We start from the raw sequence: 144,179 nt of genomic DNA, 5'->3' as shown, positions 1-144,179 counted from the left end.
AGTCTCGAGACTGACCAAACAAGTCTCGTAACAATGTTTTAACACCTCTCACCCGGTCTTGTCATCGGACCTGAGCTACGAGATGCTACGAATAATTCTGGAACAATTACATGCAACCTAAAACATTGGATGATCATATTAATACACGCATTAATTATTACAAATGAAAATGGAACTAAATCGAGCTTTAAAATACAACATATTAGATCCGGGCATGAAAAATGACCAAACTGTAAATTTTTTAAAACCTTGAAAATTTGGTATCTATACTTAATGAATGGTATCGATATTGTTTTGGTATTCTGCCAAAACCTAAAAATCATGGTTTAAAACATTTTATCGATACCTTGAGAATAAAGTATTTATGTTAACAATTAGGTATCGATACTTATAAATATCGATACCAAATTGACATTCTGTCCATTTAGAAAACTGTTCACTTGGTCAATTATCGATACCTTGGTCCCTGGCATTAATACTTTTATCCAGATGGTCAAAAATCACAAGTTCAAAAATTCATTTCATGCCCAAACCTATTTCTTAATTCATAGATACATATTGGTACAGTTATAACCTGTATAAAACTCATTCAATCCATTACAAATGTCATGATTCAACCATGATCCATTAACCATCTTACCTATTACAATTAGTAACTAAGTAGGCACTTGGGCACTTTATTAGCCAAGTTACAAAAACCATATTTTTCATCTATGCCTTAAGTATTCACTTAACCGTTCTTTCAATCATATATAAAATAAAAAGAAACATTTCAATTCATCTAAACATTATATATATATATCATAACATTCATTCTATTAATCATCAAACACATATACTTATCAAAACTTATGGGCATATCATATAAACTTCAAAACACATATTATATGCATACTCAAAACGTCATTTCAATTACTAATGCATGATTCAATCCATCTACTAAATGCATATGTTTTCAACTAAGCATATTCTTTGCTATAATCATACCAACAAGAATTTTAAACCATATCACTATACAAGTGAACCAAAACAAATCCTAAGTACATGTCACATATAACCATGCCTTAATACGGTCAAAAGACTATCAAACAAATACTGGGATAGTGTGAGCTTCTCGACAATCCATCAAACACGCTCTGCAAGTTAACAGTCTACAGGAAAAAGGAAAAACAAACGAGGTTAGCATATACAATACTTAGTAAGTTTACAGGAATTAAAACAATGACTTACATCAATTTACAAATTTATATAATATGTTATTCAACTTGGTGGTTTACCTAAACATGGCAACCCTAAATCAACAAGGTGAGTTCATCCCATAACCAATTCATATAGTAATTCGAACATTTAACAGTTCAATTCAATTTTAGCACCAATTTCATGAAATAAGCAATAAATAACATTGACAAAATTCAATCAACATTTCAAATTACAAACACAACTAAAACCTCAATGATATCACATGAATCAACAAATACATGCTCCAATTAATCAATCCAAAAAAAATATCGTATTAGCATATTGGTATCATTGATATTATATTTCTATTCATTTTATATTATGCAGTCATATCAGCATATAATTTTTCGAATCACATCATTCAATTCATCATGAATTCAAAATGGCCCTTCGGCTCATAAATCTGGTTTGCATGGTGTTTCACATGCTATCGATATATATATCGTAAACCATCTTTATATTACCGAATCACATTACCAATCCAATTTATATATCATTTATCAAATTTCACATTTTCTTCCATTTCTTATCCATTTTACCATCTTAGTATCATATACCCCATCTCCCATTCAATTCTCCAATTTCATGAATTTTAATGCTTATTCATTATCATCATTTTAATTGTGAACATTTTGTTTTCTTTTATCTCCCTATTAGCACGACTCGAACTCGGATGGATATACAGATCCAACCAACACAACAGTTTGGCACCTAGTGCCTCATCGGATAAATCAGAAGCAAATAGTTGCGCCCAACGCTATCAATAAGTTTGACACCCAGTGTCTCATCAGTATAACTGAAGCAAATTGGAACCCATGCCTCATCAACTCCTAGTCGAAGTAACCCTAAACTTTTCCTATATATCCAACTCTGCCCGAATAGTTAATAGGGTATTCCTTACTCAATTTATTCTCAATCAACATCTCAATTCATATATATTTTAATCATTAAATCATTCATTCATACTCATGGCAATGTCAATCATCTCTATATGCATTCAATTACACATTAATACATATACACACATTTTTCACATATATTCAATTCAATCCTTATCACTATCAATCTGTCTAAATTGAATCAATTCAGCTCATTATATTAAATCATCACTCTATCATATAAAAAATCCTATTTCAGTCCAATTTAGGGTTGATTATTTAATTATTTCAATTTGTAATTCATCATATTAAATTCAATCATCTATCTCACCTTTTTTATATTGAATTGTAGACAATTAAAATTTCAATTAAACATAATTACAATTATAATTCTAAGTGCATAAAAATTTACCTCAAACATATCGTATGAACTTACCTAGTCAAGACAGCAAACAATCGACTCTCTAATGACTAATCCATAATTTTTGTTATTTCCCCGATTATCTTCAATTTGGTCCAATTTCTGATCCATTCAATAATTCAATTCAATTTAAAAATTCCAACCCTCTTATTTCATCCAATTATAAACATGTATCAACTTAATTTAATTATTTGGTTGCCCCTGAAGTTTTGTATTTTATTCAATTCCTAAAACCAAACTTACTATATCTTCCAAATTTGAACTCCAAATTTTTAACCCACTTTAATTATGTCCATATACAACCTCCTATTATCACAATTTACAAAAATTGCTACTAATTTTAATATATTTACAATTTAGTCCCTAACTCAAAACTATCAAAATTTACTTAACAAATTAATCTTATTTCATCTCTATACTTCAAAATCTACCATAAACATTCAAAAATTTCAAATAACATCAATGGAAACTTTTTAAATCTTTGACAGTTTTGAAAAATGATGTATGGGTTAGCTGGAACTTGTTGCAACAATATCAAAAACATAAAAATTTTAAGAAATGGAATTAATTTGCTTACCATGCAAGATGAGAAATTTGGTCGAAATTCTTCAAGTTAACAATGGTGTTTTCGATTTTGGGAGAAGAAAAGGCATGAAGGTAATTTTCACATCCCAAAAAATGGGTTAGAAGAAATTGGGTTAACAAAACCAAGAGTGGTTATCTCTTGATTTTGAGTTAGGATTTTGAGAATTTTGCAAAGTAAATTAATTTGGTTCAATGGTTAAGTGCTCTAGATGTGTGCCTGAGGTCTTGTGCTCAAATATCTTGGTTGGAAATTTTATTAATTTTGTTTTAACCTCTATCCCTGATCATCTGGCATAAATAATATTTTCGACCAATTGAATTCAATAATGAACCTACTGGTTCAATAGTTAAGTTTCTGTGTACTCTCTTCTCTCATGTTTGAATTCTTGTGAAAGTAATAAGAAAAATGTTTTTTTTATGTTTCCTTGTGCAATTGTTCTATTTTATTTAGTTATTTTATTTTAAAATTAACTAAACTCCTTTTCGAAAACTTCCTCTTTTTTAAAAAACGTATGTTATTTTTCTTCCTTTGGTTCTTTTTCTTTTTCTTTCTAATAACTCCACAACTGGCTTTGTTGAAGAGATTGCATATTTCGTTGTTCAACAGAAAGGTTAATGGCGTAAGTATGTTGTCGAATCTTTGCTAATGTCGCTCTCGTTTGTTATTTGTTAAAATTGAAATTGTTCTGCTCATTTTGCTCAATTTCATTTTTGAGGGTTCAATTGATTCTCTTTCTTAGGTGAACGGATTGCATATCAAGATTCTCTATCGATTTAAGTAATTGTATTGTTGGATACGAGCGAGGGTAAGCGTTTAAGTTTGATTTGGGCTTTGCGTCGACAGTTTTTCGATGAAACTTTTGCAACACTCTAAACCTGGCCTAAACGTTATCGTCAAATCAGGAAGTGTTACATAAATTGATTGAAAATTGAATTTTTAAAAATCATCATAAACTCATAAAATCCCAGATTATTCGAGGAAAAATCTTATCTAACTATTTTATTGAAAATGTCGTTTGTTTATATTTTTGAAAAACTTATCATTTTGCAGCAGAAACTTTTAAAACATTGTTTTTTTAAAATACTGTTTATTCTTTGTAATCCGTTACTTTTGTAGAAAACCAAATTTTGTCGATAAAATGTTTAAGTAGTATTTTATGAAAAATGAAACTAAAGTTCAAAACCCAACCAACCAAAATATCTAGACATTCTAAAAATTACATAACACTTTAACCCAAATTAAAATAATAAAAAAATTAAATGAAAAACATAAATAACCGAGATGTCGTCGCACTGATCAATCAAACAGAATATGAGTTTTCGAAACTCAGTGTGCAATAGATAATGTAACAATTAAATTATATAAGACAGATTTATTAGAAACAAATTCATATCAGAGCAGTACAAATCCGAACATATAATCCTATCCCCATCCGCTACACACCAACTCTGACCCTCCCAACACACCATTGAGAGTATAAAACACTCACCCAACCCTACACACCACTTAGCATTGGTTTGACACTATACATAATTCTTGCAGCTGAGCTGCCAGATAAATAGGCTATTTTTCTTTTACCCTATTACGCAGTTTACTCATCATATGACGTTTCAGTTATATAAGCAGATATCAGAATTCATTCAAACAGATGACCAAATTTCATATTTTATAGTCTATTTGAGCACCTACCAACCCCACGAAGGCCCATGATCAACCAGAACAACGTGTACGACACTAGGGAAACTTTCATAATTTTGGGCCCACACGCCCGTGTAGTCCACAGAGCCCAAATAGTCCAGACCGTGTGTCACAGACAATCAAGAATACGACCTGTCACACGGCCATGTGGCGTTGACAATACCCAATTTCTGCTTTCGTCGTTCGCTATTTTTTGGGTTTCTCGTTACACACCTTGACTGTTTTTTATGCGAAATTACTCATAAGAATTCTAGAGCCTAAACACATCAAATAAACATACATTAAAATGATTTACCAAACCCGATTCGTAAAAATTCAACAATGTTTTCGCTCAAAGTTTAACAAAATTATGGCCTCGTGTTCTCAATTGACGACTTTCCTTCAAGGAAACAGCAACCTAACAAAATCTAATTAGTCAAGGGTACGAATAGTTAGAATCTCCACCTACGAAACGCACACCAATGCCTCAATATTCATGAAAACCCCAAAATCACCAATACACATATAAATACAATTTAATAACCTCAACCTAATGAAACAGACAATGAAATAATACCATACTTATCACAGTCTCTTGAACCTGGCACTACGAACAACAATCCTAAAATGCTTCAATGGCCCAAAAAAAGATTTAATTTGAAAGAACAAGAAAATATCAAAGCAAAGTAAAGAGATGGAAAAGAAGACAGAATCATATGGCAAAGAAAACAAGGCAATAGGTAGGAAAAGGAAAATGGCATGAAGTGGGAAGAGAGGAAAAAGAAACAAACATGAGAGAGAGGTAGCAGATTTTTAGAGTTAAAAGATAAACTAAAAATAAAATTAAATAACAATTTCCTAACTAACTAACTCCTCCAGACACTTATCCACTTACAAGAACTAAATTTCAGTTCAAACATTACTACCTATACACATACAAAAACCAACAAAAATAATTTCCCTTTTGTCACGTAGGGGATTCAAACTCTAGACCCCCCACCATAATACCAAGACTCTTAACCACTGAAGTAGGCATTCAACTATTGACTGGATTTAGCAAATCAGCAACTTATATTTTTGGGGAGTTACAACTCCACCCCTTAAACGAAATTTCGACCTCGAAATTTACCTGATTCAAACAGATACAAATATTGTTCTCAAATAATGTATTTAGATTCTCATGTAGTTTTATCAGTGCCATGATTCCACCATAAAACTTTTACCAAAGGGATGAACTTCTTTCTCAAGACCTTAACATCTCGATGCAGCTCCTCATCAAATGTCAAATCTGGTCTTACATCAATCTCCTAAACATGGAGACGTGAAACACATCATGGATACAGTCCAACTCTGGAGGTAGCTTTAACTAATAAGCAACTGGTCCTACGCGTTTCAAAATCTGATACAGCCCAATAAACCTAAGGCTCAACTTTCCCTTACGTCCAAACCGTAGAACCTTCTCCATAAAGATACCTTAAGAAACTTATAATCATCCACAGTATACTCCGTATCTCACCTCTTCAGATTTGAATATGACTTCTGCCTATCAAAAGCCGCCTTAACACAATCCTAAATCAGTCTAACTTTATCATCGATTTTCGTAACCAATTCAGGACCCAAAACCCGTCTTTCACCAACCTCAGTCCAACTCAACGAAGCACAACACTTACGACCATACAAAGCCTTTGAAGGTGTTATCTGAATGTTGGACTGAAAATTGTTATTATATGCGAACTCGGCTAATGGTAGAAAATCCTCTCAACTACCGTAAAAATAAAACACACATTTCGAAGCATATCCTCCAGTATTTAAATCACCTTCTCAGATTGACTATTAGTCTAACGATGGAACGTAGTACTAAAGTCTAATCTTGAACCTAGAGTCTCATGAAGCTTTCTCCAAAATCGAGAAGTGAAATGAGGATCTCTATAAAAAATAACTAATGTCGAAACCCCAAGAAGTCTCATAACCTCAGAAACATACAATTTGGCCAATTTCTGAATGAAGTAGTTTGTCCTAACAGGAATAAAATGGTCAAACCTAGTCAACCCATCCATGATGACCCACACAGAATCCCTCTTCGTGGATGCTATAGGCAACCCCCTAATGAAGTTCATAGTCACCCATTCACATTTCTATAAGGGAATCTTAACGGGTTAAAGTAAACCCGAAGGTAATTAGTGTTTAGCCTTAACTTGTTGGCACGTCAGACACCGAGAAACAAAATCCTTTCCACCCATTTTAAACTTGGCCACTAATACGACTCATGCAGGTCACTATACATCTTATTTTCGCCGAGATGCATAACATAAGGGCAACTGTGCTCTTCCCATAGAACGGACTGCATCAAATTAGATTCATTAGGCTCACAAACCTGTCCTCGAAAACATAAAACCCCTCACTGTTCAACCCAAAATCAGAAGTACTGTCATCCTCAACCTAGTGAAATCGCAGAACCAAAAAGTCATCCCCCAACTGTTTAACCCAAATCTAATCAATCCAAGTCGGCTTAACTTGCAACTCGACTAACAGAATCCCATCATCAAACAGACTTAGGCGAGTAAACAACACCTTCAAATCAGACATCGCTCTACGACTAAGAGCATTGGCTACCACATTGGCCACCACATTGGCCTTACCAAGATGGTACTCAATTGAGCAGTCATAGTCTCTAAGTAACTCAATCTATCTACGTTGCCTAAGGTTCAATTATTTCTGAGCAAGGACATACTTGAGGCTCTGGTGATAGGTGTAAATGATGCACTTCTCACCATACAGATAGTGCCTCTAGATTTTCAAAGCAAAGACAACCGCAGCCAACTCAAGATCATACGTAGGATAGTTACCTTCATGTGACTTAAGCTGTCCGGACGTACAAGCCATTACATTACCGTCTTGCATCAGAATATAACCCAAACCAACATGTGACGCATCACTGTAAACCACGAATTCCTTACCAGATTCAGGCTGTGCCAGAACAGAAGCCAGAGTAAAAATAAATTTAAACTTCTCAAAACTCGATCGTTGCACATTAATTGTAACACCCCGAACCCGAGACCGACACCGGAGTCGGACACGGGATGTTAACAAACTTTGAAAAAAATTTTCCAGACACTGCCCAGTCTGAGTACTAGTCGCTTCAAAAATCATATCTTGAGTTTCACAACTCGAAAATCAGTTTTGTGATTTTTCCCTGAAACTAGACTCATGTCCCCACCTATGTATTTTTTTCTAGAATTTTTGGTCGGGCAAATTAGTACAGTTTATTAGTCAAAGTCTCCCATGTTACAGGGGTCGACTACACTGACCTTTTCCCATTACGACTTGGATATCTCTCTGCACAGAGCTTCAATACTGATGCCGTTTGTTTCTATGGAAACTAGACTCAGAGAGGAATCCATACATATATGGTATGACCCCTAATTATCTCTGGTCAATTTATAGTGAATTTCCAAAGTCGGAACAGGGAATCCAGAAACTGTTCTGGCCCTGTTCCACAAGAACCCGAATATCTCTTACTGTACTGTTCCTATGATTGTTTCGTTACTTCCATATGAAAGTAGATTCATCAAGCTTCGATTACATAATTTATTCACTATTTAATTCCACTCCTACGAATTCTTGTGATTTTTCCAATCCACACCACTGCTGCTATCAGCTTCTGTTTTCAAAGTAAACCTTACCTAATTTGGGGTTTCATGGACCAACTAGGGCCTTGTCATACATAAGCCCACATATGATCATACTTAGCCATTCCAGTGGCTGATCATTTGCTCAACACTTCCATTCCAACTATAGTTACATCATGAAACCATCTATACATTCATAAACACGAATGGTCTAATGCCATACTCCACTTCTACAAGCCATTTTCGCATGGCTGTACACTTATACATTTCATAAAGTACTCGAAAACAACAATGGGTAGTCCTATACATGCCATATCAAGATTCAACCAAAATAGTACCCAAAAGAGCCTTTGATAGTGTGGGCGACTTCGACTTCAAGATCCCGAGTCCGATAGCTGGAGAACCAAAAATCTATAAAACAGAGGAGCAGTGTAACGAGTAAGCAATTTATGCTTAGTAAGTTTTGAGCAAGGAATTCCAGCATAAACAAAGAATAACACACATTTAGCTAAATGGAATATTTCATAATACGCAATTTACCGATATCAAACTTGCTTCACAACATTAACAACCCTTATGTACATACACAATAGACTAACTTAGCCGAAGGCCGGTAGCTCGTTTATCAACTGAGCGAACATTTATTTGTAAGGGCTCGATTAAATTCAACACATACGTAACATATCCCCATATTGGGATGTTTTTCGAGTATTCGCTGGAATTTTACAGCAAGCTCATTCATTACCAAATCACGTACCTTCGGGATTTAACCGGATATAGCTCCTCGTTCAAATGCCTTCGGGACATAGCCCGGTTTTAGTAACTCACACAATGCCTTCGGGACATAACCCGGATTTAACAACTCGCACGAATGCCTTCGGGACTTAACCCGGATTTAACAACTAGCACGAATGCCTTCGGGACTTAACCCGGATTTAATATCTCGCACAAAGGCCTTCGGATCTTAGTCCGGATATATTCACTTAGCACAAAGACTTCGGGACTTAGCCCGGACAGCATTCAATTAATCATGCACATCTAACAATAATTCATGGCACATTCATATTTCATTTTCATTTGCGAAACTCAAACACAAGGCACATATCATCCTTGCACATTCGGCTCAATAGCCTCACATAGAGCATGATTTAATCACATCGTAATTTAAGCTCTCTTACTCAAGAACTTACCTCGGGTGTTGTCGAACGATTCCGCTAGCTATTCAACCACTTTTTCCTTCCCTTTATCGGATTTATTTCCCCTTTGCTCTTGAGCTTAATCAAACAAATAAATTGATTTCATCATTTAGGCATCAAAAAGATGAGCACAAGGCACTTAGCCCATATTTATACATTAGACATTAAAGTCTCATACATGCAAAAATCATGCATCAACACAACATATTAGCTAATTTCTTTCCCCTTGGCCGAATATGCATGTCTATTTTTGGGGTCGATCTCAACACTTAATACACACATATACACACACTAGTAAAGCATCCTCCCCTTTTCATCGATTTAACACATGCATTGCTCATCAACATGCAAAGTTACATTCGGCCTTAGCACACATCTTGCTAGCCGATTCTTCTCCATTTAGCAACCAATGCACATATGTGCTCACACAAAAATGCTAAAAAGGAGGTTCAAGAATCATCAAGCCATCATCACATGCATCATTAACAAGCTTCATATTTTGCATGCAATGGCATTAACACAACCTCCACCTAGGCCGAATCTTAACTCATCCTCATGCCTCATCACCACAACATCAAACATCAACCAAGAATGATGCATCCATGGTCAAGTGCCATTTCCATCACATAGCAAGATTTAGACCATGGCTAGGTAGAACTCAAGCTAACAACTAAAACATGCATGCATCTCATGGAACATCATCAAACATACCTTAGCCTAGCTACATGCATGGCCGAATCTCTTCACCTTTCTTCTTCTTTCCTCCTTAAAATTTTTGGCCAAGGATGAACCAAAGGATGAGAAATTTTTTTCTTTGTTTTTCTTTCTAATTTAGGCTAAATGAAGGTGAGAAAGGATGAACACAAATTTTTCTCCTTTCTTCTCTTTAGCTCACGGCAATGGGGGGGCAACCACACATTTTTTTTTCTTTTGTTTCCATTTCTTTATTACCCATACTCCTTATTTTATTCTTCCATTAACAAAACATGTTTCATGACATGTTTTGCCCATCATTCCTTGTCATGGCCGGCCACTACTCATTAGGGGGGGAATTTGACATGCAAGTCCCCCTTTGTCCACATGCACTAATAGGTCCTCACACATTGACCTATCACATTTTAGAATTTTCTCACATAAGTCCTATTGACTAAATTCACATGAAATCAACCAAATTGAAGCTTGAAATTTTCACACATTCTTAATTACATATTCTAGACAATAAGTATCACATTCAAACATTTCGGTGACTCGGTTTAGCGGTCCCGAAACCACTTCCCGACTAGGGTCAACTTTGGGCTGTCACATTAATCTAGACAAATGATGTGTTCTTACACAATAGCTTAGTCAAATGAGCTACAATAAGTGAGAACCCCTCAACAAACCTTCGATAGTAACCCGCTAGCCCAAGGAAGCTACGGATCTCAGAAATATTCCTAAGTTGATTCCACTCAAGCACAACCTCGATTTTCTTAGGATCAACTTGGATCCCTTCAACAAAAACCACATAGCCCAAAAAAGTGACTTCCCTGAGCAAAAACTCACACTTACTTAAATTTGCATAGAGCCATTTCTCACGGAGTATCTAAAGAACTACTGTAAGATAACCATCATGATCACCCTCAGTCTTAGAGTATACTAGAATGTAGTCTATGAAAACCACGATGAACTGATCTAGATATAGCTAAAAAACCCGGTTCATAAGGTTCATAAATGCAGTTGGAGCATTCCTCAAATCAAAGGGTATGACTAGGAATATGTAATGCCCATCACAAGTCCTAAAAGCGGTTTTATGAACATCGACCTCCTTAACCTTAAGTTGATGGTACCCGGAACAGAGATCTATCTTGGAGAATACAAAAGCTCCATAAAACTAATTAAAAAATCATTAATCCTCGGAAGTGGGTATTTGTTCATTACCGTCAATTTATTCAGTTAACGATAATCTATACACGTTCTTATAAAAACATTTTTCTTTTTTACGAACAGAACTAGTGCCCCCATGGAGACACACTACGACGGATGACCCCTCGATCAAGGAGTTCCTGAAGCTGAGCGTTTAGTTCTATAAGCTACTACGATGACATGCGATAGGGAACAATGGAAACTGGAGCTATACCGGTAGAATCTCGATACTAAACTCGACCTCCCTATCTGGAGACAAACCCGACAACTCGAGAAATAAATCTGAAAACTTCTTAACTGTAAATCCTAACAAATGAACCCATAAAAGTCGATTCACAAACATAGGCCAAAAATATCTCACATCTTTTATGAATCAACTTTTCAGCCATAAGAGCAAAGATCACATTGCATAAGTAATCCCGGCGCTCACCGATCATAATTACTTCCACATCATTCTCATATCCTAGAACCACTCTCTTAGTAGCACAATCCAAACTGACTCGATGCTCCACGAGCCAATCCATTCTAAGAATCAAATCAAATTCCCCAAATGGCAATTCCATCATATTAGCCGGAAACACAACCCCTTACATCTCCAGCATTACATTTTTGTAAAGCCTATTAACCCGAATTGGCTGATTTACTAGACTAATTACAGTAATCTCTCAAAACGTGCTCTCAACAGACATCCTCAAGTTTATAGAGACAAAACTTTCTATATAAGAGTAGGTTGAGCCTATGGCTATCAAAGCCATAGAAGGAGCAATATGAATAGAGAACGTTCTGGTGATAACATCTGCAGCGTCTCTATCCTCACAACGTCTAGTCGCATATAGCAGCGTAGACTGCCTAGCTTCATTCTAATTAGCACCTCTACCCAATGCTCTCTGACCTCTCCCCAAAGCGTTAGAACCCCTAGCCGGACCATGACCCATAGGCAGCTGCTGAACTACCCGCTAAGGCTGAACTAAACCCGAAGCTAGAGCTTACATATTATCAAAGTGCTATGGACAATCTTTGATGTGGTGCTCCATTGACCCACATCGCAGACAAGCCCCTACCCTCCTCTAACATTCACTCGAATGGTGCCTACCACAATCTCTACACGGTTGAACCACAGTAGAAGCAACTAGAACCTCAACCCTTAAAGGCCCATCAAATCCGGCTCGTCTCTTAGGCCATTGAACAGAACTAGAAGGCTCTGAATTCCTCTTATTCTTACCCCTCACGTTTCCTATTTTCGCGTTCAACACGCTTAACCTCCTCAGCAATTCTCGTCTTGTCCACCAAGATGAAAAAAATTCACTCCCTCTACGGAGCTATTAGAACCCTGAGATTATCCCTCAACCCTTCCTCGAAGCAGACACACTTATCATAGTCGTTTGATATCAACCCACGAGCACATCTGCTCAACCTCAAAAATTCAGCCTCATACTCGACCACAATCATGTCTCCCTATGCAAGGCTCATAAACTCGTGTCTACGAGCATCCACATAACTCACCTCCACATATTTTATTTGAAAAGCACTCTTACAAGTATCTCAAGATATCTGATTTGGCTGAATACCCTCCTCAACCATCAACCACCACTGATACGCCTTATCACGAAGCAAGGATACTGCACCCTTTAATTTCTGCTCAGGAGTGTTGCCGCTATTGTTCATAATCCTCTCTATGGCCTTCAACCAATATTCAGACGCAGTCAGGGCGACTCTAATGACACCCCTAAATAATTCAGCATCGTTGGACCGGAGTTGTTCAGTTACCAACCCACGGCTCTCAGAACCAGAATGGGGTCTAACGACCCTCTCCAAAACCCTTAGCATGGCTTGGGACAATGCGTCGTCCCTGGCCGAGTGACTTTGAGACCCAGTCTCAGTAGTAAGTGTACCTGGTGTCTCACTTGTATCCAAATTGGGCATACTGCCCATCGAGGACGACTTAGCTGGAGCCCTTCGTCAGCGCCTGCCACATCCACGGGTACCACACCCACGTGATCCACTAGTACTCATCGTATATATATTATCTACATTACAAATTTTATGTATCAGTTACAGTATTTATTAACAGATATTTTATACATAAAAAGTTATCAGAATAATTTACAAAGATGTTTCAGTCTCTAACTATCTCAGTACAGTTCTAATCATTTCAGAGTTTTTCTAAACTAAAGTTTACCTAAGTCAAAAGTACTTACAAGATCAGTGCCGAAGACTCGGTATTTCACAGAATTATTTTCAAATTAATTCAAAAATAAACTTTACTCGAAAAAAAACTTTTACAAAATTTTGGTCAAAATTTTATTGCCCGAGTTTTGCAATCTGACTCTGATATCACTAAATGTAACACCCCAAACTTAGCCTAAACATTATGGCCAGATCATGAAATATTACATAAATTGATTGAAAATTCAATTTTTGAAAATCGTGATAAACTCTTAAAATCTAACTATTTTATTGAAAACATTGTATGTTAATATTTTTTAAAAATTTATAAATTTGTAGCAAAAACTTTTGAAACATTGATTTTTGAAAACACTATTTATTGTTTGTAATCTATCACTTTTGCAGAAAAACGAATTTTGTCGATAAAATGTTTAAGCAATATTTTATTAAAAAAGAAAATAAAGTTCAAAATCCAACCAACCAAAATGTACAGATGGTCCAAAATTTACAATACACTTTAACCCAAATTAAAATAATAAACAATTTGAATGAAAAACTTTAATAATCGAGCTCCCGTCGCACTGATCTGCCTAAATTTGAGGATTATCTGAAAATAATAGTCAAACAAACTATGGGGTTTTGAAACTCAATGTGTAACAAATAACATAATAGTTAAATTATATCAAACAGATTTAGCCAAAATAGATTCATATTTGAGCAGCACAGATACAAACATATAATCCTACGCCTATTCGCTACACACCAACTCCGACCGTCCCAACACACTATTTGGGGTATGAAACACTCACCCAACCCTACACACCGCTTAGTATGAGTTTCACACTTTATAGAATTTTTGCAGTTGAGCTATGTAACGCTTAGGTTTGTGCAAGTGTACACAGTAGTTATCAAGTAATAAGTATCGAGTTATCGTCTCCACAGGGATTGTATTTGTGCTAAGTCACTTAATTTGAAAAATTATATTAACAATTCGGTAAATAAAAACACAATATAGTTGAAAAGTGGTGATTAAAATATATTAAACTAAATGCAATGATCCCTAATGCAAATTATCCTAAGTATGCAAACTATATGATTGAAATAGATTTTAGTAAAATCAAACACAATTTGCAACAATTATAACATAAACAAACTAGGACAATTACTTTAATAAAACTCAATTTATTATCAACATGCTTAATAACATTCAGAAAAATATTCCATGGCAACTCGATCTTTCATGAGTTTGGAAACCACATTAAGTCCTTTCGGAATCCTTTACTTAGTAAATACGCATTTTACTGATCCTTATTTACTAAGGGTTTCTTAGCAGTCGTGTGAGGTAATAGGGACGTGTTAGGTTTGCAACAATTTAATCACACAAATCTAAAAACTATGTAGATAACAGAGCTTGGTTAGAGTTGTTATGCAGCCTACAATTTAATCATGTTAGGATCTAAATTGAGCATGCACATTTCAATTATATGTCCATTAGCCGGCGTCTGGTTAGGATCGCTCAGCTAATTCATGTGCATTTCAATCACGTATGAACGAAATATAGACTTGATTTTAATTGAAAACATGATCGATTGAGGCACAAACATTATAAGCATGAATCAAATAAATATTATTTAATCAAAGCAATCATCCTAGCTTAAATAAAATTAATCTAACATTGTTGTAAACAAGAACAAAGAACACATAGCAAACATCTTTATATTAAGTTAAGAAAAGAAAGATTAAACCCAATTCAGAGTGGCTGTCACCCAAGACTCTAACTGACGAGACTCCTTCGTTCCTTTACTTTGCTCCTTTGCTGGTGGTTCTCCAAGGTGACTGACCAAGGGTTCTTTAAGAGGCTTAACTGCTAAAATCTCTATGAAGAGGTGATGCTAGGCATGGGAATGGAAAAGGCTAAGAGAAAAAAAGAGAGAATGATACTTGATGGATGTTTGAGGGATGATGAATGAAGGAATGAAAGGGTCTTATTTATCGGTGAGGAGAGAGATAGTTTGCTAAAAATAGGAGTTTCCATCTTTTGAAGCATATTCCATGGGTGGTCAGCCATAAATTGAGCAAGTTGAGCTGATTTTTCCTTGATTTTTGGTCAATTTGAGTGCCACAACAACTCAGGACTGAAACTCGGTCAAGTGCAAATCTTCAGGTAAATCTCTGATTTCTTCAACTCTTGAAGGACTTTGTGCAATTAAACCAAAAAAGTGGTTAATGGACAGAAATGTGCAGCCAAAATTTGGGTTGACTTGGTCTCCAATTTGGACGATTTTGTAATCCAGCAAAGTTATCAAACCTGTCCAAAATAAATCAACAAGTTAAAGGACCAAAGAATTAAATTTATTCAATTTAATTAATTAATTAAAACCTAAATTATTAATGAAATATTTTAAAATTAATTATTAAAAATAATTTTATATTTTATTATTTAATTTAATCATGCATGACCCACTTTATGTCTTAAAAATTATAATATATTCAAATTAATATAAAATAAGTCATTTATTGTATGAAAACTATATAATAAAGCATAAAATTACATTTTAATAATTTCTATGTCCTAATTTCATATTTTCACATATTTCATTAATTTATTAAACAATTATTTAGTTTTAACAACGGATTTAAGTAAAAATGTGATAAATTACATAGGAAAAATCCTATATATTTTTCCGTTTACAAGCTACCAGATAAATAGGCGAATCATCGCCTTTTACAGAAACACTTCCTCCACATAGCTAAACCCACCCCAGATGCAAATACAAAACGTCACAAAAATCAGACATATTTACAGTATATACGCATAACATAACAGATACAGAACATACATAGCTTTTTTTATTTTCTTATTAGCTATTATGCAGTTTACTCATCATACGACGTTTCAGTTATACGAGTAGGTATCAAACTTCATGCAAACAGATGACCGGATCTCATATTTTACAATCTATTTGAGCTCCTATCGACCCCACGGAAAGCCCATGGTCGATCAAAATGACATGTACGAACTAGGGAAGATTCAAGAATTTTGGGCTCACAGCCTAACATACGGCCTCACACATGTTCGTGCAGCCCACACACCCGTGTAGTACACACAACCCAAATAGCCTAGACAATCTGTCACACACGACCTACCAAACGACCATGTGATGTCGACAATACCCAATTCCGTCTTTCACCATTTGTTATTTTTCAAGTTTTTCATTCCACACCTTGACTGTTTCTGATGCGAAATCACTCACAAGAATTCCAAAACCTAGACACGTCAAATAAACATACATTAAAATGATTTATCAAACCCGATTCGTAAAAATTCAACAACGTTTTCGATCAAAGTTTAACAAAATTACGGCCTCGACTTCTCGATTGATGAGTTACCTTCAAATAAATAGTAACCCAACAGAAATCTAATTAGTCGAGGGTACGAACAGTTCAGAATCTCCACCTATGAAACGCACACCAATGCCTCAATATTCATGAAAACCCTAAAATCACCAATACAAACATAAACACCAAATTTTAATAACCTCAACCTAACGAAATAGACAATGAAATAATATCATACTTACCACAGTCTCTTGAACACAAAACTACGAACAACAATCCCAAAACGCTTCGATGGCCCAAACAAAAAGATTTAATTTGAAACAACAAGAAAATATCAAAGTAAAGCAAAGAGATGGTAAAGAAGACGAAATCAAATGGCAAAGAAAACAATGCAATAAGCAAGAAAAAAAACGGCGTGAAGTAGAAAGAGAGGCAAAAGAAAGAAACGTGAAGGAAAGGTAATAGATTTTAGGGTCAAAAGGATAAACTAAAAAATAAAATTAAATAACAAATTCCTAACTAACTCCCTCTGACACTTATCCACTTACAATAACTAAATTTCAATTCAAAGACTACTACCTGTGCACATACAATAACCAGCAAAAATAATTTCCCTTTTGTCACGCAAAGGATTCAAACTCTAAACCCCCACCATAATACCAAGACCCTCAACCACTGAAGCAGGCATTCAACTATTGACTGGATTTAGCAAATCAACAACTCATATTTTTTGGGCATTACAAATTTAGTAGTAGAGATGTTAGTTACTAAAATGGTTACGAAAATCATTTGATTGAGGTTTGATTATCATTTTAAGGCTAGGAATTCATCCTTGTTGCTTCTGCATCGAATCCGTATCAGGTGTGTAACAAAAACCTAAATTTCTGTGAACATCAAAAGTCAGAGTCCATGGTTTTCAACACTATATAGCCGTGCATCAGGCCATCTGGTAGGTCGTGTAACTCCTTGTTTTGGAATTAGAGTCACACGGGTCAAAGACATGGGTATGTATCCAGGCCGTGTAACTTACTATTTTAGAATTAGAGTCACACAAATCAGAGACACGGGCGTGAGCTAGGTCGTGTGTACCACACGGGCCAGCCACCCAGGTCATGTGAATTCGCGCAGGCGTTTAGACCAAAAATCAAGATTTGTTCCCAAAGGCTGTACTCTTTGTTCGAATAAAATGTAGGCCTACCATAAGGCTGATATGATTTTAAAAAAGTTATAAAACCTGATATTTAATGATCAATTGATGTATAATTCGTTATCCGTACATTTGTTTGACATGATATAAGCTAAGTAAGTATGAACTATTAGCATATAATGTGCTTTTGTTTGGTACGTGTTTAAGATATGTGATTTATTCAGGTATGATTCGTGCTTTGTTAATTTTGATAATTTGTTTCTGTGTTACTGAGTTGGATGATAACATGTTATATTCGAATATGTTGTGTCTGATACTAATTTTGATATGTAAGCATGCATGTGACTTCATGACAAATCTGATATGATTCATTTCATTAAGATTTGATCAATCTATCCTACAAAGTGTGAAATCTTATGCCTTCTGTTTTTATTATTGTACGACCGAATGTCCTACATGCTTATCATTCTAATTCTAAATATGCATGACATGACACATTACATGGAGTTCGAGATGATGTGAACGGAAGAAGTTTCTGGTAGTTTAATGATCTGCATTATCTAATGATTTATCTACAATTTTATCTGACAGCTTGTCTGCAATTCTGGTGGCACTATCCACAATTATCTATTGGTGTGATTTGGTTGGATGAGTTCTGAGGAACTCTATTTTGGTGTATAGCGAAGTTGGGTAGAATGTTTTCTGATAATCTGCATTCTAATTTCCTGAAAAATACCGCATTGGCATAATCATACATCTTCTATTCTGTTATACAATTGCTATGAAAATCTATGTAAGACTGATGTGTTCCGCTCTGGTTATATGATTGATTCGAAATTCTTTATGTTCTCTAATCTGTATATTGTATTTTCTTTATCTCTGTTTGAGTTTAGTTATACACTAAGCTTCATAGTTCACTCCTTTGTTTTATTTGTCTGTTCAAGTAGACCTCTAACTTAGAATCGGATGGTGTGTGGGAGCTCAGATTGTTTTTGCACTTAGTGTAAATATGATGAATTTTATAATTATTTCTTTTGATCTATTGGGTTTAGAATCTGTTTCTAAATTCATTCTGGGTTCTTGCTTAATTCGTCAGTAATTGATATTTTCCAACGCAATACTGTAAAATCACGTAAGTCAACAAAACAAACTTCAATTTTCAAAACTAAAACTCCGGAAAAGGTTTTCTGCTGCAAATTAAGTAAATTCTTAGGTGTTTTCTGGAAGCGAACAAATAGCTTTCTAATGACTATTTGCGGAAGTCGTATTTGCTAAATAGTTATAGAAATCAGTTTTCCAAATGAGTTGATGTAATTTTTTAAGATCCGGTCATAACTTCTAGGTCGAGTTTAGGGTGTTAAATTGATGATCATTTTCTACTTATTTTATGTTTTAACCATTTTCTATTTAAATTAATTTAATTAAAAATAACTTATTTAATGTTAGAAAACCACACCAACCGTCCACCATCATGTAATTTGGCCTATTCTCCCCATAAAACCTTTAACATTTATTAATCATGCATTTTAGCTAAAAATAATCAATACCGATTAACTTTCACAATTTTTATGATTTAGTCATTTTTCTTTAATTAACTATTCAAACATCAAAATCAATGGACCAAACTTCAATCCACTTATACTAAAACTCCGTAAATATTTTGTAAAAATATTTACAAGCTCAATCTATGAATACGAGATCTCGATACCTCATTTCTAAAAACCACTGACTTTCGGTACGTACCACTTGTACATTGACTAATTGACTAATTTAATAAAATCAATTAAATTACATTTTAATATAACACAATTTTTAAATCATAAATATTAGATAGATAATATTTACTGACTTACTCATCAAAATTATGGTCCCCAAAATCACTGTTTTCGACACCATAGAAAAATGGGTTGTTACAAAAGTGGCATGTGTCTCGAGATAAGGGCACATCGAAGCTAAATTAAGAAAATAAGGGAGGCTGGTCTCGATACTTAAAAGGGCCTTGTCTCGAGACATGTACTCTAAGGTCTCAAGACATGTCATCATTGAAACAAAAATACCAAAAACAAAAAAGAGGCTTGTCTCAAGACATAGAGATCTCTGCCTCAAAACATAATGTTAAAGTTTGCCAATAAAAGTTATGATTCGAATCCCAACTACGTAATAAACTTTGTACAAACCCTAAATTCATAACATGTAATTAATGGGCATTAGTTGAATTGATTATGTATGTATATGTAGTGAATGTAAGAAATTTATTTACTTGAATGTCACATTACTTATCGATTGTGATTGAGTCAGTTTGAGTTGCTCCAACAACGTATTATGATGTCACAGTCAGGTCCGAATGTGAGACGTCACATTATATTACTAGAGCAACTCAAGACTATTCATTAACAAATAACGAGTAAATACCACATAATTTATTCATATATGATTTATACATTTTCAATTAATGTAATAGATGCATTTTGTTCTTACTTGAACATTTACAAGATTATATGGGGTTGAATTTAAAGTTGGGACTCGAATCCAAACTCAATTAACAAAATTTTACTAGAAGTCTTGAGACATAAGATAAAAATGACTCTAACATAATGAATCCTATGACATGCCAACTATACCCGTAACTCTATCCGATATCGTTTAATAGGGTATTCATAGTACTCAATATACATACATTCACATGACATTCATTTTATTTGTTATGCTTTCATAATTTTTCATCATGTTACAAACATAATTATATATATAAACAATAGTTCAACAAATCATAAACATATTCACTTACATATATATATTATCACCACTATATCATTACAACCAATAAAACTTAACCTACCTTTCATGAGATTAATCATTAATATCCTTTCATTTTATTTAGTTCAATGGGTTTCTTTTTAGGATTTCATATATAACTCAATTCATAATGTTCTATCATAGCTCATACATGCATAATTAACAACTTATCGTCTATGTTCTCCTATCAACAAGGATTACTTATTTATTTGTCATTTTTCACTAAACATCATGTAACGCCCCAAAATTTTAATTTTGGGTATTGTGAATGTATGACACAAAAATCTGTCAACTTTAGTGGTTATGTGTTCTGGGAGTGTTCGGGAGGTCCCAAGTTCAAGCTAGGACTTGGGAAAATTTTGGTATTTTTATGAATAAGCCCTATCTTTGGTCAGTATGCTTTTAAGTAAAAGTTGGCAAATAATTAATAGAATGGGTTTGTTAGTCTGGTGGATAAGTGGAATGTTGGTGTGTGAGAAGTCATGGGTTCGAATCTTTGGGACGGTAAAGGTTGTATTTTTGCTTCTAATTTTGGCAAGAGTTGTGCTGAACTGGGTTTCTGAGTGGTGGATGTGTAGTGGGAAGTGAATGAGCAATTTTAGGAGTGAATTAGGGGAGAATATCCAAAATCTGATCATTTTTTCCTTTTTCAAAAAAAAAGTCATTTTTCTCTTCATCTTTCCATCTCTACCGAATTTTTATTTTCTTTTCTTCTTTGCTTCTTACTCGATTATCTTTTCTTTTCTTTCCTCTACTGCTGAAATTCCCTTGTTCCCCATAAACCATTCTTTCCTCTTGATTTCATAGCGTTAAGCAGCACTTGTACAAATTCAGTAAGTTGTTGGGTATCATTTTAAGAGATTATTTTGTGTTCAATAGTATAATTTCAGGGTGTTGGCAGCAGCATTTCAGGAGGATTAAGGCTCTCCTCGTGATTTTCGTAAACGTACGGATTTAAAGTTTTTGTGGTAAGTGTTCATCGTTTTATGAGTAAGTATTTTGGTTTTGGGATTTTGATTAATTGCAAGGTAAGACTGATTATGGTGTTATTTGTTCAATTATAGGTTTTGAAGTACTCGGGGACTGTTTTAGCATCAAACAAAACCAGGTGTGTACCTAAAACACAAAAATAAGGGATTCAGCAAAAAGCCAAAATTACTTGTTGTTTGGCCAGCAGCAGTAAACTAAATTTGAAAATTCACCATAAATTGTGGAAATCGAATTAGAGGATGAAAAAGATATGGGATTAAAGATATTTGAGCCTAGTTTTTCATAGAAGAAACAAAGTAAGCAAAAGAATTTCATATTATGAGATCTTTGAATTTTAGTGAGATTGGGTCAGAATGATTTCGGAATCCCCTGTCCTGAATTTGAAAAATTATTAAAAATTGTATAAAAATAATTATGGGTTAGAATTTATATTTTAAAAATCTTGAATAAGCCTACTTTCAAGAGAAATAAACGAGAACATCATCTGAATTCTGTACGAGAAGATAATTAATTTTTAGTGCAGAAAGGTCAAAACTGTAAGATAGCAGAATAGGTAAAAATTTAAAGAATAAAATGTACTTATTGGCTAAACCAATAATTCTGAAATTTTTATGGTAAGAAGATATTTGAGTCTGGTTTCAGGAAAAATTTGTAGATCTTAATTCGAAATTCTATAGCTTAAGATACAAATAATTTAGTAATAGTGACTCAAGTAGACAGCTTTGAAGGATCATATGAGTAAATAGTGGAAACACATATGAATAATTAACGAGCACGGGTTACATTAAAATGGATCACGAGGCCAATGCCAATTTGGGTCATGTGGGCCACACGGGATTGTGGGCCCACACGGACGAACATCATGGGCTTGTAGGCCCATTTTCACTGTTTGACTGATAATGTTGCACGAGTCGCCCAAGTCGATTGTGAATCTACTGTAGGGTCGGTAAGCTTACCTAGACCCCTAATTGACTGAAATGACTGTATTACTGATATGATTAAGCCTGATGATGTCCCACTGATTTGCTACTGTATACCCTGTTTAGATGCATGATGTTATGTTATAGCATGCCATATTTGTATATTGCATTGCATTAGGTTGGGGGATTATAATATTCGGAGGAAGTGTACTGAAAGGCCTCGAGCCTAATTTACTGGTAGCTCAGCTGAAAACTATTGTCTAGTGCCGCATTTTGTACTACTTGGAGTGTAGGGATGGGTGGGTTGATTATATCCCCACATGGAGTGTAGGGTTGGACGGAGATGGTGTGTAGAGGCTAGATGGGTAGGATTTTTGTAACTGCATATCTGTTACTGCTACTGATACTGTGATGGGCTAAAGCTCTACTGCATGACTGTTTTTGTACTCAGATAGACTAAGGCCCAAACTGGATTGATACTGATACTGAAAAGGGCTTAAGCCCAAACTTTGATTATTTGTTTACTGTCTGTTCATTTGTATAGGGATTACACACTGAGTTTACGTAAACTCACCCCTTCTGTTTAATCTGTACAAGTAATCCCCAGATTTAGGCGGATCGGTGCGATGGAGGACTCAGTGGTGGCCACACGACTTCTTTTACACTGTTTATTACCTATTTATGATTTTACTTTTATTTTGGAATATTTTGCTGTAATTATGGCCCTTACGGATTTTGGTTTAAATTTGGTTTTTATACGGTTTTATGATTTAAATCTGCTAGTGTTAGGTAAAACTCGGGTTTTTAAATGAAATTAATGTATTATCAAAAATACCACGAATACGCAAACTATTTAAAATCTTCTGCAATAAGAAAACGTTTTGAAATTGAATAACGATTTGTAAATGAATAATGTTTTGGAAACGAACGACACGATTTGAAATTAACATAAGATAATGAAAAAAATAATTAAATAAAAAAGAGGATTTAGCAGCGACATATTTTTCGAAAAGCACTATCTTGTGACATCGTCAGATTCTGCCATAACGTCTAGGCTGGATCTGGGGTGTTACACATCACCAATTCAATTCAACATGGCATAACACATTTATTTACCAACTCTTCCATATTCAATTTCAACAAAGCATAAATCCAACTCATCACTATTCACTAGGTGCAATCACATAAGCATGGTATACATGGCATTTGTTACTCTATCATCATTTAATCCAACACTTACCATTTAAATGCTTATTCAACAAGTACATAACATGATCAAAGCAACAATTAACACCAATCTTTTCACAAGCCAAAATATTTAATTATTTTATGCAATGAAGTCAAATTACGTTAGCACAAACCGTATTCGTTGTCCGTCGCCCATTTTTGTCTTTATCCCCCGACGTTCTGCCAGTGTTAGTTTCTCAAATCTAGCATATAAACTTATACTTAAACATGTTATACATACTTTTCACTTTATTCCCTTAAAACTCTAATATCTGAAATTCTCGTATTTTACAATCTACCAATTAAATTTAAATTTAACTTCGTAACTATACACTAGGGACCTCAAACTATCAATAAACATCATTTTAATCCAAGTTGTCATCTCTATCATTTTAATCCTCAAGTACTCATCAAGGGTTTCTTTAATAATCACTTAATCAAACTTCGTCTCAACAATACCCATTAGCTACTCGACTCATTTTCACCATGATCACAACTTAAATATACTAATTACCCATGAAACCAAACTTTCTCATCTAGGATTTTCAAAGTTTCCATCCATGTTAACTAATTAAAACTTTATTAATTAGAAATTCCAATGCTTGGGCCCTAATTATCTAACATCATTAACTAATAATCTAACAAAATTCAAGACAAAAAGCTTCCTAACCTTGAAAATTGATGGACGGCAATGGAGAAACCTTTGGAGAAAAATTTTCGTCTTTTTCCTCGTATGCCGTTAAGAAAGAATGAAAATGAGCATCATTCATTCTTTTTATTATACTAACATGCATATATAATAAAAATAAGAATTATCTCATCTTATGGTCATCAATCAATGCATGAAAATGTTGGTGTATTTTAATGGCATGGATTAATCCACTCCACTAACCCATTTTATTTATGGTTTATTTGCTCTCAAGTCCTTGGTGTAATTATACTATGGGAACTTACTTAATTCCTCAAATCAGTTCTTCTTAATTATGTTGACTTGGAACTTAGTCTTGTACTAAATTAAGTAGTAATTCTAATTCCTAATTTTGTAATCATCACATAAATTCCTCGATTAAAAATTTCAAGATTAGCTCAACTCAAGGAGTTTAATCTTGAAACCACATTTTTCTGATAATTATGAATATTGAGTTGTTACACATTGAATATGTTTAAATATAAAATTGACCGTCAAACTATCACTTTTCCCACTTAAGTTTTTTTTTTTAAATGTGGTCATAGGTGATGCCTAAACTATTAATTTTGTGTCATTTTACCCCAAATTACAAAACCAACCAATAAAAACATGACACGTGTTATATTTTTATTAGATGTTGTACACTTTCGTGGGTAAAATGAAATGAAATTGATAGTTTAAGTATTCCTTTTGATAAAAACCACCAACTAAATAATGTATTAATTTTTTAAAAGTGATTTACACAACAGAAAGAAGAACAAATACACTCACTAAAGCCAACAAACTGGATTAAAACTCACACATGACAACTGTACAAGGTAAGACTCAGATACCTACACATATTTAGCAATAATATATTAATTTTTGTTACACAATATTTATGGATAGTGTAATAAGAAAATCTTTTCCATAATGATAGACTACGTGCTAAGCAGGATAAACCTTGTTTGAAGCTTATTGTATTAATAGAAAATTTAAAAGAATGCCTTAAAAGGTTGAAATTTGGTTCATTGGAATAACGTAATGATACATCCAAACCGTAAAACATGAAGATTTTCATGTATGAGGATCAGATTCTTTTGTCCAAAAGAAAATCTGACTTAACATCAAATCTATGAATTTGGACTCAATCAGCCGGTTTAAAGAAATACATATTTAAGCAGCAATACAGAATCAATAAGTTAAAACTACAGATCTTATGAATTACAAGCAAAATTTTTCAAGAGAAGAAACAAATAAATACGTATACCCAACCGAACAGAATCCTATTCTTTTAATTACTAGCAACCCTATCCATGCTTCTACTTCTTAGTAGCAGTCCATAATTCCCACTAGAGTACTTTAACCAAAAGATTTGATGAGGAAATGATAATAACTTCCCCTGGACCTGCTAAAAGAGGTGAACCTCAATCTCCTTTATGCACTTCCACACTTCACAGTTATGTTCCTGTCAGTGGTCTGGCCTGATTGTTTTCAATAAGATGATATCTCCAGCCAATTTCCCTAGACTGGCGAAACTCTCTCACTTCCATTCTTTCACGATACACAACGAATCTGAATATTTTCTTCTCTTTGCTTCGGGCTCACCTAACTGAAGTGAAACATAAATATCCTTATCTGACCCGTTTCTTAATGCTGAAAGACTTTTAGAGTCTGGGTTCTCCCCTTGGTAATGATCATGAACTGAAGACTTCCCATTGAAACTTGGAATAAATTGGTGTTCCACATTAACTGCTGCTTCATCCCTATACTTGGTACCCATGATTGGTAGTATGAGACCTTGCTGAGGCTCACCTTCAACTTGCTGGATATTTAAATTAATCGGCTCAAAGTTCTCATCAAGTTTATCTCTGGATGGAACTCGGACCAGGGGAGAAGACTCCCCAACTGTAGAATCAATCCCTGCTGCAGAAGCACTTCTTTGATCTTGTACAGCAGCTATGTCAATAAGGAAATAATAGAGAAAGTCAAAGCCAATGTAAAGAGACCTGATGCAAAAAAAAATTAACCATAAAGGTAACATTGGCCTTTATTCACTTTCTTCCTTTCTCTACCAGAACTTTGTTTAGCTATGATACTTTGCCTAAAATACTGCATTTTGTGTGACTTTCAAGTCTAAATAAATAATCAATGATTGAAAAATTAGAAGAACTAAGCCACATCAATACTAAAAACTGGAATCTAACCTTTTGCAATAAATTACCACTTGACCAGTGTGATCTATTAATGCATCATGATTCAGTCTATTTATAATTTCATCTTTTTTGGTCCAAATTATAGTTTGCATATCTAATGCCATTTAGCGAAATAAATCCTTCATAAGCACCAAGAAGAAAGAATCAACCTAAGCTAAAAATTGGATAAAGAATGACTGGTAGTCTTGGGAATACATACCTTGAAGCCCTTCATTGTTTGTGATGAGATCAAGTTCGAGGAGGTCTAGAAGACGCCCAAGATCAACCCCACTAGTCCAATTTTCAGGGGGTCGACCAACTTTGAGTTTCAACCGACCCCTATTAGCAGTCCCACCCCAAATAATCCCAACAGGCAGTGGCTTTTCCTCATTCTGCCCCATTAGAAGTATGAGGCTTCCACTGTCACCTTCAAGGTCAAAAGTCTGCTCATTCTCACCAACAACAAGAAAATCAGTAAAGAAACAGATCCCTTTCTCATCATTGTACTCTAAAGCATATGCCATTATTGTCCCATTGGTCAAGCCAGAGCTTCTTCCCACTTTGACAACTTGCCTTCCAATGAGACTGCTAACTGGAGACTGCAAGTCTATGATGTGAACATTACCAATCTGACCTATTCCTTTTACAGTTGTAGTTACATTGTTCATATTGAGATCATCAGCAAAAGGAATAAAAGCCCCATCTGCTCGAACAAACGTTTCTGCAAGAGGACCAAACCGTCATAGACATGCAAGGAAGTCAAGAAGCAACAAGAATTACATTAGCACATATGTAAAGTTAAACATTGTATGTATCAGGACTTTGAAGCCTTCTAAATCTTCATTCAAATTCAAATAGTAGACCATAGCATTTGTTAAGAGGACCAAACCGTCATAGACATGCAAGGAAGTCAAGAAGCAACAAGAATTACATTAGCACATATGTAAAGTTAAACATTGTATGTATCAGGACTTTGAAGCCTTCTAAATCTTCATTCAAATTCAAACAGTAGACCATAGCATTTGTTAGGTTTTGATTCAGATTCTGATTTGATTCTGATTGTTGGGATTTGATTCTGATTTTTATTTCTTAGAATTTCCTTATTAGTTTAAATAAAACTTTGCTAACAAATTAAGATATTTTGCAGATTTTTGACAGCATAAAGTATTTGGATGAAAGCATAATTACCAAGGTAGTAATTACACTTGTTTGTAATTACAAATAATTGTAATTTCTCGACGTTTTTATTGATAGAAGGTAAATATATCGTAATCCCCTAAGTCATGTTTGGTAGTACAAATTGTAATTACACAGATACATAATTTATATATTTTTTAAAATGACTAGTTATCATAAAAAATTATCAGCACGTTAAAAAAAGTCTAAATGAATAATAAAAATTAAAATCAAATCATCATAGGTAATATATTAGTTTAAGAAAGTAGTTGATAATATGATTACTAATAAAAATAACAAGAAAAATAAACCTCATATGCAACTTTATCTAATTGCTCTAGCATTTCATATTTGTTGGGTTATTCCCTCTTAACATTTAACATATACTCTTTGTCATCATCTATTGGTCCTTAACCAAGTTTTTCAACATCTAAATTTGAATCTATATCATTAAGATTACCAAGTTCTATTTCCTCCATGTACCCTTCAAAGTATAGATAAGTTCAATTCCACTTAGGAATGAATTTATGAAGTATGCAACATGCTAGTACAATTTAACATTGTTTTTTATGCTAAATTGAGGTGATGATGTTAATATGAGAAATCATTGTTTTTTAAACAATAGATGTCCTCTCTCAACCACATTTTGAAATTTTGAATGACTCAAATTAAAAAGTTCATGAGTCATCGCCGGTGCTTGTGTTTGGTTCCATTCTCTCAAATGGTATTGTACCCCACAATATTGTGCAAAAAAACTTTTTATATTTGCATAACTAGCAGTTACCACATAATATTTGAGTTTACAGTGCAAGCTATTTGTTGGTTTTATTATAAGAACTTATATAAACTTAATTTGAAAAAAGATTTATGCTAGTTATAACCCTTTTTATAGTACGTAAATTAAATTAAAATTAATATAAAATTTAGAATAATAATCTTTATAAAAAAAATTTATAAAAAGTCCTATAACTTTTCATAGCACTACCTGTAAATAATATAAGGCAAAATTTATAACATTTTTTAAAATAAGTATATTATTTTTTATAATATATAATATGGACACGTAAATAAATTATATTCATACTTTTTTGCCATAACTTTTTTTAAATAAATATATCATAAAACTTTTCATAACACGCATATTATATTTTATAATATACTTTTTTTCCATAACTTTAGAAATTTTTAAAATTTAAATATTATATTTTTTTGTTACAATTTTATAATATATATAAATTATTTTTTATAATATAATTTTTTAGGATTTATAATATAACTTTAGAAATTTTTACCACAATCATCCCCAACACTCATACATATTTATGTTTATAATATAATTTTTAAAACTTGTATAAAAAATATTTTTTAAAGTTAAATCACGTATAAGTGTTTGTAAAGCCATAGGGCAAATTGATTTGAGTGTAATTACCTGTATAATTAATCCAATTCTCACTCTCCCCCTAAAAACGGAAAGTTTGATTGGGGTGCTCCAATTACACCCAATTCAATAAGACCCACCAATTACAATAGTTATCCAAACATGTCACATCTGTGTAAATACAGTTAATTACACCCAAATCCAATTAATAGGTGGCTTTCCAAACACTAACTAGAATAAGAAATTAGGGTTTTGCATCTTATTCCTAAATTGTAAACATCTATATAAGAGGTAAATTATTTTGGAATAAAATAAGTTGAAAGTTTCATTAAATTAAGAGGGAACTCCATTAGAGTTCCATAATCGTAGGCAAAAATAGGAATCGAAATGAGGGCAAAGACCCTTTATTCGAATCCAATTCTTGTGCTTCTTGTTTGATGACTCGATCTCGGACTCAAGACCATAGCAATTTGGCATCAAAGCTACACACCATAAAAGAGATTGATGAGAAAATTTGAAGCCAACTACACAAGGCTCTTAGTATAAAGCGTGATTGATTGCAATAGAGGCACGGGTTGAAGCAAAAATAGAACAAATTGAGACTCTACTCCGCGAGTTTTCACATGGGAAAGAAACAAAAACTTCTGACAAAGGCATTCCAAACCGCATACTTTAGTGTTCGCTTAAGCAGTAGAAGCAACAGTAGATAGACAACAATCCACAATGGCAGTGTAGGTGGGGGAATAGTGCTCAAATACACCAAACTGGATTTTCCCACATACAATGAATCAGATGACCCCCTTGTTTAGCTCCATGGATGTGAGAAATTCTTTGCCAACCAAAATACTACCCCTCATGATAAGGTTGGGTTGGCTGCCTTCCACATGTTAGGGGAGGCACAATTGTGGTTTTATCTGCTAGAAGATGAAGAACTGAATATGACATAGGAGATCTTCAAGGAATATTGTTCGCTTCACTTTGAGTCACTCATGAAAGTCAACCTGTTAGGAAAACCTATAATTTTGAAGCAAATAGATTTGGTTGAGGAATACCAAGAGCGATTTTAGCAGCTTTTGAGGCACGCATCATCTGTGCAAACCAATCAACGAGTGGACTTGTTCATTACAGACCTAATTGAACCCATCAGACTTGATGTGGAATTACATCACCCACCCAATTTGGTTCAAGCGAAAATATAGCAAAACTATTTGAAAAAAAAAATTGCTAATAGGATTGAACCCACATGAGAATCCTAGTTTAGTCTAGAGTCCCAAATTTACAAAAGGAGCAACTAAGATGATTCCAGACAAAAAAAACTCAGGTTACACCCGCATCTAGCAGAGCCTCATCTACCTTCGATAAAATGCTGACAAACAGAGAGATGGTTGAACGATGCGCAAAGGGCCTTTGTTACAATTGCGATGAAATGTATGTGCCAGGCCATCAATGCAAAAAGCTTTTCTAGTTTGAAATAAAGGACGGTGAACCAACAGACACAGAAAGAGATACAAGGGAACCGTGACTTCAAGCTTAAGGACAAGTTTTTTCTCCAAGGGAGAAATGTTATGAATTAGATTCAGATTGTGATTTGATTATGACTTTGTTGGGATTTGATTCTGATCTTTATTTCCTAGAATTTCCTTACTAATTTAAATAAAACTTTACTAATAAATTAGGATATTTTGCTATTATATTTTCTTTCTTGTTAGAATAAGAAATGTTATGAATTAGGGTTTTGCATCTTATTCCTAAATTGTAAACCTCTATATAAGAGGTAAATTATTTATGAACAAAATAAGTTGAAAGTTTCAGTAAAGTGAAGGTAGACAACTCCCTTAGAGTTCCACAACAATAGGTAAAATAGGAACCAAAATAAGGGAAAAGACCCCTTATTCGAATCTGATTATTGTGCTACTCATCCGGTAACTCGATCCCAAACTCAGGACCATAATAGCATCCTGGTCTGAATTTTAATCAATTTCTCTCTTTTCTGCTTAAATTTCTAATGCAATGATCAATGAACTTCCTAGCAGAAGATCTGAAGGCAGACAATTAAATTGGAAGTTAGTTACCTGGATTTATACCAGCAAAGATTCCATACCAAAGGTCATCTGTGATAAATGAGGTTGCCCTCTCTACAGCACCAAGGTACACTCCAGGCCCAAGGCTGGGCGGTAAAGGATGAAACATCTTCTGACTTGGATAGTCCAAGTCAACTGCGACATGCCGATTTGTGAGGAAACCTACCTGCCGATTTCCAGTTCGGCTCTTCACTATAGCACCTAGTGTTCCATATGTCTCTTGGCTGGCAACCTACATGTACAAAGAGTAACTGAATGGTTTAAATGGTAAAAACCGGAACAAGTAAAGAGTTATATCCATTTCTTGGAAAGTTCAGAGCTACAAGTTACTCAAAGAGGAAGTCTTTTTACCATCACTTTTACAAGAAATGTCTCAAGTCTTAACAGCCACCTAGAAGGATTAGGAAGGGAGTTTGAAATTAAGCTATACACATGATTTTAGAGGAAAAGACACCAAACAATTCTAGAATGAAGAACTCAAGCCTGATATTACCAAAGCTGAAATGCCTGCACATCTATGATTGATTATAAAAGCATAAAAGCTTCCATACTTCAGTAATACTTGCAATATCAAGCTGCTCATTGTATAATCAAATTTCTAGCAAAACGTTGTAAAAGATAACTGACAGTTAATCTTTCACATGTGTCATGTTTATTATCCTTCAAATTAATTATCAAAAACAGGAATCTCTATCACTGTATAATTAATACCCAAATGATGGTGCAGGTGAAATGATGGCACAATTATCACTAAATGGTGCTCGGAGAAAGATACATGGATTTCTTTTTCAGCCCAGGGAGGAATAATGCAGGACAGAAGGTAAGTGAAGAAAAGAGGAAACCAATTCTACCATGCTCTTTTTCATAGTACAGATTGTTCACACTGTTGTAAAAAAAGGACTTCTATCTCTTTTTCGTTATTATTTATTATGAAAAGTTGACAAGGATTTCATTTTCGAAAAGCTAGCCAGCCTACTTCAATGAAATTAGATTAGGATAATATTTTTGCAGAATGCCATCTTCTAATTAATAATTGGAACTTAGCGTGCAGAATCCAAAGTCCCATAGATATCTCAGGAGTTACATGATTTACACCAGAAAGATGTTTTTCCTTTCTTTCCCTGAAAATTAAAAGTTGAAGTGTTTGATAGAATCAAAGAATGCTTACCATTTTATTGTGCAACCAACTGCTTGAGTAGACAATCCAATAACGGTAAAAGAGGATACTAAAAGGTAAGTGTTCAACATTTATGGCAAAACAGATGCAGGATTAATATATAAACATGAGAAGAAAACATGTTATGCAACATCAGCAGGACATTCTAAGATTTTGTCCCAGAAAGGGGGAAAGGGCAGTAGAAAACCAAATTCCCCCTCTGCAATAAGATATAATTAATACCAAACAATGCCTGCAAGCAGAATGTCAACAGATCATTCAAACCATAACTAAACATTGTAAACCACATAATCATAATATCAAGAGATGAAGATTTTAAGATACAACAAATTTTACATATTTCATGTCCGTGCATGCCCATCAAACACCACTTTTATACACTAAATAAGTACAATTACCTGTGAACCAGAACCAATGATTGGATCACTCCCCCTCATCCCATCCGCAAGCTCAGTATATAATTGTTCTTTAGGAGTTGCTGCAGGTGCACCAAAATACGAGAATTCCACAACATCCACATCACACCACACGCCTCCAGGCCCCTGACCAATATTTAAATAAACATTGTAACTTTCCAAACAAGATACGTCAATTCATGAAAGGTTAGTCATACATTCGAAAATTCCTTGCTTAGAGCCAATATACTTGTTTAGAAACTTCCAAAACTATGAACAACTCGTAACATTTTTTAGCCAAATCTGAAATGAATTTGAAGACCTCTCAAGGACAATCTAGCATCAGATTAGCAGCTATAGATGATACAAAAACCATAAAAATTTTGATGTAGCTTTAGAACAAGAACAGCCCTTCCCTGAACCTACCTCCCATTAAAACTATATTAAAGAAACATAGCAGTTCAGTAAATGCAATTAAGCTAGAAGCATTGAACTTACCTCAAGAGCAGTAGGTAAACATTGAAACTGGCTAAGCCATTGCCTATGAACTTTCCGAGCAACAAAGACAAGAATAGCTGGTATATCCGTCAAAACACCCCGCCGAATACGGAACCCAATTGCTGTGCCAAGACTAAACCTACGCAGTTTTTTACTATGAAATGCTCTAATGGTCATCAACTCAAGTAAAGTGGTTGCTTGCTGTCCTGATGGCAACCGTCCAAGAGTTTCTGGCAACACTCCTTTCTGTAGGTTTCCGAAGTAGTTTGCTCTATCTTCTGCCGCATCAATTAATCGACTTGAAGTAGGCCATGAGAAGTAAGCGGCATTGCTCTCAGAATGCTGAGCACCAGAAGCAAAGGGCTGAAGAGGTGAAGGACTTGATGAAGGCAGACTATGATGATTGCAGAAATTCCTTTCCAAATCTAAGGCAGATTCCTCTGATTCTGTTGATCCAGAGTGATGAAACCTTAAATCCAATCTGGTCCTCTCCATCTTTCAGCTCTCCTAAATAATAATAATTCAATTCAACTCAAAACTCGGTGAATATTTTAGCACATAAAGCAAACCAGAGTACAGACATGATCATGAACATATACAATACTTATTCTTGATTACATTCAATACTAATTTAGAATACCAAAAGAAAGTGATGCTGATATCATTAAAATAGATAAACAAGTATAAGTGAATCATACTAACTCTGTTAAGTCCATAAAGGCCGATTAAGTACGGGTGTAGATAAATGGGCAAACCACACTAACTGCAATAGAAAAAGATCAAATCAAAAGAAGAAAGAAACGAGCAGTGAATTCTAACCTCTGACATGGTGACAACACTAATAAAAACAAATTTATAAAATGTCAATCCTAGGCAACAAATTATTAAATATTGACAGAACAGGTAGCTATCCTCAAATACACCAATAACGCAATAAAAAGAAACAAAAACAGGACAAGGTTAAATTTAATGTCCAATGGCCATAAAGGAAAGAAAAATTCTTCCAAGGGTATTTTAAAAAGTGAAAGCCAATCAGATAGAACAATGGTATATCATCCTCTCCAAGCTGGAAGAGGAAAGTAAGAGTGAAAGAAAATTAGACTAATAGGGTGATAGCTTAAATAGCTGTAGAGAGAGAACATAACAGCCAATTTAAATACCCTTTTTATTGGAGGATGTCGAAAATTTTAACCTTTGGAATATGGGTATTTTAATGGACTAATCCAAATCCAGAAAGCTAAAAAGCACCAATTCAATATATTAAACCCCAGAAATAAATAAATAAAGAGCTCAAAAGAATAGAAAAAAATATGTGGACTAAACTTTAGAAGCAAACCCAAATAAAAATATGACCTTTTATGAGAATCCTGAGCATGTATTAAGCTAAAACTCACCAGTAAACAATGGGGGAGCTGGCTTGGAGGACTCAAAGTCAAGCCCTTCTGAGATTTTCATGCCCTAGTGATTCTTGCGCATAACCGGTGTTAAACACAAAAAGGAAAGAACATCAAAACGCTCACTCGGTGGTATTCTATTTGTATCTCTTTTATGAGAAAAAGGCTCTGAATTAGAGCCTGAATTTAGGAAGACTGGAGCTTTTCTAAGCAAAAAAACAACAGGCTCTACATGAGAGAGAGTGAGCGAAAGAGAAAACAAAAGCCATAGTATAAAATCTGATGGCCTGATACTGCTATATTTTATTACAAAATAACTTTACTAGATTTAAGAAATATGTTCATAATATAAAATTATTATAAATATTAAATGGGATTTTAGTTAAAATGTTAAAGTTTAAATATTTAAAATTATATTTTTTAAAAATATTTTAAATTATAGAATTGCATATTTAAATCTAGTAGTTTTTCTGTTTTATGGGTTATGTTCTTAGATCGAAGTACGGAATGAAAGAGAGGGTGTCGGATAGTATCACGCGAGGGAGGTGCTCTTTTTTTGGAGGGCTCTTGCTAAGGTGTGGCCTTTACTTCGTGAGAACTTAGTGTGGTATGTGGTGGATGGCAACTCTATTTGTCTTGGAAAGATTACTGGATTCTGCACTTAAGGCCATTGATTAAACAAATACCTTCTCATAGATGTTTTGTGTCTAATTGTCAGCTTAATGAAATGGTAGCATAAGAAGGTACGTGGAAGCTTGATATATTTCGTGTTTGACTGTCAGAAGATTGTGTTAGAAGAATTGTGAGCATTCCCCCTCCACATTCAGTAGTCGAGTCTGATCGGATCACTTGGCTACACACTCCAACAAGGTCTTTCTCTATTAAAAGTGTATATTGATCTCTTTAGGAGAGTTCGTGGCATTCTAAAGAGAGGCAATGGAAAGCCCCTTGGAGGAAAGAGTCGGATCAGATCACTTGGCTACACACTCCAACGAGTTCGGCTATTCATTTGGCTTATCTTTAAACAATGGTTCCTTCTTAATGAAGAAAGAATAAGGAAAGACGTCAGTCACAATCGCTCTTGTTTGTTTTGTCAACATGAGACAGAGGATATTTTACACGTGCTTAAAGATTGTAAAGCTACAAAAGAGGTTTTGTTTTAGGTTGTACCTATCAGTTAGCATTGCAAGTTTTTCTCTACAAATTTAGTCGAATGATTGGAGTACAACTTAAGCGATCATTTATGGATGTCTAGTGTGGGGATTAGTTGGCTTTTTCTTTTTGGGATGCTTGCTTGGAGTATCTTGAAAAATATAAATTTATTCATCTTTCAAAGAATAATTTGGAATACCATTGAAACAGGAAACAATATGTTTTGACGCACATGAAGACCACATCTGGACAGTAACAAATTGATTCAAACCTTCCCTTGATAGGTAATTGGTGCCTCTTGAATATTAATGGGGCGGTTAAACCGGATATTGGCCTTACTTCTGTCAAGGGGGTGTTGCAAGATCATAATGGAGAGTGGATCATGGATTCAATCATTATTTGGGGATGTGTTCAGTGTTAGAGGCTGAGCTATTAGGGATTTTGGATGGTCTGATTCTCTTTCAAAGGCGGGGTCTCGATAGAGTGATTATCCAGACTGATAATTGAGAGGTGCTTAAAGTCATCCAAGACAGGCAACCTATAAGTTTGAATTTAGCCTTAGTGAGGAGAATTCTTTAAGTATTATAGCTTGCTGGTCATTGGAGATTATGACATGTCCCTAAGGAGGCAAATAAAGTTGTGGATTCTCTAGCCAAAATGCCTTCTGATAAGAAGGGCAGTGTTCAGGTACTTGAGGAGGTCCTTGAGGAACTCATAGCTCTCTTTGAGTCTGATATAGCAAGTGATGTTCTTTTTTCCATATTAGTTTGATGTAATGGTTTTTTTTTATCTTGTCACCAAAAAAAAAATCAATAATAAACCTAAAGAAATAGGTATTTTAGTTTATATATAAAAGGTGAAATGTTAGAGTTGTGTGACCCAAATTCTAAGAGATTACTTGCAAGTCAAGTTAAACAAAAATATATTTTCTTTCTAAAAGATTTAGTATTTATTAGTATAATATATTTAGCATTTATTAGCATAGTTTATTTGACTTACTAATTTAGCCTAGAAATAGGCTCTTTTACAATATTAGAAAAACACACCCATTAGATTAGAACTCGTAACATATTTAGAGAATTTTGTGTTTACGTTTTGAGAGTTCTTTATTTTCGGGTTTTTGGGGTTTAGTTTTTTATCTCCATCTTTTGTACTCTTAGTTCTTTTGCCATTATAGTAAAATTATCTTTTCTCGTGGTTTTTTTATCTTCTTTGGAGGGGTTTTTCCACGTTAAATTTGTGTATTCAACTTCTCAATTTCTTTTACTATTTTTACTTGTTCGTTGCTTAATCGGGACGATCTTAACAAGTGGTATCAGAGCTAGTTCAATTTTCATAGATCGGCCCGTTCAGATATGACAACAACAATGTTTAAAATTGAGAAGTTCGATGGTGAGATAAATTTCAATCTGTGGCAAGTTCGGATGATGACAATTCTAGTTCAAAACGGCTTGAAAAAGGCTGTTACAAGGAAAAAACTTGAGAATCTAAATCAAACGAATGGGAAGAGCTTGATGAAAAGGACTTGTCTGCAATCCAGTTGTGCCTCGCGATTACAGTATTGCAGGAGGTATTGATGGAGAAGACCTCATCCGCCTTGTGGAAAAGGTTAGAAATTCTTTATGCGACTAAGTCTCTGGCTAACCGTTTAGTGTTGAAACAACATCTATTTACGTTTTGCATGAACGAAGGTGAGCTTCTTAGAGATTACATCAGTCAATTCATTACTCTTGTAAATGATTTAAAGAACGTTGGGGTTCATATTGACGATGAAGATCAAACTATGCTATTATTGTGCTATTTACCCTCTTCATACAAGTCTTTCAAGGAGACCCTGATTTATGGCAAAGACAAACTCTTGTTCAAAGATGTGAAGGGTCATTTGTTGAGTAGAGACAAATTGGACAATGAGTTTGGTTTGAATAGCAAAGCAGATAGGCAAGCTTTCGTTTTGGTAACATCAAAGAAATGAGACAAAAGGTGTTGCTATTGTAAAAAGTTAGGTCACGTCAAAGCAGATTGTTATAAACTGCGAAATAAAAGAACTGCTAAGAGTAACGAGGAAGATGTAGCTAGTGCTAATTTGGTTAATGAATGCGGTGATGATTTCTTGTTAGTGTCAACGAGCGATAACTCTAAGCTTACGTTTGAGTGGATCCTAGATTCAGGATGTTCTTTCCACATGTGTCCCAATAGAGAATGGTTCTCCACATACAGTTCAGTTGAATGTGGAGTTGTGCACATGAGAAATGATTCATCTTGTAAGATAATTGGTATTGGTACTGTTAAATTTAGGATACACGATGGGACGATTAGGACATTCTTAGACGTCAGGTATGTACCTGATTTACGAAAGAATCTTATCTCATTGAGTATTTTAGACTTGAAAGGATGCAGAATCAACATCGAGTCGAGCGACATTAAAGTATCTCGTGAAGCTCTCGTTTTGTTAAAAGGTAAAAGAACTGGCAGTCTTTATATTCTGGAAGGTTTTACAGTGACCGGTGAAATCAAACGTCTCTCGTCCGTTAGGGGTGTGCATTATTCGGTTAAAACCAAATTTTTTTGATTAACTGATCGAGTTCGGTTAATCGGTCGGTTAACCGAAAAAATTCGGTCGGGGGTCGGTTAAATTTTTTTGGTTTATTCGGTTAACGGTTAAATCGGTTCGACACGGGTCGGTTAATCGAAAAAATTCGGGTAAACCGAATTTACACCCTAGGCCTATTCCCTCCCAATTTAAACCCAGCCCAATTTAATCCAGCCCAATTTTCACAACACCCCTGGCCCTAGAACAGTAGAACCTGGCCTGCTGTCCATTAGGACCATTAGTTTCCCATTCCATTTGGTCCACTTCTATTTTCTCAGCAGATTTCATTTCACAACAGTGTTAACACCCAACACCCCTCCAGCCCTCCTCCCTAATTTCACAATTTCACTTTCACTTTCACTCTCACTCTCACTCTGTCACTCACAACTCACGACTCACACACACAGTCCCAACTCCCAACACCCGTAGCTAGCCGATAGCCCTAAATCTCAGTCTCAGTCTTAACACCCAACACCCGATATCTACATTCTCAATCTTAGTCGACACTCGACACTCGACAGAAGAATCGGGAGTCGCCGGAGTACCAGGTTTTTTTTTTATCTTCTTACCTCTTCACTTCATGTTAACTAATGCTATCCATGATTGATGTCATCTTTTGTACATATGAACACTTAGGATATATATTATGTAATTAATCATTTACAAGCAGCTATGTAAAAAAAACCCTAAACAGTAAAATACTAAAAATGGTAAACTTAAATGAAATCATTTACATATCCAGTGCAAAATGATTTTGTTGTGTAAAAATTGAAGTGAAATTTGACCCTTTCTTGCAAATAACCAAATGTTGCTTTCCATTAAACCTCCAGGAACCTCATACCTTGTATATCTTTTTTATTCAAACTACGTGTAACACCAAAAATAATGATCAAATTGTATAGAAGATCCCTGTACAATGTGTTTTCTTTGGATTTAGTTTCTCTATTACAATTTAATCATTTTTAATACTCTATTTTCTGAAATATGTTTTCAGTTTTAGATTTTTTTACCCCGTTAATTTCATCAAAACTTTGATGCGTTCGTTTTAAAGATGTAATTTATCATATTCATTAGAGAAAAGATTGTATAAACTATGATTCCACGTGTATTTTTTTTTACAAATTGATAAATATTACTATACATTTTTTTCCTTTTTTAAATATGCAAAAGAATTTGTCTAATTGTAAAAAACAAACAAACAAACTGTACATGTTTAAAGAAAATAAGACACTTCAAATTATTTGATTGGAATTAATAGAGAAAAGATAGATTCAAGATTGAAAATATAATTTTCAAAAATAGAAAGATTAAAAAAATCAAATTATAATAAAGGAGAAAATCTGCAAAACAATGTATAATAAAGGACCTTTTATAGAATTTGACCAAAAAAATTACTGCACTTATTCTTGTTTTTTCGAAAGGTTTAAATCTACAACTGGTAGGTACAGTTAACCAATTGTTGAATATATTGTAATTATTAATTAATGTATATATAAACTGCTCTGTTTGTAATTAATGTACATATTGAATATATTGACAACAGCATATGAGATATATCTGTTTGTAATTAATGTATATATCTTTTGAAAATATTTTAAATTTGTGTCTCGTCATTCATAAGTTTAATTCAAATTTATTTTATTTTAAGTTCACATATAATCCAATGATATTATTTTTACTTAAAAAAAACTCATATATGAAAAGTTATCTTTATACATATTCTTCGAATAATACTATTCTTACTAATTAATGTTTTACATCAAATGTATTGTCATATATGAGTAAGTCAACACAAGCAGACCCATATTTTAGACACTGCTGCATTTTCGGTTTAAGAATTAAATGGAATCAGAGAAAAGAAAGAATGAAGTAAAACAACATATTTATCAAACATCGTTATTTATACTAACGGTGTAATGATAATATTGTATATTGTAATGGGTTAAACTAAACTTGTATATGCTGCTCTTGATCTTGCAGAATGTCAACCGAACCAACATCTATTGAGGGTAGTGTTACACCTCCTACTTCGATAGATTCTGAAAATTCGGGAGTTGGAGCTTCAATCCAAACAAAGGGGACTACCGGGAAAAGAAAAGCCCCTCCTCAAAGGTCAGAAGTTTGGTCTCACTTCACTAAGTTTATTAATAGTGAGGGTGCAAGTAAGGCTAAATGTAATTATTGTGAAAAAGAATTTTGTTGTGATATGAAAAAAAATGGTACGGGGTCATTGAAATATCATACTGGTTCATGTAAGAAAAATCCTAGTAATGTTGTTGACACTAGTCAAGGACAACTAGTTTTACCTAGAAAGGGAGTTGAAGGGGGGGAAGGGAATCTTTCAACTTGGAGATTTGATCAAGAAGCATGTAGGAAAGGATTAGCACAAATGATTCTGATTGATGAATTACCTTTCAAGTTTGTTGAAAGTGAAGGTTTTAAGAAATTTATGTTTGTGGCATGTCCTAGGTTTCATATTCCTTCACGAACTACTATGACTAGGGATGTTTATCAATTGTATCTAGATGAAAGGGTCAAGATAAAACAACTTTTGAGAAGTTCTTGTTCTAGAGTTTGCTTAACTACTGACACATGGACATCTTTGCAAAGAGTTAATTATTTGTGTATCACTGCTCACTTTATTGATAACGATTAGAAATTGAATAAAAAGATTTTAAACTTTTGTCCAATTTCTAGTCATAAGGGTGAGTCCATTGGGATGGTGATTGAGAAATGCTTGTTGAATTGGGGGATTGATAAGTTGTTTACTGTTACTGTTGATAATGCAAGTTCAAATGATGTTGCTATTGGTTATTTGAGAAAGAAATTTAACCCTCGAGGGAGTTTAGTTCAAAATGGTAAATATCTTCATATGAGATGCATGGCACACATTGTGAATTTGATTGTTGTTGAAGGCTTAAAGGAAATGAATAAATCTGTTGAACGTGTTAGGGGGGCTGTTAGATATGTGAGACAATCTCCAGCTAGATTACAAAAGTTTAAGGAGTGTGTTCTGGTGGAAAAGATAGAGTGCAAGAAGATGTTGTGTCTTGATGTTTGTACTAGGTGGAACTCGACCTACTTAATGTTAGACACTGCTCAAAACTTTGAGAGAGCTTTTGAGAGATTTGAGGAGCAAGATACAAACTTTAGGGCTGAACTAGAAAGGGGAGAGGGTTGGCCTAGTGTGGATGATTGGGATAATGTTAGAAAATTGAGGGATTTCTTGGAACACTTTTATGAAGTCACTTTGCGTATATCTGGCACTTCATATGTCACGTCCAATAATTTTTTTGATGAGCTTTCTGAAATTGATATTCTTTTACGAGATGCTCAGTTAAATAGTAATATTGATTTCAATGTTATGGCCATCAAGATGAAAGAGAAGTATGATAAGTATTGGGGTGATATTGATAAGATGAATTTGCTTATGTTTGTTGCTTGTGTTTTAGATCCTAGACAGAAACTAAAGTATCTTGAATTTGCACTTAGTGAAATGTCTAGTTCTGAAAAAGCTTGTGAGATGATGCAAAAGTTGAAGGAATCTTTGTATGAATTGTTTGATGAGTATAAGCCTCCACTTCATAGTACTTGTAGCCAATCGAGTTTGAGTGTGTCAACACATGTTTCTATTGGTGAGCCACAACAAAAAATGAAAAGGCGAATGCAAGCTTTGTATAAAAAGCGTGAGTTGGAAATTTGTGGTGAGGATAAAACATCTGAGTTGGATAAATATCTAGCTGAGGCTAATGAAGAATTTGTTGAAGATTTTGATATTTTATTGTGGTGGAAAGTGAACAGCCCTAGATTTCCCACTCTTTCAAAAATTGCCAGAGATGTGCTAGCTATACCGGTTTCTACGGTTGCTTCAGAGTCTGCATTTAGCACCGGGGGACGTGTGCTTGATCAATATAGGAGTTCTTTAACTCCTAAAATTGTACAAGCTCTTGTGTGTACTCAAGATTGGATTCGAAGATCATCATCACAAGAAGATATAAAAAAGATTGAAGAACAAATCCAAGAGCTTGACAAGATTGAAAATGGTATGTTTATTGTTTTATTTTAATAGTTTCAATTTTTTTACCATATCACTCTTACTTATTTAATTGATTCAATGTTTAGACATTTCTTGGAATGCATTAGAGCCTACCCTAGATTCATGAGCTTTCGCGAGTTGAAGGGTATGCTTACTACTATCTTATTCTTGTTAATTTATAATTTATTCGTTTGTTTATATTATTTGATTTTTTTAAACGAGTATATTTCTATTATATGCTAAATTTTTGCTCATGTTTTTTTTTTAGGTTTAATGAAAATGGAGATATTTTGGAGAGATGACATGGATATAAATGGAGAATGTTAGAAACTTACATGTCAATTATGTGTTAATTCAAGACTTATGTAATATTTTTAATTATGTAGCAATTTAAAGATTTATGTAATGCTTTTAATTATGTAGTGATTTAATTCGGGTAATTCGGGTAATTTGGGTAATTTTCGGGTGATTCGGGTAATTCGGGTAATTTTTAACCAAAAATGAACAAAACATATTTTTCGGTTAATTCGGTTAACCGACCTTATTAACCGAAAAAAATTTCGGTTCGGTTAATTATTTTAAAAAAAATTCGGTTCGGTTAACGGTTAAAAAATTTGGGAGGTCGGTTAATTCGATTTTACAAATTTCTGGTCGGTTAACCGACTGAACACCCCTATCGTCCGTTACGTAGTCAAAGTCAACTCGTTTGGAGTGGAGGCAACTTGGTCGTATGAGGGAAAAAGGTATGACCGTTTCGTTGAAGAGAGGTTCTCTTTTGGACGCAGGTTTTGAAAAGTTAGGGCACTGTGTTCGTGAAATCAGACCCGAGTTAGTTTTGGTTTGGCAATGCACAAGTCAAAGGCTAGAAGTCTTCTAGCTTCTAAGCATAGATTCGACCCAGTTAATTCCTTGCATAGTTCAAGATAGGCCCGTGGCGGGTTTTGGCAAAGATGGTGTTGAAAGAATTCGTGTCAATATGGAGATTGTTAGAGTTGTGTGACCCAAATTCTAAGAGATTGCTTGCAAGTCAAGTTAAATAAAAATATATTTTCTTTCTAGAAGATTTAGTATTTATTAGTATAATATATTTAGCATTTATTAGCATAGTTTATTTGACTTACTAATTTAGCCTATAAATAGGCTCTTTTACAATGTTAGAAAAACACACCCATTAGATTAGAACTCATAACACATTTAGAGAATTTTGTGTTTACTTTTTGAGAGTTCTTTATTTTCGGGTTTTCGGGGTTTAGTTTTTTATCTCCATCTTTTGTACTCTTCGTTTTTTTGCCATTATAGTAAAATTATCTTTGCCCGTGATTTTTTATCCTCTTTGGAGGGGTTTTTCCACGTTAAATTTGTGTATTCAACTTCTCAATTTCTTCTACTATTTTTACTTGTTCGTTACTTAATCGGGACGATCCTAACATAGAAATTTGTTTATTAAATTAGATGGTATATAAAATTATTTAATAAATTAATATATATATTGTATTGAGTTAAGTTAGAAATGAGAGGGTAGAGAATACATCAACAAGATTTAAATCATGATTATTTGGGCTTATTTAGTAAATTAAGCTACTTTGAGGACTTAATTTTATAGATGGACTTGTATGAAGATAAAGTCTTATTGATATGTTAATATGAAAAATATGATTTATGCTATGAAGAAGGTAGGTTGGTCATGTAATCTTTCACTTCAATGGATAAATGTAACCCTGCCAAATATCTCTGTGGAAAGAATATGTGTAACACATGTGAAAATATTTTAAAATTTATATGCTAGGAATACCACCTGCATTTTTTTATATTCATTGATTAATTTACAATTTATTATTTCAATCAAAAACTAATTCCATAGCATTATTACAAAGTAATTTAATATTATATAAATACTTAGGTAAACATGTAATTCCACATTAATAAATTTACTTGTAATTAAAAACCACCAAACCCAAATTTTTTTAAAAATAAAATAGTACAATGAATATATTAGAATATGTATGGGTGCGTTTAGATATCAAAATAAGACTATCCACATATTCTAAAATATTATATTTTTTGGGGGGGGCTAAAGCTCTATTTATTCTAAGAAAATATTGATATAAAAATAATATTTAAATTGATTCAATTGCATTCATGTAATGGAGAGTTATTGAGGCATTAATGATATTAAGTAAAAATATTGCATTTTATTTGGTGATTTAATATTATTTTAAAATATAATTAAAAGTAAAAGGTCAATCTTGATCCTATTTATTCCATATTTCTTTTTTAAGAGTTGGAAATATATTTTATAAATATAGATATAAATAATTCTAAATTTTTAAGTTTAAAATTTAAAAATAATAATAAATTGAATGTTAATTCGATATAATAGATAATAAAAACATAATTTTGACTTAAAATAAATTTATTAATTATTATTATTGTTCTAATACAATAATGTTAAATTTGTCCATTAAAACCTAAGATAAAATTAATATTGTAGATACTTAGGAATATTTAATTGGATATATTGAATAAAAAAGACTTGATGATAAATTTAGTCACTAACGCTTACATATTTTGTCAAATTAGTCTTAATTATATTTTTGAGCTTTTTTTGCCGTCAACCTTTTTTTTTTTCAAATTGCTTCTTTTAACAGATTTAATGAAAATGCCATTAAAAAATTTAACGGGAAGATGTGGAATATTTTTAATGAGATGTAATCTATTACTTAGGTAACCCAATAAAATAATAAAATAAATAAATTATACACGAAATTAAAAAAATAACTCTTAATTTGAAGAAAATAAACGTAATTATCTAGAACAATGTTTCAAAATGAATGCATACATTTGTTTACTGAGAGGTTTCAAAAAAATAATGAATAAATCAAACCGAAAATATTGAATGTGTGCATTCATTTTATTTTTCACATGTATTTATTTTATTGAGTTATTTTCTTTAATTTAAGAGTTATATTTTTAATTTCATGTAAGATTTTATTTATTTCATTATTTTTCACATGCAATTATCTTATTGGGTTACCTAAGTAATAGATTACATCTCATTAAACATATTCCACATCATCTTGTTAACATTTTTAACGATATTTTCATCAAATCTGTTAAAAAAACAATTTGAAAAAAATGAAGAATAAAGGTTGATAGCCATAAAAGGCTAAAAAATACAACTACGGTAACAAAACATGTAAACGTTAAGCCAATAAAAAAATAAAAAGATAACTTTGGCCCTATTTATTTCTTTTATAGTCAATATTTTACTTCTAAATAGTTCCTTAGGGATTAATTTTATATAAAATATAGATAGATACGGTAAACTTGAATCCTCTATTGTTCAAAGTAATCTAATTGTTAAATAATTTTCTATCTCGTCTACTTTACTAATTAATTATTCTCTTTCATATATACAAGAAAATAAATCTAGGAATTTCTTTTTTAAATATTTCTATTTTCTATGTGTTGTTTTTTTTAGTACTCTAATGGCACTTCATGATTTATTTATTTTTTGGTTTTTATATAAAAATATTCTTTATTAATTATTAATTATTTTTATTATTTTTTATTCAATAATTTTACATTAAAAATAATAAAATCTAATTAGTTTTAAATTATTTTAATTATTATTAAGTCAAATTATAAATTATAATATAACCATATATTAATTTTCAAATAAATTATTTAAGTTTATTTTTAAAAACTATCATAAATATAATAAATTTATATTTTTCCTCTCATTTAATTTTTTTAATATTTTTTATGCAAATACATATTAAATATTTTAAACTTAATTTTAATTCATTTATATATATTAACTTTGAGATAAACTCATTTTTTTCTTTAGTTTTATATTTTAATCAATTTCATTTCCATTAAACCTTCTGTAATTAAGTAATTTTGAATAAAAATAATATCATAAATTCATTTAAAGAATGATATATAGTTGAATTAAATATAAGTTTAAAATACTTAATTTTACTTGAAGTCAAATATAATTTAATTTTATAATACTTTAATATAAATCTTAATTAATTAAAATTTCATTTTCAATTAAAATAGAGGAAAATAAATCAAATAAATAAAACTACATGTATAACACCCTACACCAAACACGAAAGTTGATTGGATGTAAGATGACATATTCGCTGCCAAATCAACTCAAAACAAACATTACAACTATCATCGAAGCCAAAATCATCAAGTGTGAAAAATACAATTGAAAGATGTTACAAGTGATAAATGAATCCAAATGAACTTAAAAGGGCCCACATACAATAAATTGGGGTCAAAGATGGACAAACATGAAGCCAAATTACGAATCATGGGTCAAAATAACAAAATGCAAGGCTACGTCTCAAGATAGTGAAGCAATGTCTAGAGACATGCCTCCCCTATTTGTTGAGATTTAGTGTACTTAGTGTAGTATTTTCATCTACGTATACTTGTATTTTTTAAACAAATTGGTTTAATAATAATATCAATTAATTACATTAATACCCTTTGTATATTATTCTTGATTTTTTTGCACACAAAGTAAAATTAAAGTAAATATTGGCTCACTAGTTATATAACGTTTAACTAATACTAAGGGGTATTACGTGGTCGGATCGTAATATAGAAAGACAACTTGTATTAGTAGATAAACCTAAACATGTCCTTAATCTAATTGAAAATGAGCAAACCGATTGAAAAATTAATATGTCGTCTATCAAGTCTAACTGAAGAGATATTTTGTCTTGAGCATTAGAACGGGTGATTCGTAGAAGACAAAGACAAAGATGAGACTAATTGGACTCACATTAGATCAAATAGGACCCAACTAGAATAGATTCTAGATTTGTTTATGGATTTATTCACTTGTAACATTTATAATGTGACATATCTTAATTCTGAGTGGATGATGGACTATGTATGCGTGACTCGTATACTTTGATGTAAGTAAAAGTCTGAGTTAAAATAAATAAGGAACCGAAAGCTAGTGTGTTAGGTATATGACTTCTACCATCACATCCTAAAAATGGGGTTAGAAGAAATTGGGTTAGTGGACCAAGAGTTGTCATGCTGTGACTCTTAGTTAAAAGTTTGTAAAAATTATTTCAAGAATAAGTTACGGGTTAAATGGTTAAAAGAAAGTAAGGAGAGAGTGTAGCTAGCTTAAAAACCTGAGTTTGATTCCTTTCCTTGCAAAATATTAAATTTTAGTATTTTTGCTCCATTTGTGCCGTCTATAACTGTCCTCTAGTCAACTGTCAGATTTTAGTCTGACTCAAAGAAAAAAATGATTAATTTGAATAATTAAAAGATTTATCTGAATTATCTAGAAGATATTATTATTTTTTTCAAAGGACTAAACTGATATTGTTGTTTTCTTTCTTTTCATTTTTTTTCTTTTTCTCTCCTTTCTTTTTTTCTCCTTTGTCGTCTCTCTCCTCCTTTTCTCCTCCACTAGTGGACGTCGCATCACCTTTTCTCCTCCACCGGTGGAGGAGAAAAAATAGGATAAGAGTAAAAGAATTTTTCTTGGATAGTAATAGTTAGTGAAAATTAGGAGGCGAGCCATGTTTGCTCCCCAAAAGTAGCACACTTCTCTCTCAAATAAATGAAATCATCAATTCTCTGAGTTTTTTTTATTTATTATTTGTTTTGATAATAGCAAAATTTTTTCTTAGTTAATTGTTTAACTCCTTAGTACAAATTGTTTTATTATCTTCATTCTATTTCTTTTGTTGATATAGATACTTTAAAAGATTTGAGTCTTGTTGATACATAGTGTCAACAGAAGTAGAGAAAGAGATGATTGGTGTTCTGGTGAAGAAGTAGAGAGGAAAAATATAATCCAGTCGTGTTTAGAATGGTCCTTTTTATAGAAAATTTTTGAAATTTTATTATATAGGAAGATTAATCGGGTTAAATTCGGATTACATTACTTTTATTATAAATATATATATAAGTCTATGAATTCATATTATCATAAGATAATATAAATTAGAAATAGATGGGCTAATTTAGGGTAGGAATATACCTCTCAAATATTATCATTACCACTTTTACTTTTTCTCTTTTTAATGGGATTTATCTACACAGTGAAATTTTGCCTTTTTTTTTTTTGCTTCTCATACTATGATGCGTCATTTTCCATTATATTTGCCTATCTAAATAGTAATAGTAGCCCTTTTTGCTTTGGAAATTGCCCCTATAGAAGTTAACCAAATCTTCTCTCCCTCTCCACTTGCCACATCTTATCTTCTCTTTCACATACTAATCACCAATTATGATCAGCAAACCCTACTCTACAATAGCCAAGACAATTATTGAATCCATTGTAGGGGGATTCAACAATGCAATTATTGGATCAGTGTAAACAAAAAATATGGTCCCACTATAGTCAAGCCCTTTAAAATGGAAGAATGGGTTATTTGGTGAGAGCACTCACTCATTGTTCCATTTACTAAATTTTAATAAATTACAATTTATGCACACTTTTTTTAATTATCTTTTCACATTCTGAAACAGCTCTAATGGCTAAAAAAACTGCAATCTAAGTGGTTGAACCCCCAAAGCTATAGAAAATCAAATTAGAGATTCCATCTTAGTGTATATCGGTAATTATATGTATTTAAAAAATAATAATTCAAAGCTTCGATGATTGTTGAATTTTTTTTTATTAAATTAGGGTAATTATTTGAGATATCGTTAATAAAAGATTTTAAACTTTACAAGTGGATTAAAAGTGTGATAAGTGTCATATTTATTTATATAATTAATTAATTATTTTTTTTACTATACCATATTAATTATCGCAAGGGCTTTGCTATTGAAAGGAATAGTTAAGATTTAAACTACTTTATTATTTTTTACTTAATCGTTAGATCCGTAAAGCTTCTAATTTTTTAAATATATAAACTCGAGATGTTTTTTAAGCATGTTAATTTTATATATAAAAATACATATAAATAAAAAAAAGGAGTTAAATGCATATAAAAATTGAAATCCAAATTTATTTATTGATAAATCAAAATTTAAATTTGGGATAACACTTTCAAATGTATCTATTTGATATTTTATTTATCTCATGATATAAAGTAAGTGTTTAATTAGTAGTAATAATTGGTTCGGATTTCATAAAGAAAATTTGATGTATAACCAACAATATAATTAATTAAAACGAAAATTTTCATACAAACAATGATAAAGTAAAATATTCTTTAAGAAAATTATGTTTAAACCACTACAATTTTATGAGCTCTAAATATCCAACTGTATTTTCTTCTCCATTTGGTCAAATCATAAATATTTTGGTAGGCAAATGGCGATGTTGAAAAATCAAAGACTCTTCACATGAGTAGCTCATTAATAAAAATAATCTTCAACTTGTCCTATAAGACAGCCTATCACATAATACAGACACTGTGTACTTCCCTTGCGAGCGAGCTTGTATTCCTTGCTCCATTCAATGAGCCAGGTTCAGCACCTGACAATTGGAAAAACCCATCCTTAAGTGTTCTCATATGGGCTTGATTGCATAATCAACAATTGAACAAAAGAGATTATTACCTTATACATTAATATTTAATCCAACTTACTAACCTTAAAAGACAAGACATGAGATGAGACACACATGGCTTTGTAAAGTCTTTTGATCTTCAAATACACCTACATGCAACTCAGGTGGAAACGGACCATTTGGTCTCCAGATATGAAGTTACCAAACGATGGTTGAAGCACTGGCAAATTTATCCAATGCACAATAATGGAATCACTTGAGAAATTACTACAACGTCTCAAAGTCCTAACACACTGATAAGGACTAACCAGAAACCCCAAAAATTTAGACGAGAAGAAGAAAAATCAAAGAAAAGAAAAATCTTGTGTATTGTATTGATTCCCCTCTCCCACTTATAGCCAAAACAATAAAAGGAAACAAAACAAACTGCAGCAAAAACTCGATAACAGAAAGGCAGTTACAGGACTATGCTAAATGCATCACTTTATTTTAACTGAAACTCCTTGTTTTGATTGAAACTGAAACTCCCCATTTAGCTTATCCAAAATGTGTCGTTTTGATACTTCTATTTTTCATTCCATAACAACTACTCTTCCCTCGAAAAGAATCTTTGTCCTTAAGGATCAAATTGAGGAAACTGGCTCTTGATCTATTACAAAGACTCCCATGTGGCATCTTTAGGGAATGAATTAGCCCATTCCACTAAAATTTAAGTAAATAGACTATTCCCTTTCTTAACTATCCTTCGATCTAACACAGGAACTGGCTCTTTGGTTGGGACTGACCCTACATGTTTCTTAAGATGAGAAACATGAAATATAGAGTGTACTCGGGATCCAAGAGGCAACTGTAATCTATAAGCAACTTTCCCTACTCTAACTGCTATCGAAAACGGTCCAAAGTATCTAGGAGACAACTTCTGGTTCAACAAACTTTTGACAGAATGTTTCTTATAAGGTTGCAACCTCAAGTAGACTAGATCCTCTTCTTTAAACTCTTTCTCGCTCTTATGTTTATCTGCCTGTTGTTTCATATGTTGGAATTTAGGACTCCACACACTATGAATTCGTTCTAGTCAGTAGACGTTGTTGATGTAAGGTGTGTACTCAATTCGTATGTTCCCACATGTGACAATCATATTTATGCATGTAAACCAAAATGCTTGGAATATCCCATAATCGCAAGTCCTTGCTGTTAGGTTCACATGATAGGATGTCGCCAACATGTCTTGGTTGGGCCTAACGTGCTCCATGAAAATCGAGGTTTCGATGGGAGTGGCACACTACATACATAGTTTTTGCCCTTATTGTGTTCTGTCAGATCTCTTTGATTATATCATCGCACCATGTACCATTGCTCGCTATCTGTCCATCATACATTGTTGCCCTCTTCGAAAATAGTGGGGCCAAGCAGAAGTATGTTTCCTTGACAACTGAGGTCATTGGAAAATGACGTGTCCCCTTCAGTATAGAATTGATGCACTCAGCTAAGTTTGACGTCATCTTCTCGTATCATAGGCTCCTATTGTACGACGTCCACTGTTAGAATGGTATATTTGCTAAGTACGCCGCACCATAGGCGTTGATGGTGCTCAGGTTGTTCAGCATTTCATGGAATTGACGTTGGACGAGCTCGTAACTTGTCGAGAAATGTCTATCCGTTAATGCAAGGAATAAACACTTGAATTGTGGAAGCATTGTAATGTATATATTAAATAGTTGGAACTACAAACCCATGTTAATGACTAGGTCTCACTTAGTTTCCAAAGGATATTTTTTGTGGTAGTTCGATCACATATGTCGTGAGCAGTACCAATGATGGGTGCGATCCCAAAGGCTGCCATGACACTCAGTCCCGGACAATATTCTTAGTCTACTATCTGATATGACACATATGTCGGGCTACGGGCAAACATGGCGGCACAATCGGCTTAGGAAGAAATCTCAGTCATTTGCCATTTCTCTAAAAGTTATCACAAATGCTATCGGTAGAATCCTCTGATTATTATCCTGAGCAACATCAAACAACAAACGATGTTGATACCTTCCGTACTTCCAGGTGCTGTCAATTTGGACCAATGGCTTGCAGTGCCGGAAAGCCTCTCTACATTACTCAAAGGTCCAAAAGATTTGATGGAACACTCTTTTCCCAGAGACCAATCGATTGCCAAAGTACGATGGGTGTGTTTCCAGATCAGTTGTGGAACTTGGTATGTACCTATTCAATACCTGACACTATCGCAAAAGATAGTTGTACGAACCTTAATCAAATAAGCCCTAATCACATATGTCCAATCGGTCATTGCGCTAGCTTATTGAAACTAGAAATGAATTGCATGTTGAATCAAATGAACAAAAAAGGATAAAAATGATAAAGTTAGAGAAATATGTTACATTCAAAAATGATTGTGGTTTCTCGCTAAGTGTGGAAATGACCTGAGAATTAATTTATGTTTTTTGAATTATTAATTAATTAATTAAAATTCGAAAATGGATTTTAATTAACTAGTTATTGTGAAAATGTTGAATAAAGAAAAATTAAATATATTTTCTCACAGATTCTTTTATGGTAAATTTGTCATGATTTTAACAGAATTAGAATTGGGTTAAGAAATTTATTTAATTGGGAAATTGTAATAGCCCGTCTTTCAGTGGTGCCAGAAACAGTAGTTTCGGGACCACCAAATCCGACGAGTAAGTTCGTAAATATTATTATTTAATATTTACGAGTCAAATAAGATTTTAAAAATGTTTTTGATTTGGTAATTTATGTTTTATAATGATTTATTAAGTTCAAGTGGTAAGACCTTGAGGTCAAGTGGTTTTAGAAAATGAGGTATCGAGGCCTCGTTTCTATAAACCAATCCATAAATATTTTTATAAATACTTATAAAGTGTCATTAAAGTGTTTTCAAAGTTTCGTTGAAAAATTTTAACGTTTCGATAGTTAATTAATTAAAAAGGACTAAATCGTAAAAGATGTAAAATTTAGTCACTATTTGATTTGAGTGATTAAATGGTTTATTGAATAAAGGAAAAGGAACTTAAATAGTAATTAGACCACTTAATAATTTAGTGGACAATTTTGGGCAATTAAAAGCTTGAAAATTGGTTGAATTTTAAACGGAAAAAATTGTAATTTTATAATTTAAGCTTTAATTAAATAAAAGAAAAACTATTATAATCATTTTAGTGTCTTCTTCACTGAAATTTGAAGAAGAAAACTTCATGGAAATGAAGCTAGGTTCAGCCATGGTTAAAATTATGCATGTAAGTCCCTAAGTTATCCGTTTTTAATAATTTTTATGTTTTTGAGATCATTGCAATTAGGTCCAGCTAGCCCATATCTTCGATTTTGAAACTATTAAAGATTTTGAATGTTGCTATTGATGAACTGATTTTAGATGTTAAATGATGAATTTGAGATATTAGTTGTTATTTAAAAGTATTTTATTAAGTGATTTTTGATGAATTTTTTGATTAGGGGCTAAATTGTTGAAATAGTAAAAATACGAGGGTTTGTTGTGAAATTATTGCAAAAAATGGATTTTTTGAATGCATGAATATAGGTACATTTGGGTTGTGTAAGTGGCTAGATTTTGGGTGAAAGAAATGACTTGAAAATGACCTATTTTGAATGTCTATACGGCCTGATCACATGGCCGTGTGACCCTTGCAGTGTGAATTTTTTCATCTTTTTCCATGAAGTTTTAAATGTTTCCGATTTAGTCTTGAATTATTTCCAAAGTGTTTCTAAGGCCTCGAGGGATTGAAAAAGAGACGTTATGCATGTGTTTGAATGGAATATGATGTGTTTTATAATTTATTTTAATTGAATGTTTTAAGTTAAAAGTTTTTGGTAATACTCTGTAACCCTATTTCGGCAATGGGCACAGGTTAGGGGTGTTACGTTTAGTGGTATCAGAGCTACGGTTTAGTCGATTCTTGGACTAAACGTAGCATGTGTGAAGTCTAGAAATACATGTCATTATATAACTTTTGATAGTGTGATATCTCCCGTCTCTAATGAGATTTGTTTCATTTTTAGACAGATATGCTTTCCAATTGATCTAATTCTGATTATACTGAAAGCGATACTCAAGTATCTGATTAAAAAGTTGCTTATGATGAGTTGAGACTCATAAAGGTATGAATAAATTTTTTTATAATGTATGCTAATGATGAATATTATGTTATGTGTATTTATGTCAAAGTTAAATTTAGAGGCTTTACGGCCTTCACCCTCTCACCTGTACAGTCTTATACAACGGAATTCATAAGATTTATATTGATTAATCCCACAACTATGAAATCGAAAAGTTCAGTGGATAAATGAATAATAATGCGGTTAGAGCTAAGAATGGGATAGTAAGTAAAGAGAGTTCTAGAAGAGATATTAGATTTTTTAAAGATCATTCGGGATACGCAACCTCGTCGTTAAAGAAGAAGTTATTCACGAATAATCGACTTATTCAGGTATGGTATCTAAAGAACGAATTAACCAGAATTTCTTCTGAATTGATTTCTTTAGCGGAACAGGATAATGTGGGATTATTGATGATTGTAGTAGTCAGTGAAATAATGTTTGAATTGCAAAGATATTTGAATACAACAGTTATAGTCGAATATCTTATGACGGTCTCTTCGGGGTATTCTATTTGTTCTTTTATCTTCAGAAATATATGCAATTGTTCATCTTCAGATGTGATTCTTATCATATGAGAACGCTAGCTAACCATAATGTTAGACAGAAGTACTGTGAGGCTGGTTGATTTATGATCGACATTACTCGATCTTTCTTTGGCATTCTATTCCATTATGTTTGGTAGAAAATTCGACGATAAAACTCATATGATGCTATTATTCTGTTTCTACTGGTTGTTTCTCTGCTTTATATATATACAAATTATGTTGTCTCTGTCACAACTGATTCCAGTGCCTATGAGCGGTATTCTTCTTCTAGATTTTCTTTGAGGAATCATCGATCTCTTTATCATTCAATATAGGTTGTATTCTCGAAAATTTAATAGACCTTCAAATCTTGAATTTTATTATCTTGGTTTTCTTATCATTCTTATGGTCTAATTTTATCTATCAAACATGGTTCATCTGTAAAGGATATTCATTGGCCAGAGGTAACTATATTTATTACGGTTATAAAACTTGGTTCGATCATGGGAGCTCGGTGATATAGATCTCAGGTCATAGAGGTTGTGTTACTACATTGGTTGTTATTGAGACTATCTTCGGTTTTCCTCTTCTATTTGTAAGTATACTATTGATGTTGAGGTATTTTTCTATCTATGCAGTTGAAACGTCAGTCTTATTATAGCACTATGGTTTTAATCTATCTGATGGTTGTGGCTCAGGTATGGTTCAAAGCTTCGCTGTTAATAATTGAAATAGCTTTATTATATTCCCTTTCAAGCTTTCGTGAAGGGGTAGGCATCGAAAAAAGTGTAGACAGTGGGAGATCGAGTTTAAACTTGTATATTGGTTTTCATTCCTCAGGTAATCTTGATATATGTCAATGAGTTAAAATGGGATGTTATGTTTCATTTGAGTTAATGCAGTTTGTAAAAATCTTTGATTGGTATTCTGAGTGAATTATGATAAATTGTATGTTTGGGTTGTCTTGACAACAAGAAGAAAAGATTATTCTGAAATGTTATTATTTGATAGATAAAATCAACTCGGTTGTTTTAATCAGAGCGGGTTATTCATTTGAAAAGTTAATTGAGTTATATGTATTTGAGTTTATCCTCAGGTCCGGAAATAAAGTTTGTGGATTCAGGCGTAAATAGACAGACAGTCTGAATGAAGAATTCATATTTTAAAAGACATGATACAGAAATATATCTATTGGATCAATTCTAATCAGGAAATTTTATTATAGGTTAAAGTTGTCCCGATTGTTGAAGCTATCGCACTTGTGTAAAATGATATTGCTTGACGTTTTCTATGTAAGGGGAATAAATATCAGTTGAAACTTACAGATGCAAACATGTCAAAAGCAGCAGTCAGAGTTTGATAATTCAGGTTTTGACAGACGGTCACTAAGGAATTTCTCGATAGTTATACTTTTAATGATAAAGTTATGACAGGAGAACACCATAGTTACTTAGTTAAGTTCAGACATAATATCAAGTTCTGATACGAGTTCTGAATCGAAATGAATTATGATTGACTTATCTATGAATTACCATTAAAAATATGATAGAAAGACTCGACTTGATGACTTGTATCAGATGAGAAATTTCGAGGACGAAATTTTCGTAAGGGAGAGAGTCGTAACAACCCGTCTTTCACTGGTGTCGAAAATAGTGGTTTCGAGACCACCAAATCTGACGAGTAAGTTTGTAAATATTATTATTTAATATTTACGAGTCAAATATGGTTTTAAAAAGGATTTTGATTTGGTAATTTATGTTTTATAACGATTTATTAAGTTCAAGTGGTGAGTCCCTAAGGTTAAGTGGTTTTAAAAAATGAGGTATCGGAACCTCATTTCTATAAACCAAGCCATAAATATTTTTTTAAATACTTACAGAGTGTCATTAAGGTGGTTTCAAATTTTCGTTGAAAAATTTTAACGTTTTGATAATTAATTAATTAAAAAGGAGTAAATCGTAAAAGTTGTAAAATTTAGTCACTATTTGATTTGAGTGATTAAATGGTTTATTGAATAAATGAAAAGGGACTTAAATGGTATAATTACCATTTAAGAATTTAGTGGACAGTTTTGGGCAATTAAAAGCTTGAAAATTGGTTGAATTTTAAACGGACAAAATTGTAATTTTATAATTAAACTTTAATTAAATAAAAGAAAAACTATTATCATTATTTTAGTGTCTTCTTCACTGAAGTTGGAAGAAGAAAACTCCATGAAAATGAAGCTAGGTTCGGCCATGGTTAAAATTATGCATGTAAGTCCCTAATAGACCTATCCATGGGTCGGGCCCGAAAAAAATTTTCGGCCTGACTCTTAGGCCCGGACTCGGCCCGGCCCGAAATATGGGTCTAAAATTTTACCCAGGCCCGACCCGAGAAAAAAAGAGTAAGCCCGAGCCCGGCCTGGCCCGGCCCGATTTTTAATAAACACAAAAAAAAATATTTTAAAAATAAAAAAATAAAAAAAATTTTAAAGTATTTTAAAATTAAAAATTAAAAATTAAAAATTAAAAATTAAAAAATAAAAAATAAAAAAAAATATATATTTATTATATTCGGGCCTGGGTCGGGCCGGGCCCGGGTCAAAAAAGTTGAGCCCGAGCCCGGCCCATTTTTTAAATAGGCCTCTTTTTTTGCCCAAGCCCATATTTCGGGCCTATATTTTTACCCGAACCCTTCCATATTTCGGGCGGGCCGTCGGGCCGGGCCGGGCCGCTCGGCCCATGGACAGGTCTAGTCCTAAGTTATCCATTTTTAGTAATTTTTATATTTTTGATATCGTTGCAATTAGGCCCAGCTAGCCCATATCTTTGATTTTGAGACTGTTAAGGATTTTGAATATTGCCATTGATGAACCTTGAGATTTTAGATATTAAATGATGAATTTGAGATATTAGTTGTTATTTAAAAGTATTTTATTAATTGATTTTTGATGAATTTTTTGATTAGGGACTAAATTGTTGAAATAGTAAAAATACAAGGGCTTGTTGTGAAATTATTGCAAAAATGAGCTTTTCTGAAAGCATGAATATAGGTACATTTGGGTTGTGTAAGTGGCTGGATATTGGGTGAAAGAAATGACTTGAAAATGGCCTATTTCGAATGTCTACACGGCTTGAGACACAAGCGCATGTCTCAGCTGTGTGAGTCACACGGCCGTGTTACCCCTGCAGCGTGAAGTTTTTCATCTTCTTTCATGAAGTTTTAAATGTTTTCGATTTAGTCTCAAATCATTTATAAAGTGTTTCTAAGGCCTCGGGGGCTTGAAAAATGGACGTTATGCATGTGTTTGAATGGAATATGATGTGTTTTATAATTGATTTTAATCGAATGTTTTAAGTTAAAAGTTTTTGGTAATGCTCCGTAACCCTATTCTGGCAATGGACACGAGTTAGGGGTGTTACAGAAATTAATTAATTTAAATTAATTTAGTAAAATAATATTTATTTAACGAAATAGAAAAAACATGTACTAGGTTGGATTAAATTATAAAGTTTTGGGTTAAAAGTCTAAGAAGCACATATAATTGGACCTAGTACAGGAGAGACCCAATTCCCTCTTGATGAAACAAATGGACAAGAAACCCTAGGATTTTTACTTAGGGCTGTTGCCCTTCTCTACTAAATATTAGGTAGCTAGGGTTTTTCTATTAAATTAATTTTATTTTGGTTCTACTAGTTCAACCAAGATTCTTCCCGCTCTCATTATAAATAGATGTCACTGGTAGGCTTCAAAACACGCATCAGAAAAGAGAGAAGCACAAGCCTCTTATAAGTTTTTAATATTTTTATTTTTCCAGAAAGTAGTAGAAATTTAACTATAATAAATTCTATTTTCTGAGGATAATAATTCTACCTGTTTCTATTTAAGAGAAAATTTTACTTTCCCACTGAAAGCAAATAAAATATTTTCTAGTTCAGTGTTTGATTTTAAAGTGTTCGGGCCCACACTCGAAGTAGTTCGTGGTATGAGAATAGCAGAAAAGACCACTTGGTCAAAAGCTGAGAACATCTAGGATTTGTCTAGCCCAAAACACATGTGCGATTTCGGAAAAAAAAGTTTATTATTGTAAATATCCTAAACTGGCTTAGTTTTCAAAATTTTATTTTTTTGCTGTGAAAGAAAATCGTTTTCAAACTGGATTTTTTCCAACATTTAGACCATCCACTGTCAAAGTACCACACATCATCTAAGGAAGCCTTCAAAGAGTGATGGGCTACAAGCATACACTTTGGCTTTTTTCTTCTTTCAAACAAGCTTCTACTTCTTAACAAGCAATGTATCATGTGAAATAGGCACTTTTATTGGCACCGTGCATTTCCGTCTTAGATCATGCAACATTTTGAAACACCATGGTCTAATATGTCCCAGAGTACCATGGTAATGGAAAATAACTTTGTGACATGTTGTTACCTTCTTGTCAGTCTTGATTAACAAAGGTTTGGTGGAACACTCTCCATATTCTCCATGACTTGATGCTTTTACAAATATTGTTGGGCTCTTCATGACTATCTTACCTTTTTTCACAAAGCAATGCCTTATTCGCATAGACCTCTCCTTCCAGCTGCAGGTCTTTCATCTGGCTTGTCACTACTTGTATTAAACTTTTCTAGCATCAACTTGTTTACACCCAATCTCTTTTAGGGTATTCACCAAGTTCTTCAATTTTTTTAGCAAGCATGGGTTCTTTGTCTTCTATCTATTTGTCCACCTTCGAGTTTTCCTTTTTTATTTACTTATTTTCTTACATTATTTTAGAATTAACATCACAAACCTATTCCTATTTCCCTGACATGGTCTTGTATGTCTTCAAGAATTCCTCCTTAGATCCTCAATCTAATTCTTCATATGTATCCACTTCTAATGTAGTAACCACACTAGTTGCAAATTCCACATAATTGTTCACCTGGTCTTATTAGATTATAAGTTGCTATTGAAGCCTTCATCACTACTAGTCATGCAAAGAGGCTTCTTTTTCTTCTTTAAAGTGTTAGCAAACTTAAATTGAATATGTTCATAGTCAAGACACTCATGGCATTGGATTCCTTTCTTCTTTTCCTTTTCAGCCTCTTTTTTTATTATTTTAATTCCCTTGTTTTGGTTTTGAGATTATTCTTAGTTGCTTCAAACTTCTTGAACATTTGTAATTGTTTCTTAAAGGCTTCGTTGAAATTTTGAGTAAGCAAAGTAATCTATTCTTGAAGTTCCTTTATTGCAATCACACTTGGTATTGCTACACTTGACTTCACTCATGTTCATCTCAAATGTTTGTAGAGATCCAATTAACTTATCAATCTTTAAGCATTCTAGGTCTTTCGCCTCTTCAATTGCAACCACTTTGATTGAAAACCTTTCAGGAAGTGATCTCAGAACCTTTCTTACAAGCTTAGTGTTGGAATACTCTTTATCGAAAGTAAACGCTTGGTTAGATAGGTCAAAGAGTTTAGCATAAAATTCACCAATGTTTTCTAAGTCTTGCATTCTCAAGGCCTTAAATTTGGTGGTCAGCATCTACATTTTGGACTACTCGACCGTATTGGTTCCTTCATGAGTAGTTTGAAGAATGTCCCAAGCTTATTTTGCCATAGTGCACTTAGAGATCCTTTAAACTCCTATAGATCAACACTATAGAATTTGACTTACAGGGCTTTACTATTTGCACTGGCCATACATTCTTCTTCAGCTTTCCATTCCAGTTCAGATTTTGAAATTCTACTTGCTTTAGAATCCATCATGGGGGCTTCTCAACTAGTAAGCACAGAGCGCCTGACCCTTTCATCAATTGACTTAATGTAAGCCTTCATCCTTACCTTCCAGTAGGGATAGTTTCCACTTTCCAACATAAAGGGTCGACTAGTCGAAGATCATTCCTTTGCTAGCAACTAACAACACCAGAAATCACTACTAATTATGTTAAGCATCTAGATCTGATACCAAATGTTGGGACCTAAAGTTGTAAGTTGCCTTTACAGTTTTTGTTAAATGGAGGTGCCTGATTGTAGTGGCCACTTCGACTGCCACTGTGAAAAATTAAGTAAACAAAATAAACAAAAAGCACAAGTGATTGTTTACATAGTTCGGTTTCCCTATGTCTGTGGAGTTTTTCTTAGTGAGTAATTTCACTATCTTCAATCCACAATACAATAAGCGTATCACACTCTATCACTCGCCAAGTATAAAGACCTCATTTTTGTACCTAAAGACTAGGACACTCACCTCTAAATTTCCCCTTGAGAATTTAGGCTGTAAACACAAACTAGTTACTCTTCAAATGCAATCACAAAATATCACAAATAAGTTCCTTAATGAACAATAAAGTGTTCCCTATGCTCTCTTACAAAACCTATACAAGTTTCTCAACATATAAGAGTTTCCGAGACTTGCTAACTTACTAGTAATTAATTACAATCCAACCTCTTAAAAATAGTAGCTACAAAATAACAAAAGCATTATACTAATAAAGTCCAATATAAAGTGAACTAATGGAGATTCACTCTTGAATGACATCTTCAATATATTTAGATCGATTCTCCATGTTCCAAGGGATGTAATTGATTAACTCAATTCAATTCAATCTTCAAGAATAATTACTTTAAATGAATTGGTCTTCAGAGTCGAGTTTCCGTGTATCCATAGTATCATCATAATTCAAAGCTCAAAAATTTTGTTTTCCAAATATAACAAGCTTTTTGGACTGCCGTAAAATCAATGGAAGTAACCACTTTTGACTGACACTTAAAGGTCACTTCAAAAACTTGCCTCCAACACTAGTTAGAATTTTCTCTTTCGGAATATATGCTATTGGAAATTGTTTTTATGAGCCAATTTATTGGTTGCCATTTATTTTTTTGATTGAGAAAACAAAACTCAAGAAATTAAATTACACTGACTAATTCAAAAAATCTTTAAACTTATCATTAACAAGGTCCTCCATCAATGGTTTCCATATTTTTAAATGTATAGAATATTAATTAATATAAAACCATTTATTTATGTTTATCAACAATTTCTTGTGAGTGATTTGACCATTAAAATTTAGCGAAATCAGGAATGGAAACAAGAAGGCCTCCTTTAATGAAGCAATCAAGAAAGCTTGAAAAATAATAGACAAGTTATTGAAGTGTATCCAAGCTGAACGAGATGACGATTAAACAAACTCGAGCTAAGGATCCAGAGGAGAAAGGACTATGTTACAAACAAACAACCTATATAGCACATTATAAACAGACAATCCAAGTTACAGAACGGCATCTGAGTGGTGGAAATACACAAAAGATGTACTTCAAACAAATGTTCCTGTTCTTGAAACACGAGATAAAGCACCTTCAAACTGCTCATCTTCTTGCTTCTCAGGAATCAAGCTCGGCGGGATATACGATCTGAATATCAGTTCCATGTTCGGAGTTTCCTTCAGCTCTTGGCTAGCAACTTCAAGAGCCGTGTGACAAAATGCGTTATAGAATTTCCTTCTACAGACATAGTAGAAGAGCAGAGACAATATCGGTGCCGGAATCAGGATGGGAGTATAGTAGAACTGAATCACCCCAAAGTAACCCAACATAGTAACTTGGTATAACAGCAGGGCACCCATTATTCGTGTATGCATGTGTGGCCACATTCTTCCATAGCTCTCATAAGATGGAACATAGACTTTGAGTGCCTGATTCCGGAGAACAAGCCAACCCAAGGCGAAGTAAAGTACTCCGAATGGGATGATCACAGGAGCTATAACTGAGTAGCACAGAACAATGGTGATGATAAGCATGTCACTAGGAACTCTAGTGGCATAGCTAATATCTCCAGGAAACCAAGCTTCTCTTATCTCTGCTTCACTCTTGCAAAGATATTTCCTTCTCAGATGATATATGATTAGAGGAACTATTCGGGAAAGCTCAAGCCCGTAACCGACGAAGAACCTACAAACCAAAATGTTAATGATAAAATGGAATCATAAAAGCAATAATAGAAGATAGACTATAACTCCAACGAAGCCAATTATGCTTACTTTAGAGCCACAAATGTGATGAAGAAAGTTGCATTGCCTGGAAGACTTTTTGCCAGCAAAGGAACAAGGGAGTTAGGCTCTTCCTCAACACTCTTCAATGTATCAAACAAAGTTCCACCAATAGTAACCCCAATGAACACATTCAACACACTAAAATAAAAATACTTCCCTGATGCAGCCCTTATTACATGGCTCCCTGATGGAATTCCCTCTATCTTGGATAGAAACAAAAGAAACATGGGTAGTAATGCCAAGAATATAATGAGTGCAAGCTGAGGAAGATATGCCTCTAGTACTGTCTTTATTTGAACCTGATCAACAATTGGCTTCAAGAATGGCAAAAGTTTTCTCAGATTCTCAAGGGTTGTGATTGCAGAGATAAAACCAATCGGAATCATATAAAAAACTATAGTCAGAAACACGAGGACGTAAACCATGTATTGTCGAACTATCCTTACGAAAAACTTGATAGTCAGATTGGTCCATATAAGTTGACGAGGTTCGGGAGCGTCTGTTACTGTCCATTTATCTACCATTTGAGCATGCAGGCTTTGAGCAGCCAAGGCTGCAGTTACCCTGTCGGTAAAGAAAACTAAAGCAGCTCCGAGCTGCTTTTCTCGGAGGGTCACCTTTTGTTCAGCTTCCAATTTTTGTGTCATTTTTTTTATCTTTTCATTGTAGTACTCAATGCTGTCTACCTGTTTACCACAGAGACCAAGGAAGCCGGTTTTGTTGGTCGGTCTCTTCCCTTCCGAGTTGCCTTTCCTTATCGACTCTTCGTATATTGCTTCAGTTCGTGCAAGCTTCTTTCTGTATCCTTCCAATTCTGCCCAGATTTTGTCAACCTAACAAGGCAAGATGACATATAGAACCAATAAACATATATATGTGATCAAAATATACCATCAATCAGTGAAACTTTCTAAATTACCTTTTTGTTGTTGGTTACCACCAGTGATCTGTAGAATGTATCAGGATAGATAGATTTAAAATACGAATCGACCTGCTCCTTTCTAGTTTGACCTGGAGTGACATCAGGCAAGTCTCTAACAAGAACAGCAAATTGCTCAGGTTTCACTTCAGGAGACATTAAAGCAGTAGCTCTTAGTGCAGAAACACGTTTATAAGCCTTCCACGAAAGGACATAGGTGACAAGAGAGACCCAGTATACAGCTATCAGAAATGCCCACAACCTTGGACTCCTCTCCTGTATGGATCGAAATGAAGCTTATCAGTAATACGAAAAGGGGGGTTATTTCCAGGTGATGAGAATGTTATAGCTTACTTCAATATTCGCCATTGACAACTTGTCTAGGTCATTGAAAGTCCCCTTGCTAGTAGTGCTCTTTGCGTTTTTCTTTACTTCATCATCAGTTGAAGCAGTGGGTAGAAGAACTAGAAGCAGTACCACGCCAGACAAAACCAATATTCCCAGTACTGCCATATTCAAATCATTAAAATATAGTTTAAAAACTCAAAAAAAGGAAAAATCCAAATATAGAAGCAAATCACAGTATGAAAATCACCTCAAAAAAACAACAAACCGACAGAAATTCTAACCTTAATTTAAAACCAGAACAAGAAAAGAGAACTAAACTTCATGAGAAAAACAGAAACAGATCTCAAAAAACAAAAAAAAAAGGAGGAGAAGGAAACCAGTGCCCAAGAAGACAAAGTAGACGGCAGTGTCAATCCCGGACAAGTTTATAATATCTTGTTCAGTAGAAGATAAGGCTTCTCGTATCCAAGCCAAAGGGTTTCGTGTCTTTAAACCGCCTTCCCATGGTTCCAAACCTTTCAAGATCCGATTTGGATAATACACCACCGCGTTCCCTCGTTTTGCCGACAGCCAAGTAAAGAGCAGCATCAAAATTATGAATATTATAAATGAAGTCCCTAAGGACGTCAAAAAGGAGCTAAATTCCATCTGGGTGTTTGTTTTTTTTTTTCTCTGGTTGCCTAAAACCTATACAAACAGCTTCTTTCCTTGGTTAATCTTATGCTTTCTCTCTGTTTCTTTCACTCTTTCTATGTGAAGAGGGATGCAGACTGTAGACTGTAGAGTGTAACCGTTAAAATGGTTATAATGAGACAAATAAAAAAGAAAGAAGAAATTATTTATAGCAAAAGAACGTAATTTGACAATGATTGATTGACTGAGGTTGGGATTAGGAGTGTGGTTTTTGAGAATTTTTTATTTATAAATGCTAATCTTACCAATCAATATCAAATCAGATGAATTGGTGTAGTTACCTGATTCGGAAATTGTTTAAGGGGGAAAAGGAAAAGTTAAAAGCCTTGTTTTGTTTTGTCCTTTCGCATCAGAAATGAAGTGAAGATTGGCCACTCAACTATCTGTGACTCACAAATTCCCACCTCACTCCAAATATTGTCCCAATTGTTATATGTTTTATCCAACTTCCGACACGTGTCACTTGCAACATCTACTCCCCACACTACTTTCTTTACCGACTTGAAACAACACGTGGCTGGATAGCTGCAGTACCGACAGTCGTGGCTCCTATAAACACGGAATTGTGGGGCCCCAATTATATATAGCTCCATTTCTTTCTTTTATGACACTAGGCGGCTTTCGTCTTTGTTTGTTTCACTTATTTAACTTACCAAAAATGGATTAATTTTTCAAAAAATATATATTTTTTTAGTATTTAAATAATTTTATGTAAAATATATTTCCTTATTTAGAAATTTCTTTGAAGATTGTTTATAATGGAATAACACAATATTAATTTTATAAAATGCTTGTAATTATAAAATTTTGGGTTTATTTCATAATCAAAACCATGACATTTCTTTTTAAATTTTAATACATCAATTTTTTTTTAGTTTTCAGGAATTAATTTCATTCACTTTTAACAAAGGACATAAAGAATCCAAAGGACTATTATAGTACATATGCACTAAAGTTTATAGTAAAAGTGCTAAAACAAATAATATAAATATTTCATCTGATACATATGAAAGTAACATTTTCATGATCTGCTTATATGTACTCAACTAAATAATTAGTTTAATAAAATTTCCTCTATCATTGATATCTTTTATATATTATTTTTAATAATTTTTACATACAAAGTAAAATTAATATTAGTTTATTAATTATTTAATGTTCAACTAATAATAAGTTGTATTATATTGTTAGATCATAATACAAGAAAACAACTTATATTAGTAGATAATCTAAACAATTTATTAGTCTAATCAAAATTGAACAAGTCCATTAAAAGATTAATATGTTATCTATGAAGTCTAAACATGGATGTATTGATGTATTCACTTGTGAATCCTAGATACATTTATAGATGTATTCACTTGTGACATTCACAGTGCGGCTTGTCTCAATCTTATGTAAATGTCGAACTATGTGTGCGTGGCTCGTATACTTTGATGTATTGATAGCCTGTACTCAATTGGTAATAGAGCTAAAAGTTAGTACTTTGGGTATACAACTTCTACATAACATAATTTCACTTACAATAGTGGAATTCATAACTCAATAAAGGATAAATTATTTTCTCTCATTGGCATTACATGATAGATGAAAAGTAACATGGCAACATGATATTTTTCTTTATATGAATGGTTTAAATACTATTTATTAGTAATTGACTTTTCATGAAGGAAAATGTAATGGTTAACATAAGATAAAATAGGATCATATCGGGAGAACGAATTTATCCCAAAGAGATTAAAGATATCCTATAAGGGTAACACATTAAGTAGCTTTCGTAATTGTATATAATAGTGTGACTTAGCTCAATCCTGAGTAAGTGACTGACTATGTGTGCGTATCTCGTATATTTTAATGTATTGAAAGCCTGAGTTCAATTGGTAACAGAGTTGAAAACTAATACATTGGGTATATGACTTCTGCATGACATAACCTCACTTATGATGTTGGAATTCATAGCTTAGTAAAGGGTAAATGGTATCCTCTCATAGGCATTACTTGATAGATGGGCAAGTAACATGATCACGAGTCATTTGTCTAGCATAAATGATTTAATTACTATTTGTTAGTAACTAACGTTTTCATAAAGGAAGATGTAATGGTTACCATGAGATAAAATAAGATAATATTGGATGAATGAATTTAACCCAAATAGATTAAGGATATCTTATGAGTAACACACATATGACAAGGTCATTGGACAAGTAGTTGATTAAATGCTTTCGTACTGGTATATAATAGGGAGAGCTTAGTCATGATAGTTTAGTGGAATGATTTCATGACTAAATAATTTTGTAGTTAATAGACGAAAAGTCGAAACTTAATTACAAATTATTTGATCTTTAATTATATATGTTCAATTGTTCCCTCCGCTAGCTCGGTGTAACCGTGATGGTTTGCATTAATCGACGATATGGAAAAAGTGAAACAACGAACTAAAGAAATAGATCACGTGTATCACTACCTGCAGTGAATGTGTATTCTCACTATAAATGAGAGATGATTTGAGAATTAAATTAATTTTTTTGAATTATTATTTAATATTTGTCAATTAAAGAATTGAAGTTGAAAGTGGAAATTAAATTAATAAAGCCATCGTAGTTTCATGATAACAATTTAATTAAATTAATTTACTTATAAATTGTAAATGGTAAAAATTTCATGACTTTAGCGAAATTGAAATTGTGTTGAGAAAATAATTAATTTGTTTAATTAAGTTAATAAAGCTTTGTTGAAGTTTTGAGTAAGCAAAGATATTTGTTCTTGAATATCTTCAACCACAATGAACCTTGTAGTGGCCATTGAGTCCATCATTTGCAAAGCAATATATTTTTCACCTTTATTTTGCTCCTTTTGATTTCATCAAGATTCATTTCAAACATTTGTAAATATCCAATCTGTTCATCATCTTCATATTGTTTATTTCCTTAGCTCCCTCAATTGCAATGAATTTGATGGCAATCTTCTCAAATAAAGATCTTAAGAATTTTCTAACCAATTTTGAGTTGAAAATTTGGTTAGATTGTTAGGATCTATTGCTCTTAGTGTAGTAATTTCGTCTATATGTACTTGTAATTTTTCACACAAATTGGTTTAATAAAATATCCATTGGAAGCATTAATGTCTTCGTATATTGTCCTCAATAGTTTTTGCATGTAAAGAAAAATAAAATATCGACCTTATTTCTAAGACAAAAATGAAGAATTCTCTAATTAAAAAACTTTCTGTGCGAAAAATTCCCCATAGCATCTAGGATATCGCCCTCTCCTAGATAATTATGGATAGGGATATCCCTCAATGTATCAAAAAAATTTTGTTTATCCATGTTGTAATGATAAGAACTCTCTTCCCTCTTATTTACTTGGAATGGTGATCCATAAGCTTACGGGTCCTTCTTATCTTGATAATTAATAGATTTATATGATAAAAAATCATATCCATAGTGTTTTTTAAAATTAGATTTTTATATTTTTGTTCTTGATTCAGTTTATATTCTTGAGTCAGTAACGAGTTCGCTTGAAAATTATTTTTTTCGTAATGAATTAATCTTTATTTTTCATCTGAATCCCATTTTGTTAAATCTTTATTTTGAGCCAGATAGTGTTGATTGACTCTATTTCGCCATTGTCTTGGTACTAATTTTAGCCATCTATTCTGAACTAAATCGTATTGATAACAACTCCTTAACCAGTTTTTCCATTCATTCATTCCAGAATGCCAAACGATTTTCTGTCTTAACCCATAATGATGTCTTAATCTGGAATGAGATACTCCCATTTCTTTAAAATAATCTTTTATTTCATTTTTAAGAAAAAAAGATGTTCCATGATATTGAAGGATAGGTTTGAATTTATAAAAACTAATAGTTTTTGCATGTAAAGAAAAATAAAAGCAAATATTGGCTATAAATATGAACTATATGTTAAAAAATATACACCATTATTCTACATCGTTATTTAAATGTCTAAAAATAGTGGTAACTTATTTTACAAAATAAATTCCATTTTCTGGGTACAACACGTAATTTCGATTATAGAGAGAATTAATTTTCCTACTGAAAGTTAATACAGTTTTTCATTCTATGCAATTGGTTCGTGACACTTTGAGCCCACATTGAAAATAGTTTGTGGTTCAAGAATAGTGGAGAAGGTCATTTGGTAGAAAGTTGGGATCGGCTTAACCACATCGTACAAAGCAAAATTATAATTTTGGTTAATGTTTATTACTATAAATATCATAATGGCTCGATTTTAAAGAACAATTTTAAACTTTCAGTGTGCCCAAAAGAATAGTTTTCTAAATTGGGTTTTCCAACATAGACAAGTCACAAAGTTTAGCTTAGAAATCTCCAATTCTTTCATCATCATACATTACCAAGGTCTCAAACTTTGTGGTCAACATCTGCATATTTGATTAATACCTTCATGATCAGTCTTAAGGATATCCCAAGCCTCCTTGGCAATTATTGAAACACCGTCTCCGTCGCCAGATTGGGGTTACGGAGCATTATTGAATAATCGAAATAACATTTAACATCATAACATTTCAATAAAATCATTTAACATTAAATAAATAAATCTCATTAAAAACCTATCAAACATATGCATTTGGGCCCTAAATTGAGCTTTCGAGGCCCTAAAAATGGCTTAGAACCAATTCGGGGCTGATTTGAAACAAATTAGAAAATTTGGGAAAAAGTTACAAAATTTAAAAACAGGGGTCACATGGCCATATGGCCAGGCCGTGTGACATAGCCCAGACCGTGTAACAATCAAACAAAGGGACACACGGTTGTGTCGCAGCCCGTGTCTCAACCCGTGTAACTAACTAAGTTGGGTCAGACAGCCGTGTCGCAGGCCGTGTGCTAGACCGTATAACTCTTTGACTTGTGACACATGACAGTGTCGCAGGTCGTGTGCTAGGTCGTGTAACACACTGACTTGATACACTAAAAATTAACAAGTGACACATGGCCGTGTTGCCAGGCCGTGTGATAGCCCGTTCCCTAGGCCGTGTGCTCCATAATTTGACCCTAATTCAAGCCATTTCAAGGCCACAATACACCTAATCAACCATTCCATTTGTGCAAACATTCAAGAGACTTAAATACTTTTTAAAGCACATATAAACATACCAAATCACTCAACCTATTTCACCTAACCAATGTGTCATTCAAAAACACCACATTTATACCAAAACACCAATAATCAAAACAATGCAACATAGCCACATTTCAAGTACAAAACCTAGATCCTTTAACTACCAAATGACATCACATACAACCATTTACATATCATCACAAACATACCAAAAAGTATCATACATTACAAGTACCTAAAGTGACCAACATGACCTAACTTGTCAAAGCTCTAAGTTCATCAAACCAAACATAAACTTCACAAGCATATACATATCAAATCAACCATTAACACATTCAAGAACTATCATTACAAAAGGTCCTATACATGCCATTTATAACCTTGGTCAAAATAACTCAAAAACTACTGAAATGGTTGCTAGATAGTGTGATAGATCTCCGACAAGCCTTCAACCGATCGAACTTTTGATAATCTTTGAAACAAATGAAAATAACTACGTAAGCAACTAGTTCTTAGTAATCTCATATAAACTCAAACATAACTTACCATTTCTTTTGCACAATTATAGAATAAGCATAATATCATTACCAAGACCATAAGCTTAGTAAAATCCTATACAAGCACCATCAAACTCACAAGTTAGTAAGTTCAATCATGATACGTATGAGTTCAATCATTAGTAAGTAGATTTCATATAAACATCATTTAACTCATTAACCTTTTCATAAGATCATAAACCATTGTTCAATTGTATACATTCCTTGCCTTTAACCTTTACTTATCTATTGAACCATTTAGAATTACATTAGATACTCGGGAATGCTCACACATAGTGTGCCTTTCCATATAACCGTAACCTTTCCTTTTCATTAGTGCTCACACGAGCTATGAAATGGACCTGCTCACACGAGTTGTGGGTAGAAATGTTAGCTATATGATGCTGCTCACACAAGCTATGGATAATCCGCAACAAATGTTGGACCTCAACCATCGGTAGGACATTCAAGATCAGCACATGAAACATGAAATCCCTAATGACATGTCATTCGTATCCTGAAAATTCTTAAGGTTCAAACGGACTCATTTACCCGTCAATTACTCAAAACATTGATACATGTATATTCAAGTTCATTTATAACTAACACAATATAACAGATAATCAATTTAACTAACATTAATACGATTATAATTCATATGAACTTACCTCGATAATTATAGTCGTAGAAGTAGAGTTGGAACTAATCCGAAGCTTTCCCATTTCCTTGATTTAAATTTGGTTGTTGTTTATCTTGATCTAAATAGATAATTTCATTCAATTAAGTACTTCAAGTATTCAATTCAATCAATAATTCATATTTATGTAAATTTATAAAATTACACCTAATATTTGAACTTTTCACAATTTAGTAAATTTAATAGCCAATGTTAATCAAAAGACTTATTTGACCAATATTCTCAGTTAGATGGCTTAATTGGATGCAAAGTATGCAAAGGAGCTTAATTAATGATTTCTTTTTAAATATTTCAAGAGCCTTTTATACCAATAAACTTAAATAAAAATATAAATTCGACTATTTTTTTAAATGCATATAAATATTATTAATTTGAATTGTATAAGATATAAATAAAAATATGATAAATTAATTTTTTACTATTTAATAAATTTTAATTTAAAATTAACTAATAATTTATTAAACCCAATAAAGGGGGCTTTAATCCTAGTTATAACTCGGATCACTAGGTGATAGGGATTTTCTAGGTCTACAACTCAAGTGCAGGTAATATTCAAGTAATAAAATCTCGAGAGTTCGTGGTCGATCCACAGGGAAGTTGATTAGTGCTTACAAGATTGCAAGTAGTATACTAGAACAAATATTTAACACTTAACATTAGAGTGAGTGTCAAAAATGAAAGTATGAGAAAGAAACACTAGAAATAAAAATAAAAATCACTTAAATAAATTAACTAAAAATAATAAAAACAAATACATGGAAGAAAATATGCTGAGGCTAGAGGATCAACTTTTGGTGTTATACTAAGATTAAATTTTAGTATTCAATGTTATTACTCAACTAGAATCCACACAAAATGGAGGTCTGACTGACCTCTCTCCTTACTATAGCGAATAAGGGAGAGGAAATCAAAAAATGAATACAAGAATCGAATAAAACTAATATGTGTTGGATTTGGTGCCTTAAGTGTAATATTTTCGCCTCAGTACATTTGTAATTTTTCAAACAGATTGGTTAATAAAATTATTCATGAATTACATTAATACTTTGTATATTGTCCTCACATGGGTTTGACATGCAAAACAAAATGGAAACAAATGTTGTTCATTGGTTGTCTAATGTTTAACTAATATTAAGCAATATTATGTGGTCAGATTGTAATACAGAAAGACAACTTATATTAGTAGACGAACTTAAACATGTCCTTAGTCTAATCAGAAATGAGCAAACCAATTGAAAGACTAATATGTCGTCTATCAAGTCCAATTGGGGAAATGTCTTGTCTTCGGAATCGGATCGGATGACTCCCAGAAGATAGAGACATAGATGTGACTGAATGGACTGGCAGTACATAGGATAGGACCCAAGCGAAATAGATCCTAAATCATTTTATAGATTTATTCACTTGTGATGTTCGTAATGTGGCATACCTAAATCTTGAATGGATGATGAACTATATATGCATGACTCGTACACTTTGATATAAGTAAAAGATTGAGTTCGAATAGATAAGAAATCGAAATTTGGTGCGTTGGGTGTACGACTTCTGCAATATGTAGCATCTTTCATAACAGTGAAATTCATAGCTCGAGACATGGGTAAATGATATCCTCTCATTGGAATTACATGGTTGATGAAAAGTAAACATGGCTATGGGTCTTTCGTCTTTGTGATGAATGACTTAATTACTATTTGATAGTAATTGACTTTTCATGAAGGAAGATGTAATGATTACCATGAAATAAAATAGGATCATATTAGGAGAATGAATTTTATCCTAAAGAGATCAATGTTATCTTATGAGGGTAACACACTTATTACAATATCATTAGACGACCATTAAGTAGTTGCTTTCGTAATGGTAAGTCGTTAGGAAGAGCTCAGTCACGATACTATAGTGGAATGACTTCATGACTAAATGAGTTTATAATTAATAAACAAAAATCCAGAACTTAATTATAAATCATTTTAGCCCTAATTACTTATGTTCAATCGGTCCCTCTGCTAGCTCGTTGAAACTAGAAATGAATTACGAGTTTGAATAGAAATGAACAAAATGAATAGGAAAAGAGAAATGAAAAACATTCTGGAATGATTATGGTTTTTTCTGAAATAGAAAAATGGAATCATTTGGAAATAAATGTAGGTTTCCAAAAGTGGAAACGAAAATGGAAATGATCCTTTCGTAATTCTATATGGGATACTTAAAAATGATCAGAAGAATCAGTTTATGTTTTTGAGCGGTTTTGAAGCCTGAAAATGAAAATAAACCATTCGGTCACAGTGAACATGTTGAGTTATGAAATATTGAACATATTTTCTCAAAATTTTACTAGGGTAAAATCGTCTAAAAATTTACTGAGAGGTAAAATAGGGATGAGGAAATTATTTAATATGGAATATTAAATTTTATTTTGGGAAATAGAAAAACCAAATCGGATTGGATCACATTATAAAGTATTGAGTCAAAAGGCCTAAGAAATACTCGTAATTGGACCCGATATAAGAAAGACCCAAAACCCCTCATATAACATGAAAGGGGCAGCAACCCTAGTAGAAATACTAGGGTGTTCCGTCCACCCCACTCCTACTTTAAGTAGGAAGTTTTTTTTTTCTATTTGAAATAAACCACTACAACTCAATAAGGGTTCTAGTTTCTCTTCCTATAAATAGATGACATCGGTAGAGCTATTAACACAACTTTAAGAGATTGTTATCCTGTCGAAAAATAGAGAAAATTTATTCTCAACTATCAAATATATTTTTCTAGAATAATAATTCTACCGGTTTCTATTAAAAAGAGAGAATTTCTGTTTTTACCCCAAATAAAAGAGAGAAAACTTTTTCTAGTTCTGTTTTTCAATTCAATTGGTTCGAGCCCTCACTAGAAGTAGTTTGTAGTATGAGAATAGAGGAGAAGACCGTTTTTTTGAAAGTTGGGAACAACGAACATCCATTAAGCCGAAAACACAGGTATGAATTTAGTTAGGGTTTATTGCTATAAATATCACAAACTAAGGTGATTTTCAAAATTTTAATTTTTCACTATGAAAGAAAATCGTTTTCAAACCGGATATTTTTTCAACAATACATGTGGTATTTGCAAGTGTGACGGTCAATTGTAATATAATTGTACAACGGGGTACGGAGTACTCCGAGGATCGAACCCAAGAAAGTCTACGATTGAACAATTTCTAGCTAACGAGCATGAAAAATAAGGAGTCTAAATAACTACTTGCTAAACATTATGGTACGAAAAATCATAAAGTCAAGAATATTTATGCTAATCTATGAGCTAGCTACCAATGACTAAACTAGAAAACGTGCAAAGTTACGAAATTAACTAATAGATAAAAAATGGTGGTTGATTAATTTTAATGTGGTTCACCTATCCTCGAATTAGGGATCCAAATTACTTAAACTCTTAAAATGGTTCATTTTATCTCTTAGACTCAATTTTACCAAATTAGACAAGTTAATCCGGTTTATCTCTCGATCTCATCGGCTAATCTAGGACTAACGAATTATGCTCAAAAAAATCTCCTCTTGGTCTCACTTGCCTAAATCTTCCCTTAGGGTCATCAATCCTAAGATTTTAGGTTCATTCAAGTTAGTCCAATTTGTTACAATTTGGTCCCTCATCCAAAAATCAACTCACCACATCTTCATCAATCAACCCCCTTAAAAGTTTAGTTACCTATATAAAAAACTAAGCTAACAAATATATATATATATATATAAAGAAATCATTGTAGCCATAAAAATAAAACTTGAGAAAAGGATGAAAGTTGGGATTTTTAAGCAATAAAACTTGAAAGAAAAATAAAGTTGAGAATTCAGTGGTTAAATAAAGGCTAAAAACATAAAAGGTAAAGTCTTTAATATATTAAGCTAAAAAAAACTGAAATACATTAAACTAGAAGATTGAAATGTCATTACAAGCAAAGAAAGGGACTGAAGGTGCAAATAAACCTAAGCTACAGTGTTAACTAACTTAACTAACTACAAGAACAACAAGAACAATAAGGAAAATGCAGAAAAGTAAGCACTATAGGTATGGAAGATGATGAAAAATAAGAACTCTAGAAAAGTGCAGAGAAAAAAATAAAGAAAACTTAAGAGAAACTATCTAAAACTGAGCCTAAGTGTGTTTCCTCTCTCCTCAGCCAAATTTGGTTATTTTTAGCAGTCAATTTTTTACCCTCTTTGCGCCCAAAATTCCCTTGAATGGGCCTTCAATGATTGGCGCTTCGATTGGAAAAAGACTAACTTTGGTGTAAATTTTTGTCCCCTCATGATGTTGGTATCGCAATACCCAAGGGCAGGATATTGCGATAAATTAACCATGAGCAAATGTATGTTCATCAAAGGAGTGTCCAATATGATTTTTCAATAAGTCCAAGAGTTTAGCAAATGAATTCATAAGCAAAGGATGGTGCAATATGAAAGTTCAACTGTTTAAGTTCAGTCCAAAAATATAACATATGGTATTATAATCACTTGATAACTTCAAAACTTATAAAAAAGATTTCAAATATTTATTATGCCAAGTTTTATATGTCTACAACAAGTCAAGGTTAATTTATCCAAGCATTCATTGTGTCATCTATTGTCTATAACAAATAAAATATCTTACTTTACAAGTATGATTATAACAAGTGATTAATAATTAATTTTACCTCAATGACGAGTATGAAATTTACCTTAATATTTGCCAATAGTTTCACCCGTTCACCTTAACATTGAAAACTTAGAATAATATAACAAATTAAACAACTCAAATTTACATGAAAAAGACATATTAGATATAAGAAACTTGAGATTTTACACAAATAAAGAAACAAACAAAAACTTAACAAGAAAATGATCTTGATTATGAAACAAATGCTATTTAAAGAGGTCTGTGAAGAGGAAAATGACAATGCAAAGGACTTGCTAGTAATATATTGCTAGGCCCACTTCTTTGTCATCTTTTGGAGTCATTTTTTACATGTTGATTGATGACTTCTTTTGTCTAAGTTAATGTGTCCCAATGGAAAAAATCTAAAAAAAAATTGATTGAAGGTTTGCATCTTCTACATTCACTGTAGAAATTTTAGCCCCAAACTCCAAGCATGTTAGGAGATGTGATCCAAACATAAAAATGCGTAAAAAATGTCCATCAATTTGAAACTTGTAACTTTCTCTTTATTTTTGGATTTCATCTTGATGCATTTTTGAAATTGGTGTTCCAATATTTGAATAGATCTTCAAACTCCCTTTCTGACGATATAAAGTACACCCAAAATGGAGTCCTAGAGCTCGATAATTGATTGAAACATTAAAAAGTATTCTGGCTGAAAATTTTGAATGTGTCCGAATTACAAATTTTGAATCTTTTAAATATTAAAGTGTCACTTATCATCTTAGATTAACTTTAAACCCAGTGCATTTAATATCATAGTTCCATATATTGACATTTTTTTTTCTCAAATCTATTTTACTTGCAAATTCCACATGGAATATTTTATTAAAACTAAATACGTGAAAACACTAAAACACACACCATATTTACAGTACAGACATAAAAAAAATTAAATCAACTAAAATAAATCTAAAATATATAAAATTATTAAAAAAACTAAATAAAATATAACTCAAAATAATAAAATAGCGATTGGACTTACAAATAGTAGGAATGAAAAGATGGTCTTAATCTACGGAGGATTTGACTTGTCAAAATGTTTGTATTTATTTTGCTATAGGAATGTTTTTTTTTTTTTGTTTTTTTGTGGTGCTTCAATTCAGACTTGAGCGTTTAAAATCGTAGCAGACACGTAAAGTTGTGGTTGTGTTGGCAAATTATGACACTTTGCTTGAAGGGAACCACCTTGGCCCAACACTCTTTCATTCGGGAATGTACATAAACCACAACTCAAATGCTTACTTCTTACCCATAATTGTAGCGTCTTTCGCCAATCATGCATATATGGCCTCTTCCAATTTGTTGCTATGAAAACTTGAATTAAAATAACAACCTAATTTTAAAAAATTCAAAAAAATATATAAATATATAAATAATAATTTTTAAAAAATATATAAATAAAAAATGATTATAGACAAGAAATAATAATATATAAAATTTAAAAATATATAAAATACATGAATATTTTTTTAAAATATAATAATAATTTTATATTTTATATTAATACTAAATAATAATAATAATAAACCCTCCCCTCTCCCACTCTGCAGTAGAAAACCTGGATTTTATATACATTTTCTTTACTACTATTGTTTCCATCGTTCCTTCTGTTTATTTAAAAAATAATGGCAAGAAAAAAAAATAGAACATATAGATTTTAAATAGAAACTCTTTTAAGAAAAAATCACGGGTAGAGGAGAAGAAAATTTACTATGTCAAATTCGAATTATTACAAGGAGTATAGACTATGTATATTTATAAGTTTAAAAAACTTTATTCTAATCAACATCTTATAGAAGTAATACAGTAAAGTTAAAACATCTTATCCAAATCAATATCAAACAGTAAATTTTTATACGGATTTTCTTGTGCAGCCTGAATCATACCGCGGGGCCTCGGCCATCGCCCTCGTGGATCCTCTATCTTGCCACTCGTATTTTATTTTAATAAGAATTGGAGTCACAATTTCCAATTTCCATTTTTAATTTAATCGTGTAGAATTATCTTCAACATTTTCACAATGTAGTAAACTCAAAGCAGATTGACAAAATTGTTCATCACTTGAATTTAAAGTAAACAAAAATCAAAGAAGCGATCAAAAGACTATGAGACTCTAAAAAATGTGAACACTTCAACTTCTCCATTTCGATTTTCTCTAGCTCTACAGTTGGTGCTCATTACTTACAATAAAGGCACAAAACTTATTTTTTACAGAACAGTCATTACTTGGCTTTGAGCTTAAGTTTGAAAGATGGTGGTTGAAATGAAATAAAGACCTCAACCTTATTGTTTACAAAGCAATAGCAAAGAGTATCAACTTAGTTTCTATTTATTTTATTATTTTTAAATTCTCACTGCACTACAAAACCTGGGTTTTATATAAAGCAGCAGAAGAGAGGGAGAGGGACGAGGGGAGGGTTTTATTTATTTATTTATTTATTTAATATTAATATAAAAGTTAAATTTATTATTATATTTTTTAAATTATTTATATATTTTTAAAATTTATATATTATTTCTTGTCAACAATCATTTTTTATTTTTATATATATTTTAAATATTTAGGTATTTTTATGTATTTCTTTGAATTTTTTAAAATTAAGATCAAATTGAAGTTTTTGTAAATTTGGAGGGTTAATTTTTTTAAGTTATAACTAAATTGATATAATATCTAAAAGTTGAGGGTTAAATTTGTTATTATACTGATTGTTTAACTGCTACGTCACCCTACCATTAGTGCAATTAATGGAAATAGACAAAATAAAAAACCATCTCAATTAGTTGGGTAACCAATTTAAAAAAAAAACCATAGTTGGATGATAAAAACAAGATACAAATCCATAGTTGGGTGACCAATTTTTTTTAAAAAAATATCATAATTGGGTGACAAAAAAATGATCTATAGTTGGGTGACCTGTGGTGTAGTTTACCCAACATTAATTGACTATTTAATTTGCATAAGCTTAAATCGGATCATCGTTCGATACTTGTATCGACTGATAAGGCGATAATGGGGAGAGAAGATATATCGTTTTGTTTCCTCACTAGTTGGCTAATGCACCCAGAGTTCAAGGATGTGGTGAAACAGTCATGCTCAGGAGATGATAGAGTTGTTGGGGATTTTCTGATTAAGGGACGTTTTCCAAAAATTCCGTCAGATCTACTCTGAATTCTTGAGGCAAAGGTGTCGATAGAGGAGATTAGACACTTAGTTTTCAGTATGGCACTTTTAAAGGCACTTGGGATCGATGGTTTCCATGCGAAATTTTTTCAGGCGAACTGGGAGATAGTGGGAAGTAGTGTTTGTGAAATGGTACGCAGTGTGTTTATGGGTGGTAATTTGAATCCTTGCATCAATCTAACGCTTCTTGTTCTTATCCTTAAGAGTTTGATGTAGAGTTGATTAAGCAATACAAGCTAATTAGTTTGTGCATGGTCTTGTACAAGGTTATCACGAAAACTATTGTTATTCACCTTCCGCAAGTGATGCAAACTCTTGTTAAGCAAAACCAATCTAGCTTCATACAGTCTCGCAATATTTCAAATGATATTATAATTGTGCAGGAAGCTATTCATACAATGAAACACACGAAAAGAAAAAAAGGGATGGATGACAGTAAAAGTGGACTTAGAAATGGCTTATGACAGGGTCCGTTGGGATTTCTTAGAGGACACTTTGTATGAGCCAGAATTACCATCACCTCTTATTCGTATAATCATGAGTTGTGTATCTACTTCGACAATGCAACTTCTTTAGAATGGATCCTTTACTGATTCATTCATCCCATCGAGAGGGGTCAGGCAACGAGATCCATTATCTCCTTATTTGTTCATTTTGGGAATGGAGTGTCTAGGACATCTAATTGAAGTTGCTTTGGAGGAAGGGAGTAGGGAACCTCTTTTTCTCTCTCGATGGGGACCATGTATCTCACATCTTTTCTTCGTAGATGATCTTTTGCAGAGCTAATAGGAAAAATGTAGAGTGCCTTCAAAATATTCTAATGACTTTCTGTCATTTTTCTAAACATCGGGTTAATCGCCAAATGACCTAGGTTTTTTTCTCAAACAATGTTACAGAGAAAAAAATCAACTAATTTATGTAACAGTCTCAAATTTACAAAGGTGAGGGATCTAGGTACGTATTTGGGCGTTCCTTTCTTTCACAATTTAGTTGGTATTGGGACATTTCAATTCATTTTTGATAAAGTTGCACTTGACTTAATTGATGGGAGGCACGAAAACTATCTCTAACGAATCATCTAGCATTGGTTAAGTCAATGTTACTTGTTATTCCAAACTAATTCATGTCAATGACCAAAATTCCTAGCTCAGTTTGTACTGAGATTGAGAAACTAGCCTGTGGATTTTTATGGGGTTCAACATCTTCTGTGCAAAAGTCATCACTTGTGAGTTGGGAGGATTGTTGCAAACCTCGGGTGTATAGGGAGCTAGGTATTCGGAGATTACAAGACCAAAACAAACTTTTTTTCTCATGAAGTTGGGGTTTAAACTAGTTATTGGTACAAAGGAGCTGTGGGTTCAGGTTTTGAAAAATAAGTACAAAGTGCATGGATTACTGCCAATGCACATTCATTGCAGTAGCTACTCCTATATATGGCGTTCCATAGCCAACATATGGAGTGAAGTCAAAAGGGTATATATTGGGTTGTTGGTGATGGTAGGCTAGTGAAATTTTGGAATGACGATTGGTGACTTGGGTATTCTACGGCACTATTACATTGGTTATGAGGCCCTTCAAGACTCACTCTGTGTTTGTGATGTAGTGTTAGAAGGGGCATGGAATGTTCATTGGCTAGTTGCAATTCTTCCACAGGTGATTGTTGAGTGTATTTTGACTATATACCTCCATTGGCGAATGCAGGCTTGGATCACTTAAGTTGGAGATGGCTGTCATGGGGTAAGTTCTCCGTTTCAGAATCTATAAACATCTGTTTGTTGATAATGTATCAATTAGTGTTGTCAATGATGAAATGACATGGAAAGTTAAGGAGTCGCAAAGGGTTTAGACCTTTCTCTGACTATTGGCACGTGGTAGACTTCTAGCAAACGAGGACTGAACTAGGTGAAGTATGATGACTTTTCCTTTCTGCGATCGTTGTGGTTTGGACATTGAATCTATATTGCATGTAATTAGGGGTTGTGTCTTCTCTAAAGTAATTTGGCAATCTATCATACCTAGACGGCTCTAGAATGATTCTTTACTTTACCTATTATCCAATGGATTATTTGGAACATTAAGAATGAAGGTAAAATAGTGTTCAAAAATGGTGAATGGCCTTGTAACACCCCTAACCCGTATCTATTGCCAGAATAGGATTATAGAGCATTACCGGAGTTTACAAATTAATTTACAGACATTTCATTTCATCAAGCATTCATATTTAAAATCAATCAAAATCAAAACATTAATGAGCTAACGTTGGCCAATTTAACTTATACATGTCATTCAATGCATTATTCCCCTAACATGCATAAACTCAACATTCAAGTTAGTTCAATAATTTCCATGTATCAATAATATATATACCAAGATTGATGAGCTCATCAATACCATGATTTTCATTCCCTTGTTATTTTTCCATATTTACCCCGTTGAACTTCTTGGAATTTCGATGGATTTTCAGGCGTACACTTTAGTGTACAAATCCGGATCCGTCAATTCATATTCATGTGCCCACATTTCCATTTCAGAGAGCACACTCCCGCGAACCTCATCCTTACAGCGGGATTACTAGTTCAGGCTAAATTCAAACCCTAATTCGGATTACTCGTCCGAGCTAAATCAATTTTCCACATATTCTTCGGGAGGGTTATATCAGAATAGGATCACCCGTCCGGGCTAGATCCTTTTTACCGTCAATTCCTTTTCAGAGATCCATCGAATTTTCCTTTCATTCAATCGGGATTTATTTTCTCTTTTCATCAAGAATATCAATACTTTATCAATTATCATACAATAAACATCCAAATCATATTCACATCAAGAAAAATATATTTCAAGCATTTAAGAATATAATTCAAGTTACACGAACTTACCAGGCTAAATTGCAAAAATACCAGAATTCAGGGACATTTTAGTAATTTTCTATTTTTCTCGAATTTCCACCCAATCTTGATCTAAATTAATATTTCATTCAATTTATTAATTTAAATAAAAAAATTCATTTCATGCAATTTGGTCACTTTTTGACATTTTTACAAATTTACCCTTAAAATATTACTTTCATTCAATTTAGTCCTTGAACCTAAAACATGCAAATTAGCCATTTTTAATGAAAACTCATGCTAGTTGAATGATCATATATTTTACTCCTCCTCCTCTCCATCCCACATCCTTAATGTATATAACATACTTATATGTAACATTATCTATAATTTCACTATTTATTTATTTGTTCATTCAAAGCTGTCCACTTGTGTCATAGTCACAAAATTATTTATATTTTGAGCTACATAACTCTGAATTGAGATCCGTTAATTTTATCTGAAACTAGGCTCACATTTATTTTTACTATAAAATTTTAAAATTTTTTGGTTTAACCAATAAGTCCAGTTTATTCTTTAAAGTTTCCACTATTTCACTGTTTGACAGTTCCGACCCCTCTTCACTAAAAATTAATTATCTCTTTGTACAGAATTCGGATGATGTTATTGTTTGTTTCTCTTGAAAATAGACTCATTAAGTATTTTAAAAATATAAATTATAACCCATAATTATTTTTGTAAAATTTTTAATGATTTTTTCCAATTCAGAATAGGGGAACCCGAATTCATTCTGACCTTGTCTCACAAAATTTATTATATCTCATGATTTACAATTTCATCACTTACACCGTTTATTCTATGAGAAACTAGACTCAATAATATTTAATTCCATATTTTATTCATACTCTAATTCGATTTCCACTATTTATGGTGATTTTTCAAAGTTAACCTACTGCTGCTGTCCAAAACTGTTTTAGTGCAAAATGTTGATTACTAAATTTATAACACCCTTATTCCCTTTCTCTATAATATTTCCCATCACTTTCTCTTATTTTCCTTCACTAATATATCAAAAACATAAGAACTTATATAAGAAAAATCTACTATAACATCATTTCTATACTTTTTCAATAATATCACACTTAAAAATATGTTGAAATCTTGATGTTCTTACATTGTCCTATTGGTTTCAACCTTTAACTTGATTTTCTCTCTCCTCCAGCTTCTATTACTTGAATCTAACTTAATATTCTAGCTTCCCATAGTCTACTTGTTATCTTTCTGTTTTGATGGCTATAGAAATTCTTTTGATTTCTAGGTGAAAATGGTATATTTTTGGTGGAAGGACCAAATTGTAAAGAAAGTAAAACTTTCTTTCTTCTCTTCCCTTCTAACGTGAAATGCATGGGAAAGTTGATTATTTCTCTTCATCTTTCCTCCCTTTTATATTAATCATTTAATAATAAAATAATACTAAAAATCTTAATAAAATATTAACTAAATAACATTTATCTAATTAATTAATTAAAAATATCACCGACATCATCATTACCTTCTAGAATTCTCTCTCTCTAATTGACCATTTTTCCCTTTATAATCTTTTAAAATTTCATCCTTGAGTCATCACTTAATTTGGTAAAATTACAACTTAGTCCCTCAAAATTCTTCACATTTTCAATTTGGTCCTAATTCATCCATTTTTCTTAGTTTCTAGATTATTCCACCATTAAAATATTTACACTATTGGTCCTTCAACTTTTTGTATTTACACTTTAACCCCTCAAATTTTGAATATTTACTCTTGAGCAACAAAATTTTTTTCACTTTTGTGATTTAATCCTTTCTTGAATTAATATGTCATAATATACTTCCCAATGTTGACATAACTCAAAATTACCCTTTTTATCACTTTATTTCCTTATTTTACTATATCAAGAATATTATCTTACTTTCTTACTATAGTAATTTTCAAGATATTACAGGCCTACCTTCTTTTCCATTGTATGTTGGTTTCTTTGGAAGAACCAAAATGATTTCATTTTCATACAGACTAGTGGTAGTAGTCAGACTCTGCTAGCATCTATGGAAGCTTGGACGAGACCTTTATTTGGTACAAGTGGGCCTAATAATTGGAGTAGTATTTCAATGACTAAAGGTTGGTGGCAGCTTCCGCCTCATGGATGGATTAAGGTGGATGTGGATGGTTCTGTGTCAAGCACTAGACCTAAGGCCTCTATAGGGGAGTAGTGAGAGGACCGAATGGAGGATGGATGGGGGGTTTTCAAATGGTAATAGGATTGCCCGGTATTTTTCAAGTTGAAGCTCAGACACTACTCGAGTGCTTAAAGTTAGCTTGGCAAAAGGATACCACCAAGTGGAGATCAAGAGTGATAATGCTATATTGATTTCCATCATACAAAATGAGTTAGCAGTGAGCAACATTTACAGTGAAGTTCGACTTATACATGATTGGCGATTGAAAGATTAGAATGTGACTTTCCATCAGATTGTGAGGAATATTTTCTTTTATTTTCCTACTCTTCTTTTATTCGTAGTGGAGGAATTGGCTTTTCTAATTTCTTATCATTATCCCCTTTCCAAGTAATATCATCTAATGTCTTTGTTTGTCCCCTGTCCACCTCCATTTTTTTTGTCTTTCTTTGCTGCTGCTTAGTATCATGCAATGGCTGGACACAACACATGCTTAGGGCAAGATCGCAGTCCTATCAATTGTGTAAGATGGAGTTCTCCCCTATTCCATGCAGTGACAATCTTAAACAACGAAAGTATGTTGTTTTTCTTTTTTACTTTTCTTCAAATGGCCTGCAGATGCTTCTTAAATCTCTCAATGAGCTGAAGCAAACAGATGGCCGCCTTAATTTGACACAAGGGGTTCTGGAAGGGGTGTTCCTGTAATATATCGCATCATCCTTTTGCCCTTTTTGACTTCCTCACCCTGCACACCATGTATCTCTGTTTGACATGTACTGGGTTGGTAAAGAGCTTCTTTGGATGGATGCTATCTTCTCAGCACTTGCATTTGAGAGGCTTCTGGGATTATTTGGAAAATGGGCTCAAAGGAACCATCAAAAAAAATAATTTTGACATAAGCAAATTGTACACCTGTTTTACGTTGCAAGAGAAGGAAAATAAAGAAACAACAGAAAAAAAGAATTAAGAAAAAGTACAAGGATTGGCTGTACAATTCGTATGAAATGATGATACCATTGGTTATAAAATAATTTTTCAAAGTTCGATGACCAACACTAATTTTAAACAAACATAAGTGACTAAACTTGTACTTTAGTCTATAAATAAGACAAATTATTCCATTTCACCCTTCCTAACAAGTATAAGGTTAGGAAGTCCTTTTGACGAGTTCTAAAGTCATTTCTATGAGTTCTATATATTAATCATAGGTTATTCATGCGGTTGAAACCGCAACATGGAAAAGGCTACCTCAATCAAAGTTAGCTTTTCGAGAATCACCCGGTGACTCAGATCCATAGCATGACAATTCTGATAAAACCCTGATTGAAGCTACAAATAATTTCTATGTTACGAAGACTCCTCATTTTTCTAAAAAGTATTTGTCCCATTAGATATCGGTATGTATGAAAATATGATCAAAGAAAAACTTCAAAAAGATTAAACACACATACCTATATCAACAGTCACACTCAAGTCTGATTAACATAAATATTTTTTATTGTGAACACAATATAATTGTCCTCCCATCAAATGGTATGAATGTTTTTCAAGTATCGGATCCACTATTTCAAACTTGCAGAAACAAGAGGAGTCCTTTTTCTTCTGCAGGACTTGAAGACGCAAATAAACTTCCAGCAAACAGCTTAAAAATAATCGCATTTATTTAGAAAACATGGCATCCCTAATAAAATTTAAAGAAATCTGATACTCCTCTTAAAATAAACAGAGAACAGAAATAATATATTAGGAGTGAGTAGGATATTCTCATCTAGCACTAAGACAACTTTCTGAGGACAAGCCCTACCTCATTATAGGTCTATGGGAACCCTCAAACCGTCGCGTGCAAGTTGTATATGGATTCCTTCCCTACATAGAGATTACATGGAAAATAGCATCTTATATTAGTTTCTTCCTTTTCCATTTTTATTATCTTTTTGAGGAACTCAGTAGACTACATAAAATTTGTAAAGCAATTGGAAACCGGAGTACCTCTCAGACCATTCCATAAGAAACTCATTATCCTTGTGGTGATCGAACTCATGTGTCATTCCGATTAATAGAGCTCGTTTTGGACATATCCTCTTTATAGCCTCAAGAGTCTGCAAAATAAGTGGATAGATATGAGTGGCAGTGACCATTGAAAACTAAAATGAAGAAAAATAATAGGAAAATGTCGAACAAACCTGAGGTAAGCATAAGTGAACATTAAAAGATCCTTTCTGGTATGCAGAAAACAGAAGACATTACTTCAGAGAAGAATATACATAGCAAGCAAAGCAATATATCACTGAAAGGACAATAAATATCATTAAAGACAATAATTAATAGAGTGAACAATTCAATTGCAGTAGACAAGTTCTTCTAATGAATTTAGTAAGAAATCCATAAGCCGGCCATGATCAAACTAAGCTGAGGAAATTACACGTTAATGCACCAGATTGTACTCACTCTGTCTCATTAAAATTTTCACATTTAGACTTTTACTGGTCAATTTTTTTCAACTCTAACCTTTTATTATGTAAAATTTATTGTGGATACAAATTTGAAAAAAAATATTATAAAAACTTTCATTGAAGCAGTTTTTAAATATTTTTTGTTAAATTTAATTAATTAAAATATTTAAAGTAATTTAGGTCAAAATTTAAAAAAAATTTGCCTAAAAAATGAGAACTACATTCTTATTGGGACAGAGGGAGCATATAAAGATCTCAATCATCTTCTTGATTAGAGAGAAAAACACAAGAATTCTTCAACGCTTAGGTTAAGGTAATATATATAGTTTATTCCCAAAATTTTGTTATATCAAACTATGTGATTGTTTTTTTATATTCATTTATAATATAGTTTTTTTATATCAAACCAGTGGTTAAAAATTAAGTTAATAACAATATTAGACAACATTACCAGTTAACCATGCCCCCTTTCCCAACTCTTACAAATCAACAGACCATCATTGGTAACCCAGAAGTGAATCCAACCTCACTTGACATGTCAACTATATTAAATAATCATTTATGGTACCAAACTAGGATGTAAGAATGTAAGATGCGCTGCAGCACAGAGATAGACAGATATAGGTTAAGATGCATTGCAGTACAGAGATATAGACAGATCTAAGTTATGTAAGAATCAGCATGAATAAAATTCTGTCAAAGATTTCTCTAGTTATAGTAGACCTAGACAATTCACCAACAAAATGCAGGCAGTCAACATTATAAAAAGGAAAGAATCAAGAGAGAGACATACCTTGTATAAACAATCCAATATCAAAAGATCCAATTGTCCAGCACCATTTTTGGAAATAACTGATCAAATACAATTTATGTCATAGTTTATTTACCATGAAAACTCAGATCAAAAGCAAATCATTCAGAAAAAAGGAAAAGTCTTGGAACACCAAAAACTTGGAAGTGAGAGAACATGTGCTTTGCTTTCACCAAGTCCCTCTTAACGTAAAAGATGACCAGAACACTCAGTAAAAGGATGATCTCTAAGCATCTTATCTTCATTTTTAGGTCAAGTCATAAAAAGGTTTCCTGTTTGTGAAACTTGCTGGAAAGTGGTCTCACTAAGAATACAACCTATTATCAGTAAAAGAAAGAGAAAAGAATTAAAAGCTTGAAGGATATACTGATGTGTGACGCTAGCTTTACAGCAATCCATATATTTCCTTGATTATTAACACATGAAAAAAAATCTAACATGCATACAATGCTAACATTTACAAGCTCATCAAGATGACAAAGTAGCAGATAGAAGTCTCACCTCTACATTTAACATCACCAATAAAATGAAAATGTTTGAAGGTGTAAATGTATGTTAGCATACAAGAAAAGGAGAAAATGCAGCACCTACCATACTCCGTGTTTGAAGGAAAACGTGAAACATCAGATATATAAGCCACTTTACACTTTTCACCGAAAAGATAACCTAAACAGAGATAATCTTCTCCATGCATCACCTATATCAAAGGTACAATCAAGCACTTAGACATATGAATTAGAGATGGCAGAGATGTTATATTATCTAAGGAGACAGGGGACTGACTGGCAACGGAAAAAATTTCAGTCCTGATGCAACAAACGGTTTGTCATAGTGCTCCTCTATTATCTTCCAGTCAAGCTGTGCCACCCGCCTTACTTCTTGGCCTTCTCTAAGTTTCTTCTGAACCAAATACGGAAATTTTGTGGCAATGCTGTTGGACACAAACAAAGAAAACATCAGCCAAGGTTTGCTTGAGATAGGACAGCATAAAACGTAAGACATCCTTTCTACAATTTACAGCCAGTTTGGACAATCTGCTCCAATTCTAATGTCTTGAAACCTTACTTTTGACTTTGCTATTTAGAGCATATTATACCAATCTCTCATATTATACAAATATATGAACAACATATATATTGGTAATGTATCTGCATAACTGGAGATAGAAAAGTATTTATGCACAATAAAACCAAGAATAAAAATTCATATTATACCTATCCATTGAATGTCGAGTTAGGTAAATGGCGGTGGGATCAATATCGTTAGTAGGACTATGAGGTTGGATGGCACGAATATCATCCAAACCAAGAATTGCATCAGCATGTTCATGAGTCAAAACAATCTAGAGTTCACAAAAGGAAAATTAGTACTAGTTTGGAATTGCACTAGTCAATAAACTAAATATAAGATGGTCACTATGCCAAGCTTAAACTCACAGAATCTACTCGAGGAATCTTGTGGAAAGTGAACCACCGAAGAACTTGTTCCCTAAATGTCTTGCCCACATCAATAATAATATAATTGCGTATACCATCGCTGGAACAATAATCTATAAGCAAAGATGTATTGCACCTGAAAGGATAAAAAAAATCAAAGCTGGAAAACCTTAAATTTCTTTGAGAAACTATAACCAGAAATTATCACATAATGAAAGCACAGATGTGGAGAATCATTTGAACTTGTGAAAATGAACAAGATTGTTAATTATATTCCTAAATCGCATCGCAAAAATATTTTATTTTTACATTAAGATTTCTTCAATTAACAGAATCTATTATAAAATGCATTTTTATCCAAGAAATTACAGTATTAAAATATTTTTTATATCAGTTATTATAGTACTTGAATTATCAATATTTTTGTCATTGTCAAAAAATTTACTTTTGCACGTTAATTGTGAGGACTTGTGCAGGAATTGGGTATAATAAACAAATGAATCAATACCAAACTTAAACTAAGTTATTTTCTTTGACTACTAAATTAACAGCAACAAGTTACCAACGATATTTCATAAATTATTTAACAAATATCAAGACAATATTGATATCACACAAGAATGACTAGTGAACAAAATGCACGGAAAAGTTTAGATCTGCGGTATAGAAGAAATTGTATGCACAATTAAATTTTATGGAAAAAATAAAGGGGAAAGGAGACCTGTAATTAGGGTTACGATCGGGGGGAATGGAGAGGGATTGGGAGCAGACTTGACAGGGAGGATCAGAGGGCTGAATCAAGCACATAGCGTTTGGGACGGCACTGGAGCAGCCGGTTCCAAGAAAGATCAGAGCCGATCCATCACCACTGCGACCACCGTTTCCAGCGGCACCCTCAAGAGCTCCATTTTGGAGCGGGTTTTGGTTTTCCATTATTATTATTATTGGAAATTTGAGGTGCAGAAAAGAGAGGATGAATGGGGAAGAAGAAGGTTAAAGAGGAAGGAAGTAATTTTATCAAAGGTGGAGGGCATTTATAGGGAACAATCCGCCTGAAAATTTTAACAGCTCCTGCCCTTTTACTTTTTTGCCACGTGACAGTTGTTCAAAACTTTTTAGGGTAAACTAACTAGTTGATCACCCAACTTTTAAGATGCTTTCATTTTGGTCACCTATATAAAATCCTTCCAATTTGGTCACCCAACATTTAGGGTGCTTCCATTTTAGTCAACTAAGCGTTAACTATACACGCCATATTATGTTTACACTTTCATTTTAGTCATCCGACTTTTAAGTCGCTTTCATTTCGGTCACCCAAAAAATATCTTTGTAAAATATTGATTGAGTTAAAAAATCAAATACTAAAATAAAAAAATTAGTAAAAACTAAAATAATAAACAAATTTTATGTGTCTATTTCATTGCCAAAAATTCTAAATTTGAATTTTGAAATATAAAATTTTAAATATTAATATTTAAAAATTTATCAATGAAAATTATTATCTTTAATAGTTTTTCATGAAACCAAATTTCTTTTAATTATGTGATATTGAATCTTCCATGCTAAGCTAAAAGTAAAGAAAAATCATTGTAATTAATTAATTTTATCTTCTATTTCAAACAAAACTCGTAAATTATTTCATCACTTTTTTATCAAATGAAGAACATGCAATTAATTCAAGTATCTTTTCATTTATTTTTAGTTTAGCATAGAAGGTTTGAGATTATATAATCCATAAAAATTTAAGTATTGTAGAGAAGATTATATAATCCATAAAAATTTAACATTATATTTGGTTGGTTGTAATAGTAATGTATTGCAGCCTAATTCAGTGGGCCTATTACTAAACCATTGTTTGGTTGGTTGTAACAAGCTATTACAGTCATATTCCATTACGGGATTATTCAACTCAAAATGCATCATACCATTCAGTTCTCTTCGCACTAAATGGTGATTTAGGCCTCTCCCTTTTTCATGTTTTTTTCCTCAACTTTATCTCTTCTACACTTAATTTAATTTTCTTTTAATCACATTTCCTCCCAACCTGCTTCGCACACCCAAAACCTTTTTCTCTTCAAAATTGGAAATTCCTGATAGCTTGATCCACTGAAAAAAGAAGTGAAGCATTTTTTGGATGTCTCGCAAGATCCAAGATTCGGTAAGTTTTAATTGAGACTCAAATTTCAAATCCCCTAGATCTGTACAGGTTCTTATAATGGGTTTTGGTTTATAGATCTAATCTCCTAATTCTTAATTTGTTCGATACTTTTTTATTAAATTGTGAGCCTTTTGCACTAATATGAATCTTTTATTTTTCAGTAGTTTCTATTGAATTGCTATTTTATGTTATTCATTGTTACTTTTTTTTATAGTGTATATGGATTTGTTGCTTTTAAAATTGATTTCAATGGAATTATTGTATAATTGCGCTTGTGCGTTTTTTTTTGGATTTTTATTATTTCAATGTATCTAACTTAGATAATGGCTAAAGAATTGCATACAACTCCATTTTCAAAATTCCATTCCCATTATCTTTTAATAGAACAGGTTTCATCTTTGTTTCTCTTGATTGGGTATCAAAATATTGTTCCTTTATGTTCCAAATTAAAGATCCTGTCATTGTTGAAACAGAGGAAGAAACAGAGTTAAAGAATGAACTACAAAGAACGGTGATGAAGATTCTTGAAGATAAGGATAGTGTATTTTGAGATAAACAATTATGCATATCAATGTATGAATTAATCAATTGAATTCGAATAAAATTCAAGAATTTATAAGTTGATCGATTAATGTTCAACTATGAACCATCTAATTCATTAGTAAAATAACAAAAAAATGTATAGAAATGAAACCTAGTCCTTACTCACAATCAATGCTACATATCATGCTTTCTATTCTTTAACCATTACTGCAATTTCATCCTTTTATAGCTACAATGACAAGTCCAACATATATATAACTCAACTCAATTGATGGACCTTTGATCAGAAATTGATCAAAATGTGCTTTCAAAGGATTACAACTTTGCAGTGAAGTCTTCATCTCTTAAGAAGGTACCTTTAATTTTTATGTAGGATCAAAGACAGAACATAAATCAAGACATTTAAGGAGCTAAGTAAAATAGTGCGTTGACTCTCATACTTAAATCTTGACTTTATTTGATTTGCTCTTTCTATTTTTTGGATCATTTATCAACCTTATAGAAATATTTTTGGATCTGATTAATGAGTTTCTTATTGTTTTTTTCATCAGATTTGATCACTTGGTTTGGGACTTGAACTCTCTCCAGAATTTGATTTTTTTCCATTGTGTTGTATTTTCAAGGTAAGATTCATTTTTCATGTCGAATGTAAATGTATCAATCATTTGGTTTTCTCATGGGACCCTGTTTTAGTATTCAATTTGTTTTCCCTACACTTGTTCAACTCAATTTGATTCTCATGTTTAACAAATAAAATTTCAGAAATTTCTACTCTTTACCGTTTCGAGAATAGATCAGATTCTTTGGAATAAAACTCATGCCTAGAATACCTATTTCTTCATCCATTGATGTTGACATTTTGGGCATGTTGCAAGCTTGCAAATTGTTTGTACAACTCCATTTCTTCATTCTTGTGTAAGCAAATTTTTGGAAGTGCTAGTACAAAAGCAAAAGAAAAAAACAAAGGGTTATTGAGTACTTTTTAGTATTGATGTTTATTGAATTCTTTTTTGTAACGACTCGATAGTCAGGGGTGTTGGAAAGTATATTTTCGGGACTCCATTTTCGTAAATCGGCCCGTAAATATTTTTATTAAATATTTTTATTAAATATTGACGATGCTATTTTAGTAGTGAATTAATTTTTGGATTAGTAAATTTCGTGAAATTCGGAGTTGTTAAGGTATAGAGACTAAATCGCGTGTGAGTTAAAAGTTAGTCTATAGGTTGAAATAAATAGAAGGGACTAAATTAGCAAATATACCATTAATTAAATGTTGAGTGGTGGCCGGTCATGGTTTATTGAAATTGTATGTGTATATTATATATGACATATAACTTTAATATAATAATTAATAAGATAAAAATTTAATGTATGTCTATATATATTATATAATAGTAATAAATAATAAACCATCACATGCAAAAATTAAGAAAGAAAAGAAAAAGTGAGACGAACGGCCTAGGAAATTTTGGAGTTCAAACTTAAAATTGGTTAGTTTAATTTAGTTCTGTTCTTGTAATTTTTATATTTTTAGAATCTCGGCACTTAGGGCTACCCAACTCATGTTGTAATTTTTAGTATTGTTTAAGATTTTTGATGTTGTCATTGTTGAATAGTTTAAGTATTAGGGATTAAATAGATAGATTTTTAAGTTAGAAGTGGAAAAGAACTAAATTGTGGAATTAATTGTTGATTTTGAGCAATAGGGACTAAATTGAGAAAAAAATCAAAATTAAGGGGTAAAATTGGAAAATAAGAAGCTAAATCTAGTTTAGAGTAAAATTAGTATAAAAATATAAAATTAAATGTGAAGGTTAAAAACTAGTCTTGGTTTAGGGACTAAATTGAAGAATAAGCAAAATATAGTGTGAAAATTGAAATTTAATATGAAATTGAATTGTGTAATATTAATGTATTTTAATTGTTTTATTCCGTAACTAATGTCGTACCGGAATCCTCAAGTAAAAAGGGGAAGGATAAAATCGACGTCGAATAGCTCGGAATTCACGGTTTGTGTTTCTATAATCCGAACTAAGTTGCATTTTGAATTGTTGCATATGGTAAGCATTTGAGGTGAGTACTTTTGTACTTTGAAATTAAATTGAATTCATAGTCGATTAAAATGGATTGATTTGGTATATTATGAATTTATTGAATATATGAAGATTGAATTGAATATGTGTTTATATGTGATAATGTGCATATATGAGAATTGGACCTTGGATATATTTGAAAGTGAAATGGAACCCTATTAAATATTTCGGGCTAAGTTGGATATAGATGTCATGCCATAGGATAGGAAGAGTTCAGGGATTTCTTCGACCTTGAGTTAATGAGGCACTGGGTGTCAATTTATATAACGTTGGGCGTAGTTATTAGTTTGGATTTATTGAATGAGGCACTGGGTGTCAAAGATGACAAATGAAATATGAAATGAGATGTAAAACATGAAATAAATTCAAGTATTCACTAAAGAGGTGAATCATGCCATTGCATGGTTTGAAGTATTCAAATGTTATACGATATGTCATTGATATATATATTTGAACATGTGGAATTTAGTGTATGTAATAAAGAATGAGAAAATTTGTATTAATGATTTGAAACATAAGTGCATAACATTTATTGATATGTTCTCACATTTTGATTACTCATATTAAGTTAAATTGTTCAGATTATAGAAATACCACTGAGTTATACTCAGCGTGCGATTTTATTTTTTGTGTGCAGGCTAGGTACTTTCCAACTTATCACCGACTCAGCATCCAAAAACGAATCTTGAGCCCAAGTGCGGTGATGTTATATTTTGTAATGGCATGTACCTAGGAGGTCCTTTGGTTGATAGTGTGATGAAATTTTGGATTTCAAGTGAATTGATGTTTATATGTATATATGGTTGTGGTTGAAGTTAGGTTGTGGTATGTGTTTTTAGTTTTAAAGCTTGATATCCTAAGTAGCTAGATGTTAGTTCAATATTAGCAAAATTGGTATGGATGAAAGTTTTGAGTGGTTGATGTATTGTTGAAATGTTTGAACATATAAAATGTGGTACCAATAAGGGTACATTGGTTAGGCATATTAGGTGATAGATTTGGTATATTTTGAGCATGTTTAGTCGTGTTTTAAGTAGGTTAAATGATTGCTAGTTGAGTTGCTTAGTGCCCAAGTAAGTAGGAAATGGTAAAGTCAAGTTTTAAGGTACATTTAGGTGCACATGGTTTGCCACGCGCCGTATGTCACACACAAGCAACACACACGGGCGTGTTGAAAAATAGTATAGGTGTAGTTTTCATAGGAGCTGACGCACAGCCGTGTGACCAGTGAGTTACACGGGCTGAAACATGGTTTGGGACACGACTGTGTGTCTTAAGTCAGTAAGTTACACAAGCTGGGACACGGCCGTGTGTCTCAAATTTGAGAGTCACACGGCCTGGGGCATTCCAAACGGTCTGGCCACACGGCCGTGTGTCCCATGTTCTGGGAATTTTCAAAAATGGCCCTAAATTTTCAAATTAGTCCCTGACTATTTTTAAACTATTTTTAGGGTCTCGTAGACTCGAAATAGGGGCTGTAAGAGTAAATTTTACTTTGAATTGGAATGAATTAGCAAACTTAAATTAAGTGCATTCTACTAACATCATTGAAGATAAAAATAAATAAATAGTCGGAGTATGGACCAATACTTTGATGCTAATAATTGGAATAGTCTAGTTATGTATCCAACTTTTAGCATTCAAGAAGAGATAAATAGTGATAAGAGTGTAGACAGTAGAAGACCAAGTTTAGCATTGCATAGCATGATGTGTTATTTGATTTTATAAGAGTCTAGTATGAAAGTATTAGTTTGACATGACCTGCCCTTGTATATTATAATGTTAATGGCTAGCTTACATGTTTAATTATGATTGATTACTTGTTTTGGTTTGTTAGTAATGCCTCTTAAACCAATGACGGAAAGGGATTAGGGGTGTTGCATTTTCTTCCTATGTTCATAGTCTTGTTCTAAGTACATTCTCATTGTAAAATATTTGTTATCATTTGGTTTGAATTAGTAGATAAAGAGATACTCAAAAGGGTCATTTTGTTTGAATAAATTGGTTTTGGTCATTGATAGCAAGTTAAGTTTGTGCTTTTAATGTATTTATTTTTAGCTAATTTTTTAATAAAATGCTACTAAACTCATGTCTTTCTTATTAGGGGTGAAATTGGAATACCGAAATTCAAAATCAAACAAAATGGGCTAAATTAGAACGAAAAAGAAAAGAGGAGGGCCACATCGAAGAATTGAAGAATTAGTAGTTGACTAGTTAAAATCATATTTTTATTTTGAAATTGTCAAAATTCTATGAATAGTATGAATCTGATTTTTAGTTGATATTTTTTAGGAAAAAATCTTACTAAATTTAGCATGACAAATGTGTATAAATACTTAACGTTGGTGGCCTTTTAAAACGGATTGGAATGCACTTGGAAATTGAATGAAATTTATTTCTTTCAACAACAGAGCTAAGTGCAGGCATTCTGTCATTCTTTTTCCATTTCTTTATTTTGGTTAAATTGCTTTTTAAGTCCCTTCCCCTTTTCACTTTCCACCATTTCCATTTAAAATCATTTACATACACCAACAAGCATGATTAATCTCATGCTTAACTAATTACTTTTTACCTTTAGCCCAATTAAACAACCCACACGATTGAGGCCATTGATTCGAGTTGGGCTCTTCAGAACGCAAGGCTGTTGAGGTCTTGAATTGTGAACGCGTGTATCGCGGTTAGATAATCTGTAAGGGTTGATTTGCAGGTCGTACCGGAATCGACTACACAAGGAAGAATTGATGGTTGGGACGTTTTTGATCGCTATAACCAACTTATCGCTAGGAAGGGAAAACTCATTTTTCAAGGACCGGTTTAAGTTTGGACTGTACCGAGGCTGAGGCTAAGCTTTAATATATTGAATTCACTGGTTTATTTTATTTCACTTAATTTTTTTTGCGACCATAATTCTATTTTTACTTCACTTTATATTTGTTTTTTTATATTATTATATTTATCAACTAAACCCCCATTTTTATTTATTTTTCAGCTTTGCAATGCATAAGTCATGGGCACTACTGTTGCCGTGACAATAATTCTAGTCGCGAGAAAAAGCGAAATCAAATAACCAATCCTTATGGATTCAACCCTACTACCCCATACTGCTATTTAGTATTATTTTTTCATAGAAATTTATATTTGGTGGCTCGACACCGATCAAATTTTGGTGCCGTTGCCGAGGATTGGAAATATTTTTTCTAATTTTCGTTTGTTTTCCTTATGATCAAGTCAAAACCAAGAACCTTAGAATTTAAATCGGAAATCGAGAAATTAGCTCGAACGCTACACAAAGAAGCTACTTGACACGAAAAACAACCACAAGTAAGAGAGGATGAATACGAAACACTATCTTACACAGAAGCAATAGACGATACACTCAGTGGACATAAAGAAATGACTAATCAAACTATTCGACAACTCGCTACGGCACCGAATGAGTAACAACTGTTGTGCATAACTTATCCGAAGGGAGTAACACCATTTGAATTAAAGTCGAGCTTAATTCATTTATTGTCCACTTTCCACGGTTTGAAAAAAAGAACTCTCATACTCATCTTAAGGAATTCCACTTGGTTTGCTTAAGCATGAAACCATAGGGAGTAACCGATGATCAAATTAAACTTTGAGCTTTTCCTTTTTTATTAGCCGACTCTGCTAGAGAATGACTAATTTATCTACCTCCTAGTTCAGTTAAATACATGGTCTGATATGTCTCGTTTATTTCTTGACAGGTTTTTTCCAGTAGTTCAGGCAACCGAATTAAGAAAAGACATTATAGGAATTCGACAAAAGGAGACTGAATCGCTTTATGATTACTAGGAGCGGTACACAAAGTTGTGTGCAAGTTTCCCACAACATGGTCAGACTAAAAAAATCGCTTATGAAATATTTCTATGAGGGGTTACTCCCAATGGAAATGAAGATGATAGATGTTGCTAGTGGAAGGGCAACTGTAAATATGATGCCTCAAAGAGTAAGCGAGTTAATTTTGATGATGACTGCGAATTCCCAACAATTTCGACCAACTACAGAACCCACAAGAAGGGTTCATGAGTTCTATCCTTAGAAGAAAAAATTGGTAAACTCACTAATGTTGCTCAAAATTTTCTTATAAGAAAATCAAACCCAGCTCGGTTGTGTGAGATTTGTACCATGCCTGATCATCCAATAGACTCGTGTCTAATTTTACACGATGACACAACAACACAAGTAGATGCCATTGGGAACTTCCCAAGCCCACCTCAAAGGCGTTATGATCCACCTTCGAATACTTATAATGTAAGGTGAAAGACCACCAGAATCTAAGTTATGGATCGAACCCTCAATACAATAAACCATATCAGCCAAGGCCACCTCCGCCTCAACAGTTTCAACCTTCAAAGTCATCTCTTGAAACCATAATAGAGAGGTTAGTTGTTGGCATCAAAAAGTTCCAACAAAAGGCTGAAGCACAATTTCATGTATTAGATCAGCAAATAAGTAAGCTTGCACTTACAGTTAGTCATTCGAAAACCCAAGGGAAATTGCCATATCAAATTGAACCGAACCAAAATGCAAGTGTTGTAGCCGTAAAAGATGGAACAGTTTCGGATCCAGTACCTTTCACGAGTCGTGATCAAGACACTGAATGGGAAGAATAGAAACCTAAGCTTTCACGGAGTTGGCACCATTGAAACAATTCTTGGTACCACCTCCATTCATTGGAAGACTCGCCAAATGGAAAAAAAGAGCGAGAAGAAAGAGAAATCCTTGAGACGTCTTGAAAGATGGAAATTAACATTCCCTTACTCGACGCAATCAAACAAGTTCCACGTTATGCAAAATTCTTGAAAGATTTGTGCACTGAAAAAAAGAAACTCCAAGGAAATGATAAGGTAAATGTGGGAGAAAACTCTTCGGTTCTACAAAAGAAAATCCCACCTAAGTGTAAGGACTAAGGTATGTTTTCTGTATTTTGCAAAATAGGTAATATTGGCATAAAAAAAGCCATGTGTGATTTATGAGCGTCTATTAACATAATGCCGTTATCTATTTTTAAATTTTTAAACACGAGTCCTTTAAAAGAAACATGAATGATTATTCAATTGGCAGATAGGTCATGTATGTATCCAGAATGGGTGTTGGAAGATGTCATCGTCAAGGTAAATGAGCTAATTTTTCCTGTAGACTTTTACATCATCGACATAAAGGAAAAAAGCTCAAAAAATTCTTTTGATATTTTACTCGGGATACCATTTTTAAGTATTGCACGTACGAAGATTGATGTTCGAAGTGGAACACTTGCAATAGAGTTCTACGGTGAAACAGTAAAATTTAATTTTTCTGAGACGATGAGCTGACCGAGTACAACGTCGAATGTCTCTAGTATTGATATTATTGAACCACTATCAAAATTATATTTTGAATATCATGAAGAGGATGAGTTACAAACTGTGTTTTGTAGGAGTTTAGACCTTGATGCAATGGATAAACTAGAGGAATTAATGACGTTCGAAAAGTCAACTCATGAAGTTGTTATTTTTATGGAGACTCTACGAGTTCCTAGAAGTCAAGGTAAATATTTTGAACCATCTCCTAAAACTAAACTCTTGCCTTCTATTTTGTAGTCTCCGAAATTGGAAGTCAAATCGTTACCAAAACACTTAAAGTATACCTTCTTGTGTGATGGGAACAGTTTACCAGTGGTAGTATCTAGTAAACTTTCAAAATTGGAAGAGAAGATTTTAGTTCGAGGCTTGAGGGACTACAAAGGGGATATCGGGTGGACGATTACCAATATTAAAGGTTTAAGTCATTCAACTTGTATGCATAGAATTTCGATAGAAGAGAACGCGAGCCCAAAGAGAGAAGCTCAAAGATGCATCAATCCACCAATGATGGAGTTCGTGAAAAAGAAAATTCATAGGTTACTAGGCATTGGGATGATCTATCCTATTTCTGACAGTAACTAGGTTAGCCTGGTTTATGTAGTACCCAAGAAAATCGATATAACCGTAATAGAAAATTTGGCAGGTGAATTAGTTCTCACTCGAGTCCAAATCGAGTGGAGAGTCTGCATAGATTACATGAAGCTGAATTCTTTAACTCAAAAAAATCACTTTCCACTTCCTTTCATTGACCAAATGTTAAAACATTTAGCTGGAAAATCTCACTGTTGCTGTCTTTATGGTTATTCAGGGTTTTTCCAAATTCTAGTGGCACCGGAGGACCAAGAAAAGATGACGTTTACATGTCCCTTTGGCACATTCGCCTATAGATGGATGCCATTTGGACTTTGCAATACGTCAGCCACATTTCAGAGGTGTATGGTAAACATATTTTTCAACTATGTCGAGAAAATAATTGAGGTATTTATGAACGATTTCACGGTGTATGGTATTTTTTTCAATGTCTGCCTATCAAATCTTACTAAAATTTTAGAAAGATGCTTTGAATTTAATCTCATTCTAAATTACAAAAAAATGTCATCTTATGGTAGTTAATGGATTAATTTTAAGACATATTGTCTCCACTGAAGGGATCACAGTCGATAAGGCCAAAATTGATGTTATCAACTCACTTCCGTACCCCACAACTATAAGGGAAATTTTCTCTTTTCTTGGTTATACAGGTTTTTACAGGTGCTTTATAAAGGATTTTTCGAATATTTTACAACCGCTCTGTAACCTCTTGCAAAAAGACAAAGAGTTCAAATTTGATCAAGCATGCAAGGACGCATTCGATACATTCAAGCATAAGCTTGTTTCAGCTCTTATAGTATAGCCACTAAATTGGGATTATCCCTTCGAGCTCATGTGCGATGCAAGTGACCATAGTATGAGAGTCATCCTTAGGCAAAGAATTGGAAAGGAACCCCATGTCATATCTTACACCTCTAAAACATTAGATGCCACCCAAAGCAACTACTCAACCATTGAAAAAGAACTATTAGTTATTGTATTTACTTTGAAAAAAATTAGATCATATTTGTTAGGCACTAAAATTATTATTTTTTCTGACCATACAACATTAAAATATTTGATCGGAAGAAGGAGGCAAAACCAAGGTTGATTCGATGGTTTCTACTCTTACAAGAATTCAGTCTCGGGATTAAAGACAAAAAAAAAGGTGTGAGAACTTGGTAGCTAACCATTTAAGCCGAATACCCCTACCCAAAGATGTCAGTCCTCTTAAAGATGATTTCCCAAATGAAAATCTACTATAAGCCTAAGCAGTTTACCCATGGTACATAGATATGGCAAACTACCTCGCTACAGGTATTATTTCTTCTGACTTATCACGTTTTGAAAAGGACAAAATCAACCAAGACTCATGATATTATATATGGGACAATCCATACCTATGGAAACACTGTTCAGATCAGGTAATTCGATGATGTGTCACATAAACTGAAGTATAATCTATCCTAACTTTTTGTTATTCTTACTCTTGTGGAGGGCATTTCGGCCCTAAATGCACTGCACATAAATTACTTGAATGTGAAATGTTTTGGCCACACATTTTTCGTGATGCTTACTTACTTTAAGTGGGTACTTTAAGTCGAATGAATGAAATGCCCCTAACACCTATACATGTATGCAAAATTTTTTATGTATGGGGCATCGATTTCATGGGTCTATTTGTTTCATCAATTAATAATGTTTATATTATTCTCGCTGTAGATTACGTATCTAAGTGCGTAGAAGCTAAAACTATCCATCGTGATGATACTAAAACTGTAGGGGAATTTTTGAAAAACTTTTTCTTCCAAGTTTGGCACACTGAGAGCATTAATAAACGATCAAGGAACATATTTCTGCAACAAGGTAATCGATGCACTATTGAAAAAGTATGGGGTAACACAATATGTGGCCACGACTTATCACCCACAAACTATAACAGCCTGATTTTCAGTGGTGGCGAAACAATGGTTCGAGACCATAAATTTCTATTGTGTCAACTCATAAATATTATTTTTAGAATATTTATCGAGTCATTTGAGTCGTATTAAAATTTGGTTCGAAAATATTAACGTTTAATTAGTTAATTAAAGAAAAAGGACTAAGTTGTAAAAGATGCAAAAGTTATTAATTAAAGCATTAGGATGATTTAATGGCCTAAGTTGTAGATGTGGGAGGACCATTAGGGAAATTAATCCTTATTTTGGATAATGGATAGTAATCGATATTAAATTTAAGGAAAAAATGAATAAAAGTTTAGGATAATGGCAATTTTGTAATTAAAACAAAGTGTAAACAAAATTAAGTAAAAATTAAGCCTTTCTTCTTCATTCTATCTTCGACTTGCCGAAAAACCATGGAAAATTAAGCTTTGAGAATCGTCCAATAATAGCATCTTGCATGTGAGTGAAATTCTTGCCCGTTTCTTGTAATTTTTATGTTTTTGAGATCGTTGCAACTAGGTCCAACTAGCCCATACCTTCGTTTTTTATTCTGTTAAAAATTGTGGAAGTTTCCATTGATGAATATTGAATTATTTTGATGAATACCATGTGTTTGAAGCTTTGATTGTGTTGTTTGATGATTTTGTAAAGCGATTTTTTTGTTAGATTTTGGTTTTTGGATTAAATTGTGAAAATGACAAAATTTTAGGGTTTAATAGTGAATGTAATATTAATTATGAAATATTTAAGGGCCTAGTGTATTTGTATAGGATTTTTATTTGAGAAAAATGGTTAATTTGATGAATTTCGGTTTAAAAGACTAAATTGTAAAAATTGTAAAAGTTTAGGTTAATTGTGTAAATTAGAAAAAGAAAAAGGGAATTCATTTTAAAGTGGATTGAAATGTGAAATGTAAGCTAATAATTGATAAATTTCATATTTTAGATCAAGATCTTGTAGATACTCATGGAAAAGAAAAAATAACAGAATAGTCCCTAAACTTCTACAATTACTACAATTCAGTCCAGGTAAGTTTGTACGGTTTAGAATTTATCATCTATACGAATTTTTTAGTAGAATAGCTTGGCACAACATATATATATATAATTGTTGATGATGAGTGATTATTTGAGATATATTATTGAATTTGATGCTCGGTTTGGATTGAACATGGGATAGAGTACAGTTGTGATTTGGTGTGTTATCGAGGATTGGAGTGGAGATGGTCTTGGAGTGATGTATATATATTATACTATCATATATATATTACCCTTGATACACTCAACATGTGTGATTCTGTGTTTAATTATTTCGATGCTATTGGTTGGATGTCGTATGCAAATATTTACTTTGTTGCCTTTTTTAAGCTCATATTCGAATTTTATGCAACATTTAGTTTCGATATAATTGTCGTTAGGATTTTTGAAACCCTAAACGTAATTCAATTCAGATTGCTTAGTAATATATTTAGTATGTCTATTTTGGATTTTAACATAGCCACGGGTTTCGCTGACCCTGACGATGTTCAGATTGACTCATACCATACTACTTTACTCGAGATATCTAGTGATTTCGATGCCGACTCAACTTACTCGGCTTTGACTAACTCAATATCACGTTCTTACAATTCCAAGACCTCTGAAGACTTGCTAGTGCATGAATCGACCCTAAGGTATATTCATAGGTTTCTTGCTTTTATTTATTCGGGCCGCAATGATTCTTTATTTGTCTTAACTAAGATAAAATTATTTTTCTTGTGGTGCATGCACTCTAGTTTTAGGATCAACTTAGTATATTAGTTTACACGTAGTTTTCATACCGTCATTCAAGCTTACCGACCTCTCATACTTGGCCCATACATCATGCATTTAGCTACAAACATTCTTCCATCCAGAATTGATTTTTCATCTCTAGCAATGCTTATAATATGGATCATTTAGATGAATATTTTTTGGATTCTATGGGTTTGCTTGTCGGCACCCCTATTGCATTTTATTTTGTTCCCCCAGGTACATGACCTGCTCGAAGAAATAGAGTGTTCCGACCTACACACGACCCGACTCCTAGAAAGCAAGAAGAGCAGCCCCATCTAGCTGTGGAAGAGCAACTAAACTGCATTTAGGCTCGCCTAGAAGCAATAGAAGCCAACATCTCAAACATCTTCACAATATTTCAAAATGGTCACTTCCACCATCCTCTGCCTCATTAAACATACACAGGGATACACTTGACCCTTCTTTTTCTTTTTTATTCTTTTATTCTTACATTGAAGGCAATGTGCTTTCACATGTGTTAATTCTTATGCTGGAATTATTCGTTAATTTGTTTGACATTGAGCCTCTAATTCCTATGCTTAGTCAATTTAAATAGTTGGGTGGTTCTTGAATTGAAGTGTTCATTATCTAGTTTGATCGATATATGTGTTATAAGGTTGAAACATTGTAATTAGATTATTTCATGAGAATTGATTCTTTGTAAATCTGCTAGGTAAGTATGTCATTCTTAGTTATTTGATTTTAAATGTATTTTCTAATGTCAAAAAATAAAAAATAAAATAAAAAATCTACTCCTTTGGTAGCTTGAGTTATAAGTGAAGTTTCGGGAATGTGATCGAATTTAGTAATCGGGGTGAGGTGCTTGGATTGTCATCTCATTTCGCGTAAAAAGGTTCGAGTGATGATCCAGAAACTTGCAAACACTCAGCTAACCAAGCTACCATGAGAAGTGATACGAGCACGCCCCGCGAACTTCATCGAGCAAGTCTGTCAAGCCGAGCATTGACATGTTGGCAAGCTGATCCCAGCTCGTTTCCAGCTCCACGAGCTCCGTCTAGCTCAAATCCAGCTTATTCAAGCTCGATCCAACTTGCCTGAGCTAAACCGAGCTCACTCCTAGCGGGACACCATTGGTCATTTTTCTAGAAGGTTCATGTCTTAATTTAGGTTCATTACTTAATCATTAAGTTCATGAATGGACTAGTTTAAGCTCATTTATCCATTCCACCGACTGTCCTAGATTTTACCCAACTATAATATCTTTTTACAAAACCGAGCCTTCATTTATCAACTTCCATTTTTCTTATTTTTATACTTAAATCGAGCCTACTACCCTTATAAATTTACCATCACCTTAGCCAACCTTTAAAACCATTTGAAAGCTTCCGCATCTTTAGCCTTATTTCATCCTATTTCCGATAACTCAACTATTCCTCGTCGACGATCGGGCAATCAAGTGAATCGACTCAATCAACCGAGCCGAATCACATCAAGAAGGGAATAATAGTTCGTTTGGAGACGTGTCTAATTGAGTAACCGGGATGAGGTGCTTGGGTTGTTATCTCATTTTACCCAAAAAGATTTGATTATGTCCCAAATTTGCTGCATAATTAATTGAGAATAAATAACTTGCAAATTTTGGTTCAATTTCAATTTAGTGAAATGATTGAACTTACATGTTTAAAATTTATGGACACTTGTTAATTAAACTGAATGTTTGCATTCTTATTCAATTTTCACCTAAATTGTTTGCATTGATCATGGTTGTGGAAGAGAGACTTGATTTTTGATAAATTATCGGATAGTTTCTAGAGGGGAATTTGATAGCAAGTTAGTTTTATACTTTTAATGTATTTATTTTTAGCTAATTTTTGACTAAAATGCTACTAAACTCATGTCTTTCTTATCAAGGATGAAACTAGAATACCAAAATTCAAAATCAAACAAAAGGGGCTAAAGTTGAACGAAAAAGTGAAGAGGAGAGCGAAGTTGAAGAATTGAAGAATTAATGGTTGACTAGTTAAAATCAGATTTTTATTTTGAAATTGTCAAAATTCTATAAATAGTATGAATATGATTTTTAGTTGATATTTTTTAGAAAAAAAATCTTGCTAAATTTAGCATGACGAATGTGTATAAATACTTAGTGTTGGTGGCCATTTCTTTATTTTGGTTAAATTGCTTCTTAAGTCCCTTCTCCTTTCCACTTTCCACCATTTCCATTTAAAATAATTTCTATACACCAACTAGCATGATTAATCTCATGCGTAACTAATTCCCTTTTAGCTTTATCCTAGTTATCGCTCCGACAAAATAATCGTGAGATATGAGCCTGCACTAAAGACTTTCTCAACACGGTATTCACTATCTCTCCAGAATATGAGATAGTACAATTTCGTCCCTTAAAGTTAATTCAATTTTAATTCAAAAAGTGCACGTTGGGTTGGAGTTGTTTGGCGTATAGTTGGAAAGTCGAGTCGGTCATGCTATATTCGAATTCCCGCGAACAAATTGGTGTGTCTAGATGGGAAAAGGTCAATTGGATTATTTTACTCAATTTATTTTGATGTTTTAAAAATAAAAATTAAAAAATTAAAATTTTCGATAATGGGATAAACAAGTACAAATTAGCAATTTTTGTGCATTATTTTAGTTTCTACCGCTTTTTCACTTTAATCGTTGGTTTTTTTTACCCCAACCAATACTTTAAAAAATATTTTTTGGGTGACCAAAATGAAATCGACCTAAAAGTTGGGTGACTAAAATGAAAGTGTAAACATAATATGGCGTGTACAGTTTTTCGCCATTAGAGATTTAATGCTTAGATAACTAAAATGAAAGCGCCCTAAAAACTGAATGACCAAATTGCAAGGAGCCTTAAAAGTTGAATGACCCACTAGGTAATTTACCATTTTGCATTCTCTCTTTAACTAGAATCAAAACGAGGTGAGGTTTTTTACTTTTATAATTTTCAGTTAATTAAAAATCATAATAATATTAATGCACTATAATTTGCTCATTATGAAAAATAAATTACTATAAATTTTGTGGTTAAAATATGTCATAACTCTTTGTGCTCTTTTTAAATTTGAAATTTAGTTTATTTTATTTTATTTTTTAAATTTTAAAATTTAAGTCCAATTGTTAACATAATTAAAATTATTTAGTTAAATTCAGGTTAATTGCAATGTAATTTTTTTAGATACATTGCTACCAAGTGAGTACTTTTTTTATTTTAAAATATCAAACCAATCAATTTAACAGAAATTAACCATGTTAACAATTAGATTTAAATTTTAAAATCTAAAAAGTAGATGAACTAAAATCCTAAAAATAAAAGTATAAAAACTAAATTCTAAATTTATAAAGATTACAAAGACCTATGCCATATTTTAGCTTAATTTAGTTATTATCTTATGGAAAATTATTGCATACGAAGTCTATAGAGTTTCTAAAAATAAATTTTCTATACTATATATAATTATATTTAGATATAAATAATTCAAATATATATATATAGAAATTTTAAATTTTTTTAAAAAAAACCTAATATTTAAATTAAAATTTTAAATTTATATAAGAAATTATTTTGTGTTCACTAGTTTCCTTTTACCCGAACCCCAAAGATTACACACCAAAAATAGTCGAAAAACCCAACCACCAAGAAAAAACCAAGAATAATTTATAACTAAAGAGTAAATTTTAATTTTTATAATTTTTTGTCGATACACAATACCAATGGAAGTGGAGAAGGAGAGGGGCAGTGTTAAAGGAGGACGGTTCACCTATTTTAGGGTCGAGAGTCGAACAAGTAGAGGGACTTAGAATGAGTGCTTAGCGTATTAGAGTTTTTAGTGGAGAGGAGTCCCTCTACAATATTAATACCTTTCGATATTTATAGGAGAATGGGAGTTCATATCCATTTATTCCTTTTAGTAGGCCTTGGGTGGCCCAATTAGGTCCAAGTTGAGGTAGGGGTATAACAATAGTCTCCCCCAATTGAGAGGTAGGTTATAAGGTTATTGTGCCTTGAGACCATCTGCAAAGTGTCTCCTCGTCTACTAGCTTATTGCAAATAAAATAACGGGTGGTCAATTGGAGCAAAGCAATCTTAATCAACTAGTAAGAACATAGATTTCCATCTTTTTACAATCTGAATGGTCACTTAATAATCGACTACCCGTATGCCTGTACCCCCCATGGAAAGGACAATCCATCCTTAACCATTTGCAGGAACCCATTGCTAAGCTATTCGCTATGAACATATGCCCTCCTTGAGGAGAAGACCACTTGGGAATCACTATATCTCCCATTGAACTACAAATCGAAGTTTTTAGGAATTTTAAAATAGAAGCACTTCCCCACACTTTCCATTCATTACAAATGGATCTGCTCCTCGTAAGGGTGAATCGTTCCAACTCACTACCCGTTATTTTATTTGCAACAAGCTAATAGATAAATGTTAGATCAACGCAATAATATTTTGATATTATATCTGCCTAATATGACTATTGAACAGCTAATCAAAGAAAAAGACAGGTAATCATTCATTAAGAAAAATGTATTAACAAAAAAATAACCTTTTTTATGAAAATATAAACTTTTGACTATTTAATGAGCTTGATTTAAGAAACATTTAGAATCGATGAGAAAGAAAAAAAATAGATTTCATAATATTTATATTTTTTGAATTTTTATATATTTAATTATTTCATATATATTAAGGTTTTATATATGATTTTTATAATTTCTATTTCTTTTTATAATTTTTAATGAACTCTAAAAATTTTAACTATTTTTTACAATGTTTTGTATTTTTAATAATTTTTACAACTATCAATTGAATTTTAGCTCAATTGGAATCAATATTGTTGTCAGCTCAAGAAGACATGGGTTTAAATGCACTAAAGCGTATTATTTTTCTATTTAAAGGTTGAGGAAAAGCTATGCTTAATTCTAAGTATTGTATAAAAAAACACAAATATGATAAGAACCTATAATAAGATTAATGTTCAAAAAAATAATTTTTACACTTTTTTTTAACATCTTTTATAATATCATTATTAACTTTAACTAATTTATTTTCATCTCTCGTATTTTTGTAATTTTTTATAATTTTTTTTGTTTTTTCTAGATTATATATATTTCAAATTATATAGTTTTTAATATTTATATTCATTTGATAAAAGAAAAAAATATTTTGTTTACAAAAACACGCCACACGATAGTATGCGATTGGTCGCTAGCTTCTTTTTTTTTTTGTCTGTTAAAAATTGGATTAAAAAAATACATGGAGGCATCTTTTAAGTACCAAATACCAAATAGAGAAACAAGTATCCTTAGGCGTCAAATTGGACTAAAAAAATTAAAAGTACCAAAGTGGAAAAACAAATATGTTTCAAGGCCAAAACATAAATTAATCTCTTTTTTTTATAAAATTATAAAAACAAATTTTTTTTATAAAAAACTGTACTTTATAAAACATTATGAAAATTATAAATAAAAAAAAGTTTTGATATTTTTAAGTGAAACATTATAAAAACAATTTTAATTTTATAAAAAAATATTTTTTAATTTTTAAATATTTTTATATAATTTTCAAATGATTACATTATTATGACATCATCATTACCCATTGAACGACACAAAAAAGTTAAGCAGGAAAACCAAACATAATTTGAACAAAGAAAAACATAAAACCAAAATAAACATCGAAACTAAGTATATCTACTGCGACAAAAAAGTAAAATAATAGCAAATAACACGAAACATAAAATAAATAATTTGATGATAAATGTTGAAGTTTATAAATAATCTTAAAAACTTAAGTATAAAATTATATATTTATATATATACCCAATTGAAAATCTACATTTACATTAAAAATTATAAAAAGTAACATACAATTTAAGTATCAATTTTAAAAATAATTAATCAATTACAATAACTTCATTGCTTACGGTACTTTGAGGCGGAGAAATAACAGCTGGCTCTGCTGTTAGCTGTCGCTTCCTTTTTATTCCAGACATACTCAGGAGCCTGTGATCTGAAAATCACTGAATAAAATTTGGGAAATTGACAGGGGAAAGCTTTGGTTTTCTGAGAAGAGATGAAGAAATTGCAGCATTCAGATTGGTCCCAAAAGCTGATCCTATTTCAATCTTATTTGTATGTCACAAGTGTCTGATGACAATGTCATTTAGCAACATCACCAAAAATCTTCATTTTATTTATTAGCAATGTCATCCATGAAATGAGAATCCAGAAGAACCAAAGTTGTAGAAATAGAGACAATTTGTTCTTTAACAGCATTGTTCACCGTCACATAATTGAATAATAATAGAAGACAATTATATTCGCAATAATAGTCTGAAAGAAACCAAGAAATGATAATTTATGCAGTATAGTATCTCACCTGAATAACACAAACTACCTTACCATGGGATCATGTTTTACAAACAACAAAACCATTCACCCTGGCAACAGCTCAAAGTGCTTCAAATTTGATCCAACCCTTTACTGACATTGGCGCATACATGAAAGCCAGAGGGAAATCGTAATTACACTGCTCCATGCAGGTTCTGTCGAGATAATTGCAATTACATTCAAGGATTGGATATCCAAATGCATAGTATGCTAAAAATATATTTCTATGTTTTCAATATAATTCCTAGTATTCTTTTGGGTTTGACCAATATCAACTGTATTTGTTTTTCTTTAATATACGCATTAATAACCAAAATTTTGCATTATTTTCAGAACTTCAGCTCCAAACCACCTATTCTTCACGGAGTTGTAATATAGAAGAAAATCAACAGTTTATAATGTCAGCTATGCAACCCACATTAAATCTAGTACATAACCACACCCCTTAACAGTAGAACTTCATTATAGTTTTGTCAACCTATGATCATTTAATCTGATTTCTCTTATACACTGCATTGTAGATTTGGAACTGTAGAAAATATACAATTTTGGAATAAATATTCACGAGGTCCTTGTACTATAGGATTACAAGCATTTTAATCCCTCTCAAAATAAATGGATCAATTTAGTTCATATATTATTAGAAAGCGAGAAAAAAATGACAATTGATAATGGTATTTACTATTTCGGTTAATAAACTATTATATTAAGAGCAAGTTAGCCCCTTTCAAATTAATGGAGGTGATTTTATCCTTATACTATTCAAAAGTGAGCAATGAAGTACAATTGAATACGACAATAATTGTTTACGTGTGTAAAAGCAAACGTGGTGGAAAGAACAAATATAAGTACAGTAGTGAAAAACAATTGCACGTTCATCCTCAATTGGTTGAATTTCAAATATAAAAAATAATAAACATTCAAAAATTAATAAATATTTCCAAAATTTTGAAAAAATTAGAAAAAAGAAAAAAAATTATTCACGGAACTTTTTTGAATTTTATAAAAATAATATTTTTGGACTTTTTCCCCAATAATTTTAGAACTTTTTTATTTTCTTAATTTTATAAATTATTTTATTTTTAGAACATTTTATGAATATCATATTTTCTTTTTCAAATTTTTCTTTTTGTTAATTTTTTAAATTTCAACCAATTGTACATTATCCGTGGTTGCATTTATATTTTTTTTAAGAAAGTTTTTTTTCTTCTGGCCATGTTAGCTTTTATTAACTTAAATTGTTAATGCCACTTCAATTGTTTTTATTTGCTCAATTTCAAATACCATAGGGGCTAAATTGCTCCTTACCTATAGTTTATTATAAGAAATAGCTAATGCCGCCATCAGTTGTCCAGGTTTGTGCACTTTCCAAACTAAATTGCTTCTAACCCTAAAATATAAGTACCTACTGTGTTTATTCCTAGATTTTTTTCAACTAATTTTTCATAATGAAGAAACAAAGGGGGGATGTGTATTGCAGGCTCGGCCCCACCCTCCTAACTAAAATTTGTTGCATACGTTAATGGTTATCTTACACCTGTTCTAGAAAGATGATCCAAAATCCAATTAAAACTAGAACTAAATGAACAAAGATGCAAGATTAGAGGGACCTACAACAATCATTTTACTAAAGTTACTTACTCATTGCAGGTTTCCTTGCACTTCATGTTCGACTATCAATGTTGGCCATGACTTTTGTTCACAGAATGCCGTTGAAGGAGCCTTTTACCAGGAGTTTGCTGATCATCCTGCATACAGAAATAGACTATTAGTTGTAAAAATGAGGGGTTAGCGTAGCAGTGTGCCAAGCAGATCATAGATGCCACAAGCCGTAGTAGCTGCTCTCATAATTGTCAAATGATGAAACATGAACCATAACCACCTAGATACTAGATGAGTTGGCTCTTCCCCAAAGAAAACAAGTTCAACCAAAGACTACTATTAATCAGCATCTGACAACCCATGCAAAAATAATGACCACCAAAATCCCAAAAAAAAACTTTGAACTCTCCTTTTTTTAAGATATAATAACTGCTACAGCAGTATTAATTTAAATGGATATGATCAGTCATTTTCTTTCACTCTCCATTGCTTAAGGTAAGCCACAACAGCATCAATTTAAACGAGTATGAACTAACTGAATGAGGGGCAGTCAAAGTACCCCAACCCACATAGATTATATCTTTAAAGCCCTCAATAAAGCATGATTGTCATTTATAAAGCAGTAGGCCATGGCTTGGAAGTAAGAGGAGATTTTCACAAGCTTGGACTCTTCACCAAGAACCAAAGGCAAGGATACATCAATAAGATTCACAAAACCATGCAAGAATAGGAACCAAATTCAAGACTTGACAGCAGCAACTAACCTTATGCCCCAGATCCACCATTATTTTAGTTTTAACACAACTAACCTTATGCAATGATGCTGCCGATTCTGACTGTACTGTCTGTACAGGAATATGACCCAGTGATCGCAGGGCATCCAGAGCATCCAAGGTCAGCTGCCACCCACAAAGTGCAACAACATCAGCATTGGAGCAGGAGGTGGAGCTGGAGTAGCCACTGCAGCCAGCAGCAGCTACATTTCCATTCACCCAGGGGCAGAACTGGTTGTGATGAATAATTGGATCAAATTCTATAGCTTCTTCATAATTGCTTTCTCCTTTTGGTGGCCCTAAAAATCAAGTCAGCTTTGAGAAGGCATCCAGAAGAGAAAAAGAAAGGAAATAGAAATGGAGAGTCCACCTTTGTACTTCCATAAAAATGAATTTTAACACATGGTTCCAGCACAATCTAAAGGCAATGCAAGCCAAGTTAATGAAGGCAATATCAGTAATATTGAAGTTGGTACATATTTCAAAGCATGTATGGCACACTGTTAAATGCTAATTACATAGAGATCTAGATATCAACAGAAATAAGAACACAATCCAGAAGATCGAATTAATTATGACCTAGAAGACAAATCTTTATGATCCAGAGAATATCTTATTTTTACAGCTTCAGCAGGCTGAATGAAAGCAACTCCAAACCAAACTAAAGGTGTTACCACTGAAAACTAATGATAATTTGAAGAAAATTATCATATCAATTCAGAGCGCAACAGACTTTTATCTCAGAAAGCTCCAGAAAAAGATGTTTCAAACTATTTCACTCAGTTGGCAAAAAACTATTCCACTCACAAGTGAGAAGGTTGGAATCAGCTCATGCAGCATTATTATTCTAAATGCAATACAGTCAAACTATTACACTTCCAAAAAAAGATATTTCAAACTATTTCACTCAGTTGGCAAAAAACTATTCCACTTATTCATTTTATGCATAGATGCTAAAATTTTTCAATCTACTAAAAATAGGCAAGGGAAGTATTGCTCAAAATCAGAGAATTCAGAACCATAGAGCTAATAGTTCTCAAAGCAACCCTAAGAACACATTTAGATTAAATCTAAGAAGCATTTAGTACTATATACAATACATCATTAGCAATTTTCAAGAATCAAGATAACTTGAAATGGAAGGAAAAGAATTATTACAAAGATAAAGATGCCAAACTTACAAAACCTACAGATAACAGCATAAATTTAAGAACACCTGCGAGCCAAAGAGGTGAATCTTGCTTTTCTTTAACAGCCAGTTTTCTGGTGAACTACTTTTGCCATCATATTTATGTGTTATTGAAGTGTAATAAGTAAATAAATATGAAGACCAAACTACCCAAAGTGCGTTAAAATTAAATCAATGAAAATTTTATGGCTTGGATCCACAAAAAAAACATAGGGTTTACCTATCCCAGTTGCAACAGCAAGATCTGAATCTGGATCTGGATACGTACAGTTGTTTATAGAAGATGATTTTCCAGCATTTTTTATCTCCTTGGTTGTTTCATTACCAGAGTACACATTTGCATTGCAAGAAAGAGAAGGAAGAGCATTGTTATCTGGGATTACTTTGCAGCTTTGGCTTATCTTTTCACCACTCTCAATAGACTCTGCCTTGGCAGAGCCATCAACTTTTGATCCGCTGTCATCCCTTCCTAGAGAGTGAGACAACATTTCTCGGCTGGCACCAAGAGGATCCTCTCTATCTATTTCATCTGGAACAACCTCATCCATCAACCCAGGATCTGGAGCAGATTCACCAGTTTGACCCTGATTTTCAGCATCTTCAATTCTGGGTTCTATATCACCAACTACACTATCTGTTCTATGCACAGAGACATCTGCTCCATGGATATCAGCTTCATGGCTGGCACACATACCAACACTCCCCCCACTAATTCCAAAGCTGAGCCCATCCCTAGCATGAGCTGTCACAGTTTCAGCATTGAAAATTTCATCACCATCATTTGTACTGCTGATGCCTACTTCACCTGGAACTGCTTCAGCAGTTTGTTGGAAACAAATACTCTGCTGAGCTTGATTACTATAATTCAACTCTGATGTGTCATTCATATCAAGGTGGCCATATATACTAGAAGAGGGAAAATGGATATCATCAACATCTCCACGATAATTTTCAACACTTTCCATGGAGTCATCATCTGCACTGTGGCACACAGTATCCATTGCAATGACAGAGGATGCACGCGTTGAATCTCTGGCTGACGGTATTCCAATAACATGGCTGCTTCCTTGCCTAAACAGAGCAACTTTGTTGCCATCTACAGAAGTTTCACAGCCCATTGCATGGCTTGGACCTGCATCAGAGGAGTCTCTTGGATATGGTGAGCAGTAAGTATCAAAAATATCTGAATCCCGAGCTCGTTTTGAAGGCCCAGCAGAATATTGTCGGGTATTAGTGACTTCGTCACCATCACGATCGATGACAGTTCCTTCAACACTATCAGCTTGCTGCGGGCGTAACTGTGGTCTGTCCTCTGAACTGGCACCTATCTCCAAGCTTCGCTTGCGAGAACTAGGACCCCGTGATTCATAAGAAGCAGCTCGATCACCAACCTCACTATCTGATGGTTGCCCAATCATTAAATCCCGTCCCATATCTGCATCATTCATATTTCTGGATGTTGCGGCTCTACCCAACTGACTAAAAGACAAACTCCCAGCCATTGTAAGATTCAATTCAACATCTGTTTTTTGCATCAAATTTCTCTCATCAGTTGTTCCCACTTCATCACGGTCTTCAGTTGGTTCTTTCTCTGGATCATCAATGGCAACCCAACCACTAATTCCACTGGCTGCACTTACTCCACGAGTCAATCCCATTTTCTTGCTTGTATCAGGGATATCAATGTTGGGAGCAACACGAGCAGGTCGAGGAACAGTTAAGAAATCCAATATCCTGACAGTAGCACCACATAAGCTACAGTCTAACAAAGGTGACCTGTATTCAGATCTAGCCTCCACAACTATCAATTTATTTTTTCCAATATCCTTGCCAGAAGCAATGAGAGCATTTTTGCTTGGTCCAGGATCCTGCGAACGATGGACCTGAGTCGTGTTAGGGCCAAAAGAACATCCATTTCTAGCTGATTGAGCCGAATGCTCTTCACAGTCTTGAACATTTAGAAGCCATCTTGGTTCCCATCCACACAAGCTAATGAGCTTCTGTGACTGCAAAAAGGTAAAGCACATAAGAACATTGAAACATTACCAATTACCAGCAGATAGAACATCATTAGAATATCTTACACGAGAGTACAGACAAAATGCACCATCTCGAGCACTATCAGCTTCCAGTATACTCTCTGATCTGGACTCAAACTCTGCCATATGATTCTGCAACTGATATAGAAGGCGATCGAGTTGTGGACCTCGAGAGACACGCATATGCTCCACTGCAGATGCTGCTACTACAGGAAGAGACTGGAACTGCATAAGTCCATCACACCTATCCTTGTATCCTGCAATTAGAGCAGACTGAGGTGTTGGAGGGAATTGAACCAAGCTTTCTGGACAGCTGTTTCCTCTCCAAGGACAAGCAACCTTGTGCCCAACATCCAGCTGCTTGGAAAAGGCCTGACCAGCATCCTCAGCTTCAGAAATGAAAACCCCCCAGAAAAAGATAAATATCAATAGCAATTGAGAGAAGGCAAAGAGGAGAGATCAAAGCAGTGTGTATCAATTTCATCATCCACAATATTAATTTCATGACAGCAAACCACCCAAAATGCTCAGTTCTATTTCTATGATACAGAAACCAGAACAATTGTTAAGCAATCAACCTACCATAATAATAAGTAAAACCTAATTTAACATCAAGTAAGACTAAAACAAGCATAAATGGCTCAATTCATCATTCACGTTGCTGATCTAAAGAAAGTGAATGAGAGCAGAAGCAAGCATTTAGAAGCAATCACTTAGAAAAAATATACAAACAAATAAACATTAATGTTTCCTGTAACTTATGTTTCTTAGCTACAACAATGTCAATTTATTGTCATAAGGCAATGAATTATAGTTCCTAATAGCACAATTCGTTTAAAGGATACAGAAAATCATAACTGTCCAGAAACTAAGTTCTATTTATCAGTCCATTTATCACAGTGTTGCTCGTCTATTTTCTATATATCATTAAGCATATCTCAAAGCATCAAATACCTTGAAATGCTTGAGTTTTTGTGATGATCACACTACAATGATTATATTTTCCTAGGGAGCTGAACTAGCAAAAAGCAAATAATGGAATTACAGCAGCTAACCTTCAGAAGTAGCCCAGGATGGGGAGGAAGCAAAATTCAGGCATGCCCCACATGTTTCACATGCAATTTTATCAACATCTATGTTTATCCATCCTCTCCGAGCACAAGACAATGAGCTTGCAACCTACAATTCACTTGAAAGGAGCAGTATGCCTTAAGATCATATTAATCAGACTCTATAACTAAAAGAATACTGAATCTCGTAAGTATTAAACTCAACACAGATGAAATCACATTAGTTCTAAGCAAAAACTTGAAACTTTGTATTTGAAAGTGTATCCACTAGTAAATGTACACAAGGAGATCCCAGATCAAAAGCATACCTTAGGTTTCCCAAACCAATTCACAGGCTTAAATGTAGCCAATCGCCTGAGAAGATCTCCTCTTTCCCATGGTCGACATGAAGTTCTTGATGATCCAAGAGCAGACCCACCAGCAGTAGAATAGAGTGAAATCCATTGGGCTTGGGATCCGACACAAGATTTAGAAGCTGCTTTGGAATTTTGGCCATGACCAGACCAATCAACACTGCCGACATTTGTTGGAACAGCAGGGGAGGATGCACCAGCAGAACTGATAAGGAGAAGTAGCATAAATATATATATTTTTTGAACTCCTAATGGAACATCATATATATAACTGTTTCATATAAAATGAATGGAACAGGCATATCCATACCTCCTCATACTGTATATTAACAAATCCCTCGTATAAGTCAGTTTCTTTAACAGGAAACGACTATCCTGATAGTTAATGGCATATTCCTAGTGGACGTTGAGCCAGTTTCCATCCTCTATTGGCCCCACCCTTAAAGGTAAGTAGCCACATAACAAGGTAATTAAGGACTTAGCACGTAGCAAAACAAGCATAGAAATGATAAACGGTATCATTTCTAGATCATCAAGGCTTTTCTACTCTGCTCTTCCTTTACATAACTTGAAACTAGAGCAACAATTTTTGCAACAGTAAAAATACCCTCATTTATCTCAGGTCCTTAATAGCTATTTCAAAATTACAGCTTCAAAATACATTTAGTTGAGCTTGAGAGAAAAATTGAAAAACAAGATAGAAGGGATGAAATTGAGCACAAAAATTATAAATAACCCAGTGAACCGTCAAAACCAAAAACTGACTTTAATCAGTTCTTTTCAATTTTCTTTTTCCATTTTCATGTTCGAGAGAAAATGCGCCTAAGCTCAAAATTAGGATATCTTTAGCCGAACCCATCCTCTCATTACTTGTTCCTCACTTTCTCGGCAACCAAAAACGTTGCTTTAACTAAATCTCAATAATTTTCCACTCTCCAGAACAATTAATTCCTCAGTCTTCTTCTCGCGTCGCTTTTCCCGGCAGCCAAACACACCCAATAGAAACCTAACCTTAGCCCTAAAAATCACACAGAAAAACAGAAAACAAACCCCTACTTTCACCTGAAAAATGAAGGATTGCGAAAGAAAACCCTAATTTGAGAATTGAGATGACAATGGGGGAGGGAGAAAGAGAGGTGAGAATTGGTACCTCGCAGCAGGTGTGGGATCTATGGTGCCACCAGAGCTAATAACCTCTTCTCTCATTGCAGACCCTTCCCTCCTCTTCCTTTTGGCCTAAGAAAAAGTATATGTTACAGCAATAATTTGATTTCGAAAGCAGAGACCAAGTGAGTCGAACTCGAAACCCGAATAATTGACATTGTCAGCTGCCTTTTATATCGTGTATATAGTTGCCAGACGCGCGTAACGCGAGCGTATGGGCTTCAATCCCTAACCTCGCTTTTACTTGTTTAGGCCTTCATTTTATTTTATAAGCAAAAATTAGGAGGATATCAACGACACTTCAATCTTCTTCAAAGGCTTACACGTTTTTATGCTACGATCAGATTTTGGGTCAAAACTCTGTAAAAATAGTTGTCATGTGATAAATATAGAAAGATAATTGGGAAAAAGAATTAAAGAAAGAAATAAAGTGAAACAACAGATTTTCCTTTGCTTTTCTTTTCCCCATTTTATTTATTCACAAATTCAATTGATAGGAACATCACATTTAAGGCATATTATACAGAAGCAAATATATAGCTGGTATGCGTATATAAAGTGCCTTCTTTTACACAAGCTGAAGTTTCTAGCAACGTCTATCGAAGAACAAGATAAATATTTGTTTTTTTTAGTAGCCGCCGGTGACTGACAATTCGCCCAACAGAAATCAACGGATAGCGCATTGCGACTGGGAATGCCCGTCATTGGGTGGAGAAGACCCAGCAGCACACCCTGCAATAACTGAAGGACTCAAATAAAAACCCAAAACCAAGGAGAGTCCAAAATTTTAAAAAATTAAGCATACTCATGTTCAAACACATACAATATCAACAACACTCTTGCTCGAGTCCAAGTAACATATTATCTCAAACCTTAATTCAAAGTAAATTTGTATAGATAAAGATAAAATCCAATACCCAGGCATGCAATATGATGGAAGGTAGATTTAATACAACTTATTTTGATTGTTGCATCATTCCAACAGAAATTAAATTTTCTCAACTGCTAATTGCTGACATACTCCAAGCCATCCACGTTAAATTCATAATGTACACACTTGAAATAATTTTGCAAAAGATTCAAGCCTGAAGCTATCAGAGGGCAACCTATATTTCCCCTAAAGAAGGGATAAGATTCCACTTAGCTCATGGGATTAACATCTCTATGTCTTAGTCCAGCAAAAATACGTTGAATCTAGATTCTCCTTCCAATAAATAAATAAATAAAAATCATAGGAGGATACGTGATTGACAATTCAGAAGAGATGCACGCACTGCTAGATGGAACGATATACTAACCATCCTTTTCTTCCACTTTTCCTCTGTCTGTAGTTGTCCAAACAATATCTTTTAGCCCAGTAGAGAGATTATTATAGAACTGTAAATTTAGGAAACAGTGTTATTTCAAGGTAATATCAAACCAAAGAGGAAAATATATGTACCACTACCAGGTGTACTTAGAATCGGGAAACATCAAATTGACATGCTTTGCATGGCTTTACATGACCATGGTTATCAGCAAATTATTAAACAAAAGTGCCCACCGCATTAATGATACAGCACTGACATTAGGGTAATACCTTGTGAAATTCCAGGGTATCCCCTTCAGACTTTCGAAGTTCAACCATGAAAAGGGAAGGAGCCACCTGAAAAATCTGAAAAAGAAAAGAGGCAGTGTCAGGGGACATGTTATAGATAGGATCATTAATAATCATGTTCAATCAATTTCAGACAAGGTGAAACTGAAATTATGCAAAAAAAATTATGACTGAAACAGAGGTACCTCTGTTGTAACAGCCAAATGACCCTTGCGTCCAGTTTTTTCTCCTAGAAGCTTCATCTGAGATGGGTAAAAAAACAGGGAAATTAAACTGATTTTCTAGTCAAAGTTCTAAACTGACTACACATCATCTCAATTTAGATACATCCGAGTCTCTCTATGCAACACTCCAGTTCTATTCGAAAGAGCTTGATACCAAGACAATTACCAAATGGAGTTGGTGACAAACACAAACAAAAATGGAATCATGTTTAATATGTGTCCATCAGAAATAGCATCAGTGCTTCACTGAGCAGGTGTAGAGTTGTTAATAAATGATCAAATACCATGATTAGCAAGCATGAATATTAACTGCAAATTGATCCATCTAATTTCTTGAGACGATAAACAGCAGTCAAAATGAAGAGGCTGGGAAGAGATAAACCTTGTAGTTATTTTTCTTCACACCAAAACCCATGGGCATTGCAGTTTTTTCTATTTTTGAGATTATCTCATTAGCAGGACATTTTGATGTGAATCTTGTTTCCCGTTTAATAAGTCCCTGTAATTAGAGGAAATTACAACCACTTTAACTTTCAAGGTTATGTATTTTGTAAGTTGACGCGTAATCCAAGACTTCCACAAAATGAAACATATTCTATTAGATTTGACGGTCTAAACTTTTTGTATGATCGTATCAGTGAATATCAACCATGCTGCATCAAGAACTAAAATTTCATTTTAAGCAAAATAGGACCAGTAAACAATGGGATATAACAGGTGAATTATCAATGACATGCCTCAAGACAGTTAAAACACTTTATGCACAACTTCAGAGTTCAAGAAAATTCTAGTTCATGTCTACCACCAAAGGGGCTTTCACTTCACTGGATGAATCAAAATGTGAGATTATCCAGGCTGTTTCCCTCTTGTGCTTAATATATCACATAGAAAGTCACGTATAACTAGCTAACATACCATTTGCTTCTCAAACAGACTACTGAGGTTGAGACCCTGCGATGTTGAGATAAGTTCAAATGCATTCATAGTAGCAGGTACGACAGACCCTTCTTCACACTGTTCAACAAGGTTCCGAGAATCCTGCAACAAAAATCATGCATCCAGACTCATTTCATTGCAGCAATGCCACAAAACCACATTCAATATGTGAAAAACACAACTCTTACCCTTGATTCGTTGAAAATGGCATCCACATCATCAAGACTAGCATCAGCACGCTCAAACCTAGGTGGGATATATCCTTTCTTAAACCACTCATTCTCAATAATCTCAGCAACTGTTATCCTCTGGTTCAATCACAAATAATGAGTGAAAATCATATCCAAGAAAAAACTGGTAAATATAATATTTGGCCCCTAAACTCTGAGATTGTACCACATCATATTGAAATTTTAAAAACTATATATAAAATCTAAAACTTAAAAAAAATATGATGACATTGCACAACCTCAGAGTGCCACATTATCATCATACTTTTACGAAATCCAAGCTCAGGGATCAAAATAGGAAAAGCTGTGAAGTTTACCAAAGTGGAAAAAAAAGTGCAGGTACCAAACTGGACCTAGTTGCTAAGTTCAAAGGCCAAAAAATTGCATTGACCCAAAAAAATTAAAGAGAACGTCAAGGCCCGCAACCTTTGGGGGAAATTGAATTAAAAATGCTACCGAAAACAAAAAAAAATTGAAAATGGGAGAAAGAAAGCATTGAGCAAAGGGCAAGAGACAAGAACTTACTGTTAATGGATTAGGATCTAGGATTCTCTTGATTAATTTCTTTGCACTTGAGGAGAACCATGGAGGACAATCGAAGTCAGCCTTAAATATCTTCAGTTACATAAACTTCATTAGAGAAATCATTTTAAATGCAGAAGACAAAATCATTAAACAGCATTAAACAGCATTAATCAGCAGTATGACAGCATTGTTGTGCGTAGATACAAACACAAAAGTCATCTGTTTCTCTGAGCTTATTTGTGTGCACATTAACTTTTCTTATCTATATTTCCAAGGTACCGTCCATTCTAGCTATGACTTAAACTACCTCTATGGAGTAGTGTTGGTTTCCCAAGCCAACTACCACAGATAACTTAGACTTTCAATATTCATTTATATTTCTTCAAAACAATTCATTTTATTCTTTAAAGTAACAATAATGATTGAGGAAGCAAATGCTGGCTAACAATAGGGATAATGGAATATTGGGTCCAAATCAATATTTACCAGGAGAAATTGATTATTTTCAGAATATGATACCATCTGATTCTTCAATTAACTTATGCCAATGGTGACTTGATAAGTAAAAACACAACAGCTTTTACTTTGAAGTAAAAGAAAAATAAATCTGAAAGATGAGAGAACAGCCACCTTTTTATATAAACCCATTAAATTGGGGTGCTCAAAAGGCAAGTAGCCAGCCATTAAGACAAAGAGTATCACACCACATGACCAAAGATCTGCCTTAGCTCCATGATAGCCTTTATTGTTGATCACCTAAAAAGTGATAGCACAAACAATAAGAAAAGCTAATGGAGAATAAAGAAACAGAAATTTGTTTGAAAAAAAAAAGCAGACATACCTCTGGAGCAACATAATTTGGTGTTCCGCATGTTGTATGAAGTAACCCGTCATCCTATATGAAGATTGTTTTAAATTATTTTATCAGTGTATTAAAAACAGTTGCATGATAAATAGCCATCCGCCAATGTGGTAGGCAATGGAGAACCCAAATGTAATGCACTTTTGGGGTCTGCTATCTTCTTTTGCTGACCACTAACTTCTAGCACTCAAGCAAACCAAAAATCACACACATGCAAAGTGGCAAGGCGTAGTATAATACAAGAAGGAGCAAGCAGCCATAAAAGTACTTCATAATCAAAATAAAATCTTGGGAGAATATTATCATTGAGAGAGAGAGAGAGATCACAACACATAAAGCAGCATACTCACTCCAACTTGCTGAGGTAAAGCACTCAAACCAAAATCTGAAACTTTAAGAACTCCATTTGCATCCAGCAGCAAATTTTCTGGCTGTAAATTACAAAACACTGTTCTGCTGTATCAAAGAAATTTACACATGCAACTGTTATGGGCAAAGGGGCAATGAACACAAAAATATACACACCTTCAGGTCACGATGGTAAACACCTCTGCTATGGCAATAATCCACGGCATGAATAAGCTGCTGAAAGTACTTTCTAGCTTCGTCTTCCTTAAACCTCCCTCTGCTAGCCTGGCACAAGAAGACAAGCAGGACAAAAGCCAGATTAATGTATGGTATTCAAATGCTTATGAACAGCTGAGTTTTATTCCTAGTTCCACTTTTACTTTTCCCAAAGTAAAACATAAAACTGTATGTGAGGGATCTTACAATTTTGTTAAAAAGTTCACCACCAGTTACAAATTCCAGAACAATGTATATCTTTGTCTTGCTAGCCATCACCTACACAAAGAACATTGCTAGAAGTTAACAAGAAGTATAGACATACCATACTTACATTAGTTATAAAGCCAAGTAGAGTCCCCTACTTACAAATAAACAGTCAGATTGCCATGTGAGCACATACAAGATACAACAAAGAAATACAAAAGGATAAACCAAAATAACTAGATTAAGCTAACCAGAGAAAAGCTTAGTGCCAAACCTCATACATACGGATGACATTTGGGTGTCTGATGAGTTTCATTGTTGAGATTTCACGTTTAATCTGCAAACAACAACAAAGAAAAAGAACAATGTAGCATATGCAAGTAAAACAGAAATGAGATTCAGACAGGGAATAGAAGATTTCAATCTGTCAGACTGAATAAGGAGAAAAATCAAGGGGTGTGTAACAATTCCAAAAATAAGTTTTTTCAACATGTATAATTTCGAAAACTTGGAGCACGGAACCCTGTAGAAAATACCAATCAACTTTCATTGACTTATAAAGCTGAATTCTACCTTCTTTTACAAGCCAATCCCCGGAAATATGGAAAATTTGCAGATTTTGAAACAGTGAATCATCTTTTTTCACTCTAAAAATAGAACAGACCAAACTTAATCAACTGAAAAACTATTAACACTGTTTCTTATAGACAAATTAAATTTGACTCATTTTTTTCCACATACCCATTTGTTTGATAATCCTTAACTACTATCTATATGGCGTCCCAATCTGCTCACTAAATCATCTTATTCTCGCAATTCTTAATTGAATCATAAGAAAAAAAAAAGAAAAGATTACCAAAACCAAACAAAACGAATAAAAATACTAAACTGTCAAGAAAATGAAATCATAAAGTCAAAACATGTTTAGCATCTGAATTAGGAACAGAAAAATCACTCAAGTAACTGATGACAGTAATTAGTGTAGGAAATCAACCAAACATACAAAAGAGAATTCAAATTAACATAAAATTAAGATTACGTATAAAAAAAAAACTTCCCAAATCATATCAACAATCAATTAGTGTACATTTGCAAACGAGATGTATAAGAGTAATTAGAAGAAAATAAAACTACCTGACCGATCATCTTATGCTTCAAAACTTTCTCTTTATCAACAATTTTGATTGCTACATTTTCTCCCGCCTCGATATTCTTCGCAAATTTCACCTTTGCGAATGATCCTTCTCCCAACGTCCTCCCTAGCTCGTACTTCCCCACACGTGTCTTGCTCGCTGCACTAGTGCGATTCGCCATCGCTTCCTCTAAAATTCCTTTTTATTTCTCTTAAATTTATTTTCCCTTGTCTTTTCAAGAAAACCTTTCTTTCAAAGCTTGCAATTAATCAAATACCTCTTCTTCTTGCATGGTTGCCATACCCGAGACTTGGCTACCCTCATTTTCTTTTCTCTTCTAATAAAACGAATTCAAGAAAATAAACTCCTATATGTAAAGATCAAAAGCAGAAAACTTTAAAGCCCGATTATTAAAGGGAAGATGTTGAAGAGAAAGAAAGTAGAAGCAGAGGGAGCGGAATCAAACATGGATGAAACTTTTTAGATTAATCAAAAGCTGAGAAAGGGCTCAAGAGAAGTAAAGATTTGAAAGTAAATCTTTTTTTTATCTGGCATTGGCAAATTTTCTCATCAAAGAAGGAATTTTAAATTTAATCCTAGTACCTCAACAACGTTTGATTTGCACGAAATGCAAGGGAGATTGACTTAGAAATTGACTTAGAAAATAATTAAATAAAGGTCAATAATGGTGTTTTTTTATACATCACGTAATGGGCTAACCTTTTTTTTTATAAATTATTGTATTAAATCGATTTTTCGAAAAATTACGGGATTAGATTGAATAAATGAAAACGATTTTTTGTTGCGAGGGTTATTTTATTTTAGGGTTAGAGTTTAAATTTTTGTTAAGGTGGTATTTTAGAGTTTAGAGTTTAGGTTTTTTTTATATTTTTTAAAATTTTTATATATTTTTTAAACTTTTTATAATTTTTTGGGTTATAAAGTTAATATTATTTTTAAAATTTTAAAATTATTTAGGGCTCAATTTGGTGTAATTTTTAAGAATGACAGGTACTAAAAGGGTATTTATAATAGTTGTATTTATATCAATTATATATTCGAATTATTCGAATTATAAAATTTAATTCGATTCAAAATCAAAACTCAAATTACCCGATTGATTAACTCTTAGTTTGTATTTTTTTCAACTTTTTTGAATGGAACTAAGCTTTGATCTCCTGTAGCTTATAGCAGGTTGAGGTTGATCAGAATTTTTCATAAAATATTATCCCAAGAATCTTAGGAGATCTGATGGGTGAGTGGGAAATTTGTAAGAGTTGAAATTGGTAGTGAGAAAATGTTCCACGTAGGGATCGTTTTCAGTGCACTAGACGCACTTTCAGTGTATTTTTCTGAAGTGCGCTAAAAACACATCCAACTGGGCAAATTTTCAATGAATGCTTTTGACATGTCACTAAAAATGCATCTTACATGGAGTGTTTTCCCTCTACCAAATTCAACCCGTGCAAACTTTCCACTTACTCAGGAGAATTCTCTAAATCAATTGCCACTCACCTCGACTCTATAAAAGGATGACTTTCAGCATTGAGTGCCATAAGGCACTTTTGAGCAAACAAAATTGTAAGAAGAATCACAAAAAGAGGAAGTTCGCAAGGCGTTTCATAAGGCATAATATGGAGCAAACACGTAATTGCATCAAGTAAGGTTTATTTTTATTGTTCATATATAATTACAACTCTATTTTTTTGCATAATGTTTTTGTTTTGAACATATTGAAAATGAGTGGATGAATTAATGCTATTGTTTATTATGACGGTGAAGTCTGTGACACTGACATTGGGGTAATTTTTTCATTGGAGAACACAGCGCGGTTGGCTTTCAAGCCTAACATACAATTGTCGAAGCTGCGTGCAAGAATTAGACAAAAAATTATCGGATCCAACTAGATAAGAGTATCATAATTGAAATATCGATTTTGTGCTTTGGTCGACCCCGTCAAATATGACGCTTTCGATATCAAAAGGGTAAGGGGGATGGAGGCAATGGTGCAGACGCATTTTGCCAATGGATCACCAATACTCGAGTTATATGTGGAGTCTGCAAACCCAGATGAAGACGGTCAGAGGTTAACATATGTTCCAATTTGAGAGGCTGAAACGAAAGAACAAGCTGAAAGTCCAACAACATAGTTGTGCGGTGGGTTCACTGCTTTGTTAGAAAATCCCCATTAGATATCCTGAAATCACCAATGGGAAGACATTTATCGATTTTAACCCTAGATTTCAACTGCAGCAAGCAGAACGTCCAGGAGTCGGGCTTTGGTGGTAACCCAGAATACTGGACTCTGACACGATACTTAATTAGTGGTTTTGATTTGAACTTTGGTTAGTCAATGTTTAACACTGAGAACACTTACACGGGTATGGCATCAAGTTTCAGCGATTGGCAATCGCAAAGTGATTTTGGTTGTTTCAACAACTATACAAGAAAGGATGATGTACTCTCTACGACCTCCACCTGTAAGGGACATTCAACCTTGGAGATGCTGGTGGGGTTGAGAATGAAGAAAGCACTAAATTCAATGTCGGTCCAATCCGGGAGCCCGAGGTGGATGATTTGAAAATTACATTATTTTTTGAACTAGAGTCGGTTCCAACTGAACTAGAAGATGGAGGTTTAGACGGTGAATGTCCAAGCGAAGATGTCGAAGAAGATCCCTAGTTTAGGGCTTACTCACCTCTGACCCACATGCATAATATGGAACTCTCAGTAAAAGATAGGTTAGAGTTTGCAAAACTCCCATACAGAAGACAGGATTATGCGAGTTCTTCATTGGATTCATGTGATTTAGAACTGAGGAAAGAGTTTTCCTCATAAGATGGTTTTATCGCTGCAGTGAAGTGATACAGCATAAAGAACGAGCTAAATTTCATATTGTTAAATCCTGATTTGAAAAATTCAAGGCGAAATGCACAATGCGAGACAACAAATATGCATGAAGAATTATGACTTCTATTAAGAAGAAGACGAGGTTGTGGACCATAAAGAAATATACCGCTCCATATATGTATGTTATCGCGGGTACTGTGTCAAGACTGTATTATATTTGGGGTATTGAATTCCTAATTTTAACGTACTCGTGTTGTTGCAGGTATTTCACAAGATCATCTGAAATTGGATTCGAAGATGATCACGAACATAATACTACTTATGGTGAAAGCAAGTTCTAGGACTGTTGTGCCAGTTTTAATTACAAATATATGTTGCCAATACGATTACATGTCGTCATACCGCAAGGTGTGGATCGCAAAGCAAAAGGCATTGGAGAAGATGCATAATGGGTGGGACGCATCGTACAAGGATTTGTGACAGTAGTGTCATGTACTAGAGAAGTACTTTTAGGTTGCGTAATCGATCTAGAAACAATGTCTGCGTACTACAATGACCGGTTGGTCCATGGATGTAAAGTGTTCCATCATTTCTTTTAGACTTTCAAGCAATGTCGACAGACATTCTGGTACTATAAGTCACTAGTACAAATCGATGACACCTTATGTACGGAAGATATACGTATCGGTTGTTGTTGGTTGTAGCACAAGATAATAATAAAAAAATCCTGCCAATTGCCTTTGCAATAATGCCATTGGAGAAGTCAGATGATTGAAATTTCTTTCTATCCAAGTTAAGGAGGCATGTTTGCCCCCAACCTGATATATGTGTCATCTCCGATAAGGGACCTGAAATACTAGTTGTAATTGAACAATAGGGAAGCCTTTGAGACCGCACACACTATAGGTATTATTTAAGACATGTTGCGGTGAACTATTACGGACAGCATGAATCTGAAGCTTAGTGTACACAAGTGATTAACATAGGTATGTATTCGCCACTATTTCAATTGATTGATATTTAACCGGCCAGCAGATGTTAGGATTAATGGATAAAATATTCACGTTTCTTGACAGGGTATGAGCTCGTCAAACATTGTTTCCACGAAATGTTGAAAAACTTGCTGGCCATTAACGAGGAAGGTGTGGGCTACCTCTCCAACATACCCTTCGACCAGTGGACAAAATCGTATGACTAGGGTCTACGATATGGATACATGACGAAAAACATGGCGGAATACATCAATTTCGTATTGAATGGGACACGTCATTTTTCGATAACCTCAACTGTGAAAGAAACATATTTCTACTTGGCAACACTATTTCCAAAGCAAGCGAAAAAAATATGTTGAATAGATAAAGGGCAATCACTTTTGGTGTGAGGACATTATGAAAGAAATTAGGAAAGCTACAACACGAGCCAACTGTATGGATTCAATGTGTCACTTGTGCGAAGACCTATCGTTTCGAGTTACGGAGTTTGACAGACCCAACCAAGGTATTGTTAGGGGAGCATGCCGCATACACCTGACAAACCAGACCTGGGACTGTGGGAGATTTGATGCACTCCATTTTCTATGCGCTCATGCAATTACAGCAAGTTCTTTTGTACATTTGGATCACATGACCTTTGTGGACGAAGTGTACAAACTACAACACATGTATAACATGTGGAGATATGAATTTCCACCGGTCCTAAATGAACGTATGTGGTTGTCGGTATCGAGCGCTCCATTTAAGTTGTTACCCAATAGTTCATTACGTCGTGAACCAAAAGATTGATCAAAATTTACTTGGATACGCGGCAACATGAATATTCAGAAGAAGACAAACCAACTGAGGTTATTTGGATTTTGTATAAACCCAGGGCATAGAATACTTTCATGTCCACACAGACGGGAAACTATAAAGATAACACCTCATTAACCGATTGATTAATTTTTTAACTGAAGTCTATTTGTTGATTTTTTTCATTCATACTCAATTTTTTTGAAATTTGTAAATATAAGTTTTTATTATACTATAAAGAACAATACAATATACATCTTTGTTCCATTTTTCTCGTGCAAACCAAATTAAACTTGGTTTAACAATATAAAATGACAACGAATACCAATTTTGATTCAAAAACATTTATTTAAAAACATTTCATATCAAATATCAGTACAATCTAATCACCTATAACTTAGCTAAACACAATTAAGATATACATGAGAAGAACAAAAAATAAATAAATCATTCATATTGTCGAGCAGAATGTGTGCCACAACAGGGTGGTCATCGGTTACAAGTCAGATTTCTTTTTGGTTCAAGCTATATATTGGCCTCCTGTCTTTATCGTCACCTCTACCCTCAGGTACACGTTGTGGTCTTGGTCACTCATTTTCTTCGCCTTCATCCGTGGTTGATTACGGAGTACTTCTTGGTTGCCATCATGTATCATTTGTTCTAGGAACAGGTGATTGCGAAGTTGGTCCACCTTGGTAGAACAATGATCCCGGAGGTGTTTGCGACACCATCGGCGTAGGCGTATAACCATATTGTGTCTCTTACACCGATGGCAGAATAATCAGACTTTTGGTCAGTGCCTAAAACATAGACGGCCTATACTATAACGACCCAATAGTCAGGGATATCAGAAAGTGCATTCCCGGAACTCCGTTCCCGTAAATCGAACTTGTAAATATTTTTAATAAATATTTACGAAGCTAGTTGTGTAGTTAATTAGGTTCCGGTTAAGTGAATTTACTTGATTTAAAAGTAATTAGGTATAAGGACTAAATTGCGTATAGGGTGAAAGTTGAATTATAGATTAAAAAATAAATTAAAGGGCCAATGTAGTAATTATACCTATGTTATAAAAATATGTTAAAATATGTTATCTTAATAATTAAGTAAATGTATATATATTATAATAAATTAAAGTATAATAAAAAAATTTAGTATAATAAAAAAATAAAGAAAGAAAGATAAAGCCATACAAATTAGAAAGAAAAGAAAGAAAGAAAAAGAAAGAAGAAAAGAAAGTCACGCACGACCTTAGGGACTTCTAGGGTTCAAAGTTTAATTGGGTAGTCAATTTAGTCAATTTCTTGTAATTTTTAAGTTTTTGAAATCTCGGTACTTAGGGTTACCCGACCCATGTTGAAATTTTAGCAATTATTAAGTTTTTAAGTGTTTTCAATGTTAAATAATTTTAGTATTAGAGATTAAATTGATAGAAGCTAGAAATGAAAAAGGATTAAATTGTAGAATAAATTGTAAAATTTGAGTATTAGGGACTAAATTGTGACAAATTCAAAATTTAGGGGTTTAAGTGAAAATAGGGAGTTAAATTTAGTTTAAAGTGGAATTTGTATGAAAATATATAATTAAATGTGAAGAATAAAAATTAGTCTCGATTTAGGGACTAAATTGGAATTTAGACAAATATTGAGTAAAAATTTAAATATTCAATATAGTAAAAATTTAAATATTCAATATTCAATATGAAATTGAAAATTTTTTGTATTGATGAATTTTAATTGTTTTAATTCCATAGCAAAAGTCGTACCAGAATCCTCGACTAAAAATGGGAAAGATAAAATTGACATCGAATAGCTCGGAATTCACGGTTTGTATTTCTATAATCCGAACTTAGTTGTTAATTATTATAATTCAATTTAATGCATATGGTAAGTGTTGAGGTAAGTAATTGACATTTTTGATAATTGATTGAAATGGATTGAATTGGTAGATACATATTGAATGTAATGATTATTGAATTGAAATGGATATATGTGTTAATGTGAAAGTTGGATATTGATTATTATAGATTGAATTTAATTCATGTGTATATATGTGATTATATGAAAAATTAGTATTGGATACTGATTACATCTGAAATGTGAAATTAAACTCTATTAACTGTATCGGGCTGAGTCGGATATAGATGGTATGCCATAGGATAGGAAGAGTTCAGGGATATCTTCGACTTCGAGTTGATGAGTGTTGGATCGCCGGCACCCCTACGACGCAGCGGAAAAATTTAATAATCGGTGACCCTAACCACAGATCCATGTGTGAGGAACGAATCGGGGTGAAAAGGGTTACGAAATTACCTAATGCTGTTCTGAGTAGACAGCAACTTCTCAACAACGTGTAGTCTGATCTACAGTCGAACTAAGCCGCAATCTATCAAGACTCCGACCTCTACGTGATCCACCCAGTTGACTACGAACGGAAGAAATCCCCAAAACAGTTTTGAGAGTGAATTTTCTTTGACGGCTGCTAGACCAAAACAAAGAAAAACGGGATACTTATATCCTTATTATTTTTTTAGGGTTTTTATTTATGAATTAAAATAAATATAATAATATTTTAAACTGAAAATTATAATTACATTAATTATAATATAATTTCGGTAAACCATATATTTATTTGAATTCATATGCTAACCTCATTATGTGTACAACAACCTTGTACATAATGTGTTGGAAATCGAATTAAATTAATTCTATAATTAATTTAATTCAAGTGACACCTAAAAACAATACCAACTATGGTTTATTTCGTTCATTTTAACTATAAGGTGTGACCCTGTAGGTTCTTGTAACGTTAGCAGTAATCCTAGAACGATTCCAATGTTACAAACAATGAGTGGCATCTAGCAATGCATCATTGCTACCTAAGTCACAAGAGATCATGATTCGACATAACCTTTTATGATTAACCTTTTATGCAATAATCCTTAAGTCCTTTATCTCTGGATTGGACACAAGTCATGGAATAGTCACACTTGTATAGTCCATTACATGTTCCTTGATATTTTAAGCAGACTACGATATACAAATAAGTATGACATCTCATATCAACTTATTTGAGCATGGCCATGCATTTCTAGTCTCACTTAATCAAGTGGCCTAAGATATTACTCCCATTATGTAGGAGGGACTTATTCTATATCGACCAACCATATCCCTCTACATCGATTGTGGTATATCCAACACCAGCCTTTATAGAACAACCAGTTACGGTGTACGTTTGACTGTATCAAAATATACTACTCACGATGTTGGGATTATGATGATCTCAAGTCTGAGGATCATATACATATTAATCACTATGAGTAATGTCGTGACAATTACATAATAATCCAAGAAACATACTCATAATGGGTCAGTCCAATATGTTGTTCTCTAACACATATATTCATGCATCGATTCTGATATTCCATTTCAATGATAACTCTTTATCATCAATCAACTACATGTTAGTCTTAATGAATTATTGTTGTCCTATCCAACAATAATATTTGACTAAGGATCTTTTAAGAATAATCATATTATTCTTAGGACATTATTAGAAAACAATTTATTTATACACACAGAAAAGAAACTGAAATAATAATGGTAACGCCTTATATTAATAAACATGATAAATCAAGTATGTTATTACAACCATCTCATGATTGATCTTTGGGCATACTCTAACAATCTCCCACTAGCACTAAGACCAATCACTTATATATCTAATACCAAGTGACTTAGTGTGACGATCATGCTTCTGCTGTGTCAGAGGCTTGGTCAAGGGATCAGCAATGTTATCATCTGTAGGTACTCTGCATATCTCTACATCCCCTCGATCGATAATCTCTCGAATAAGATGATAGCGCCTAAGTATATGTTTGGATCGCTGGTGAGATCTAGGTTCTTTAGCTTGTGCAATGGCTCCATTGTTATCACATCAGAGTTCTATAGCATCCAATATGCTAGGTACAACCCCTAGTTCAATAATAAAATTTTTGATCCAAACTGCTTCTTTTGCTGCCTCACTGGCTGCAATATACTCGGCCTCTGTTGTAGAATCGGCTACTGTACTTTGCTTTGAACTCTTCCAGCTCACAGCACCACCATTAAGGCAAAACACAAAACCTTATTATGATCGAGAATCGTCCTTATCGGTTTGGAAGCTGGCATCAATGTAACCTTTTACACTTAACTCTTCCTCACCTCCATATATTAGAAAAGTATCCTTAGTCCTTCTCAAGTACTTAAGGATATTCTTGACTGTGGTCCAATGACATTCACCGGGATCTACTTGGTATCTGCTCATCATACTTAAGGCATATGAGACATCTGGACGGGTACATAACATGGCATACATGATAGATCCAATAGCGGAAGCATATGGAATTTTACTCATGCGTTCTCTCTCTTGTGGAGTTGAAGGACACATTTCCTTCGAGAGTGAAATACCATGTCTCATAGGTAGGAATCCTCTCTTAGATTCTTCCATACTGAACCTTTTCAGTACTTTATCTATGTATGTACTTTGGCTTAGACCTAATAGTCGTCTTGATCTATCTCTATAGATCTTTACTCCTAAGATGTAAGTGGCTTCGCCAAGTCCTTCATGGAAAAACAACTTCCTAACCAAGTCTTAATAGACTGTAGGGTAGGTATGTCATTTCCTATGATAAGTATGTCATCCACATACAGTACCAAGAATGTAATAGTGCTCCCACTAACTTTCTTGTAAACACATGGCTCATCTTCATTTTTGATAAAACCAAACTCTTTGATTGCATCATTAAAACGAAGATTCCAACTTCGAGAAGCTTGCTTTAATCCATAAATGGATCTTTGTAGCTTACATACCTTTCCAGCATCCTTTGGATTGTCAAAACCTTCAAGTTGTGTCATGTACACATCCTCTTCAAGTTTCCCATTAAGGAATGCTGTTTTGACATCCATCTGCCAGATTTCATAGTCATGAAATGCAGCTATAGCAAGCAAGATCCTGATGGATTTAAACATAGCTACAGGAGAAAAAGTTTCATCATAGTCAACACCATGAACTTGGCGAAACCCTTTAGTGACTAATCGCCCCTTGTATGTTTGTACATTACCATCCATGTTTGTTTTCTTTTTGAAAACCCACATGTACCCTATAGGCTTAACCCCTTCGGGTGGGTCAACCAAAGTCCATACTTGGTTTTCATACATGGAATCCATCTCAGATCTCATGGCTTCAAGCCATTTCTTAGAGTCTGGGCTTGTCACCGCTTCTTGATAAGTCTTAGGCTCATCTTGATCTATAAGTAAAACGTCACCATACGTTGTAATAAGAAATCCATATCTCTCGGGTGCTTGGCGTTCTCTTAAAGATCTACGCGGTGGTTGTGTTTCTACAGCAATTACTTGTTCCTCAATCCCTTGTGGAACTTGCTGTTGTTCTATCTCTGGTTCAGTGGTATTTTGCGATTCTTGAACTTCATCAAGTTCAATCTTTTTCCCACTTCCTTTTCTAGAAACAAATTTTCTCTCTAGGAAGACACCAGTCCGAGCAACAAGTATTTTGTTCTCAGTGGGATTAAAGAAATAATATCATTTGGTTTCTTTTGGATACCCCACAAAAACACATTTTTCAGATTTGGGTTCAAGCTTAGTAGACGTCTGACATTTAACATAAGCTTCGCAACCCCAAATTTTCATAAAAGAAATACTGGGACGTTTCCTAGTCCACATCTCATATGGTGTTTTTTGAACTGATTTAGATGGAACACGATTTAGTGTGAAAGTAGCTGTCTCAAGTGCATGTCCCCAAAAGGAAGTCGGCAGATCAGCATGACTCATCATGGATCGAACCAATTCTAACAAAGTTTGATTTCTTCTTTCAGAAACTCCATTCCATTGAGGAGTACCAGGAGGAGTAAGTTGTGAGACAAACCCACATTGCTTCAAAAGATCATCAAACTCTAAGCTCATATACTCCCCACCTCGATCAGATCGAAGTGTCTTGATAGTTTTTCCTAGTTGATTTTGTACTTCATTTTTGAATTCCTTGAACTTTTCAAGGGATTCAGATTTGTGGCGCATGAGATAGACATACCCATTTCTACTGAAATCATCAGTGAAAGTAATGAAGTAGTGAAATCCTCCTCTAGCCTGTGTATTTATTGGCCCATAAACATCAGAATGTATTAAGCCCAATAAATCACTACCTCGTTCACTTTTACCAGTAAAAGGAGATTTAGTCATTTTTCCCAATAAGCAAGGTTCACATACATCAATTTGTTCAAAAACAAATGAATCCAAGAGACCATCTTTATGGAGCTTGGATATGCGTTCCTCACTTATGTGGTCCAAACGACAATGCCATAGATAAGTTTGATTTGAGTCATTTATTTTTGGTCTTTTAGTATTTATGTTGTAGATGAGATTTGTTTGATCTAAAATATAGAGGCCATTAATCAATTGTGCCGAACCATAGTAAACATTATTGAGATAAAAGGAACAACAATTATTCTTAATAATTATCTTAAAACCAATTTTGTCTAAACAAGAAATTAAAATAATGTTTTTAGTCAAACTGGGCACATAATAACAATCCTCTAAACATAAGCCAAGTCCACTAGGCAAAGATAAATTATATGTTCCTACAGCTAATGCAGCAACTTTTGCTCCATTTCCAACTCGTAGGTCTACATCTCCTCTAGCCAAATTCTTACTCCTTTGCAGTCCCTGTATAGAAGTACAAATGTGAGAACCACAACCAGTATCTAATACCCATGAAGTAGTAGTTGATAAATTAATATCAATAACATAAATACCTGAAGCAGACGTTCCGCTTATTTTGGCCTTCTTGACTTCCTCAAGATAGATAGGGCAGTTCCGCTTCCAATGTCCAGTCACACCACAATGAAAACAGTTTCCTTCCTTAGCCACCCCTCCTTTAGGTTTCAATGCAGCCTTAACTTTTCCAGGCTTGGGCCTACCTTTTCCCTTGGGCTTTGTCTGAACTTTGGCCTTTCCCTTGCCCTTATTATTACGGACCATCAGTATAGGCTTGGGTCTAACCTTTTTCATGTTGCCTTCAGCAGTTCATAACATACTGAGCAACTGTGGCAGAGTCTTATCAATTTCATTCATATTGAAATTGAGGACAAACTGGCTATAGCTATCCGGCAACGATTGCAGAATAACATCAATGGCCAACTCTTGGCTCAATGGAAACCCAAGCTTAGACAGGCTTTCAATATAGCCAATCATCTTAAGGACATGAGGTCCTACTGGGCTTCCTTCAGCCAGCTTACATTGGAATAGGGCCTTAGAGATATCGAACCTCTCTTGCCGTGCTTGCCCCTGATAAAGTTCTTTCAGGTGCTCAATCATTTCATAAGCAACCATGTCCTCATGTTGCTTCTGAAGCTCAGGATTCATAGTGGCAAGCATAAGACATCCAACATCTACCATGTTATCGAGATGCTTCCTGTAAGCATCTCTATCAGCCCTCGAGGAATTAGCGGGTGGTTCGTTAGGAACTGGCTGTTCAATGACATATAATTTTCGTTCTTGTTTGAGGACAATCCTCAAGTTACGGAACCAATCAAGAAAATTTAAACCATTCAACTTGTCATTCTCAAGGACCGATCATAATGATAGTGTATTTGTGTTTGCAGCCATAATATATCTACAACAATGAAATTTTGCGTGTAAAAAATTATCAAATTTATATCAATCATTAAAATGACTTAATTAAATGATGTTCCCACTATTTTATTACAAAACTAATACCCTCATAGATTAGTTTCGGAAAGACTTTCTCGAAAAGTATTTCAAGTGGGTTAAGGATCCATATTTCACCTCCTCTTAAGTCAGCTTTAGCTTTACTCTCAAGATTACGGTTATCTAGGTAAGCAACACTTTGCTAATTACATCATATGTAATTCCTAAAATTTGGTAAACAACTCTTGTTCTAATCATCTTCTGATTTATCCAAATTACTCGCATCTAGGTTTCTAATCCTATTAGAATAACCTAGTTAAGTCATTAACCAATTTTAACCAGCAAATATCACTTGTTTATTCTTCGCGTTTAACCAAGATAAATACTAGTACTTCGCTTTAGCAGAACCTACACAGTATTGATCGAGGCCTTAACGAGGGCAAATTTGGAAGGCTATGTTGACTTAATATTTTAATAGAGGGATTTTATTAAGATCATTCCATCTTTCCAATTATGGTTTACTTTAGTCCATTTAGCCATTTAATTGATCTCATCAATTAATGTTGTTCAATATTATCAAATTTTAACATGCTTAAAATTTGGCATACTTTTGACATCCATAGCATCTCATACATGAATAAAGCAATAAATAAATGCGATAGTTATAGCCCATAAACTAAGGTGGCACAACCCAAGCCAATAGGTGAACCAAAAGGAAACCTAAAGGTGTAAGCCGGTTTTCAAGCTATCAGTCCACACTTGTTGGCCCATCTTCCTTCTCGGCTAGCCCACAGCAACTCTTACAGGTTACAATATGTAAAAACTCGTTTTACATACGACGGAGTAAGATGAGAAGAGAAATACAAGAGAATAGTAGCAAGGCACGACACGCAGGCCGTATTTATAAAATTACAACCTTTTATCAAATGGGCTGTCGGGCTATAACTATGCATTTCAAACACCGTGCATATCAAAAATAGCATACATAAATAAACACTTTTGTTAAGGTGTATTAAAACATATCCTTTCAACTTTTATGGCCCATCAAGTTTTATTTATTAAAAAACATACTTTAAGAAGATGAGGGCTGAGGCGGTGGAAGGAGCGGGCCGAAGGCCCGCGACCGGAACCCCTCAGATTCCCATCCCCAAAAAAAACATACTGCCACGGTGGGAACAGGCGCCCCGCCGGTACGAACCGCATACCCCATTCAAACCTCACGATTCGATAAGTGTTACCGACAAAATCGTGTTTTCGGGATTTTAATCCCTGAAGTTTCATGCCGGAACAACCCTTGTTCCGCTAACCAGTTAACTCTTACTCGAAACTGTCAACATCACCGTCGCACCATCAAAGACCTATTAACACTTAACAGTAATAACATAAAACCGATTAGGCCATAACACCATGATTAACAATTAATCCATTGTCAAAAGGAACGATTATCTGGTTACTGTTAAACGGTTTAAACAGTCAGAAATTTAATAAAATTGAGGCATGCATCTCATACAATTGCATCACCCAAGTATTTAAACCCGAGTCCGTGTCACACAAGTGGCTCTGATACCACTGTTGGATCGCCGGTACCCCTACGGCGCAGCAGAAAATTTAATAATCGGCGACCCTAACCACGGATCCATGTGTGAGGAACGAATCGGGGTGAAAAGGGTTACGAAATTACCTAATGCTGTTCTGAGTAGACAGTAACTTCTAAACAACGTGTAGTCTGATCTACAGTCGAACTAAGCCGCAATCTATCAAGACTCCGACCTCTACGTGATCCACCCAGTTGACTACGAACGGAAGAATCCCCAAAACAGTTTGAGAGTGAATTTTCTTTGACGGCTGCTAGACCAAAACAAAGAAAAACGGGATACTTATATCCTTATTATTTTTTTACATTTTTTATTTATGAATTAAAATAAATATAATAATATTTTAAATCAAAAATTATAATTACATTAATTATAATATAATTTCGGTAAACCATATATTTATTTGAATTCATATGCTAACATCATTATGTGTACAACAACCTTGTACATAGTGTGTTGGAAATCGAATTAAATTAATTCTATAATTAATTTAATTCAAGTGACACATAAAAACAATACCAACTATGGTTTATTCTGTTCATTTTAACTATAGGGTGTGACCCTGTAGGTTCTTGTAACGTTAGCAGTAATACTAGAACGATTCCAATGTTACAAACAATGAGTGGCATCTAGCAATGCATCATTGCTACCTAAGTCACAAGAGATCATGATTCGACATTACCTTTTATGATTAACCTTTTATGCAATAATCCTTAAGTCCTTTATCTCTGGATTGGACACAAGTCATGGAATAGTCACACTTGTATAGTCCATTCCATGTTCCTTGATATTTTAAGCAGACTACGATATACAAATAAGTATGACATCTCATATCAACTTATTTGAGCATGGCCATGCATTTCTAGTCTCACTTAATCAAGTGGCCTAAGATATTACTCCCATTATGTAGGAGGGACTTATTCTATATCGACCAACCATATCCCTCTACATCGATTGTGGTATATTCAACACCAGCCTTTATAAAACAACCAGTTACGGTGTACGTTTGACTGTATCAAAATATACTACTCACGATGTTGGGATTATGATGATCTCAAGTCTGAGGATCATATACATATTAATCACTATGAGTAATGTCGTGACAATTACATAATAATCCAAGAAACATACTCATAATGGGCCAATCCAATATGTTGTTCTCTAACACACATATTCATGCATCGATTCTGATATTCCATATCAATGATAACTCTTTATCATCAATCAACTACATGTTAGTCTTAATGCATTATTGTTGTCCTATCCAACAATAATATTGACTAAGGATCTTTTAAGAATAATCATATTATTCTTAGGACATTATTAGAAAACAATTTATTTATACACACAGAAAAGAAACTGAAATAATAATGGTAACGCCTTATATTAATAAAATGATAAATCAAGTATGTTATTACAACCATCTCATGATTGATCTTTGGGCATACTCTAACAATGAGGCACTGGGTGCCAATTACTTCGGTATAACCGATGAGACACCAGGTGTCAAATTTATATAGCGCTGGGCATAGTTATTACTTCGGATTTATCCGATGAGGCATTGGGTGCCAAACTGGTGTGTTGGTTGGATCCGTGTATCCATCCGAATCTGAGTCATGTTAATAAGGGTAATTAAATAAAATGGTATTATGATTGATATTGGATGATATTGCATGTGAATTGAAAATGTGATAGTGATTTGAAACATGAAAATAAGATACATGAGTTATGTACTCATGAATTGGATATGGAATGTAAAGTGTTATTGTTTAAATGATATGTGGATCAAATTGTGAAAAGCTATTATATAGCAAGTGATGAGAATTGAGTATGGTATGAAATGATGTATTCATGAGTTGAGTATTGAATGGATAATGCCATTGTACAAATAAATGTGATTTGATATGTGAATAACTATTTATATAGCAATTGTGTGAATTGGGACATTGTTTAACAAATGAAATATGATAGCATATGATAGTCATGATACTGGATATTGATATGTGCTTAAAATTCAATTATGCATATTATATTATCTTGTCTTTAAATATTCAGATCATAGAAATACCACTGAGCTTTACTCAGCATGCGGTTTTGTTTTTCCGTACACAGATTAGGTACTTCACTTTTGATTATCGATTCAGCATCCACCAACGATCCCGAACTCAAATATGGTGATGTTTATCTTTTGTGTCGACATGTACCTAGGACGTCTAATGATAGTTATTTTGTGGATAGATTATAATGTAATGTTGGTTTGGCATATATATAAACGTGTGTTTGTGTTTGAAGCCATAGTATTGTATGGTAAATTGAACCAAATCTTGATATGTGCATGTGAATTTAAGTTAATGTTTTAGGTAGTTTTGAGTTAGGCCAAATTGATGAATTTTGACATGTTTATAATTTTAATTTAGTTGATGTTTTGATGATATAAATGTGGTACCAATGAGGGTACATTGGTTAGGCACCTAGGATGATTATTTTAGCATGTTTTGAATGTTTTTGATCGTGTCTAGGACAAGTTAAACGAATGGTTTTTGAGTTGTTTAATGTCCAAGCTTGTAGGAAATGGTAGATTTGTTGTTTAAGGCACATTTTAGGTCCACACGGCCAAACACACAGGTGTGTGACTAGGCTGTGTGAGACACATGGCTAACACAAAGGCATGCGAGGCCATTTTGAAGTGTACACGACCTAACACATGGGCGTGTGGCTTGGCTGTGTGACCCAAGTCAGAGAGTTACACAGGCTGGGACACAGTCGTGTGTCCCTACTTCAAATGCCCATACGGCCAGACACACGGGTGTGTGACTTGGCTGTGTGAGTCACATGGTTTGACCACACAACCGTATGAATCCTGCAGTTAAAATTTTTCTAACTTTTTCCTAAAATTTTCAAATGTTCCCAATTTAGTCTCAAATCGTTTCTAAAGTGTTTTCAAACCCTCAAAGGCTTAATAAGAGACTCTATGCATGTTAATGATGAATCACTTTATGATTTTTGAAATGTTTGGAATGAATGATTAGATTAAGATTACTCGATAATTCTTTGAAACCCTATTTCGGTGACGGATACGGGTTAGGGGTGTTACATATACGTCGTCGTTTGAAACGTCGATGACATCGGCATGTAATATGTTGGAGACAGAGGTGGTGGTCCAAAAAGAATACCTAGAGTTGATGTATAAATAGAAAATGTCGTGCAAGATGTGGTGCTTGTGTAAAATGACGAGGTTAGTGAAAACACTAGAATAAGTCGAGCCATACTGACTAGAGGGTGGTGTGGCCATCAGTGTTTGTTCTTGCGTTGGTGTAGATGATGGACCTATCTCAGCAACTACTCTTGACCTTGGATGCCTAGACGTCCGTCGTGGCCTCCTCGCATGATGTTGCCTACCCCTCGCCTCTTCCGCTAGTAGATATCACTTGCCATGGTGTCTAAACCATGGCACGTACGCCGAATCACAGGCTAACTCCCGAGTGATAATGGGTTTGCTATTAGGTAAAATTCGTACCTATGGTTCCAAATGTTGATATATTCCAAGTGGAATGTAGGCTAATTTTCATCGGTTTTCCCTTGCAATTCGATATGGTGCAGATCTTCTATGTCTTGGGTGCCGATAGAATTGTTTGCCTAAACTCAAACTGTCGCATAACTCTATCTGATTCATGCATCTCCACCATAGCATACACTACCAATGACACCTTCACGTGCTAGATGATGGGATTTACCGAAATAAAATAATGGGTAGACTCCACATTTCGTCATCTAAGATTCATAAGTTTTTATTTTGGGCATAGGAAAGTTTTGCTTTTATGTATTGCTGTTAAAAACCATTTGATTTTGCTCACCTATCCTTAATTTAGTGTTAGTCTACACTCATTTTATGCACCCAACTTTTAGTAAGTTTTCATTTTGGTCACTTATTTTATCTTTCTAATTTTCTCTATTTTAGAAATGATTTTTAATGGTAGTGCCTAAATTGCAAGTTTTTGATCTAACTAGAATAGTTCTACTCTATGGAGTGCCACTCAGTAAATGATTTATTCAACTATTGATCAAACCAGCTATTAGCTAAAACCCAATGTACCATTACACAAGATGCAATTGCAACCCCAATAAACAACCTTAACTTCTTACAACCACTTACTCAAATAGCTCACTTACAAACAATTTTAACACTCACAAATAATGTCTATGTACTGAGTGCAAGAATACAAGAAAATTCGACAGTAAGTAAGCACAAGCATTTTTAAAGATAGGGCAAATGAGACAACCTTTCAAATCAGTTTTATAGAGATAAATACTTCAATTTGGTGTTCTAAACTTATCCAAAAATACAATCAGATTATCTAACATAATTTCATCCACAAGACAAGACTTGATAAGGCATATGGACTCATGTCTTCCACAAACAACCATATTCCATCATCAAAGTTTGAGATAAATAAAATAAAATCTAAAATTCATTTACTTATAGGAAAAACAATCACGAAAGTCCAAGCACTATCATTTAAGCTATCCTAAAGTTAAATCTAAACTGCTGTTTAGAAATCTATCTAGATAGCTTGTTTAAACAAGAAATCGAAACGTTAGCATTGGACAGCTTTAGCCCAACAATAAGATTTCTGAAATTAATTTTAGAATGTAACCATTTACACATTAATCCTCCTTCACATATTAAGGAATCACTTCAAAAAAAAATTCCATAGCTTTACCTTCTTTAATTAAACTAACCATTTAAAAATTCAATAATAATTTCATGCTTAATTTCAAGAAAATATTTTTTACTATTGAATTACATTTTTTTAAAAAAATGTGTAAACCAATTGCCAAATGTCGAAAATCTAACTAAACCAGTAAAGTCAAATTGAAGTAAAATATAATAATTCTTTTTACACATGCATCATATTATTTAATTGTTATTTTTAAATAATTGTGAGCATATGTTTCGAGATTTAAAAACTTGTCAACAATTACATGCTATTGAATACAAATTTTGGTGAACAAATATACGTAAGATTTTAATAATTAAAATAAATTTCTTGTTTATAAAGTAAAACAAAGATGTAAATAACGATATTAATTTAATCCAAATAATTTGAATAGAATTAGCTCTTAAACTTGAAGAAAGAATACTACAATTCAGGTCAAATACTTTATTCAAAAATTAAATTTACTATTCAAGTTCTTCACTCCTTTAATATCATTTTAAAGTCAATTTAAGGCATTTGAGCTTTGTTCAAGAATCTTTCGAATAAAAAGAACAAGGAGAGTAAAACAGGGTCAGTGTCGCGACATCTTGTGACTAGTGTCACCACCTTGAATCTTTTATGCTAAATAAGTAAAACTTCTTTATATTGTGTTAAGATCAATACACATATCCAATGCATGTATCAATCAATTTAATCCATATATACTCCAATTTATTGAAAAATACTTCTTTAATTCATCTTATAACAATTGCTAACTTAATGTTCTGTCAATTTCATTTAAACTTCTCTTACATATTAGCAACTTCATTACTTATATTAACTTCTTAGCATTACAACTCTTCTATTATTTTCCTCCTCCTCATCTTCTTTTCACATCCTATATGTACATATATATATATAAGATATTTGGTTTGTAGTATAGCATGCATATATGTAATATTAATTATTCTTTCACTAATTATACTGACACTCTTAACAAAGCGTCTACTTTGAGTATCAGTTACTAAATTATTCATAACTTTGCCCAAAAAATTCAAATTAAAATCCACTTGTTGTTTTTGAGACTAAAGTCAATGAATTTCTACCATAAAATTTCAGATTTTCACATAGCACTGTTGTTATTTATCGTGAAAATAACTCATTAAGACTTAGAATATAATTTCATCTCCTAAATATTTGTTTACAATTTTTAATGATTTTTTCAAAGTTAGAATAAGAACTCGAAATTAATCTGACTGTC

The 144,179-nt window shown here is 33.3% G+C and overlaps 5 protein-coding genes and 1 long non-coding RNA gene across 22 annotated transcripts; 1 reads left to right on the top strand and 5 right to left on the bottom strand.

Moving 5' to 3' along the window:
* Positions 1-25,793: 25,793 nt before the first annotated feature.
* Positions 25,794-35,612, bottom strand: LOC107901866 (protein NARROW LEAF 1). Of its 3 annotated transcripts, none has more exons than XM_016828023.2 (7): positions 35,075-35,369; positions 34,383-34,443; positions 33,681-34,187; positions 33,186-33,329; positions 31,602-31,842; positions 27,196-27,696; positions 25,794-26,739 (listed from the first exon to the last, which is right to left on the bottom strand). In XM_016828023.2, exons 3-7 carry the CDS (start codon positions 34,173-34,175, stop codon positions 26,324-26,326), a joined length of 1,797 nt encoding a protein of 598 aa, XP_016683512.2. In that variant the 5' UTR covers positions 34,176-34,187; positions 34,383-34,443; positions 35,075-35,369; the 3' UTR covers positions 25,794-26,323. The 3 variants fall into 3 exon arrangements, with proteins under 3 accessions (XP_016683512.2, XP_016683513.2, XP_016683514.2); XM_016828024.2 differs by having other exon boundaries at positions 34,379-34,443; positions 35,075-35,362; XM_016828025.2 differs by lacking the exon at positions 34,383-34,443 and having other exon boundaries at positions 35,075-35,612.
* A 26,473-nt stretch (positions 35,613-62,085) lies between these two features.
* LOC107901868 (CSC1-like protein ERD4) lies at positions 62,086-65,303 on the bottom strand. Its single transcript, XM_016828027.2, has 5 exons — positions 64,694-65,303; positions 64,323-64,474; positions 63,969-64,244; positions 63,038-63,882; positions 62,086-62,948 (listed from the first exon to the last, which is right to left on the bottom strand). The coding sequence occupies exons 1-5, from the start codon at positions 64,962-64,964 to the stop codon at positions 62,315-62,317; spliced, it is 2,178 nt and encodes a 725-aa protein (XP_016683516.1). The 5' UTR covers positions 64,965-65,303; the 3' UTR covers positions 62,086-62,314.
* Positions 65,304-84,405: 19,102 nt separating this feature from the next.
* LOC107901869 (putative hydrolase C777.06c) lies at positions 84,406-89,953 on the bottom strand. Of its 6 annotated transcripts, none has more exons than XM_016828029.2 (10): positions 89,663-89,953; positions 88,942-89,077; positions 88,720-88,847; positions 88,289-88,436; positions 88,097-88,202; positions 87,488-87,546; positions 86,425-86,460; positions 86,231-86,340; positions 86,046-86,107; positions 84,406-85,153 (listed from the first exon to the last, which is right to left on the bottom strand). In XM_016828029.2, exons 1-9 carry the CDS (start codon positions 89,872-89,874, stop codon positions 86,050-86,052), a joined length of 993 nt encoding a protein of 330 aa, XP_016683518.2. In that variant the 5' UTR covers positions 89,875-89,953; the 3' UTR covers positions 84,406-85,153; positions 86,046-86,049. The 6 variants fall into 6 exon arrangements, 3 of the variants coding, with proteins under 3 accessions (XP_016683518.2, XP_016683519.2, XP_016683521.2); XM_016828030.2 differs by having other exon boundaries at positions 84,406-85,081; XM_016828032.2 differs by lacking the exon at positions 84,406-85,153 and adding an exon at positions 85,718-85,883.
* Positions 89,954-90,761: 808 nt separating this feature from the next.
* Positions 90,762-96,129, top strand: LOC107901870 (uncharacterized). 3 transcript variants are annotated; one of them, XR_001685478.2, is made up of 4 exons: positions 90,762-91,099; positions 91,872-91,994; positions 92,194-92,265; positions 94,376-96,129. It is a non-coding gene; the product is annotated as an uncharacterized lncRNA (long non-coding RNA). The 3 variants fall into 3 exon arrangements; XR_001685479.2 differs by having other exon boundaries at positions 92,194-94,433; positions 95,843-96,129; XR_001685477.2 differs by having other exon boundaries at positions 92,194-96,129.
* Positions 96,130-109,224: 13,095 nt separating this feature from the next.
* Positions 109,225-118,360, bottom strand: LOC107901871 (uncharacterized). 5 transcript variants are annotated; one of them, XR_005914603.1, is made up of 9 exons: positions 117,998-118,360; positions 116,803-117,052; positions 116,480-116,603; positions 115,470-115,813; positions 113,606-115,391; positions 112,233-112,495; positions 111,463-111,569; positions 109,811-109,976; positions 109,225-109,441 (listed from the first exon to the last, which is right to left on the bottom strand). XR_005914603.1 is itself a non-coding variant. In XM_041095496.1 (8 exons), the coding sequence occupies exons 1-7, from the start codon at positions 118,051-118,053 to the stop codon at positions 111,498-111,500; spliced, it is 2,895 nt and encodes a 964-aa protein (XP_040951430.1). In that variant the 5' UTR covers positions 118,054-118,300; the 3' UTR covers positions 109,594-109,976; positions 111,463-111,497. The 5 variants fall into 5 exon arrangements, 3 of the variants coding, with proteins under 3 accessions (XP_040951430.1, XP_040951431.1, XP_040951432.1); XR_005914602.1 differs by having other exon boundaries at positions 109,225-109,494; positions 117,998-118,300; XM_041095496.1 differs by lacking the exon at positions 109,225-109,441 and having other exon boundaries at positions 109,594-109,976; positions 117,998-118,300.
* An 82-nt stretch (positions 118,361-118,442) lies between these two features.
* On the bottom strand, positions 118,443-124,954 carry LOC107901872 (CBL-interacting serine/threonine-protein kinase 23). 4 transcript variants are annotated; one of them, XM_016828034.2, is made up of 15 exons: positions 124,291-124,954; positions 123,431-123,493; positions 123,157-123,228; positions 122,911-123,018; positions 122,736-122,816; positions 122,365-122,418; positions 122,154-122,279; positions 121,524-121,613; positions 120,957-121,076; positions 120,748-120,870; positions 120,215-120,331; positions 119,794-119,850; positions 119,591-119,665; positions 119,310-119,388; positions 118,443-118,752 (listed from the first exon to the last, which is right to left on the bottom strand). In XM_016828034.2, exons 1-15 carry the CDS (start codon positions 124,468-124,470, stop codon positions 118,679-118,681), a joined length of 1,419 nt encoding a protein of 472 aa, XP_016683523.1. In that variant the 5' UTR covers positions 124,471-124,954; the 3' UTR covers positions 118,443-118,678. The 4 variants fall into 4 exon arrangements, with proteins under 4 accessions (XP_016683523.1, XP_016683524.1, XP_016683525.1 ...); XM_016828035.2 differs by having other exon boundaries at positions 118,443-118,743; XM_016828036.2 differs by lacking the exon at positions 120,215-120,331.
* Between the last annotated feature and the right edge of the window lie 19,225 nt (positions 124,955-144,179).

This window comes from Gossypium hirsutum, chromosome D06, assembly GCF_007990345.1.
Source record: "Gossypium hirsutum isolate 1008001.06 chromosome D06, Gossypium_hirsutum_v2.1, whole genome shotgun sequence".
Lineage (NCBI taxonomy): Eukaryota > Viridiplantae > Streptophyta > Magnoliopsida > Malvales > Malvaceae > Gossypium > Gossypium hirsutum.
This window is presented reverse-complemented; position numbering and strand designations above follow the sequence as displayed.

What these genes read in the sequence shown, in the direction of transcription:
- LOC107901866 (XM_016828025.2), bottom strand. Translation starts at nt 34,175, where the DNA reads ATGGAGAGGACCAGATTGGATTTAAGGTTTCATCACTCTGGATCAACA. An exon ending in GTTTACCTACTGCTCTTGAG is followed by an intron (nt 33,330 to 33,680) that starts GTAAGTTCAATG and finishes AATATTGGTCAG; the next exon opens with GGGCCTGGAGGCGTGTGGTG. An exon ending in CTTTGCTGGTATAAATCCAG is followed by an intron (nt 27,697 to 31,601) that starts GTAACTAACTTC and finishes GTCCTCTTGCAG; the next exon opens with AAACGTTTGTTCGAGCAGAT.
- LOC107901868 (XM_016828027.2), bottom strand. Translation starts at nt 64,964, where the DNA reads ATGGAATTTAGCTCCTTTTTGACGTCCTTAGGGACTTCATTTATAATA. An exon ending in CTTTGTCTTCTTGGGCACTG is followed by an intron (nt 64,475 to 64,693) that starts GTTTCCTTCTCC and finishes TGAATATGGCAG; the next exon opens with TACTGGGAATATTGGTTTTG. An exon ending in TGTCAATGGCGAATATTGAA is followed by an intron (nt 64,245 to 64,322) that starts GTAAGCTATAAC and finishes CGATCCATACAG; the next exon opens with GAGAGGAGTCCAAGGTTGTG.
- LOC107901869 (XM_016828029.2), bottom strand. Translation starts at nt 89,874, where the DNA reads ATGGAAAACCAAAACCCGCTCCAAAATGGAGCTCTTGAGGGTGCCGCT. An exon ending in TCCTTCAAACACGGAGTATG is followed by an intron (nt 87,547 to 88,096) that starts GTAGGTGCTGCA and finishes GTATTTGATCAG; the next exon opens with TTATTTCCAAAAATGGTGCT. An exon ending in TATTGGATTGTTTATACAAG is followed by an intron (nt 86,461 to 87,487) that starts GTATGTCTCTCT and finishes TCTGCATACCAG; the next exon opens with AAAGGATCTTTTAATGTTCA.
- LOC107901871 (XM_041095496.1), bottom strand. Translation starts at nt 118,053, where the DNA reads ATGAGAGAAGAGGTTATTAGCTCTGGTGGCACCATAGATCCCACACCT. An exon ending in ATTGGTTTGGGAAACCTAAG is followed by an intron (nt 116,604 to 116,802) that starts GTATGCTTTTGA and finishes AGTGAATTGTAG; the next exon opens with GTTGCAAGCTCATTGTCTTG. An exon ending in CGGCAGCATCATTGCATAAG is followed by an intron (nt 111,570 to 112,232) that starts GTTAGTTGTGTT and finishes TTCTGTATGCAG; the next exon opens with GATGATCAGCAAACTCCTGG.
- LOC107901872 (XM_016828034.2), bottom strand. Translation starts at nt 124,470, where the DNA reads ATGGCGAATCGCACTAGTGCAGCGAGCAAGACACGTGTGGGGAAGTAC. An exon ending in ATTTGGCTGTTACAACAGAG is followed by an intron (nt 119,666 to 119,793) that starts GTACCTCTGTTT and finishes TTTCTTTTTCAG; the next exon opens with ATTTTTCAGGTGGCTCCTTC. An exon ending in ATACCCTGGAATTTCACAAG is followed by an intron (nt 119,389 to 119,590) that starts GTATTACCCTAA and finishes CTAAATTTACAG; the next exon opens with TTCTATAATAATCTCTCTAC.